Raw genomic sequence first — 144,179 nt, forward strand, 5'->3', positions numbered from 1 at the left:
GCGGCACAAACATGGAACAGAGTTCAGCATGGAGACATGTAAACACACACAACAGCACTGGCTGCCTGAAGAGAGAAAAACAAATGATTCAGCTGTTGTATTTTCTTTGCAATTAGGCATGGGTTGGTTACTAGTTTGAAGAAGTTATGGTTTCTAACAGCAAACATTTTAACTTGTGACACTGCTTCTACAGTTAGAGGTCTCTTTAATGAATTGCCAGTTTTCTCTGACTTTTTTTGGGGGGCAACTGCTTTAAAAAGCTTTAAACCACCTCTGAAAGTAGCATTATTACATGTCTGACAGTCACTCTACCTAATGAGACACTGATTAGTTGACCACATGTACACAATGGTTAGGTGAAAGAGAATATGCCAACAATATATATAAGCAATGATCGAAAATATTGTTCTTTTTAAATTAATAACTGATTTCTGAACTCTTTCCAAGCCAAAGCAATATATTTTGGAGCTAAATTTGGATGTTTTCTAGTACTTAATTTAGGTTACTTTAGGAAATTCAAAATTTTTTATTTATTAACTGATTTGGAACTCAGGAGAAGAAATACAAAATCAGTGGATTATTAAAAAAAAACAAACATCTGAACTACTTCCCTTAATTGCAAAGTTAGGGAAGCGATGTGGTAAGTTTTTATTAATTAACACAGTTCTGTCCCTCCTTCACTTAATGCTTCACACTGCTGGTTAGATGGATGAAAGAAGGTTGCTACATGCTGAATTAAAGCTACAATGTGTAATAATTACAGGGATATACAGTCAGAAATGTAATATATTATACATAACTATGTTATTTATCATCATCTACGAGCTCAGCCTTTTAACCATAATATTTGCGTTGCCTTAGAATTCGTTATTTATAATTACATAGGAGCGGGTCTCACAGCCATGGAGGCAGACATCTTTGCGCTACGGCAGCGCAGAGCCAACAAACTAGCGATTGCGAGATCGCCCATTATGCTCGAAAGTAACTACGGCAAGTTGAGAGAGATGAACTGAGACGGTTCTGAGCAATAGATGGCAGTATTAAAATTATCTATGTAAACAAACCTCATCACTTGAGAAGGTAGGTGATGCGGACGTCGTGGAAGACATTTTGTCCCGTAACGCTCGCCGTACTGTTGGGGGGGAGAAGCGGTGGGGGGGAGATGTTCATGTTGCTGCGGTCTGCAATCTGGACGTTAGATGTCGCTGAAAATTACACACTGTAGCTTTAATGCAGTAGTTTTGATTTCTGAAAAGGTTTTCAGTTAAAAAAAAGAATATATATATTTCTTTTTTTAAAACTAAAAACCTTTTCAGAAATCAAAACAACCGCATTAATTTTGTTGAACACACATATATGTATATATATATATATGTATATATATATATATATATATTTTTTTTTTTTTTTTTCAACAAAAAAAAAACCCAGAAACACTGTTCAGAAATGCCACAGCTGCTAACCTATTTAGTATATCTCTGTTAAGCAGCTGATTGCAGACTAATTGAGCAGACAGCCTGGCTCATTATGTTGCAGCTAGTTATAGACGTGTTAAACAACAAAGAGCAGAATGGAGAAAAGAAAAGGTGTTTTATGCAGTTAGCACAGAAACGTTCACATTTTCCTTTTGATTTGTATTAAAATCAGAAATTTGTTTAAAAAAGTTTTGCAGGTAAAGGGGGGCTTGCATCAAGTGGGTTAATTAGTGCTCATCAAATTATGCTTTTAACATGAATTGTCCTCCAGGTGTGCAGCAAAAGAACAAGTAAGTAGACTAGTTTCAGCTTTGATCCCTATTAATAGAATATGTTTTATTTGGGCATTTTAGGCAGAAGTAACGGCAATCAATAGACACTTCTGGTCAGGGTTTTTAGGTGTATTTTTTGACACATCATTAAAGTCTCCAATACTGAGAAATCAACTTATAGTGTACATTTTTGCTTTATTTTAGCATAAATGCGATGGTATTGTTACATACGCCACTCATTCTTCAAGAATCATACACCAACCCATGCCTGTTGCAGTTGTGAACTCATACACTAAGGTTTTTAAAAGAGTTTTGCATTTCATTGCCATCTTTCTTGTAGTGTTTTTAAGCAACAAAGTTTAGCCCTCAGACGCAGTAAACAAATGGCTTTTCTCTGCTTCCCTCAACTTCTGACCTTCCAGAGCAACAAACCTGACTAGCGGTCACTGAGAGCGACTAACTGATCTGTGAGCATATGCACACACGAGCATTGTGCAAATAGGGTTACAAAAGCAACAAAAAGATACAGTAAGTGGTGATAAAAAAAAGAACAGTGCAAAGAATATAAACAAAGGCATACACAGGTAAAAAAAAAAAAAAAAATGGAATTTGCAGTCTGAATGATGGATTTATCAGTTTGTCGTCAGCAAAAGTTTTGATCCGTGCTTTTGCATCAATTGAGCCACAATGTGAACAGAAATAAATCGACAGTTTAAACAAAGAGAGTGGAGAAAAAGAAGGGTGTTATCTCCCTCAAAGTCTGGTGCTGGGGTGTACCGACGACAGCTGAGGCGGTGGGAGGGTCGAGAGAGGGTAGAGGTGGTGCAACAGCTCTCCGTACAGTGCTGCCCCACCTGGGTACCTGTAGAGGTGGTGGGGGCTGGGGCTGGAGGCTAACAGCTGCCTGTGGAGCATCATGGAGTGGATGGTGAAGGGGGGCATAAGGGGGGAAACAGCTGACTGGCTTTTCAGGTATTGCAGGCCTGGGTGCTGCTGAAGCCTGTCCTGAGCGCCTGGTGAAACCAGAGTGCCATGTGGGTAAATCCCAGCATAGAGTGGCGCGGTGTGGGGTGGTGGGAAAGTGGTCGCAGAGTGACCCTCAGGGAGATGATTGTTGAGGTGAATGGCGTGGGCTGGCTCAGCTGGTTTCAGCTCCTCGGGGTCACTCCGTCGGACCGTGCTTGCGGGATGAATCGGCGTCACCACTCGTACTTTCCTTTCTGGGGCGTCTTCGCTCTCTGCTTCTGCCAGACTCCGCTTACTAGGTCGAATAGGACTGTTGAGGGGCAGGTCACCTGACGTTTTGGGGCTGGGAAATGTCTGAGAAGAATCTTGTGAGCTTTGTTTGGGGCTAGAGATTGTCATTGGCGAGACTCGACACGCCTTAGGATGGGATTCCAAACCGTGGTGCATGATGGGATAGGAGAGACTACAGAAAGGTGGCTTGGAAAAGGACGAAGCCCTATGAGATAAAGGTTTAGAAATAGAAAAGTCTCTGGGTTCGTCTTCAGACTCTCCATTCTCCCCCTGTGTCTGAGTCCTGTCATTGTAGTGAGATCTGTATGCCAAGCCTTCTTGCTCCAGACCAACACAAACAAAGCTTTGGCCGCCCTCGCACTCCCTGCTGTAGTGCTCTCTCCGTTCTCCACCAGCAAAGCTAGCCATCCTGTCTTGGCTCAGGCAGCTCTCAGTTTGTCTGTACAAGCTGTGAAGATGAGGTGATGAATAGCAGTCCACTGTATAGCTCCTGGACTGAGCGACTGGACCTTGGAGGATTTTGTCCCCAGTGGTCTCTGTACTGTCCTGGGTTTGGGCTCGGGGCAGGTAAGGTTGCCATGGCACGCTTGCATGAGGTTGAGCCTGATGGCTCGTCCGGCTGTAGGAATCTGACATCTCAGCAGCAGATTTTCTCTCTGGCTGCCCCCCGGGGGTCTGTTGGTGAGCTTTGCTGCTCTGTGCGTGCTGGATCACTGATGGCCGGAATATGGGTGAGACTTCAGGGATACTGTCTGACGTGCTCTTGTACCTTTGTCCCACCACCTCTTCGTCAGTCTTTCTTTGCTCCTTCTCTCGATCACCTCGAGGAAGCGAGGACATAGCTGTGGGAGGTGGAGACTGAAGAGAAGAAAAGGAGTAAGGGTTGGACTCACACACCTGGGAGAGGAGCTTCTTTTTGGCCAAAGGGGACATGACCCCCTGGTTGGCTTTGCAGTAGGCAGCTGTCTGTCCTGTGCCCTGGGTTGACTCCTTCTTAATCGCCACATAGTCGTCCTTGTCCGCATTAGAATCTGTACTCAAGTCAATACAATGTCCATCCACCTGCTTACTCAAGTCAATACACTGTCCATCCACCTGCTTACACATGGGCAGCACCTTCCCCACTCTCCCACCGTGGTTCTCAATGCAGTCTTTGACCTTGGAGAAGTGCTCAGGCAGAGCGACATGTCCAGCAGCTTTATTCTGATCCCAGCGGTGAAACAGGTATGAATTTTTTGGAATGAAATGCCCTTCGGTTTGCTGTTCGCCTGCAAGCTTCGCTTGGAGCACCTCGCTGATTTGCCTCCACTCGGGTTGTGAAGAAGGTCCTGTGTGAAGGGGGAAACCAACGTGTGGGGGTCTGCAGTCAGATTCTTTGGGGCAGAGCGAGGATGGCTGCTCCACTCCCAACGACTCCTCCTCCTTCAGGGTGACATGTAACTCTTCCTCCTCTATTACAATCGGCTCATCTTGAAGAGACGGGTCATTTTTTATGGCTGATGAAATCTCATAGTTGTCTTCTTTCACCTTTGACTCCTGCATGTGGGAAAATGTATGTTAACACCTTTAAATACTATCTAATAATCCAAAATAAAAATTATAGAAAAGACTCAATACACAGGGTTGCTATGAAGTCTTCAAAATTACATAATTGAGTTTCCTTATCAAGGTTTAAAAAAAATTGATTTACTGAAGCTAAGCTAAGTAACTATCAAATGCAATCGTTTTTACTTTGATTCTTTAGTGATTGATTCTTTAGTCTGGCATGTTTTATGTTTGACTCCCTTAACTTTAACAGTATATGCTTAACAATTTAAGTGTTTACTTTCTGAATGAATAAATGGTCATTCAAGTCAGGGTTATAATTCTATGTGTTTTATCCATAGACTGCTTTAAATCTTGGTGAAAATTTACTTGTTTCCTTTAAACCAGGGCTAAAATGCTTAATAAAGGGTAAAGATTAGAATTTTTTAGCTATCATAACAAAATGAAACTTCCAAAAGTCAGAAACTGCTTTCGAGAGTTTGTATTTAGTCTGTGGTGTTCAATCAATGTATCATATTTGATAAATCCAAGGATTCAACTTTTTTTAAAGGAAAGCCAATTTTCATTGCAAGGGTGCTAATGCATTAGCGGTACTTAAATTTTTTTTTTTTTACTTTTAACTGCTACCTAAAGACTTTCTAGAAAGATAAACAGCAATATGTCATAGTGGGAGTACTGATAGTACATTACAGGTGGAATTTTGTGATATAAAATGTGTAAGGTAATGCTGACCTGTGTTTGTTCTTGTTTCACCTCTCCTCTCTCCTTTTTACTGCTTAGCTTAGGATGACTGGGGCCCTTCAGTTTCTTGGGCCCTACTACTTTCACTTTGGCTCCGGCTCCAGACGCCTTCTCTTGGCTGCTCTCCTGCTTCCTGGGTTTGGTCAGTGGGAGGGGCTTGTCCTGTTCACCTTTAAGGTGCCTCTCGTATGGAAGGAGGAGCCTGTAAAAGAATTCAGGAGAAATTATAAAATGTTTCATCCCACATTTATAGACTGTAGTTAATATACTAGATTGTAGTTTATAAATGATGTCCCCAAATTGACAAAAGGTTATAAAACTGGACTAAATGTGATAGCTAATTTAACTAAAACACAATCAAAAGCTTTTGAAGTTTGTAACATGTGGACAAGGCACCAACCATTTTATTATGAGAAGTTTATTACACACCAACAATAGCGGTGCATAATCATGAAATGGATCGTGTTTTTGATGTTTGATAAATAAATCTGAAAAGAGAGACACTTTTGTGTTTACCTCATCTTAACTATGATTACTTTAAAACAAATCTAGCAACTGATAAAGTAGTAAATGAAGTCTTTCTGCATGTAATTGCACAGCACGTATAAAAAGTTGGAGATTATTTTAGCAGGTCATAAAACCATATGATAATCTTTTCATTACACTTTTTAACCAATAATCCTGAAGCTAGTAAGACTTGACTGTTCATTTAAAGGGATGCCTTTAGGACAGAGTGAAAACAAGAAATCCCTTTAGAGGTACTCCATGCATCAACCTGATATGAACCATGATGGGGACAGCATCGTGCTCTAAGGAAGCCCTTTTTCATCCAGAAACAGGGAAGCTGGCTAGAGTTTACTGGATAATGGATAAAGTTAAATGCAGGGAAACCTGTTATATATGGGGTACCATTTGTGAAGTTACACAGTCAAAAATAAAGAGCAATATTTTTGATTATTTAGCATAATGTGAGAGAAAATAAGGGGACTTTTTTTTCCAAGTCAAATTTTCACTACGTCTTTATACATCTATAAATCTCAAAGCTCCAGCTAAATATCTTTTTGGCAAGCTAAATATTTGTTTTTCCAAATTAAATATTTATTTGGTTAACTAAATATAGTTGAAAGAAATGTTTTAACAATCCATACACACACATACATACATATATATACTGTATGTATATATATATGTATATATATATATATATATATATATATATATATATATATATATATATATATATATATATATATATATATATATATATATATATATATATATATACACTCAACAATAACTTATTTTGATAAACATTATGACATGTTAATATAAATGAAGAGCAAAAAACGTGTCTTTTTTTTTCTACTGAACAGCTATAAGCTACAAAAATAGTAAAATAGTAGTTCTGCATGGCAGCACTACTAATTCACTGCTACTAAAATAAAGCTCTTTAAAGCACAGCGAAGAAAAAAAAAAAGCATAACCGAAAAAACAGCTGCAAGCTTGTGGTGCATTATACAGCTTGTTTTAAAACCTGCTTGTTTTAATACCTGGAAAACATTAACAGTCCTATTGTAATTAAGCTGGGCTAAGGGGAAATCCAGACTCAGATTGGAGCCAGTATGTGTTTGTGTTTCTGTGTGTGTGAAAGAGAGAGAGAGAGAGAATGTGAATAATGAGTTATCCCCTGCTGAGAAAGATCACATTTGGTATTACTTCGACCTCGAAGGAACAGAATGTGAGTGTGGGTGTGTAAAGTTATTGCGGCTGGAAATGAAAAGAAGAAGAAAATAACAGCGAGGATAGTAATCAAATGTTTAAAGAAAGCTCGCAGCACTTAATATCTCCTTCAGCATGCTAAAATGATTAGAGACAGAAGTCCTTAAATTAGCTTCAACGATGAAAATTTTTTTAGATGGAAGCAATATGCTTAGGGTACTTAAGACATACAATAGCTTTGTGCGCTCATGTTTAATCTAATTCATACTAAATGACACTAAACATTATGAAGGATAAACATTTAACATAATCTAAATGTGGTTATTCCTCCTTTAAAGTATTCCTAAGTCAAATTTCCATATGTCATGTAATAAATAGGAACATGAGGATCTGGATAACAACACCCATGTGTAAAGCACAGACATGAAAAAGCAGCAGGGGAAACTTTTCGACTTTTATTGCTCCGGGAACAAAATGGAAGTTGGCACAGAACCAGAAAAAAGAAACACTGCAGAAGAACAAACTGAGAGAGCTGAACAGCTAGGATGCTATAAAACATCAGTGAAAAAAAAGAAAAGAAAAAAAAGAGAAAATCTTAATTAAAAAAAACCTCATGTCACGTTTTATGGAATAATCTATGAAAGTCAGACAGGAAGAAGACTTCTTTCATTCTCGAGGAAGAGAATAAGCCCTTGTCATTTAACAGCAAGAGACTTTTGCACTATTCCTTTTAAGGGACATGGCAGTAAAACAAACAATGAATCAAGCACTGTTTCGCCTCCTCTTCGAATCAGAAATAAAGAAAAAGCCTTAGAGACTTCAAGAGGCTCTGTGGGATTTTATTTTGGATTTGTTTTGTTGTTTTTTTTTTCCTCCTCCAAACAAAAGTGCTGGCAGTGAAAGCGGTGAAACTACATTTCATACAGCTGGTCTGGCACCAGGCCCCAGGCCAAGAAAGGAAATGTACTATTAAATGTGACTTATTGGAGAGACAGAGAGCAAAAAAGGTTGTGGAAGAGAAGAGAGGAGACAAACAGAAAAGGGAACAGAGGGAAAAGGGGGAGTAAAAGGGAGGAGGAGGATGGGTGAAGGCATGTTAATGAGAAATAAAGATTAGTGTGACGAAATCCTGGAAAACACTTCTAGTCTACTTTACTCACAAGTGGATAAACTAGTCTCATGCTTTCTAGACTTAATATAATACTACTCAGAAGGTGCAACCTATAATAAAGTTGAATAAAGAAAACTACAACTTTTCTTGGATCCAGCCAAAGAAGTAAAGGAAGTCTATGAAGTGTATATATAACTGGGTCCATTGTTAACAATCTGCATAATCTGTGGGAAAGAGATGGCTGTCTTGGCTCGGGTCAACTTTAAAGAATGTCAATAAGGCTGTTTGTGGGTGGGGGTGAGGGGGGCTGATGTAAGAACTGATCCAGGGGAAATTACCGGAGCCTTTAAATAGTTTCAAATGGAAAATCTATGTTGTAAATTTAGCCAGAAAAAGGAGCCACAGAAAGTTCCTGCCATTGTCGCAAGTATTTTCTGGCTAACAAAAATGGAGAAATCTGGTTTGTAACAGGACTCGTATAGAAGAATCTGCAGTCTGTTTAACAACAATTGGAATCACCTGATCCTCCCTTTAATTTAATTTAATATGGCATCAAACATGGAAATTAGAGACTTTTTTTTTTTAACCACCATTGAAAGCTTTGAATGTAATACCTCCCCCCATTTTCTGTTTGGTATCTGATTCAATTAAGACTAACATCTGAACCTCACAAGTGCCACAATCTAATAACCAAGTAATTGAATTATTTCAAATGTATATGTTTTACATTTATTCTGATAATTTTGAATAGAAACATAATAAAAGTACTAAGATACTTGAAATTTGTGTAGTTATTCGCATATGTAGGGTAACATAAAGTACTTTCTACTTATCAAATAGACAAAATTAGTTAATAAACATCTGCAGCGTGCAGCCAAGAATAGTGCATTTTTATTAATAAACGACTCACTTTAGTAATTAAATATTAATTTAACTGTTTCTTAAAGTGTAGCACGTTTGGATTCCCATATACCTCGCTTTTTAAATATCTATTCAATCAAAAAATTAGCAAAAAACAAATAAATCAAACTATTAGGGCTTAATACAGCCCTCAGTGTGACAGATTGGAGTACTTTCAAGCTTTTCACATATAACTCAGTCATGATTGTGCAACATGATATAATAAGTGCTTGTGATACAAGACCACTGTGAGTAGCAATTTCCTCCAAGGCAGAGAGCTTGGCAGCCGGTGAAGAAGCTGTGGGATCTAGATGTAGTTAACAATTGGAGCCACTTGGGGGCGTACGGCGCCCTGACGAATTGCAGGAAAGAATTCATCAGCGCCAGGAGGGGTAACTATTTTTATGAGGTCAATAAATGCTTAACTTTGCCTCCTGCCAATTTATTACCTGGTTGTTATTTAAGAAGCTTTTTTTTTCTCACGTCGAAGCAAATAAAATGTTCAGCGAGAAACTTGAAAAAGAACAAAGCTTATGTAATTTAGATATTAAAGAATATTGTTCATATACATGTAATCCATTACATCAGGTTAATCACAAACTGTGCAGTTCATCAAAACGCAACTGTCAGCAAAGGAGATCAGGATTGTTGAAATAATAGATTACACATACACACATACCCCCCCGCAAAAAGACAACTTGGCAAAAACAAGGTGACTTTACCAGCAATGTGCTGCTCTCATCTAAGTTTTGTGTTACAGGAACAAGCTGTGCGCTAAAATCCAAGAAATACCCAAGTCACCAAATAAGTGGAAAAAGGCTGCAGGCTGTTCCATTTCAACAATTTTCCCTCCCATCCAAGCTGAAATTAATTTTAGCTGGTGTTGTGTTAAGATCACAAGAGCTACTTCATGCATTAAAAAAGGGAGGGGGTAAAGAAACTATTTAAAGAGCTGCTAGACCAGCCCCGGGGGCTCTGAGAAAGACTCTGAGGAAAGAAAATAACTACGTTTTTATGAGCCTGTGAGGACACAAGAGTTATACAAAAAAAAAAAGAAGTCACTTTCTAGTTAAACATGAAAGCAACAAGAAAACAAACTGTTTCAGAGAAAGAGTGGGGGGAGATAAACAGACATTGTATCTGCTCCCTCTGCTCTGGATTCATGCCTTGGAGCTCCTCTTTTGTCTCGGAGCCAAACCACTCGAGGTGACCCTCATTCATGCGGTTAAAACAGGAGGGCAGCCCAGGAATGTATGAAAACTTAAGTCCTTTGTCAAGTCTGAAAATACCAGATTTAAAATGACCTCTACTGTTCCCCTGGGGTTCGCTCTCATTAGCTGTGGCTGCGGCAGTATGCAGTAAATGCTCGCCCTGGCAGGTGTGAGCCCAGAGCACCAAGTGTGTCAAATAAATGTCCACTACTCTGCATAAAGGAACACTTTCAGTAATTCAACTATTACAGCCCAGTAATGAACAGAACCTGTCTCCTTTTGCTCTTTAAAGTGGACTTAGAATTATCTGGAATGCTGTAAATTTAACTTGCTGCACTGAACTAGATTTTAATCTCAGCGGACTTCTCACAGATTGGTACAATAAGTCATTTCTCTTTGCCAATAGGGACTCAAAATCAAAACAGACCACTTGATGCAATTCCACTAAAAGCTCATTGAAGTATTTTTCATACATAAAACATCAAGGTCTAATACATTTTTTTTTGTTGTCAAAACTCCAGAGTTCCCTGTCCTTTTTAAAGTATTAACAGAGAAGTTCACTGTATATTCATGGCAGACATTCCTCCCATAATCAGGCTTTAGATGTAGACCCTGAATAACTGTTGATAGATGGATTTAGGAGCAGATAAAAGGATAAACCTTTTATGTAAAACACAGGGAAATAGATTTACATACTTGTCAAAGCAGAAAAAAAATACTTAAAAGTAAAAGCAGGAAATTTTTAAAAGTTTTGCTAAAATGGGCAGCCTAGGAAGACATGGCCAAGTGTGGGGATGAGCAGAGGGGTTAAGTAAGGTACAGTAGTGGCCAAAACAAGGGACAGTGACAATAAATTGGATGTGATGAAATCATCTAAAAAAAATAAAACACTGTAGCCTACTGACTAAAAACTAATATTGGGGAGTGGCTGTCTAGTGGTTAGGACATAGAGCTTGGAATCATGAGGTTCTGAGATCGAGCCCAAAACCCACAGACTGCCACTCTAGGTCCCTGAGCAAGACCCTTAACCCCAAACTGCTCCCTAGGCACCGCACAATGGCAGCCCACTGCTCCCAAAGGGGATGGGTTGAATGCAGAGGTAAATTTCCTCAATGTGAGATCAATAAAGTTAAATTATTAGTATTATTAAAACACCAGCGATACAAGCTCTTGATCATAAGATTGGTGGTAAGGCAAGTTCTACTTTTACTCAGAGGTCAGAATACTGCTTACGTCATTGCCATGGTTGCAGCAATGGTTGTAGTGGCAACAATGTGTGTCCACATAACTGCTATTGAGTTTAATCGACCGTGCAGATGCGTAATCAATTTAGATAGTGTACGTACAAAGCTATGTAGACATGTACAGTCTTCAACAAGATTTTCTTTTTTGGGCCAAATATTGCAAAATTAAGAACATTTACATGAAATGTACAAAGTGACATAAAAAGAGCACCTTTAAATGTATTATGGAGGATTTTCTTGAATTTTTAAAATAACCAGCCCTCTCCACTTTAGAAAAAAAATGCACATGCACAACCCTGTACCTGCTCCCGAGAAGTATTAAACACGTGAGAGAGCCAATTTCTCCTCGTGCATGCTCTGTTTAAATGTTGCTGTTCTTATAGCTCATACAAGCTTACTGTGCTCGAATGTCCGCCATAACCCCTATATCCCTCAATCACTATATAGAGCGGGGACTTTATAGTGGATAGCAAACTTCGTTAAACAATCGTTCCTAAGTATGATCGATACTTTTTTCTCCCCGTTGGTCACGTAACTCCTCCTCCACTGTGCGGTGCCTTCGCCATCTTTGTTATTAGTCATCAACTATGGTGACAGCTGGCTGCTGTGACAAAGAATCCCATAATTCCATATTATGGAAAAGCATTCTGGAATATATGTGTCTCTTCTGAGGCCTTTCGTTTCTTCTCATACACTTTGTAGACACTTTTCTCTTACGACCCTCGGCCATTTTCAACTAACCAAATATATACGCCTGAAAGTCCGCATGCGCAGAAAATAGAGCTAATAGGACGAGCACGTAGGACGGCCTTACATAAACATATCACCAGAATGATTGAAAATTATGGAGGACCACTTATTTAGATGATCCACCCTGAAATAAAAGATTGTCCCTTTTTAAGGGATGTTAATATGAGACAAAAAAAAGTTAGTTTGGGGTTCAGCTACTATTTACATCAAGTACCACAGAAAGAATAAAGAATAAGCATTGCTTTGTTTGTGTTCCATCTGTAGATGAGGTCCAGATTTACATCTAGTGAGAATCAGAGATAAAAAAACAAAAAATGGCTAGGCATTTGAGCCACACATGTTGAGACACTGTTTATAGTGTTAAGGAATGCTGACAGCCTGCACACAACTAAATTGTCTACAACTTTTCCCTCTCTCTCCTTTTTGCAGAAATGTACTCATTTCCAAGGACACGTTTTCGCTTGTTTAATGAAACCCATCACTGTTGCTGCCTGTCTCCTCCTGCTTGCAACCAAGAGGACATGAAAGCGATACTCTCACAACACTGCAATCCAACCGTCGCTCTCTGCTTTTACCAGAATAATTGATATCTGAATTGAAGCTGCTGCATTAAAAGAAAAAAAGGCAAGCCAGAGTGTAATGGAGCACATTTGATGCATCTGGAATACAGTGAGGGATATAAAGATGGAGTGAAGGAAAATGAAATCTGCAGTCTGGTTCTGTTACAAATGTTTTAGGACTGACTCAAGGTTTTCTAACAATGTATTTTTAAATGTGGAGAGCCGCTTTAGCGAATTGCGTAGGAACATCGATAGCAAGAGGCTTGAATAAAGGCTGAATCAATAAAACATCTAGTCTACTAAAATTGGAACAAGCTTGCATCTGTCTTGAAAAGAAACACATATCTGCATGATCTGAGCAGGGGAATATTTCACACGCTTCGGTCCCCGTACGAAAAGCACATCTGGCGAATGCCTCGTGCTTTTAAGACGAAATGATTTCATCCAAAAAATCCCTCTCATCTGCTCGCTGTGCTGTTGCTCAAAAACCTCCGAGTTTTTTAAATAGCAAATTATTCTAAATTGCTTCTCAGTTGCCATGGATACACCCCCTACCACCACCACCTCCATCTCCACCCCTGATGCCAACCCTGTTGTGCAATTACATTAGAGTGCCAAGGCATGGCGAGGTATTAAAAATCTGTAACTGGCAGAAAAGAAATGGAGATAGTGGAATGCAATGTTTCTGTAACAAGAGATCACGAAGGAAACCGGGAAGATTAAATATGTAGGAGCTTTTAAAAGGCGCTGACCTGTATAATGAAAGAAACAGCATGAAGTGCAAGGCGGGGAGGGGGGGGGGACAAAGAGAGAAAATGGCACAGCACAGAAGCAAAAGGCAGTCTATTTCAAGGTTATTGATGCCATCTTTTTCATGACCTCATTTTTAATTCACAGCACTGGGCCCTGACAGCTAATCTCGGGAAACAGTTTAAATAAATATCATTAAAGCTTCCCAGTAGCTGCAGTTGCAGACCTTGGCTTGGACATTTCTACATTGATTTTCTTTTTTTGCCCCCCTCCCTCCTGCGTCCTAATGAACGGCACACTGCGGCTAAACAACAGTAACTTTGAAAATGACAATTAACTGAGGTTATCTCCCGCTCAATTCCAGCAATGCAACTCAATTTCTGCTGGTGATTACTGGCTGCTCCTGGACGGCATAAATATAGTGATTATGCCCTTGGCTCCATCTTTCACAATAACATCTCCTAGGAAACCATTTCATGTGATTTTACCATTAGGGCTGTAAAGGGATAATGTGTGTAATTTTAAATGGGAACTGAATGCTTGTGGATTCTTGTGGAGTCTTTAACCCAAATAACACCAAGACAGCCAAGAATATCCCCTTAATTGAAGCCAATTACATCCTGAAATATTGTTTCTTTTTCCATCTCTACTAGGCAGAGGATTTAATTCTCTCCTCCTCAAACTTCACACTTTAAAGTGAGACCTAAAATTATTGCAATTGTGGGGGAAGAGTGGTTTTGACCCCAAATAAGTCTTTCATAGCCTTTAAAAAAAAAAACTAAACAGGTTTAAGATTTATTAAACATTTACAGTAGCAAGTCAGTTTATTTGCTACACTTGCTTGATTGCTTCAAGAGAACAGAAAATTTCCCAGGTACATCACAGCACCTCAGTGTATTGAGGCAGCTGGAAGCATTGAGGCATCGCAGTAGGAAAAAAAAGGAGATCTGTAAAGAACAGGAAACAGATAGCAGAACGGTAAAACATAACCATATCTATCGGTCCGTCCATAGAGATAACATTATTATTATTATTATTGTTTATTATTATCTACAAAACCAAGAACAATGATAAAAAAAATAAAAATAATATGTTTTTATCACCTGTTTACTGTTATTAACTGAACATTAAGTTGCTATCCTAAAAGATTATGCTTTCTTGTCCATGTTTAAGTAATTACAAGGAAACATGCACATTATTAGACCATGCATTTGCTAATAATGAAGAGTGGAGCTGCTGTTATGTTAATTTTTAGCTGACATATACCTAAAAAATATTTAGATGTTTGTCAAAGAACAGGAGACAGGCTTCTAGAGTAGTACAGTTCAGACAGACTCATTACAATTGGAAAGCTGATTAGCTAAGCATTCAACAAGTCTCAGATCTCACCTCAGCACCTACCGTGTTAAATCACACAGACCTAGAGAATTTTAAGCATTGCGTCAAAACACACCTTTTAACACATCCTGGGTTGATTTCAGACTTATTTTAGAGGTCTAAATCCTAAGTTTTCCTTTTTTTAATCTCTTAACACTCAAACTCAACATACATTTCAATTATCATCAAATGCTTATTTCTAAAAGAGGAGCATAACCACATACATCCATTAGTCCAGAACTCGTATTCTTTATATGTTAGGGTTTTATTGCCATTATGGGAAAATGTATCACTTATTTTTACAATCACTTACTGTCTGTTTACTATATGCTTTGGAAATATAGCCAGTGTTACTAACTCCACCGCAGAGGAGCTGCTGCCATATGAGAGGGAAGCTCTGCTTGGAAATTATGATTCATGCTCAACAACTGGCAGCCTTACTTTCAGGAAAACAGGCTGAACTTGGTGACATCCAGAAAAATAAGCGCAGACTTTCCAGCTCTAATGATAAACATTTTAGATTAATACTGTACACTGTTTTTAACATTATCTAGATACTTAATAGAAAGGATCCCTTTTAAGTAAACAGCTCTTTTTCTGCATCTTGCTATTATTATGGCAATTTCAGTACTGAAACCAGGAGGAAATCCAATCATACTGTATCAAAATAAGCTGTCTTTGAGTTTAAGTTGATATTTTCTTGCATTTTTTCCATATTTTATAGACTTTTTATTACCCAATTATTACCTCCTGGTTTGTCCATTTTCATACCTGAGAGTTATGCTTGCTATTAAATGTATAGTTCAAAACCATTTGTATTAACACAAACCAGAAACATGTCCATCCTCTGAATGGTATGTAGGTGACAACATACAGTAAGTTTTCACCTGGAGATTACAGACATAAACTCAGTGAAGTACAAAGCTGCATTTCATATATTGTATGCTAAACATTAGCGTTGCTCTTGTTTGTATTTTGTAAACTCTTGCTTATGAATGATATTTCTGTAGCACATTGACTAAACATTAAAGGTGGAAACAAAGACGCCTCTGGGGAGCAAACACACACTTCAGCGAGCCTCCAAACAGCCTCATTCATCATGCAGAGAGAGAATGGCCGTGTTTGCTGAGTTAATACATTGAAGCTAATTGCCCTCTGAGCAGCCCAAACACTAAGCCTCAGCTAAAATTATTCCCCTGAATGGAAACTTGCTTCAGCTTCAGCTGATCTCGCCCGCCCCGCCCTCTGTTGTACGCCTTCGTCTCCATGTCAGCCCGATATTCGCTGCAGTGCGTGGATATTATTGCTTTGTATTGATTCAGCATTATTTTCCTCTCTGCTGCTTCACAGTGGCCGGAGAGGGAAAGGCCAGCGCAGCAGCAGTCACACCTCAGCACTTCCCATGTGAATTTGTCCCAGTTCGCCAGCATTCCTACAGCTACTTTTTACAACATACAGCCTGAAGAACAATGCAGCTGTTCAGCCATGCCCTCATAATGATTTATAGACTCTGCAAAAAGAAAAAGAAAGAACCCCCAGCTACCTTTTGTTTCCAAATTTTGGGGTGAAAATATCCTTCTTTTTTTGTGACAAAACAACATTCAGGATCATATTGCCTGCTTGTCCATAAACATGCAACAAACTAAACAATGCACTAGACAGAGAAGCAGGTTTCCAAGAAAAGACACTTCAGCCACTGCTGCCCAAGCTTGCGATTTTGCTTACAGTAAGGAATCCTGACACAATCTGAAGATACCTTGCTCCCTCAAATGGCACTGCCTGCATCTTCAGTGTATTACTGACAGGTGGATGTGTGTAAGTGTGTGTCGTCAGGGCGAGCTGTGCTGATGCATGAGCCTGCAACAGCAGAAGGGGTGTGAAGAGCGGCCGGCGGCCCCGAGGAACCGTCCGCTCCACGAGCAACCAGTTATCTCTTGGTAAAAGATTGTGCTTGGCATTTGTTGTAACCTTGGGAAAGTGGCTGTGTTGTGCTGTTAAGTTTCTGTGTATGTGTGTGGGTGTATGCGTGTGCTGCATTATATCTCTGCTGCTCCCTCCGGATCCACCGCATCCATATGCTTGCTTTGGTTTAGTAATACCATCTGAGTGATTAAAATGTGGAGGTTCAAAATGCTGCAGTATCTGACTGAATGATTAAATGAATACATTGCAGTTCTGTTTTCAGCTAGCAGCTCTCTGTGCTTGGAGAGCACAGCTACTGTATGTTTATCCATGTAGGTCAGTTAATAATTCAAAACACTGCTGTTATTTAGAGATGCTTAATCCTCTTTGGTTGGCTTATAGATCAAAATAAGAGAACATTGCATTTCATTATTTTCCAGAGTGCAACAAAATAGATGGATTTACTCCAAGATAAGAACTGAATGGCATCCTTGGTTCCATCAATAACTTAATTAGGAAACATATTTCTTACAGCATGAATGTAGCATTCATCTTTTTAAACTTAGAGGCAGCTTTGGGTTTAGTTCTCCAACTCAAGGTTAAATTTTTGCGGAAAAGAAGACCTGAAGGACAGCCAGGCAACCTCCTGAACCCATAAATAATGAGGCATTCAGAACCGCATGAAAATATCAGCCCACTGACACATTCGAAGGACTGCTCTTCAAGTTTTAAGTGCATTGACTTCCCTTGAAAAAAATCAATAGTTGTCTTGTGGTGGTTAATAAAGCTCTGTGAAATCATCCTGGAAGCAACTGTAAGAGAGCTCACCCTTCTTAAGGCAATGCAAACTGTGCAGTGTGGGCATGCATAGCAATGTAGGAAACTTCCAAGAAAAAATAAAATAAGATTACAAAAGAGTGTGTTTGTTGTGTTTTTGTTACAAGCACAGTAAATATACCATACAGATGGTTTCAGATCTTGTTGCTGCTGACTGTATAAAATTAAAAGAAAGATGAAATAAGGTATTTAAAGCTGTAAAATTATGAACAGAGTTTGGTTTATTTTGCGGTGCAGGTTTATAGTGAGGATTTTCTTTCAATAGGAGGGGAAACGGCAAAATAGGCTTTGGCTTTAGGATATTCTTGGTTGAGGTTGTTTGGTTTAAGGTAAGAAAACAGAATATTTGTTGAATAAAAAAAAATTGTTAATTTATGTAAATAAAAAACAGCTTCCTCCAAGCCAATAGACCTCGTGGATGAAGATATTTGAAAAGCCTTGAACTAAATGCATCTTTTACAGCAGCAGTAGAATTTCAATTCAGAAAAATCGAAACATTATTTTGGTTAAAGCTTGCAGAGAGAAATCTATGATTATTGCACAATCCCTCTAGATCAGGGAAGGGCAACTCCAGTCCTTGAGCACTAGCATCCTCAAACACAGCATCAAACTGCTATATTACATTCTCAGTATAGCAGTTCTCCAAATTTCTGGTAATTATCTATTAATTTCATAGGGGAGTGTTGGAGCATAGGCAAATCTTTTGGAGCAGGGACAACTCCAGACCTCGAGGGCAGGCAAATGGCCCTTAAGGTCTGGAGTTTCCCATCGCTGCTCTAGATCATCCTGAGTGTTCTGCTTTCTGTTATGCCCAGCTCTCTTTAACATAAACAACACTGCATAACTTTTAACCCCAGTATTAACTTCATTTAAGATATATAGTATTATTTTTAAAACCATATACAGCTCTTTGCAGCATTAATGCTCCATATGGGCTGCCCTCAGCTGTGTGAATTGAGAGGGTAGGATTCGTGTTGTGTTATGTGACCCAGCAGTCTGTACTCCCTAAAACATGAAAGCTAAATAAGCGAAAAATTATTGTTAGGCAAACCCCCCCCAAAAAACCCAAAAGCCAAAAAAATATGAAATCTGATCTGAAGTGGAAGTTACAGGTCTGGCACCCCTAGTGGCTAAAAGATACACAGTATTCCTTTAAAAAGACCAAAAACCAGTTAAATATGTTGTCATTTCCCTATACACTTAAAAGTTGCTGTTTGTGCTACCTTTAATTACTAAAATAATTATATATCCTTTGTTATATTCTTCTTCCATGGAGTCACCATTTTTTAATTGCACAAAGCATGTTGGGTTGATGACGCAGTTATGTCCTACTGAACTGGAAAAGGGAAGGCTAACATTACCAGGGTTGTTTTTATCATATCGTTATCATATTAAATCTGTGCTTCAAAGTTTACATGAGCCGTTATGGATTAAAGATATCTGCTGACATAAGCAAACGTTATCGGCTTTTGATCTACTGTGTACTATAATAGCTAAAGCTGACACCATTAACAGAGGCTAACTCAAATCAGTAGATAATGAACGACTGAACGAATAAAAGGTTTTCTATATGATTCTAAAAGGTTAATTTTGGGTAAAATGAACAATAAACCATATAAATACACCTAATGTGACAGTACAGCTAACAGGGAAAGCCTCAAGCCTAACCTTATGAATGCTACACTTTCTAACCAATCATAATATGGGTTTCCTTCAATAGAGACAACATATTCAGGTTAAGATGCTTTAAAAAGCAAAACGATTACAATCTAAACAAAAGGGCTACTATTTGGACAGGATTTAAAATTCTCTTTGGTTTTATCTTTTCAAATGTTTCCTTTTACATCCCCATACAGCTTTTTACACATTAATTTATAAATATATTAAATCATGCCAAAATACAATCTTTATATATTCATCTCCCTTCGAAAACCAAGATTCATTCTCAATTTAGAATATTTCAGTCCTTGATGCCATCCCCACCTAAAGAGAAGCCTGTACCTAACAGTAGAGATTTATTTTAAACAAATGAATTCTTGATTCAAACCCACATTGATTATTTATTACTGAAAAGCTAAATATGACTTTCTTTGAGCCAAAGCACATAGATATTTACTTCTCTTACTATCCTGCTCACTCTGCATGGTGAAAGGATAAATATAGCAACTCATCCAGTCTTGTGGCCAATAACAAAAAAAAAGAAAAGGCCTCTGTGTTACAGTAGTGTATATTTATAAAACATGGAAACATGGAATCATAGATTAGGAAATGAAATTTCCCCTCTGATTGGCCTAAATTACATTTATGTTGCAGGGTTTTTAGATTGGAGCGGGTTTGAATTATTGAAAGAATTTGCACAAAATTAAATTTTCAGGGAAAGGTTGTGCTGCAAAAATCTAAACAAAATACAGTTTATTTCTAGCCATTTTGCAGATCTTCACATGAGCTGCAGATACCTTTCGTAGTGTCTCCGCGTACACGTGGCGGCACTTGTGCTGCTCGGGTTTCCGCCCAATTCATCATAAACGTGCTTCCACTGTCTTCGGACTGTGATCTGGAGGAAGAGATGAGAAGGACGTCAGCGGGGGCAAACTATTTCACAAGTCTTAAACAAAAAGGGGAAGAGAAAATATTTAGCTGACATCATTTCAAGATCTGGGGGAGTCACTGAGCCACATTGTTCCAGTTATTAAATACTCGACACTCACAATAAGCCCAGTTAACAACCTGCTGTCAGTTGTTTCTGCTATAATCCCATATCCCGCAACAGATGGGAATAACGGGCAGGCTCTGTCATAAAACACCAAAACCCAAGCTGCCACTGAGCTAACAAAGCCTCAGCATGAAACAAGAAATAATCAGAGGCAGATATGATGGTATTAAAAGGATATGAGCAGAGATTATATGAGCTGTATCCTATTTAGGGCCTATGTGTTTGGACAACAGTATACAGCTAGCTAATGAAGAAACAACCATGAGTAACAGATTTCACGAGTGAACACCAAACCATGTTGCACATGGGCAGTGAATGAACAAACAGCGGGCAACCCTGCCAAGTTAACTGCCTCATTCAACCTTATTTCAGGCCCGCTTGCTTCTCCTGTACCCATGCACACTTATGGCTGTGTGTGCGCTCTTCACTTGATCTCCAATGTGGGAAAAAATGAGCGATTTATCCAATTTCCTTCTGCTCGGTGTAGAACAGAGGAACATGTGTTTTCCACACCAAGGGGGTTTTGAAACAACAGCACCATTTCGGCTAAAAGTGGCTTTGAGCAATACTTTCTTCAAAGGGAGGAGTAGTGACTGACCTCATGGGGGTGAAAGGAGGGCAGAAGGAGAGAGAGAGAGATAGAGAAAAGAGGAGAAGGAGGAGGGGTGGGACAGGTAGAGGAGGGCATCAGAGGGAGAGATGTGTCAGAAACATTAAAAAAAAGAGGGCAAATATCTCTGGGAGAGGAACAGAATGAGAGGAGGAGGAGAGGGGAAGAGTATGTAGCCACATATGTGAATACTTACTAACTCATATCCTCCGAGTTTCTGTGCAGCTTGAAACATAGTCCAAAGGTTGACTGAGGGAGACAGAGGACAAACAAAGCAGTTAGAAACTATGGGAAAGCTGAAACAAATGACATCATATACAGTCATCGCACCAAGGGGAAGGAAATTACTTTCAAGGTCCCCTTAGTCTTGAAAAAGCTATTCTAACAATAAGTAAAAAATAATAATAAAAACCATTACAAATGTAAGCCTTTAATAACGATCAGCAATTATAATCTTGTCTTGAAGATTACATTTTCAAATAGAGGGATAAACAAGAGAAATTAGAAAGCATCAAGTTGTTACTGGTTTTTAAATACTTATAAAAACAGACAGAGATTTTATGTCTGCTTTACACTTCTGGTCAGCTGCCTGAAAGTTCTATGGTCAACCAAAAAACCAAATTCAGACAGTTTAATATAATCTATTAAAAGACAATTTTGTTGGCAGTGTCATGCTGAGGGGATTTTTAATAGAGGACCACTGTTTTAAAGCCAGGCAGCTGTGAGCACAACAGTGCGCCGAGTTGCATATATTTTTGCAAATATATAACAATAAAAACACATACAGATGTTTCTGATATTTAACTTTCCTAATACCTGAATCAATAATCCGCATTTCAATTTGTTTTCTCTCTTTATATTGAGGGAGTTACAATCTGAGCTGTTTTAAACGGCATTTTCCTAAAGATGCAGTAATCTAATCTGAGGATCAAAAGTCTACAGTAATTGTGAGTTGATACAATCTTTCAGGGCTGTTTGACACTTATTTCTTTATATCCACAGCTACAACATGGGGGATTAACGGAGGAACCGTTGCCTTTGACAAACAAGCAAAAGATCAATATGATTAAAGGACTTCATTCAATGCAATTAGGAAATAGCAATATTAAATACCTCTGAATATATAAGATTGAGAGCATTGCATTTAGATTCAGTATCTTGCTAAGACATTGATGGATGGGTAATTGTGAGAGTATTAAGTTTTAATATTAGTAATAAGTAGGAGAAAAGAAATTTGATCTTTTTTACCTACTGACTAATAATGGCCTTATTTTGATTTCAAATTGATTAGTGCTCCCCTAACTAGAACTGCATTTCTGCTGGAAGAGTGTACAGTTGAACAAACACGACCACATTAAAATAAAGCACATGCCTCCTCCCGACAAAGACATTTGTTAACCCTCAGCTGCAGCCTGCAGGTATGAATGAAAACCATTAACAGCATCAAAGACTTGGCAAAATGCTCAAACTTGTTTGTTTGAACTAATGCAAATTAATTTGCATCGATTTTCCCACCAAACCGATCCTGACAAGCCACATAATAAATACACGTCTTGTGCAACAATTCTGCCTAAAAATAGCCCTCCAGAAAACCTTCAAATGTCTTTTTTTTTTTAAGGAAATACTTGCAACAAACAGAGAGGCGCAGGTTCATTGAGGGACATTTTGTGGCAATGACATTTGTATTTGCTTTCTGTAACATCATTGTTTAACATTTTTATATGAAGGCCTATAAATAAGAAAAGGGAGGCTTCGCCCAGGGAAAAATCCATCAAAATTCAATCTGTGCGTACACAAAGCCTTGCATTTGTCAAAATGACATTTTCCTATCTCCGCATTTGACAGCATTGATTTTTTTTTTCTTCTCTTCCCTCCTCTCTGCGACCGTTGTCAATGCTCGGGTGGAATAACAAAGGGAGCTGGGTAGGTTTTTCTGTTTGAACTGAGCACGCTGGCGCATTGTACTATGCGACTGTGGAAACAGAAAGACGGTCTATTTAACTCGCTTGTTACGCATCGACTGTAATTACCACAGCCGCACACAGGATTGGGAGGGGACGGGAACACAAAGGCAATGAGGGAACATGCCTTTTCTTAGATGTCTTGTCATTAGTAATTTCTTTTCTTAATCCCCCTCTGTTTGGCAGGGGCAATTATCACTGAGATAAGGATGACAAAACAGGAACACAATGCAGCCTCGGTGACACACCGATGGCACGGCAATTAGACAACAAGGCTGAAAGAGGGAGACAAATTGGAACTGATGTTCACAATCACATGCTGATGTCCAAGCCTAGAAACACACACATGTTTGGAAACTCACAGACAGACAACACGCACGCTAAATGGTTAATCTCATAGAGTACACAATATAACCACAACTGCTTTCTGTTAGTGCTCTAATTCACAGTCTCTTGCTACCTTTCACCACTTCATCTGCACACATGTGACTTAAAAGGCAGCAGCTGTTCTGCAAAACTGACAAGTGATGAAAGTAAAGGCACAATGGATTAGACAATGAACTGCAGCCATAGTTGTCACAATTATATCAGGTTGTTGAACACTTCAATAAGAAGTGATCACTAGAGGTGAACAGAATCAAGCCTCGTTTTGGAAATTAATTTGAACACACAAACTGACAGGAACTCTCCCAGTTAGGTTTGGGTTGCTTACTGGACTCAAGTTTTAGGAGGTTTTAAAGAGTCACACACTTAAAATGGCATGAAAATCTACAAAACTATATCTGTGGTTAAAAGGGTACAATGCCTCCCCTTATAAAACAAAGCATAAAATAAGTTTTCTTTGTTTAAAAACAGGGTTTCCGCAGGTCATTAAAAATCATTAAAAGTCATTAAATTCTTATTTTTTAAATTAAGGCCTTAATAGGCATTAAAATTCATTAAATCCTTCGGAAAAGAAGCTTGAGGCAGAGAAAAGGCTAGAGAATGGGGAAAAATGCAAATCTGAACCAAAGTAGCGGGAAAACGAGTAACTCGGGACATGGCTGCAGCCTGTCCACGGTGAGGATGACGAAGGATTTTGCCGTGTATGTATGTATATATATATAGATATGTGTAAGTCATGGGTACTTAAGATTACATTACATTACATTAAGATTATTTCTAAGAGCATTAAAAGAGCATTAAAAATAATTAAATAAGAGTAACTCATTCATGTATAAACCCTGAAAAAGTTTGTGTTTCAAAGCCGGCAACATTTTTTATTAGTGTTGCACCGATGCCATTTTTTTGCCCCGATACCGATACCCGGCTGTGCAGTATCGGCCCATACTGATACCATACAGATACCATCTGTTTGAAATTTATGTGTATATATGAAGAATTGCATACTACTTGGATGTAAAATAATTGCCATCATGCCTACCTGGAATAGGTGACAAAAGTTGAATACACTTTTGGCTCTAAACATGGTATCCGGACCCTATTTCTCGGTACTCACAGATACCGATACAACCATTTTAGTGCTGGATCGGGGCCCCGCCCGATACTGGTAGCGGTGCAACCCCATTTTTTATCATACCGTTTCTACAATGTTCATTTGGACAAAATGCAGGAAAGATTGGGGCTTTCTTTGGCTGTTAGTTAGTAAAAGGTGCCCCTCCTCCACCTGTTGCTACACACTCCTTGTCAGCTGGACAAAATAAAGCTACTACATGTTACCACCTTTTCACAAGTCAAATGTGGCTGTTTGGAAATATTTCTGGTGAAGGAAAAAGCAGCTAATATTAGGTTGCTGTATGTTACTCTATAGAGTCTGATTTAAAAAAAAGTATAATATTCTATCCTATAAAGATTTTAAAAGTCAAATAAAAGTTTCTGCTGTCCCACTGTTTACAAACATCAATAAAAGAATAACATAATAACTGTAACACTAAATATGTCCTCGTATTTTAGAAACAATTGTTGGTTTTCTTTTTCAAATAAAAGAACACAGATTATTTATTTCATTTTTGTCAGAAATGATTCTACTAATGCCATAATATTGTGACGCTGTGTTATTTTTCTCAAGGTTATTTTGTGAGAATCTCCTTCAAAGCCATGGCTATTGTGCTTTCATCATGAAGCTTTGCTGTTCTGCACTTCTCATCTCTTCATCTAAAAAATCCCTGCAGTGGAAACATTTTCAATTTTTCTCCCCATTTTTTTTCTCTACTAACTGGAAAGAAAACAGCATTTTAATCTCCAGGAGACAGAAATAATTAGCTGCTGCTGAAAGTGCTGATAATAGAGCTGTTGTTTACTGCCATTTTCAAGAGAAACATAAAAATGGAAGAATAAACTACAGCCTGTATCCAATCCCTCCGCTTCTTTTTTTTCTTTTCAGTTTTTAATACTTTAATTGGTTTTATTTTCCAGGCCAAGCGGTCACACATAAGTACCTCTACTCTAAGATGTTTATGCATACAAACCCAGGAGCGAGACATAAATTCAGCATAAGAGAGAAGCAGGGGAAAACTGCCGGGCATTGTGTTGAGCCAGCAATCATATAACAAGGTTCTACAATAACTTACAAGCCATTTGTGGTAAAAGTAGATTGAAGTGAATTATTCTAAGATCTACACGAACAAGATTGGAGCTATTAATCCAGCTTCAGGCTCACATTTAAATGGATACATGAGTAATTCTGGTTAAATCATTTAGCCATCTGTTGCTTTGTTAAAGTCCAAGAAAACTTCACAAAAAAAGATTAATATTCAAAATCAAATAAAATAGCATATTTCAGTACCCATTACATGAAAGAGACCTCTTTGATCTTTCAGTGCATTTGTAGTGAGCTGAAAAAGGAAAATATAAAACTGGCAGCTGATTACATCTGAGAGTTTGCATTAATTGTGATGTTGCCCCCCCCCTTTGCCTTTACATGTGCTGATGTGTGCTCGCTGCCAAGGACAAAGTTTAAACAGCATGATTTTAGCATTTAATGAGGACTCTTGCTTATGATGTGTTTGCTTTTGAGATTCAAAGCATGCGCTGTATGTAAAACAGTTGGCGAGCGGACCGCGACTTTATTCCGAGCTCAAACAGAGAAATACCAGCTGAAAGTAAAGACTGCTTAGTGTCTAATTGTCCTTCAGTCGCTATACATCTTTCCTCCTATTTACCTGAGACCAAAGCAAAACAAAAAATTTCAAAAAGGTTCTATTTGATTCCAACTGATTTTTAAAAAATATATATGCGAACAACCCAATCAGTTAAATATGAATTATTAAGCTGGCTTTACTTCATAATTGTGTTTTGAACTACTGAGGTTTAAAACACAATATATCAATAGACATTTAAAATATAAATTGTTAACCTGACAACCAAAGCTAAGATCATCTTTCTTTGAAAACAACTCCCTCAGAGTTAGAAAGCTGAGGTTGTCAACATGTTGCCATTAAGCAACAGCGCCATTTTTCTGAAAGCATATAATGTTGCTAAAAAAGCAATTACCATTACAAAATGTATGAAAATGAGGTGGTATAAAACATTTCCATGACAAACGCCTCCTTACTGTCTGTGCTCAATGCTGTGTTTGACCTTAATGCTGAGGCTTAGTTTGTAAAAATATGTTAGCAAAAAATAACCTTTCAAGCTTGCAGATGGAAACAAATTAATTGAGGATTAAAGAAGAACAAACTAGAGAAGTTTAATTTATTCTTCAGATTTAGGAATATTAAAACAGTAAAAATCTAGTGTAGCAGGAAAAATGTGTGTCTCCCTGCCAGGGACAGGTTATCCAAAATGGGAACATTAATGTAGTTGCTATAGATGTTTAAGCTTAAAAGTAACTAAAAGAGCAATAAGATTTGAAATCTCTTCAAACAATGTGTCTAGAATGTGCATTATAACAGCTAGATACAAAAAGTATTTTTCATTAGCTGTGACTAAAAGCTGAGCTTAATAGTAGGTTTAGCTTTGCAATAATACTGTCACTAAATGGGTTAAAGAGCTTCCTAAACCATAAGTTTAGTAATAATTGTTAAATTTTATTAAAAGATGAGTTCATGATGAAGTCCATTAAATAAAAGACACATTAACTAAATCACACATGCATAATTACTGCCATATTCAGTACTGCAAATGTGCAAGGCAAACATGAGATCATCAATGCATGAATTTGAGAGGAAAAATACAATTCTATCAGATTTATGCAATAGTTTATATTTTTACAGACTATTTACACTAGAAAAGCAGGCTCATTCAGCTGCTACAATATTGTGAGACTGTTTATTAATGTTATCTAGCTTTTAAATATATTTTATTTTCACACAGACTAGCAAAAAAGGAACAAACACCTACAAAACTGCATGTCGTTTGCAAGTTACTATTTATAGAGTAACAAGAGTCTAACAAGCTGACAGCTAATTAATCAGTCAGATGTTAACAGAGTTTACATTAGCAAAAGAAAAGGGTAGCAACACAGTAGTTTGTGGTTTTCACAAGGAAAGGGTTTTTTTTCAGCCTGCTGAGCAGCCATGTGCAGCAATAAGTCAGTGAGAGTTAGGCCCACATAGAAAACTCCATTTTACTACTTCGTTTTTTCTCATTAATTTGTTTGCGCCAGTGGTTCTCATCTGAACTGTTAGATCCTACGTGGTTCCCTTGACATCAGCGCTAATGTGCATTCCTTCCTTGAATAAAGACTTAGAACACAGCAAATTTAAAAAAAATAATAAAAAAACAATCTGGGATGAGAGTTGGCATCCTCAAGTGCCTTTCCTCAAGATCAAACACCTTAAACAAACACCTTTTTTTCCCACTGCAGTTTCAAGAGACTAGAAAGAGTGTGCTCTTTATGATGTTTACGTGCAGGTTCTTTCCTCTCTGCCCCTCCGCACTTCAAGTGCAAGCTAAGCATCCGACCTATATTAAAGATCTTTCATCTCGGGCAGACGTGTTTCACATACATGTGATGTTCTTCTAACGCTGGTTAAAGGGCGTTCTTGGCCTTCACAAAAAAACAAAAAAAAAACCTCTTTGACAAGTGTGAGATGTTCTGTCTTACATTAAAGCTGGGTAAAAAGTCCTGACAGAAAGCCTTCCAAGTTTTTTTTCTGTTCTTTACAAGCTGTTGTATGTAGTGTTTCTCCTCTAAGACTTTTATTCCCATGGTTTATTAGAAGAACAGAGGAATTTTTCTTTATCTATATTTGCCATTATCTCTGCAGTCACTGGACTCTTCTTTATTTGCTCTTCTAAAGCTTCAAACCTCTGTTGATGATTAAGTCTGACTGGAGGGGACTGAGAAGCAAATGTTTGTTTGGAGGATGGTTTACTTAACAAGTGGTCAGAGAAGTAAAATAAAATCAACAAAGGGTTTTCCTCCAGTCTGTTTACCGACATGGTTCACCCCCATTTTCAAACTATAATATAAAACACTTTATTTGTTTTCTTTGCTACAAGTTGAGGGATATTTTCTGATTCTGTCACTTTCTCTAGTTTTATTCTGTCTTTCTTACAGGTGTTTTTCTGTTTCTAATCCACTCTCAGCTTGCTAACCTTTCCCACTGGCAATGTTATGACCTAAATTTTCAAAATAAACCCAGTGCAAATCTACCCACACATACTTTACCTCTTCTTCTACAGTAAGAGTGCTCCTTTGTTTAAACTCTGCGGGAATAAGAGAATAAGTTGCACTACTCACTCTGTTTGAAGCCGAGGAAGGGGATCCTCTCTATGGGCGTGTCTCGCTCTTTCATGTACTTGTAGAGCTCTACCAAAAAAGCCTGCTCCTCTGCACGGCTCTCCTCTGAAGTTTCCTCATCTTTCTTCTCATCCTTTTTCTCGCTCCCCTCCTCCTTTTCCTTCTCCTTTCCTCGCTCCTTCTCATCGGGTGACGACTTCTTACTGAGGCCTGCAAGCTTTTGTTTGCCCGGTGTGGTTAGCTTTCCGTTGGGTACCGTTTTACAGCTGGGCTTGACCTGCGCAGACAAGAGCACACCGAGTCCACAGATGCGATTAAAGGAAAACTGAAACCATAATGAGAGGGTTATTTAAATGAGGTCAGACAGCTGTATGTGAAATGATCAAAGCACAAACAAGTAACACAAGGCTCTTGTTCTCATCACTGCAAAGCAAGAGATGAGTTTAGCTGGGTAATATCAATAAATGTATAGTGGAGGATGTTCTTTTTCCAGGTGGATCATCAAAATAAGTGGTCCTTCTAATTGTCAATCATTCTGGGGGTATGTTTACGTAAGCCCGTCCTACGTGCTCGTCCCCATTTTCACTTACCAGTGGTGAGTCTGACTTAGTGGCAAAATTGAAAATCTACTTTTGGAAAGTAAGCTTTATGAGCGATGCAAACAGCAGAACTTTTAAACAGAGCGTGCATGAGGAGAAATGGGCTAGTGCATGCTGTCGCACACGTTTAATAGCGGGTACACGGTTGTGAATGTGCTGCTTTTTTTCAAAAATTCATGAATTTCCTCCACTATAGGCGTTTAATTATGAGTCATGAATGCGTTGGAAAATCATTTCGATAAGACTGAAACAGCAGTCATTTTCTGATCAGCCAACGCACCATATCTCAGTGAAAAAAACTCTAAACATGAGTCACCCTTTGACATAGGACTATTGGAAGTCGGACAATCATTCTCTTGATGTAACTCAAAAGATACATGTATTTTAGTTCTTTTTTTTCTTCAAATTGATTACACAACGGTGGCTTCATCTTTTCTAATCAATTCATTAGCGAATAGCATCTGGAGGATCTGGGGCTCTATTGTGTGAAGAAGCAGACAATTTTAGTTTCAGACAAGTTTGTTTTTCTTTCTTTCTTTATTTATTTATTTTTAAGTAAAGAGACTTAAGTTGCTGTTAAAAAATGTATATATTTGTTGGGCCACAACATGGGAAACCAAAATTTGGGCTGACCGTCCTACAACACTTTACTTCTGCATTATCTTCTTTCTGCCATAAAATATGTTGGACTTTTAAATGGTGCTTGACATTTTGGTGTTAAGGATCTAAGTTTTGTAGGCATGAGAAAAACAACATAAGTAATGCAATCAATGTTAATCAAACTAATCTCTAACAAATGACGATAAGGTGAGTTTAATACACCACTTTAGTAATTATTCTAACATTGTTCTTAAATGATTAAACCCTATTAACAGTGACCGCTATCTCACATAAGGAGTGTGACATTCAGTTTAGTTATAATATAAAAAGATGGTGTTCTATGGCATGAAAGTTATTAAAATACTTTAAATTTTCATTACATAGAAGTTCTTTGAGAAAGATCTGAATTGGCTAAAATGACTATCTGCAGGGCAGAACTTAAACAAAAACAGAGAAATCGGTCAAATTGAAAAATAGCACTGCTTTCAACAATCTGACCTTCAGCTAAGCGATTGTTTCTGTATTTACAATCCTGCCTCCTTCTAATGGAAACTCGTAAAATAAGATACACATCTTGTTCCTCCCGCAGGATCATGTCGTGCTTGTTTTAGGGACTATTATGCTTTTCAGAGGAGGAGAAAGAGCAGGAAAGAAAAGAGGGTTGCTCTGTAACAGATCTTATCAAATCTAATAAAACAATGGGGAAAATATGTTGTCCTGAAGGCCGTTTTTGAGATTAGATAACACAAAACGGCAAATATTTATATAATCATGAATCAAGAGAAAATACTAAACATTCCTCTTCTACAAATCATCACTTGCATTTCTAGCATGACAGATTATGTCATTTCTTTTGTGTAACAAGTGGCCTTCAGAGTCACATGTTTCCCTTCGTGCACTGGTTGTTGTTACAGTGTGCTGCACCGCTGCTCTGTGGGTCACAGTGGGTTGTTTGAGAAAACTGAAACGCGTTGGCCTTGTTCCATAGCCCAGGATAAAAAATGATCACCTAGAAAACACTATACTGGTAACACAAGTAAAGCCTTTAATGCAGAGCCAGAGGACAAACATTACTGCATATTAATAATAGTCCAAATGGTACATGGGCTGTAACTATGTTAATAACATTCATGACTTCTGCCCTTCTAGAGCAAATAAAAGTACAATGAACCTTTTATATAATAACCTGCAAGTTTGCAGAGTCACTCCTCATTTTAATTATGTTTTCATTCCAAGAAGCCAGACTTTGCTGTAATCTTGATCAACAACTCTATAAGTTTTTATGGTCTCTGACCTGAGGGATAATTCAGTGATGAGTCACTGTATAGTAGAACAGTTTTATTATTATCAGCACTTTATTATTATCAGCTTGGTACAATGAATAATGACTTTTTTATATTCCTTGAATAATTCAGATTAAATTACATACAAAAAAAGTATTTTTGACACCAACAGGGTGATTCCCAAAGCTTTTGAAACTGAAAAGCTGCCCTACAGTAGATAATCAGATCATTCCTCTCTTAGGTCCTGCATCAAGTTTCTGAAAAATGTTATGTTTAAGACGGTTTGCATGATTTGCTGTAAAGTTCCGATACATGATGACTGAAAAAAGGGTCATACAAAGTCTATCAGAGTAACTTTAAAAAAAGGTTTGGAGCTCTTTTTTTATTGAATAGAGGTAATGCAAAAAAAATAAATAAGGGTGGTTTGAGGCTTGAGAACGTAGATTATATATACTTTGTTTGATTCTATCCAAAGATTTCTAGAAATACAACAATCAGTACACTTTCACCACAGGTTAGTCTATGTAGCTTATCTTATCTCACCTTTGTTGCATTTTTACTCTCTGGGCTTGACGGATCTGGAGCTGCCACAGCTGCCGAACCCTGGGTCGACCCTGACGAGCCTTGACCCGGAGCCTGACCCTGGGAGTCCCTCCTCTGAGAGATGGACAGCTTCTTCTTTCGAGGTCGCCCCTTCAGGTTGGGAGCTGAGGGAGAGCAGAATGACAGGAGGAGATTTATCTATCCAGGCTGGAAATAAATCACACCACCTAGTGTGATCTTTATCCACCGCAGCATAGCAGCACTCCTATTGTTTGTCTCTGTATGTACACAGCTGTGAAATATCAATTTTTTCACATTTTGTTTTTATCAGACTTAAATGCTTCAGATCTTTCCAAAAGAAATGTTAAACTGCAGAAAACACAAAATAAGCAACAATATTTTAGGAATATTTTAATTTTACCAAATTGCAGGCTTTTAGTTCATGGCAACACAACCCAATTTGATTTTTACATCTGGAGTTTGACTAGGCCACCCTAAAACCTTCAAGTTGTTTTTGTTTGTTTAAGGGACTTTACGAGGTAGACTCTCCACCTTTGTCTCATTAGTATTTGAAAAGTATTTTTCTTAAAGTCCTGGGGATCAATGAGATCTCTTCTTGCAGATGTGAGACAGGCTTTTGTGTTATTTATGATCATCGGTGGCTTTAAACTCTGGTACTCCCTCATTGAGATGTTTACCCAGTCTCTTTTTTATTTCTAAATTATTAATGAAACTATTGTTTGCTAAAGTCTACAACATTTAAAACTGAAAAATGACCTCAAAACCATTTTCAAAATATCACAATTAGATGCCCTTTTTAATTTATTCCCTGTTTATTGAGATTGAGGCAAATCTGTTGCTTTGGGAGATTTATTATCCTACTTCAAGCTGTCAGACGTGTCTAGATTAAGTCGATAGTTAATATGGTTGATTCTAGTTTGTGAAATTCACTTGATTAACCACATTTAAATTATAGTTTAAAAGGGAATTGCTAGTTTTTCAAGACAGAATTCTTTAAACATGTTTTTCCTATTAAAGAATAACAACCTTAAAAAAAAGCCTGAGTCTGTTTAGTGTGCCAAAAAAAAAAAAACCTCCACATTTTTGTTGTGTTGTACTTCATTACGCAGAAACAATAGGACAAACATTGATTATGAGAAATAACTTTCCTGAAAGAGAAAGTTGCATAAAAAAAAAATGCCACAATGCCACGACAGGAACATTTACAAGCAGAAAAAGGAATTTCACAGGCCGGCTAGCCTGTAGCTAATTATTTCTAAACTGGATTAGTGCTGAATGGGCTAACAGGCTGCCAGATTGCTACAATGTGCTAGTAAACAAGCCTCAAGTTTAATTTGACTCAAAAAGAAAAAAAATGCATTTGTACTGAAAGTTTTAAAGCCTGAATACAGAGCGAGGGCGTGAAAACAGTCAAGCAGTTTGCAGAATAATGTAAATTACAGACGCTGGTTTAACCAACAACCCACAAATGGAAGAAGTATGCAAAAGCTTCTCCAAGGGGGATTATTTTCATAAAGAAGCCAAATTCTTACCACAACATATATAACATGACAGCACCATGCTCAGTTTTTTCTCTTATCCTCTCATCGTTAAAACATCAGTTTGAACTGCAGCGCTTTAGAAGCTCGGATGATTGCCGTCTATATTTGGTTTTCTCTGATTAGTCTCCCCAACACAGTTAATTAAAAACACATGAACGTGCCTGATAGGAGCTCTTTGTTTGAAAAGCTGGCAGACATAATTGCTCAGTTCACATTACACACACAATAAAGTATTTAAACCATCCAAGTCCTTTGAACACCTACGTTTATGTCAACCACCAATTGTAATGTAACTCCTTGGCCGAGCGCCTCGCTCGAATGCAAAAAAAAAACAAAAACAAAAAAAACGGCAGCAGAGATAAGCTCCAAGGAGAGAAAGAGAAAAAGAGGCAAACTTCAAATGATCTAAGTTAAGTCACGTATTTCTCCGTATCAACACCCCCCCTTTTTTTTTTTGAAAGTATGCTCAATGACAGATTTACCCCGTCCAAGGTTGCTCTCTGCCAAAACGACTCCGATTATTTTTGTCTGAGCAAATTCTCGTCAAAGAAAAGAGCTACAATAACAGCAGAGGGCAATAAAATGTTAGAGTCATTAAAAGGCCAAAAGGCTCTGGACTCAGCAGCCCTATCGCTTGGTGTTGTTATCATCACAACCGCTAACAGCGTGGAAAAACAGTGCAGGGAAAATTCCAAGGACATTTGTTGTGCATTTGTCAACTCTCTGGCACTATAAAAACAAGTTTTCAGCACTGTAATCTTCACTTAGAAAGCACTGGGCGTGTTCCCTCCCTCTGCTGTTTTCTCATCTCCATGCCTCCTTTTTTTCAGTCAATTATTCATTAAGGCTCACAAATCGCATAAATCAGACTGCTAAATCATTTACTCAGATTTGCTTTAAAGAGACATGACACAGTACATCATTTTGCAGCCTAATTATCCTGCAAGTCTCTGACACAAACATCGGATAAAATACCAAAAGATCTGATAACTGAACGAAGTACATGAAGTGAAAACATATGCCGTCTTGCAAAAGCAAACATTAAATGACCAAATTTGCTGGCAGGTTCGAAGAGGAGATGTTCATCCGAGTGAGGTCACAGTCAGAGCGAGCGCCTGTTTTTAGTCCAATAGCAGCCCTCCGAAATCCTACACTCACTTACATAACCTGCCTGTCTGTTTACATTTTTCATCAGGTCAAATACTGCTGCGTAAGAAAATGCTGCAATTACAGCAAAAAAAACCCTGCCGCATAACATAAATAAAGCACACAGAGTGCCTGGGAAACAGAAATAAGCTTAATGTCATTGACTTGGTGACAGAACAAAGCCAGAGCGCCGTCAAACAAAACAGGGTTGATTATTAGAGTAAACTCACAATAAAAAGGTGTGCGTGTGTATTTATTTAGGAGTTCAAGAGGAGTCAGTCCGGTTGTGCTTTTTCTAAATGGCAGTATTGCATAAGAAAGGAGTCCTATATGTTAGAGTGACACCCAAAACATCAACACAGCTCTCTGTGCGGTACATTGATTTTCTTGAATGGAAACACATACTATTATAGTGTGAAGCAGAACAGTACTAACATCACCAGACAATGACTTTACAGCATCCGGGGAGATGTGGTATTTTTACTACTCTGTGGGTATTCAGGGTTTTTCTTTTTTCTTCTTCTGCAAAAAAACGGAAAAAAGAAAAAAAAAAAAAGCAGTTATAGGCATGCATGATACTTCCCTTTTAGAGCTAAAAATGCTCCCTTGCATTGACTTGCCAAAAATGGATGCTGACCAAACTTCCACCGAGTTGTTTTATGCCTCTCAGCGAGCTGCTTATTGCTCAGTCTGTGGCTTTCTGCTTATCTGGGACACTAGCGCGGCTCGGAAACACACCTTGAAGTGGCCAGAGGGCATCACAAAGCCCCAAAGGCACACAGAAACATGCACAAATACAAAGAAAAGTAACCCATTTACTGGTGTTACAGGAAGGTTTTCATACCGTTTGAAATTCTTCATGGGTTTTATCACGATTCAACAACAAGTTTGGATGTATTCTAATAAAGATTAAAATGATAGGCAAACATCTGTTGTAGGTGGTAAAGTGAAAGGAAAGTAATACTCAATTTTGAAAATATTCTACATACCAAAATCTTAAAATTATGGCATGTAGTTGTACTCTCCAAACTCTCTGGAAAAGCAGAATATGGAAAAGGAAAGGGGTCTATCTGGGTAATTTAGTAAGTTTATAACAGGTTAAAAATATCCCAGGCATGGAAGTGTGCTTTCAGTCATCTAAGGCAAGGGTTTGCAACCTCTGGAACCACAAGTGACTCTTTTGACCCCCTACCAAGGCTCTTAATGGTGGCTAAAAACAATAAAGAACAAACTAATGGTTTTAGAATATGGACAAATACCATTCTGACACACTTAACCCATACAACAGGCTCATTTTAAAGGACCAGAAATAAGTTTTTAGATCTTTTTTTCATGTCATTTGTCATTAGATTGGAAACTATCTTTATTTGTTTACACAAAACAGTTTCTCAAAGAGCAACATCCTTGCTTTCTCTTTGTGAAACATTTAAATATTTCCCTATTTTAACCATGTAAAGCACCATGGTATACCATGGTTTAATTGACCATATTTTTTAAAAATGTTTTAAAACTAATGATGTCATCAGACATTCTGAAAAATAAAGAAAAATCCGTATTGAATAATCAAAGTTAGATAAATTATTAGTGTTATTTCTCTGCAAGTTATTATGTATTTTATGTTCACTACATAAGTCGGATTGCATAAATTGTTTTTTTCAAGAACAAAAATAGCACGCTGATGATGTAAAGGTTTCAAAAACTCAAATATTATACATTTGGTGCTAAAGGGTCAAAAACAACAAAAAGCAAACAAACTCTTCGCTGCTCAAATAAACAGCAACAGATTTCCTATCGCAGATATTTTATGAAAAAAGTTGTTAAAAAGTTATAATAAAAGTTGTCTTTTATTTAAAGATCATGTCATATTTTGTGGGCTTTGCATTTGAGAAGTTGCAGAACCCTGATCTAAAGAGAGAAAAATGATGTTGCAGCTGCTACCCTAACTCTACATCTCTGTCTACCTAAACCTACAGGCTGGGTTAGGGGAGCATCATTCAGAGAAGCAGTAAAAATATACAACTTGGAACCTATTAGTCATCCACTCCACAAATGTGGCCTTTAGTAAAGACTGGCAAGAAATCAACAGCAAGCCCTTAAAAGTTTGCTATAAAACAGATTATAGCAATCGTGGTTGTTTTAAAAACAACCTGAAAACATCCCCATGATGAAGCATGGTGGTGGCATCATGCTGGATGCTTTTCTTGAATAGGCCAGGGAAGCTGATTAGAGTTGATTGGAAGAAAAAAAAAGTAATCTGGGAACAAACTCTGAGTAGTGGCTTCATTTAAATCCTCGAGGGTGTTCTGCTTATTTTAGATGTGTTTTTGAAGCTACACGCCCAAATACGCTAGCTAAGCTACCTCCCTTGCAGCAGTCGAGCTCCGCTAATAAGCTCATATTGGAGGCAGGTGTGTTAAAACATCTGAAAGTTGCAGGACATCAACCCTCGAGGACTGGAGTTTGAGACCACTGAGTTAGAGGCTGCAGGAGATGTGAGACTGCCTTTATATTCTGATGTTAAACACACACTGCCGGAGCTACAATGAAGCAATTTACATCAAATCATATTCATGTGCCTGAATGCTTAAATGAGTGCAGAGCTAAATCCAATTGGAAAAAAAGGCAGCGGCGCTTCAAAACAGTTTTTCACAGAGACTCTATAAACCAATCTGAGCCTGAGCTATGTAGCCAAGATAATGATCAAAGATGGGAGAGGTTTGCTCCAAAAGACTTGCAGCTGTATTTACAATAAAAGGTGCTTTTATAAAGCACTGAGTCAGGCAGTGCTGCATCCAAATGTATGCCACCGTTTTCAGATTCTTCTTAATAAAAGTAAATTAAAGAGAATGGCGTGTCTATTTTCATCCACTAAACAATTACGCACTACTTTATGCTGGCATACTGCACACAATCCCAATAAAATATATAACAGCCTGTGGTAGTAATGTGATAAAATGTAACAAGGTTAAAGCAGTAGGAATGCTTTAGCAAGCCATTGTTTATTGATGGAAAGTTAACAAAATTGAATATAGTGGCTTTTTGGAAAGACGTTAAGTCATGATGCACCCATACATAAAAAAAAAAAACAACATAAGAGTGCTCTCCAGGGCTTAACATGCCTCTGTTAGAGAACTTCAGAAGTCACGACATCTTCAGCAGGGCGAAGAGTCAAGCCTGTGACGTCAAACGCACTCAGCTCCTACTGGCTTTGAAACAAGCCTCTGTTCTCATAATTTAGCCCCTTAGAATCAATTAAATACAGAAGTAGTGTCATTCAGATGATGTCAGTGATAATGGAAAAACTCATTAGAGACAGCTCAGGGATGGTTCTGATATCTGTCTGCTTCAGTAGTGAAGAGCCACAGGGAAGCAACAAAATGTGCATGGCTGGGAGGCAGCTGGGAATACAGCACCACACACTTCACTGATGGATGTCTTGGACGATAAAGCTTCATATCTTTGCCAGTGTTTAACTAAATGAAAAGTAAAGCAGCTAAATAAGAGTCCTCCTTCAAGTGAACATGTGATTGTGCTGATACATTTTTGCACTTCCCTGGGAAACTGTAATATTATATACATATACAAATAAAATCTTGAGGGATATGAAATACTCTGTTATACAGTAAGCAGATTAGTTATTCAGCTCATCTTTTGATTTCAGCACTTTAGGGACAGTAACGCTCATAGTGAACTTTAAAAATGTCCAGACAAACAATGTTTGCTAATGTTTTAAGCCACTTTAGCAACAGTGACCTAAGGGAAAATAACCTTTAGAAACACACATTAACTATAGTTCAGACTGAAAGCATGAACCCTAATAAACATTTTTCAAATGTAATCAGATCTCTATAGGTGCTCTACATTTATTATTGTTACCTTTTTTTTTTTTTACCACTATCATCATTTTACATTCCTTTTAAAATTTTTCATCCTAGGGCTCAAAATACCATAAATTGTGGTCAACTAAACAGTAACCTTCTTAAGTATTTAAGTCATTTTCCTACAAAACGTCTGCAGGCTTTCATTGTTCTTTGACTAATTTTCTATTAACCTTGGCTCATAGTTGGAGCTAAGTTTAGACATCTCTCTTTTAAAATTTTTGAGCTATTTTTAAGTTTTAAACTAAAGTTACCAGGTTTCGGATTTCTAAATAAATGAATATGAGTTCATGTAGCCATCCAGCCTAATTAAGTCATTTGGTCAAGGGAACAGGCCCGCAGCATCACAGATCCTCTAAACCTTTAGAATGAACAGAGAAAGGTCCTATTACATTATTGGGATGGTAAAAAATTCTAATTGATTTATTACTTGGGCTTACTTGTGTTACAGAGAAAAAAATGTGTTCCCTAATCTTTAACAAGTAAAGTATGAATCAGAAATAATCACTTTTAAATTGATGCATTTTAAACCATTGGACATGCAGTTATTTTTATGTCTTTATGGAGGTTCTAGTATAAACAAACAAACTGAAAGTTGGATTTTTTGTTCATTAGACTGCAGCACCAGCCATGCTGGTTGCATGTTCACCACAACTAGAGCAACATGATCTCCAGACGAGGCCTCACAAAACCTGACGATTTTAGTACCCAGCAGCTGAGGAGGAGCAACAGAAAAGGAGGTCAAAGCTATCTTTAACCTCGGACTTTGTACCTTGGGCAAGTTCACATACTAAAAGACTATCAAAAGTTTATTATATTGTTCTGAGCACATCTCTGGGATCACAAAAAAGAAAAAAAAAAATGAAATGACCCAGTCAAGATAAAAAGAAACCTTTTTCTCCCTGCAGGAATAAAAGCAGCAACTCCAATTATCAGTGTCTATATAGAATGACAGCTACTTTAACTTCCTCATTCTTATACTTTTATCTGACCTATAAATCAGGAAAAATACTGAATAATTACTACAACACTAAGATTTTTCAGGCTAAAATAATAAATAATCCCTTATTCATATTGTTATTTCTCTATTTAGATATAATACTGGGTGGTTGTTGTTTCAGTTTGTTCTTCTGCTTCATTCTAGGTTTTTAACATTGTTAGTATTTTTTGTAGGAAAAACAAATCTCTTCAGTAACACTATTATATTTCAGAAAGTAAAAGTTTGGTCTGCTTGTTTTTAATTAAAAAGTTTTACCCAGGGGATCGTTGTAAAGCTTTAAGGTAAATTGGCACCCAAATAACAGGAAGTGAGATGGCTTCTCTGCACCTATTTTATTTGTTGACACTAAACTCTTGATGATAAACAGAGATTGTCTACAGCAGAGAGTGAAGCATCAGGGCAACAGTATATAAAGCCTCACAGATGAAATTGTCATGGTGACAGAGTTCCCTGCTGAACTGCTTGGCCCCCTCAGTTTCCTCTTAAAGCTTTATTTATCTGCTGTTATCCTGACAACATCCTCAAATTTATTCGATTAATAAAATAACTATTTGACTGAGATTAGATTGTAAGTCCTGTAAAATATATAGAGATACAGCATGGACATAAATGTGAGTCCTAAATGTTATAGGGAGGTCAAAGGTCAAGCTAAATAAAAGAATAACTAACACAATATAATAAGCCCCAAGTCATAAAACTACTGAGCTCAATAAATATCACACCTCTGCAGTTCAGTTGATTGAACAAATGAAACAACAGATCCGACTTGTCAGATCTGAAGTATTATGCAGCCAAAGTGCGACTGATTGACTGACTGATTGACTCAAAGCCTGGAGGAAATGTCACATCTACGATTTCATGAAACAAAATTCCCACTCCAGCTCTTTAATTCTGCACCCAAGTTCAAACACGGACGTGAAGGAGGAATGTGCCAGACACGACTCTAAGAAGAAGGGGTTGACAGGAAACATGTTTTGACATATTTTGTTGTCTCACTTGGTTGCAAATTCACCAAAGGCCTGACTCCCACTCAGCAATTATTAGCACAGCTCACAGCCAAAGGTAACAGTCGTGTTGCAACACTTAGCTTTGTTTAAACAGCACAGCATGTGCCTCAGGAGAGGAGACCATACCCTGCAAAAAAATACCTCTTTGGAGAATAAAATATATCAGTTAGATTGGGAGTATTTTATGTAAAAAGAAGGCAGTCAAAGTTAAACTAAGTAAAAACTTAATTAACACAGCAATAAATGTGATAATCACTTACAGAAGATGCTGTTCTAGACAACAGAATTAAATACATCAGTTACAGACTAATAAAAATATTTACAGCACTTAAATTTTAAAGACAATCAAGCGAGTTTCTGCAAAAAAAAAATCTAGAAAACAAGCAGGTTTTGCATTGGGACATGAACATTTTTCTAGAAATGTTTAACTTTTTCATATTAGGTTATTTCAGCTTTATTTATTTGAGCTTTATTTATCAAAGGCCCCTTAAACAGCTTCTCCTTTTAACTTTTGCTCAGAAGATAAAATATTTGACTTCAATAAAGAAGCACATTTCTTGCAGTGTAATATTTTCACTCAGTTCCTAAATAACATTTAAACCCAGTCTTAAAGCTGCTCCTCTATTTCCCTCCTCCAGTTCTTAAAAGGAAATCAGTATTGGCTGAAATCGTTATCTAAAGGTCAAAGCTTTAAAAAATTATCATAAATGGTCTATAAAAGTCTGATGGGTGCATTTCTACTACTGCCTACACAAATTAGATCACTGAAGCCACCCAGTGTGAGAGTCAAACAGTACAGGGGATATTAAAAAATAACACTGCAATCCAGCTCTGTTTGAATTAAAGTGAATTCTATCGACTGGAAACTCCCTAATGAGTCAGAGGGTGAAGAACGGGAAGGACATAAAGGATGTTTAAGCAAACACAAGGTAAAGTCATCCGTAAAACACCCTGCAGCGATTATGCCCTCAGGAGAAACATGTCAGCATATGCATCTGTGCAAGAGGGAAGGCATCCTGACACCCCATCCCCTCCCTGATAGATTTGTAAATGAAACTGTATCTGTGAATACACCGACTCTAACACAAAGAAAGGCGCTCAGCTATGACATACAGTACGAGCTCACAACACTGGAAATTTACAGCAACTTTACAAAACATGAAGCACCTCCGCAGACCATAGCTGACCCCATCATGCTGTGAGGATGAAATAACACTCAACTTAAAATAATAAAACTAAACATGATTCATAATAAAAAAACAACACCTGCCATCTGCAAACAAAATAACAGATAAATAATACACCAGCGATCATGATATCGAAAACCCTCTGAAGCTGCTCCTGAAGCGCTGGCTTTAATCTGCAGAGCAGTGGGGCATTTAATGTGTGATCAGTGGAGTGATATGACACTTTGGTGGAACATTTTAACTTAACAATGAAGTGACAAGAAGAGCTCCAAAGCTGAACACCAACAGCACCAGAGAGAAAAATATGGAAGAAAATAAACATCACAAAGGAGAAAGCAATGACTTATTTCTCAGTCAGCCATGACAGGCAGCAGTGTGTGTTCATGTTCCATCAAAAAAACAAAAAATAAGAGGTTGGAGGGATTTCAAGTGTTTCAGCCCGAGGATTGTAAGGATCAGACTATGGTTTCAGTGTGAGAAGCTCGTCTGGGGAGACATTTCTTTCTTGGAGTCGTTTCTCAATAAGCACAGAATATCTTTAGTGCAGTAGAGAGAGATCATGTTTCTGATCTTAAAAGCTTTCACACCAAAAACATCAAAATAAAATCCAACGTGAAAATGATTTTTGTTACTTTGGTAATGGATGGGGACACATCAGAGATTAGACTCCACTTAGTATTTAAATCTGTGATGCTTCAATCTCTTTCAAATGTGTCCTTCAACGCTTCGTCTTTTTAAACTAGATGAAAGATGAGAGATTAAAAAAAAAAGAAAATATCCAAGCATGAGTAAATCGCAGCTATCTTTAATTGTTAAAACACAATTTAAGCAATCCTACAGTGAGATTTTCACATTATTCTGTCGATTTTACAGCGATGATTAGAGTCGGGAGGGGGGTTGATAAGTGATGTTTATTTGTCTCTTTGTAAAACTGAAAGTTGAATTTCATAAAACATGGCGTGATAAAATAAAAAAGTTAATTAAAATTTTGATTAATTTTACCAACACAAACCTGCCTGTACAAGCCTGAAAAGAATATGGCCGATTTCGACTCCTGATCAAATCCCAATAAATCTAAATGAGGTATTAATGGTAGATATTATTTACTGGAGAAATATAACCACATTTAATTAGAGTAGAATGAGGCTACGTTCACACTGCAGCCTCAACTTAACACTTTGTTAACACAAGTGTAAAACAAAAGAAATTTCGTTTGGAACAGCTCTCTGGACAATTTCATCTTTTTTTAAAGTGTAGCCTTGAAAAATAGTAAAAAAAATATATATATATATATAAAAACAGCAATATAAACATATGACTCTAAATGTTCTAACATTTTCATTTTTTTGATATATATAAGGATAAAATAAGATAAATATAATAAAATACAATACAATAACCCATTTTACAAAACATTCAGCAGTCTAAATGCAGTTGGGAAGAGTAAAGTGACCCAAATCCGATTTTTTTTTTGCCCATATGCGACCTGTATCTGATCTTTTCATGACAGTCTGAGCATCACAGATCAGATTTTTTCTCATGCGACCCAGGCCACCTGGCTAGGTGGTCCTGAATCCAATACATACACTATATTGCCAAAAGTATTTGCTCACCCATCCAAATTATTGGAATCAGGTGTTCCAATCACTTCCATGGCCACAGGTGTATAAATTCAAGCACCTAGGCATGCAGACTGTTTTTACAAACATTTGTGAAAGAATGGGTCGTTCTCAGGAGCTCAGTGAATTCCAGCGTGGAACTGTGATAGGATGCCACCTGTGCAACAAATCCAGTCGTGAAATTTCCTCGCTCCTAAATATTCCACAGTCAACTGTCAGCTGTATTATAAGAAAATGGAAGTGTTTGGGAACGACAGCAACTCAGCCACGAAGTGGTAGGCCACGTAAACTGACGGAGCGGGGTTAGCGGATGCTGAAGCGCATAGTGCGAAGAGGTCGCCAACTTTCTGCAGAGTCAATCACTACAGACCTCCAAACTTCATGTGGCCTTCAGATTAGCTCAAGAACAGTGCGCAGAGAGCTTCATGGAATGGGTTTCCATGGTCGAGCAGCTGCATCCAAGCCATACATCACCAAGTGCAATGCAAAGCGTCGGATGCGGTGGTGTAAAGCACGCCGCCACTGGACTCTAGAGCAGTGGAGATGCGTTCTCTGGAGTGACGAATCGCGCTTCTCCATCTGGCAATCTGATGGACGGGTCTGGGTTTGGCGGTTGCCAGGAGAACGGTACTTGTCTGACTGCATTGTGCCAAGTGTAAAGTTTGGTGGAGGGGGGATTATGGTGTGGGGTTGTTTTTCAGGAGCTGGGCTTGGCCCCTTAGTTCCAGTGAAAGGAACTCTGAATGCTTCAGCATACCAAGACATTTTGGACAATTCCATGCTCCCAACTTTGTGGGAACAGTTTGGAGCTGGCCCCTTCCTCTTCCAACATGACTGTGCACCAGTGCACAAAGCAAGGTCCATAAAGACATGGATGACAGAGTCTGGTGTGGATGAACTTGACTGGCCTGCACAGAGTCCTGACCTCAACCCGATAGAACACCTTTGGGATGAATTAGAGCGGAGACTGAGAGCCAGGCCTTCTCGTCCAACATCAGTGTGCGACCTCACAAATGCGCTTCTGGAAGAATGGTCAAAAATTCCCATAAACACACTCCTAAACCTTGTGGACAGCCTTCCCAGAAGAGTTGAAGCTGTTCTAGCTGCAAAGGGTGGACCGACGTCATATTGAACCCTATGGATTAGGAACGGGATGTCACTTAAGCTCATATGTGAGTCAAGGCAGGTGAGCAAATACTTTTGGCAATATAGTGTATCTGATTTTTTCAAAAGCCTCCAGCGTCTGAAGGCCCAGGTCACATTCATCCGACTTGAACGTCATTAATATTCAACAAAGGTCACTATTCTGCCTCTTGCTACGCAGATGCGGGAACAACAACCATGGAGGACGATAATGTGGAGAGCAGTTTTTTTTGGTAACTATCTTGAAAAGATTGAATTTTTAAGGTTGGGAAAGATCGCTAGACGTGCTCCAGCACTAACATCCATGTTTACTTTCGTTAATACAAAGTAGGCTTGCTAGTGACATCACTGCTCCCTCTACTTTTCATGTGGGACACTTAAGCTGTATGAATGCAGTTCACACAGAAGATCACATACAAGTAGTATGCGTTTGGAAACGCAAAAAAATGAATCATATTTCACACAAAAAAAAAATCGGAATTGAGCATTAAGGCCTGCAGTTTAAATGTAGCCTGCAGGAAATGGCTTTACATCATGTGCTTTTTGCACGAGTATGAACCCACCCCACGGTAAATGGAGTTATTTCAGACCCAAAGGAAGTTGAGTGCAAAACATCTCAAACTACAAAAACAGAAAGTGTTGAAGCATTAAAAATGAATGACACGCTAACCGTAACAAATTTCTGCATAAAGAAAAAAAATCCCATGAGATTCAAACACATCATAGACAACAAAAGTTATTTTTAAACAAATCATACAGATGGCTTCAATTGTAATTATAGCATTTCCAAATTCAATGTTATTATAGAAAATACCTTTAAATGCCATTTATAACTCCAGCTGGTAAAAAGCTTTCTAAGAAAGCCAGCCATCCTGAGTGTCCATACAGCCATGGTGGACACCATGATTTGTCCTTTTAAATAAAATGATTTACATCATAATAAACATGAAAAAAACTCCAGGTTTTTAAATTTCATACCGATCCCCACCTAGTTTTATTTTGTAGGGAGAAATGGTTTCAAAAGACCAGATATGGTGCCAGCCTCTGCTACATCACCTCCCTCATAAAATGACACCAATGCTGTATATCTCTTTCTCTTTGTGGCAAAAACGAGTCAGTCTTTTCACTGACAAAGAAACCCATTTAAACCTTTCATACATAAAAAAAACGAGTCATTCTGGACATGTTTAATCTTTCTTTGTTCCCGCACTTGGATGCAAATTCCAGCAAAGAGTAATTCAAGACAAACTGAAAGTAGAAAAAAAAACAATACAGTCATACTTCAAGCAGCTCTATCCTCGCAATCAACCAAAATTACACAATGTGCCCACAGAGAGCGGGGGCGGACACAGTACACTGTTTTTTATTAATCATCAAATCCTCCGTAGCTTGATAGATGATACAAGTGTTAATTAATTTCACATAAACACACAGGCGAAGATTACCACTGATTAAATTGGAAAACAATTCACAGCAACGACTGAAAGCCCAGCGAGTCACAACCTCAGATGGGATTTCACATCAATGATACTGACATATTTATTTTTCACCCGATTGCAACACAGGAAGTTTTTTTATACAGCAGTGCCTGAGAGCTATAGTGGATTTAATGATGGCGCATACTTCTAACTGCTTCCTGGGGCTTATAATTTACTTACTCTTATAAACCCATAGCAGTTAGTAAGGTAAGCAACCTTAACATGATTCAGATCTTTAAAAAAATGCGTTTATTCTTGAGTTTTAGTAAAATTGTAAGAGGCTGCCTTATTGGGAGCATGTTTTCTGTTCACTAACAAAGAAAATTTGCTCTAATAGGAGCCTGTTTGAACACGTGCTTCAGTAAAAAGGCAGGGATTAGTGGAGCTTGTTGCTAAAAGAGGTCTAACAACAGTCCCCCGTGGCGCAGCCAACTCATCCACAGGTCCTCAACGGCTTCTTGCAAACAGCCTTTTCTTTATATCTGCAGAGGACCCTGGCTGACTCATCTCCCGTCTTTAAAAAGAGCAGCTCTGCCCAAATACAAAGAAAATGCACACAAAAAAAAGATAAGCCAATTATTAGTAATTTTGCTACAAAACTCATTTTTTATACTTGTGTAACCTGCTGATATTGTGTTGAACTGAAGGTTTCCTCGCTGATCTGTGAAAAGCACAATTACATTTCAAACTGGAGGGCCTGTTTTTAGACGAGCAGCGAAAAAAAGCTCGAAGTACTACATGCTGTTACAGTATTACTGTTGTAGGAAAATAGAAAAATAAATTGCTTCCTTTATTTGCAAAGATAAGGCTACATCAGCATTAAATCCGGAGCATGTTTATTCTAGTTTATGTCAGATATTGACTCTTCCAGGAAAAATGTCTGTTGCATCAATAGAAGAAAGCTATTTTGTTTGTCTAGTGAATGAACTTGAATTAAAAAGTGGCTTTTTGACATTTTCAACCAACAAGGCACCCTTCACTAATGACTGACTGTGGAATTAATTGGATTATTAATTGGATGGATGGATGGATGTATGGATGGATGGATGGATGGATGTGCACCTCAAAACCAAACTTTCTGGATAACCAGGAATCTCTATTAATCTCAGTTAGAAGCAATCTAACTGCCAATATCTGTCTGCAGGAAAAAGTAAACATTTCTTTCAATATATCTCCTAGCTCTACCTGTGGATGTGTTCAGTGTATCATAAACATGTACATCCTGACTCTGCAAAGATAATAATGCACATGATTTTGACTGGGTTTTTTTAGACTCTTGCCAGGTTCCTGTGTCCCTATTTGCAACAACTATGACATCCTGTTCCACTCTGTTTTGTGAACCCATCATTTCCTGTACAAATGCTTGCATTATATCGGCTCCAGTCTGTTTTTATTCTCCTCATAGACAGTTCCCTTCAGCTGTTTGACTGACAGCGGAGTGTGTGTGCATCATTATCTCCTTCACAGGGCCTGTCTGTTGCCGTATAGCCTGTGGCAGGCCTCGATCGCTCGTCATTAGAAGTGACTTCGGTTTCCAACTGGATGCAGGTGAAGGAGATGATGCAGAGCTACAGACGTGTAAAGTTAGATACTCAGGGCTGCTGAGTTTGTATGATTAGATCACAGATGCTAAGGCATAACAAGGGGCTGAGGGGTGGGGTATTATTCTACCAAAACCCAGCGGTCAGCCAGGCTAAAAAATCACTTTAACAGATAAACAGAAAATTGAAAAAATAAACTAAAATCGACAGAAACTTTAGAACTTTTTGTCTGCATAAACAACATTAACCTTTAAAGCTTTTATAATTAGATCTTCTTCCTTACTTTCTGTGTCTTAATTATGTTCTACATATATATGCAGGTCCAACTGTGAGGCAAACACGAATATTGATTTGCCGGAGCTAATCTGAGCTTTAAAATGCTGATCAGGTCCACAGCTTTGGTCTGAGGTTGCTGCGTGCACGAAATAGGATCCACCACTGAGGGTCTGTATAATAATGCTTCAGCTGATGGTGCACAGAAGATAAATCAACCTTATGGATTGATGTCTTCCTTTATGACCCCTATGAATATAACAAGAATGCCTTCAATAAAGGTTAAATATAAGCTTTTATGCACGCAAAACAGCTGCAATGAGAGATGCATGCTGGGATTTGGGATGTATTCTCCTAGCTGCTGCTTTAAAGTCCAGCCAAATAATCTGGCTATTATCAGGTATTCTTGGTGCTTTAGACACGTGGCTTTAGACTGGAGTCAAGGTGGTAAAAAAATATATTGGTTTGACTTTAAAAAAACACAAATGCTATTTCTCTTTAGAGTTATATCAGGAAAATCATGCAATCATGATGCTATTGCTGAATATTTAGAAGACGTACATAAATTCACATTCTATTTTTTTTCTTGCAACCTTTTCTTAACATTTAGCATCTCAACTGCTACAAGTCTATCCAACATACTTCTAATTGGCATGCAGAATATAAATGATTAGCACTTAGAATAAACTCTGCATGGAATACTGAATCTAAAAAAAACTTTACGATTGCAATGCTGCGTACATGGATAAAGTGATATTTCTAACTCAATATTTAATATATTGGAAATATATTTGAAATAAATGTATTAAAACAAATTGTATTTGGATTTCTCACCATACCAAAGTAGACCATGCCATACCATCCAAACTATTTTAATAAATGTATAAACTAGTTAAAACTACCAAGGAAGAGCTTTCCTATAATGCTTATAGGATAATTAGCATCAGATTTATTCATTTTATTAAGGCAGCTTTAGTTAGGAAACAACTGAGTTAAATGTATGCAAGCTTCATTAGTATAACCGTTTTTAAACTTCTATCACTTTTGTGCTGTCATATTCTTGTTATTATCTAACATTTATTTCAGTATTAATAAGTATATAGCTGAGAGGTTAAATCATGTTGATGGTGACTTTTGAACATTTGCTCAGGACTGATCTTTGTGAGCCGAGGGTCTGATTGGCTACAGATTATGTCTGTGGCTGATCTCTGACTTGAATTATCATGCAGCTCATATTCTATGAAGTCATGGACTGGATGCGGTTCACTGTAATATAAACTGCCAAATTAATAGATAGGTTCTTACAGCTGATGATTACAATAAACTGTGGATCAGCCAATCTCATGGCAGTAACTGAATGCATTTGGACATCTATACTTGGTAAGGATGGCTGGCTGAAGTTCAAACTGGCTGTTGGAAAGGAGAAGAAAATTAGTTTAACAGCCTTTGAATGTGACATAAATTCAGATAGCAGACAGGTAGGTGTGAGGATCTTAGAAATGGCTGACTTCCTGGGATTATAAAGGGAAAAGGGAAGCTGCATCACTGAAAATGCATAGAGGTTTGTGAATAAGATCCATTAAAATAACTACCCTTTTAACCAACTATTCCTGGAACCATTACCTCTTAGCTAAGTATAGGAAATGATGGCAAAGATTTCCACAGGGTCACCAAAAGTTAGATAGTAAAAGACATGATGAACATTGGTTGGTCCAAGGAGTCTTTCAGATAACCAGGGTCAGGATTAAAAAACAAAAAGAGAAGTAAGAACATGCCTTGCATTAACAGTTCAGACTCAAATACTAGCATGGCACACTTTCAACCTCTTGGTCCTGAAGGAAGAATTGTCAAAACGACACAATCCTTCATATATGTCAATGCTGATCATGTCCATCGACGTATGATCACAGTATAACCATCTTCTGCTGGCTACTTTTAGAAGAGTAGAGCAGTGTTTTATTGCTTCTTGAACATCACAATGAATGCTTGTTGAGCAATCACCATGTTTTAATCTAACAAAGCACCTTTGGCATGTAGAGGAACTAAAGAGCCCCCAACTAAGAAATCAGCAGACGTCTGTGGAGCCATTAAGTCGACGTGGACTAAAATCTCAGGAATGTTTCTGATAACGTTCTGAATCTATGCCATGATGAATCAAGGCACTTCTGAAGGCGAAAAGTTATTTAATGAAGTGGCTGGGATGTAGAGATTATATCAGCCAAAAAAAATGGATACACAACTATACATACGTTACATTCCAGAAAGAAAGACAACCCCTACGCTGGACCATGTTTAAAAAATACTTGTGTGCTGTTAATCATGATAATTTGTTAAATTTGAAACCCAGCAGCACTAAAACAACTCATCCCAATTCAAAGAGAAATCAATTCTCCTCCCCCTCCCTCCCTCTGCATGTTTTTTGGCTCTCTACTGTTTCTCCTCTCCATTTCTCTTTCCTTTCTGTAATAACTATGTGAGCAGCAGCAAATGTAATTACGGAGGGGTGGGGTTTGGAGTGTCGTGTGTGTGTGATTGCAGTGCATGCACAACAAAATGCAACATTAAAAAGCTATTATCAGAAAAGGGAACATTTTGGCAGATATATGACTGAGGGCAGCTCCAACCATATGTTTGCAGAGACGGGGACAACAAGTCAGGTAGAAATTATCAATCACCATCAGGAGAAAACAGGCGCTCGGCCTGGCACGCTCCGGCTGCCGCTGCCATGGAGACAACCGCCACATAGCAGCAAAATGTGTGTTTACCAGGACGTTAAAATACTCATATTTTTATTTAGCACCTACAAAATGAACCCTTTGCATGTGTTAAGTGCTTCTGCCAACAAGAGAAAAATGAAAGAAAAACAAGGAAAACAAAGGAGGATAATAATTAGCAGGTGGATGTGTAGATGGAATAAAGTAATATAAAAGATAATTTTGTCTGTGTGTGCATACATAATGCATTTGCCAGTAATGAGCTCATTTCTACGAACACAGACCCTCCATTCAGTCTGTCGCCATTAATATTCCTCACCCGAGTAAAGAGGACATTCTTCCAAGCCATCAGGACTGTCATTTCCAGCTTTGCGTATTTGTTTCTCCTTTTTTATTTATTTTTTGAATAACCTTTCCTGTTCTCCTACTTTTGCCGCATGCATTCAAATCGATGTACTCCACTTCCCCTGAAGCAGTCGGAGTAGAGTACACAGCTTTAGGCATTTTTCACAGAATCAGACACTAGGAATGTTTCTGGAATGTTTCCAGAGTTTTTTTTCCCCTCTTTCAGATAACAATCAATTTCCATGTGACCTTAATCCATTACCCTCCCCAGGATTATTTTCACTTAAAAACAATTTGTGAAAATTGAACACATACGGCAAGCTTTTAAACATGAACGTGTAAACGGAAAGTGGGATGATGCATATGTGCAATATGAATTTTTCCTGCCTTATTAAGGCAACCATCTGGAAACAAAAGAGGGAGAAAAAGACTAGTGTTCTTAATTTGTTATTTGTGCGCCGTTGTGAACGCTGCCCCCGGGGAGCAGCAACATTACTCTTTCATCAGATCAAATGAAGCGAAGCCGTGTCGTTCCAGGAAGAGCCAATTAAACAGTTCAAAGAAGTTTATTATTGCGATGGATTATGAAATCATTCTCATCGGATTCACCAGGAGTGTGTGCATTTCTTCAGGAGGAGGGGAGGGGTTGTGTACTTTTAGCAAACGGCAAAAACTCATAAAGGCTGTCGACTCAAGCTCTACTTTGCAAAATAAATAGGAAATTATGTTACGCGCTTTACAAGTTTAATTTAAAGCCAAATGAGCTGAAAACACTCCCTCAAATGCCTGCTTTAAAAAAAAATAAAAACTTCTTTCCTCTCTTTTGTTCTGTCCACCTCATGTGATCGCCTCATGATGTTAGCACTGCTGCCTGTTAAGCACTTATTAACACGCATCACATTTGAGACATGTTTAATCTTAACCCAGTTTCACTCAGGAATGCGGTAACCTATGACCCTGACAAACTGAATAATATCAGCCGGCATTTATCTCTCGCAGAGTGGATAATTCCTCGTAATTATACAAGGAATGAAAGAAAGAAACAACACTTTGGCACTGGCAGCAGTCCAGCAAGCCTTCATGTTTCTGTTTTCCTTTTTTTTTTCTTTTAAGCATAATAATTCACAATGCTATTTAGCAGCTGGGGTAAAAATAAAGCAGCCACACAATGAGGTAAAACGCTGGCGAGGAGCTTTTAACTGCCTTTGTTCCCGGAGAGGAAATTAAAAAACAAATCCTATTTTGCAAAGAAGCACTAGGAGCACATACACACACACTGTAAGACTGTCCCACATACACAAAAACACACACGCGCCGTTGTTTCTAAGAGTGCCACATGTAAAACAGAGTAACAGTTACATAATGTGGAGGATTTGCTATAAAACGGGATAAACTTCAAACGCTTCCACATCATTTGTACTGACAGACTGCAGCAACAACTCACTGGGACTGTAGCACTAAAAAATTAAATAAATAAAAAATACAGTATTTCAATTTGGCTTTTGGAGGAGGAGGAGGAGGAGGAGGGTGGGGGGGAGAGGAAAGAGGGAGGGAGAGATGAAAGAGAGCAGTGGATAAGCTTCAAGGCTTAGCCTATTCATTACTGGAGGGGAAAAAAAATATCACAGCATCGGCCTATAAATAAATGAATGCCAGGATAAACATGGAGCCCATACATCAATAAAACATATGTATTCTAATAGATCACGCTCTAGTTACACTTGATAGGATTGAGTCAACCAATGAGCCCAATCATAGGGACTTTATCATTTTGAAAAGGTACACAGCACTAAGCCATGGTGATTATAAATAATCACCATTCACTTTATAAAATAGGCCAGTGGTTACTTCTATCTTTTTGTTCAGTATCTCATGTTTATAACCCAATTTAGCAAATTTAAGAAGTTCATTTCCATTTCTATAAAAAAAAAAGCTGCTTTGTTTTTCTTTGGTAACACAAACACAAAATAAGACAAAAGGAACAGATTTGTAAACCATCTGCCAGCAGTGTCACAACGTCGCTTTGGAAAAAAAGAACAAAAATCAATCACAGCCTTCATATAATCCTCCCTGCGCTACAACCATTGTGTTGGAGGACTTTTGACGTCACGTAAAGTTACACAAGCTCTTTTCAGGAACAACAACCTGCAGCAGGCCCCTACCTGCAGAAGCACTAAGCAACGAGTCGAGAGAAAAAGGGGCTGCATTCAGGAGGTGTCTCTAACGCCACAGTCCCTGCCTTGTAAACAGCGTTTACTGTTATACGGGCGACTCAGACAGGCCCCGTCCAGGTCGCAACTTGATGTCCGGTAAAGTTTAACACCGACATTCATGACTCCTATTGCAGACCAGTATAATTTTTCAAAAAACTTTCTATTATCTAGGCCCTGGTTGATTTAAATCACAACTCATGGACATTTGTTCTCTAATATTAGACAGATTTATTATAGAAATACATAATGAAGCATTCAGAAAGAGGTCTTTAAAAAGAAAATCATTTTAAAGTCTCAAATCACATCTGAAACAGTGTTTCATCATTCAGCAAAAGTGCAAATTTCACATACCGTTCTCTGCTTTTATTTGCAAATCTAATAATAGCCTTGAACAACAGGTAGAAATAGCTCAGCTGGCGTATCGTCTGTGTGCTGTAATTAATGTTTGACATCTCGTGGCACTGAAGTGGCATGCAGGAGCCAGTCTGACATCATTCTTCAGTGATTAATTTAAAGACACCTCAAAGACATCTTTGTTTGAATATCTCAAAACTACTTAACATTAAGCTGGGAAAAAAAATAAAAAAATTAAAACTTGGGAAAAAAAACAACAAAACAATAGACTATTAAAAATGATTTCAAGGACTTCCTGTTTGGCAGACGGCTCTAAAGAACCTGGATGTTGGTGCTTTAATAAATTCAGCCACAGGGGGAAGCCGTCACTACTCACAGCTGCAATAACATGTGATGACAGCATGACAATAAAATGGTGACTGAACGATTCACTGTGTTAGATCACCTGCTTGAAGTTGATGCTTGTTACCATTTGAAATTGATTTGCATACAGGAGTGAAAAGACAAAGAGTGAATGAAAGGATGGAGCGGCTTACCAGTTTTACAATACAGTTCATATATTTAACCCCCAAGTCATTATAAATACGTCTACTGAAGACTTTTTTTTACTTTCTTTTAATGTTTTTTTTTCACATTTCTGCCTTTAGAGTTGATCTAACTGTTTAAAAAAAAATCATTCTTACTACCGGTATTACTATTGTTGTTATTTTACTATCAATATTCAAACTAATTATGAATCTGTCAATAATTTTTTTTCGATTAATCGATTAATAATTGGATATCCAAAGGTTCCTTAAAGAAGACTTTTTACTAAATTCAACCAGGTGAAACTCAAACTTTTCCCCTTGAGGAGTTCTGGATAGAGCATATTGACAGAGATTTTTTTTTTTTTTATCTTGAATGCAAAATGTTTATATATATTTTTACAATTTTGGTATAATTACTGCTCTAAATGGCTCGCTCTGTCAGCTAAAGACATGTTATATTCTCTATACTCAAGTTAATGATTAATCAATGAATAAATTAGTTGTATTCATGATAATGGTATTTGTACTTTCATTTTTTTTATATAGACACATGCTAAATTTGGCAGTGGCATTTAAGTACATTACTTAAAATTAACTTAAGTAATAATAATGATAAAAAATAAGGAAACTATGATATTTTTGCCATTCTGATTCATATACAGTCAAAAAGTATTAAAAGAAGATGTTATCTGGTTAATTATTTTGGCTATATGCTCCTGTAGCCAACCTTAATCTCCTAAAAAAGAAAAAGTGACCATTTAATTCCCCAAAAAATCACAGACAGCACTATTTATCTTGCTAGCAAACAAAACCCTGTAGGAGCTTTCTGTCAATCAGCTAAGCTGCAGTACCCAACTACAGGATTGGGAAGGGGGATCGCAAGTCTTTGCTCCCCACAGCCAGACAACCTCTTGCTTTTAAATCATATCAATAATATAACCCATAAAATATCTCTTTAAAGATCCTCCTCAGTTTTAAAATGTCACGATACTTTGATTCTAGTGACCGGCTCAAAGCTCAAAATATTAATTACTATCTCGGATTACATTTATATGATATTGACATAAAGATAAAGAATTCAACCTGTTATTAGAGGGCTGTCTTGATGGAAATGTACTAATTATCCGAGGTAAACATAATAAGCTATAATCATTTTTTCTGGCCTCATAAACTACAGTATTTCAACACATTATCTTGTGTAAATCTATACGTTGGGCAATTTATTCCCTATTTGTCGACTTCCATTGATCATTGCTGGAGGAAACCTTTGCACAGGTCCCTGAAACGCTGCTTGCCTCTAATGAGATGCTCACTCTATCTATTAGTGCTGTTTGCTAAAAATAGATAAGAACCACCATAAAGCAATAGGTCCAGAGCTAGAGAGTTGGTGATGATGTAACGTGGATAAACAGAATGATTTTGCTTTTTTCTACCCGGCAGCCATGCTAATGTTCCTGAAGCCAAGTGCTTTTATTTAAAACAGCACTGTGGCATTGATTCTGCCTCTGCACACCAGGTACATCAGGGCAATGAGGGATAGTGAAAGGCAACAGGGCCTTTTTTTCCCTGTTTGTCTGTTTTGTTGAGGAACTGAAAATGCACAACATTAAAAGCTATTTTAATGGGATCTTAGAGCAGATGATCAGTTTGTGTATACGTCCTGATTACAAAATGTAACCACACAGCCACAGCATGTGCTCTTCTCTCCTCTAAAAATCCCCTTCTATACCCTCTGCACTGCACAACATATGGACAATGAAATATTCATGGGCTGTTGGTTAACACAAATCTGCACAGGAGATGAGAAAACATGGGCTTAGCAAGCAATTTGCCTATTGCATTAACAGACGGGCCTGTCATGAGACAATACTGGCATATGCATATTTCCTCTAATCAGATTTCTTGTTTAAAGAGCACTGGGGGAAAGTGGTTAGACTTGTGGAAACAATGACCTCATGCTGTATGATGATCTGGTGACCCAACCCTATCAAGCTGGTAAGATATTATCTCCACGAGGAGGCTTGAAATTTTAACACGTTTGACGCTTTCATATTTTTCTTTTCCTCATTTTTTCCCCTCTCTGAGACACATTTAAGTATCAGTTTCAGTCAGATGACACAGAAGAGCATTTAATCTTTCTTTAACACCCTCACAGATACACATACAGCTGAACCAAATCAAGCCACAGATGTGCAAAAGCATGCATGGTAAACAAGGCAGCATAAAAATAGGCTGTGAATTTCTGTTTGCAAAAGGAACAAATTCATATAATTAAGACGCTTTCATTACTCTTCTCTTTTTAATCAAGAAGATCACTGCACTGTACTACAACTGTTTCTATTTATTTCGAACAGAGGATAACAAGCTGACCCTGAACTATGAAGTTTCTGTGCCAGGAAATGATGCCTTAAAGGAATACTTCAGGATTTTTGAAGTGAAGATCTGTTTAATGGATTTTCACAAACTTTTCAAAAGACCTCCACAAAAAAAATGCACATGCACAACCTTGTACCCACTCCCCAAAGGGAACACCTATTAAAAATGCACGAGCCATTTCCCATCATGCATGCTCTGTTTAAAAGTTGCTGTTCGCATTGCTCATACAAGCTTATTTCCAAAATATGTGCAATTTTTCCACTACTGTATGTCAGACTCACCACCGGTAAGTGAAAATGGGGACGAGCACGTAAACATATAACCAGAATGATTGACAATTAGTAGGACAACTGACTGTGAAGTGAGAGGCACCCACATTAGCGGCTAAATGCCGCTAATATGGGATTTAAGACTACAGTATAACATGTTGGGAATTCAACAGAGCAGTCCAGATTTCAGGAATATCATTAGTCACCATCAACAGACATTGGACGGGTTGGGCTCAAATGCAATGACAGTAATTGGACTTCAGTCAAGCAAATGTTATAGGTGATGATTATTAAAACTACAAATACAAAACTGAGTTGTGTATTCTTAATGAGTGATCTGTTGCTTTTAAATACAAATACTTTAAGATCACAACTTCTAACATTGTAGAAGGCTGTTTGTGATGTCTTGTGGATACTGCAAAACAATACCTCATCTTTTAAGACTGTGGCTTTGTTTTATTTTATATCAGATGTTTAGATTACAGATCCATTCTTGCATACCTTACAAAAGCCTCCAGTATCTCCAAAAATTAATTTTACTGAACTAAACTGGCTATCTAGTGGAGATACTCCATATCTACCTTTCATTTTCATTTTGTAACTATAATATTACGGGAATAAAACAGCCCCAGTATTACCTTACAAGATGTTGGAACCTATATTATCCAATCTTTTGACCATCCTAATACCAATATAATCAGCATCACAGACTAAACATGCTGTGTATTCTGCTCATGAGAAGCTTTTTGAAGGAATCTGGACAACTGGAATAAAAATATCCAAGAGAAAAAAAAATAAATACAAATTTTTGCAGTAGAAATGCTGAGCTCACCACCGTATGCTGAAAGCTTGAAACTGAAGGTAAAACTGTAATAAGAACTTCGATTCTAATTTATCTGGCTGATGATTAAAAAATAGCTTGGATGCACTCATAAAGCATCCTGTCATTCTAAAGATAACATTTGATTGCTAAACATGAAAAATAAGAATAAAGTAAAAATTGTTGCTTCAGAAGTTACACACCCTGTGATGCAGCATGAAACTGTGGATTCAAATGCATACAAACAAATGAAATGGAGAAATGAAGGTGGATCGAAGGTGACACAAAGGGTGAAACAGGGCTTTATGTTCTTTGAAGTGCTATTCATTTCCATGTTTAAACCCAAGTTAAACAGGTTTTTTATTGCTCCAGTGCACATACCGATATTTCCCTTCATGCAGCTTTTGTGGAACAAAATACAAACAAAACATCAATACCAAAGTTCATAAAAAAAGCTTTCTCCAATGCTGCATTGGTATTTTTGAGATTATACTTTTTCAAAACTGTTAGTCTCCTTTTAAACAAGGCGCCAGTACCAACTAATCTCTCTCTTTATACCAACTGAAAGTATCATCGGAGTTGGGAATGTTTACTGTTTATAACTTTCCTCAGAGACCAAGCTTCTCAATTCTGAGCTAAGTTTTAAGAACATGTGAGAACAGAGTTAGAGCAAAAGGAGGAGGGCTCACTTTGCCTCCAACATGATTACCTCAGTCACTTTGAAAGCACTGTTATTTTAAACTGTATGCACAAGCAGTATTAGGTTTCTGGCAGCATGGAGGTGAAGCCAGGGAATCAGAAAAAAAATATATATATATAAAAATCCCACTTAACAGCTTGTTTAAATTTAAAGTCATCGGCTTCATGTTTAAAAGCGCTTGGCTGCGTTTACATACGTTTCAGGCAGGCATTTCTTTGTGGCCGAAGTCCCCCTGCCAAATTAATGTGAGTAATACTCAACACGCAGCTTTTAACAAAAAATGGATGTTGTGATCATTCAGTCATTCAGCACTGCGAGGCTCTGGCCCACTCTAAACTATTCCTGGCTTTTATCACTGCAGAGCGCCTCAGTAATGCCAATATTATTACAGTGCAGTATGTCACACCTTTGTTATTCTTAGGTTTATATAAGAGATAGATTTCCATTCCGCTTGTCAGCGAGAATGCAATAAGTGAAAAACTATTTGTACCCATGCTGTGTAAAAAACACAATTTATACATCTCTCATTAGGCGTTTCGCATCGCTGTAATATTACATTCCTGCTGGCAAAGAAAAGAAATCGAGGACACGAAGTAGCAAGGGTATAATCAATCCACGTTTGGCAGAGAATGTGTGATAATTATAAACAAAAACTGTGTCATTCCCTGTGAGGAAAGCAACTGCTGGGTGGGGTGGGGGAATGGGGGGGGGGGGTGCTGAACATGAATATGGATCACAGGACTTGATTCAAAAGCAGTTTCTTTCAAAGTTTGTTCAAAGGAAAGGACGCCAGTGACACCAGAGGTTTACAATAAAACAAACACAAGAAGTCATAAAGAGACGAGAGGCCAGTAAGGCAGCCCTGAACGACCTCCACTGATTTCAGCCTCGCAGGGCTGCTGTGTCAAGAAAAAAACAGATTTCACAACTAGGCTCTTAATCTTTCGGCTAAGTTTTTCACAATACTGAACACTGGGCCTGCTGACACTCGGAAATACTCCTTTTTATATCTGATCCTCCTTTTCTGGAACCCCTACGGTAACCTGACATACTTATAACTTAGTCTGGAGAAGAAAAATGACCATTACAGCTGCCAGCACAGATCTGACTGAATCCAAAAGGTCATAATAACTACAAAAAGAGCATTAAATCAGATCCTACACTTTTCTTCCCTTAACATATTTAAACTATTTTTAATTTCAAGTCACATTTAATGTTTCAGGCATCAAAATCTTAATTCCAGTCAAAAATAAGCAATTAGAAAAATGCAGCTCTATTTTATTTATCATCTATTTTAACAAGGACTTTGAAACCCCCTTAGATAAAAAAAAAACAAACAAGCTTCTGCCTCCCATGTTAAGAATGATCTTTGATTATTCATGTATTATGTTCATCACTAGTCACACCCTGCCTGATCTGTAAAATCAATAAATCACTTAACTGGAACCTGACCTGCAGCACAAAGTAAGCTAAAAGGTACCATAAAGAACACATCTTGCCCCTAATTAAAGACTTTCACTAACAGATTAATGTAACCATGTTTTGGAAATCAATTAATTTATAAAGAGTTAATAAGCCTCTCTGTTTGTAACTCCTGAAAACCACAGTGAGAGGAATGATTCAGAAATGGAGCCACTCTGGATCAGTGGTAAAATCTTCAACGAGAGGCCAGTTACTCAGTAAGAAATAGAAATGTTCATCAACCAAGCCTTTACTTCATACTGGTACATTGGTCATTTTGTAAAGCATTAATAAAAATGTTTTATTACCATGGTATCTTCTCATAATGCTGAGAGTTATTTTATTTTAAATAAAAGAAGGACACCATGCTGTCTCCTCTGCGCTTTAAAGGTGTAAGCAGTGTTGGAGCAGGTCTACTGTTTCTCAGGGTGCCCACAGGCAATGGAAGTTTCTAAATGTTAAATATATTTAAGTACAGCTAAGGCACAAAGCGGATAAGATCTATGTTTGTAATTTGCCATTTACAAAATAAAAGTCAAAGCACAACTCTGCATATGTCAGCTGGTGAATGTGGCAATGAATGGCTGAATAAATCTCTTTAAAACAGAGAAGCAAAGGAAAGTGCTGTACATGTACAGGCCATTTACTATTTTACCATATGTATATAATATGTACAGTATTGTTGATTGTCCACATAGTGGCCTCAATTCCTTAAATATATTATTGATTTTCTATTTTAAAATTATATAATGAATCCCTTTATATCTAAATTTAAGTCTAGAAAATAATCTTCCAGCCTTATTGCTCCTTCTTTCAGACATCATCTATCCTGCTCTATTTCGATCATACGTTTTTCCTCTAGTTGGATCGATTGCAACCCTTTTAATCACATGGCACCAGGGTTGGAAAATAACTAATTATATTTATGACCTTAACATTTTTGAAATACATGCTAAATAATATTCAAACAACAAATGTAAAGAACATTAGTCTCATCTGTTGCTTGTCATTATAAATTATATTGATTGAAGCTGAAAAACAGTGGGTTAGGATTTTACTTTAGAAAGTGCTTTCTAAAAATGTGTGATGTAAAATGATGATGAGTATATTGGATGATGGGATGAAGATCTAAATCACTAGATAGTGAGGAGAAAAAAACAGTAATGGAAGAGGATGCAGAGGGTTTAATCCAGAGAAGGATGCTGGAATAGGAGAAACAATCAGCCTCAGAGAACCATAAAGATAGCAGCTACACATAATACCTCCAAAAAGTGTTTCATGTTATAGTAATGTAGCCTTAGGAAATAGGTTTTTCTGCTCCATAAAAAATAAATAAAAGTGCTTCTTTAATTATTGACTGACCTTTTACCTCCCAAGTACCTCCTAATTGATGATGCAAAGTACCCAAGAAGTTCAGATCTGAATGGCTCAAAAAATGTAAAATTGAAGTTTTGAGTTGCCTATATTAAGTCCAGATCTAAATAAGACTGAGATTCTGTAGTATGATTTCAAACTGCTTCTTCATGCCAATAAAACTCAGCGAAGTAGAGTTTACCAGTTTAGATCAGTTTAACACACTTACTGGATAGCTTATTTTCCCATCAACAAGTTAAATCAGGATTTGCAAGCTGTGTTTAATGTTTACTGTGATTATCCTTTCCTGATGTCATAATTAGCCTGATAAAAATTACATCCATTGCATAAATAAAAACAAAAGCAGAAGAAAACACTTTTAAAACACTGTAGCTTTAAATATTTCACACTTAGATGGTGTTGCTTCTAGAAGTGGCGTTTATTCTAATAAAAGCGGATTTAGCTGTTTTTTTTAATAGAGGCTTTAAATAGCAAGATAACTGCTCAGTAGCTGTATCTGTCTCTAAGTGCGGATGTGTAAACATTCATGTGTGTTTGTGCCTTTAAGTAAGACGCCCCCGAGGCCTTTTTCACCTGCCAGAGTGATGTAAATTACTTAGCTCTGCTGTTTTAAAACAAATCACAATCAAGTCTCTGAGCAGCAATTCCAGCAGAAATAAAAAGCCTGCCCAGAGCCGAATAAACCTTCATGTGCAGAACATTAGAGATCCTGGCTGCTTCAGCAAGGAGAAAAAGCAGAATTCCCTTCGGCTATGAAAATAAACCTTTAGCTTAAATGTGACTCACGGAGGAATGGCATCATTGAGCCAAGCGAATGAGCAACAGCAGCCACAGGATGTTAGCGTTGCTATTCATAACATATTTTCCTATGACTAAAAACCGTTTTCCTCTCTGGTCTCACCTCTGCAGCACTCTTAGAATGCAATTACCTTGTGGCAAATTTACAGGAAAAAGAAAAACAATGACTTTTGACCAGAGGAGCCATTACATTGAATGTCACAATGATGCCTGCTGAGTTACCAAGCACAGGAAATATACAGAAAGAGAGAGAGAGAGATGAGTCACAATAGTCCTTTGTTTTAACTGGGGATTAATAAAAAAGTGTAGATTCTAGCGCAGAGGATAAACACGTTCCAGCTCTTAACCACTCCTCAGCGGAGCCACAAAATGCTTTTCAAAGGTGTGACTGAGGAGTTCGTTCCAGCAGCATTTGCTGGTGTTCGTAAACAGAAACAGCTCTCTGGAATAATAATAATAAAAAAAATAATTAAGAAAATATGTTGAAACTTCTTTGGGTCCAAATTATCAAAACACTGAAAGATCAAAAACATGTTTTACTTTAATTTATTTGGCAAAAAGGACCAGCAGAAATAATCAAGACAGAAATCACAAAAATGTAAAACCTCCATTACCAAGCTGTTTTCATAACTAAGTGTTTCTAGGCTATTTTCCATTTTACTGTAAAATATGGATGTAGGAAGACAGTTTTTAAACAAATGTTCCACAGAAACAGATTAAACTGCTAAAATAAAACTTTTTTTCCCCACTGCTTACATTTTCCTTAATAAATACTCTTGGTTAGGCTGCAGATATTGAATGTGACAATATGGATGGACGCATTTCAAAGTAGGCAAAGGGGGATTTTTTCCCTTTACCTACCTCTGAACTAGGGCTGGGCGATATAGAAAAAAAGCTTATCGATAAAAAAAAATGCATATTGATCGATATCGATAATTATTGAAAAGATTTGAAACCATATTTTATGTGCAGCTCTGCCTGGACTTTTATAATATTGCTAAATGATTTAATTTTAATAAAAAACACAAACACAGAGTTCGAATTAAATCTTTATTTAACCAACTTTTTTAACCATAACAGAATTGTTTTAAAGAAAAATTACTTAAGAGACCTGAGTTATGTTATTAAATACTGACAAAGAATAAACTAAAGTGACCAGAAAAGAGACCAAAATAAATATAACAAATAAATAAATGCCCCCCCACCGCCGCCCCCGTTTCCTGCTTTAACCTGAGTTATTACTTTGAAGTTTCTGGCCCCTCAGCATTTTTATCTCAATTGTTAGAACTACGTGGGAAACTGCCCAGAACTGAAAATATATATATATTTTCCGAAGATTCCTCGGAGGAGAGCCGCGTCGGGGCCTACACAGCTCGTACTCCTGCGGCTGTGAGCGGCTGAGATGAAAAAAAAAAAAGTTGGTTTCGTTATCAGACTGGTTTCACTGGTTCCCTACACATTTTCCAGATGACTGTGGTTTGTTTTTGGTCCGACTTGCCATGACCGAAATACTGCCGAACTACAAAAACCTTTCTTTGGAACAATTTCCTCCGCCTCTCTTTGCTGCACCTTCATGTGCTCTGTGTTGTGGTTTGAGAGGGCGGCGCTTGGTGACGTCGTGCCTGGGTCCGCGATTGTGATTGGTTGGGAGGAAGCAGCGACTAGCATAAACCTACATGCTAGGCTACAATGAGAAGGAAGGAAAACTACGTTTCTTTTTTATCGAACTTTTATCGACCCTCTTTTTTTCTATTGCGCCACACGTCTATCGATCGATATATATCGTTATTGAATTATCGCCCAGCCCTACTCTGAACCAGAAAACAATTTTATACATATTTATAGTTAAAATCATGGGTTCTAATAGACTGAAAAAAGCCCAGTGAGGAAATGAGAAGAGCAGACATTCAACCTAAGCAAGTCTATTTACATAATGCTTCTGCTTTTCTTTTTTTTTCCTACTTTAATGATGCTCCAAACTCTAAAGAAAGTAAATACAATTTAGATTTTAGGGCTGCATGACTTAAGGGAGGCATAACACTAGTTTTATTTTAAAAACAATATAAAAGACAATATTTTCCTCATCCCTCTCCATCAGCTTAGCGTATCAGCATCAGAAGTGAGCTTTAGGGTGATAAAGAGTTAGCTTGCTTGGCCACAAACACCAGTCAGTCATAAGAATCTGACCAACATGACCTGGCCAGGGTGTCAATAGCATCACCTGCATTGGGTTGCTCATTCTGCTCGTTCTCTCAGAACCATAAACTACTTAGCAATTTGAACTGCAGTGAGTTATCTGTTGGATCAGACCAAATGGGTCAGTTTTCCATGCCCACTTACACCACTGAGCCTCGGTTTAACCACTGCAGCTTACTCTGACCACTTTTGACAGATACGGTACTGGCTGCTGCAAGTGGTGGCTTTACAATCGGCTCACGTGGCCAGCTGTCTGGTAATTTATCTTAGCTACTTGCTTTGTGCAGGATTGCTACGCATTTCATCCTATCCCAGAATCTCATAATTTCCTTCATGTTAAATAATCTGGGGAGACCACTACAGAACAGCGACACCCCAAAACATCCGCAGTCCAAGATATGCTCTGACTTCTTCATTGGTCACAATGTGAACTTCTCAAACTCATAAAAAATCCTCTGATACTTTATAAATTCCCCCACTAACTCTGAGAAAGAAAAAAAAAGCGTACTCATTGCCACGTGTATCTCATTCACTAATGGGTGCCATTATGAAGAGATAATACCTGCTATTCACCTTACCTGTCAACGAGTTATAATGTTATTTTAGATTGGTGTGCATTATTGGCATGCACACTTGACTTTAAGGCTCTACAATAGAGAACCAGTTTGATGGTGTAAAAAAGCAGTTGTGAGCAGGGTGTTATTATCACGCCAACAGCTTCAACAACATCTTAAGTTTTGCTGTTTTATCAGATAAGAAGCTGGATAAGGAAATAAATTTTTCAAGAACTAATTGTTTTATATGGATCTTTTTTCTTAAAACACAGTTGCTTAAAGTTGATTCTTCAATATGGCTTCAATTACTTTAAGGTTTTTGTCAAAACTTTCTATAAAAAAAATCAAAATTTACTCCTTATAGCGGCTTTTTTAGTCTCAAATAGCCTGTCTGAGGAATGAAAAACTTCTATAATGGTCGGATGAGTTCACTTTTTTCCAACTTAACACCCGACTGGTGTATTTGTAAACAACCCTCAGCCACAGTCAGAGAGTGACTCAAACACTGAGAGAATTTAAAGCACTTCCTTTCATAATCGTACCAGAGAGATGAAAAAAATCCCCTGTTCAAAAGCTAAAGATATGTTATTTTTGCTTGTCCTTTTATAGACTGTTTTTATTTGCAAGAAAGGGGTTTTTAATTTTATGATTTTTTTGTTGTTGCCAGGTACCACATACTGAGACAATAGTCTCCCCAAGTGTTTATTTTGTTTTGCTAAAGCAGAATCAGTATGGTTATAGGTAATTACAACTGAAAGTTGGATGCCAAGATCATGTTGAGAATGAGTTTTAGGAGCATTAAAGTGTATTGCTGCAAAAGATCAAGAAGGAAATAATCCTAATGTTTCAGAAATCAAGACAGGCAATGTTTTAAATATAGCTACTTCCATGAATGTCATGCTTCAACGTCTTTGCCAGCTGCCAAACTCACCAAACTCGTCACAGATGCTCTCGTTTTGAAGAAGGGTCGGATGCTCAAAGGTGTCACGGCAGTACAGGATCCTTGTGCTTCCGCCCAGCGCAGCGATGCCGCCCAGAGCCAGCACCGTGTGGTCTATGAGCAGCGAGGACGGCTGCTCTCTGAGCCGAGCCAATACGGATCGGTAGCGACAGTACTGGGGGTAACTGAGGACTAAAACCTTCCGTCCATCCTCTTCTTGGCCTGAATAACACAGAAAAAAACACCAAAAATGATCAAAACGTCTGCAGTGTTCCAAAATATAGTTCACTCTGTCAGTCAGTTTGTATTTGTAGACCAGTACTTATGTCCGATATCAATATCTGATATCGATCCGATATTAGCCAGAAAAACTAAAACTTTCTGTCACCCTTTGGTAATATCTCAAGGGTTACTTGTTCTCATTATTAATCGTTGTTGATTGATCTTCTCTGTTTTAGTAATATCACTTGTTCAAGCCATTTCTAACATTCTAAAGTGCAAATTAAGAAAATTAAAAGCATGTGTAACAGGTGCTAATATCGTATCGGGTCAATTCTCAAGGATGCAATATAGGTATCGTATTAGAAATGAAAGAGCTGTATTGTGAGATCCTTAACACCAAGTGCTCAACAGGGGTTAAAAACAGAGCCACAGTAAAAAAAAACAAAAAAAAAACAAAAAAAAAAAAACACACAGAATAAGTAAAAAGAAAAATTAAAAAGAAAGAAAATGTCAGTAAATTGCAGGAGTTGAAGCCTAGTGGTTAGGACATAAAGCTTGGAATCCTGAGGTTCTGAGTTGGAGTCCAACCCCCACAGACTGCCACTCTGGGTCTCTGAGCAAGACCCTTAAACCAACACTGCTCCCCGGGCACCGCACAATGGCAGCCCACTGCCATAACTTGATTTGTTATTATTCTTAATATTATATTATTCTTATAAATTTTTTTTAAGGTCCATATTTTTGGGTCCATTTTTTATATAATCTTATTGCCGCTGTAAACACCAGAATTTCCCCATTGTGGGACAAAAAAAGAGATTTTCTATTCTATTCTATACTAATTAAATAAACAGAAAAATACAAGAATTTATGTATTCATGGTTAATTTTTAAGTAGTGACCAGGTAAACCTTTGAAAACAGTTAACTTTTGGGGGAGAAACTAAACTTAATAATGAATTAAAAAGTGACTGACAGAGCTTTCAAAAACAAAAAAAACAAAAAATCTTTAAATACCATTAAAGCACCTTAAAGGTTAATATATGCAATGGGAATGTGCAGCAGGGAAACAGGAAACACATAGCTTTAACTGTTCCAGTAAGATTTGTAGAGAACAGCACTTAATTTTACAGGACACATTTATTCCTCCATCTCTCTTTAGCTTTTATGGCTCCAGTCGCCCTTATGGATCAGTAGTTGGCTACTGCTACTTCCCAGCAGATCCACTGCTGTATGGCTGCCAGTCTGACCTCCTATGAACGTAATGATTGGAACTTTTATTCAGGACTCAAACAGATTTATAGCCCAAAACAAAAAACAAAAAAACTTTCAGCAATTTCTGGAAAGTTTGGTCTATTTTCTGTGTGGGCCCATGATGCTCCTATACTTTATTTCTAACAACCTTATCATCTTATTTAACACTCACTACTATTTAGACTCATGTTAAGGAAGTGAGATGCTTTTACGCTGTTTCATTGTGACTTTAAATAACTTTCGAGAGTTTCACTTCCTTTCCTTTTATTCTCAAAGAACACCTCTTTTTTAATGTGTGCCAGCAAACAGCAAGCTGTATTTTATTGTCTAGGTGCGTGTTAGAAACGTTGGATGTCATGCATGGCTTTCTGGGAGGAATGTGAAAACAGCTCAAAGAAGCGTTGCCATTTTGCTCGACCAGTTTTGTAACGAGATGGTGGGAAATCCTTACAGCAGTTTAGATTGGGCAGGTGTGATGGGCATGTGAAAAGGGGGTTGTTTTTGTTGCTAACTGATCGACCGTATTAAAGGCAAACACCGAATGTACATTACTCTTTTATATCTAGCTCTATAATCAACACTCACTGTTTATTTCAGGCTGTTGTGCTTCTGTTAAACTCAGTCAACCTCCAACTCTGTTATTGGTTAGCAATTAAACTAATATCCAGCTGACACGTGTATTTGACTAATAAATAATCAGGTGTAACAACTTACTGGCAAAGCTGTCAATGTTAATTTGACCACCCTCGGGACAGGAAGCACAATCAACGTGATAAACGTTCATAAAAGTTAAGAGAATAATCCGTTGGACAATTAAACGGTTAATGTTATACTAGAGGCACAAATACAAAGTCACAATGACAGATCTAAAATGGAGCGTAGGTGAATCAATCTGGCGGTGTTAGGTTGCTGAAATGTCCTAAAAAGGATTAAATGGCAATAGCAGCTGAGCCTGACGGGGAGAAATGTTACATTTTTAAGGTATTTGGCCATAAACCCGAGCACAGAGACGAAGGGATCACGACAGTTTTCACAGCCCGTCCCCAGGGAGGCATAATTGCGTGTGTAAAATTTGCGAGCAATCCATCAAAATAGCTGTTTAGATATTTCAGTCTGGGCCAAAATGGTGGTCCGTCTGACTGGCTGCCATCGCCTGCCAAATAAAAATACCATGAATTTAAAGACTTGCAACTGGGAGTTTATTATTCAACATTGAAGAGATAAAGGCATGACATAGAGATGTCCCATGTTGCAACAGGAAAGTCGTGATGCATAATACAGAAGAAACATGCAGATAAACTGCTTTGGTTATTCTATTCATATCATAGTGATGAGATTTTCACTCAGAAAATCATAACTTTAATACTTTCATGTAAAACTAAAAGGAAGTTGGATTTTTAAGGTTTAGTTTTTTTTATTAAACAGTAGAAAATGGCACTAAAATTGAATGAACAATAGAAATTAAATGTGACGCAAGATTTTCTGGCATCAACAAATGGTTAAGCAACCCATTTTTTGGCAGGAAATATGACTAAATTCTGTATGAAGAGGGAGTTTTCGCAAAATACATCATTCTGGTCTACAAATGTGATAAGATTTATTAGCTAATAAGCATTCCTGCAAAATTATGAGAGTTTTTATTGGACATTCTGAAATGGAAGGCATATTATTAGAAAAAATAATAAAATAATTAATCATTGGCCTATTAAGTTACATCAAGATTAAAAGAAATATAGTTATTCCTTCAAATCTTTCTATGCTTTAAAGCCCCTCTGATCAGATGACAGAAAATGTTCCAGAGTGACTGAAGCTTTAATTACCTGTAAGTAAATGCTGGTAGAACATTAGAAGGTAGTTTCCTCCAGGAGAAAACTATAAATCTGTTAGTGAGAACTAACGGTGTTATTAGGGACATTGCAGTTCTGCTGTTAAAAAGATAAAGGGTATGCAGCGAAATGTGCTTGCAAATAAAAACCAGGGTGATCAAAGTTTCCAGTCTTTAAAGCTGAGGTGCGTGAATAAATCTACAGCTATGCTGAACTTGAGGAGACCTACATAAATCTCTGATATCCTTTCTGTCTTTTCCATCTCATGCAAAACTCTATGTAATGGGAAGGCAAGGGCCTGGTATCAATAAATACTGAGTAAAGAGCAAAATTATACTCGCATTGCTCCTCCAAGAGCAGAACAGCAAAATATCTTAGCTTGAGAAATAAAAGTTAATTAATCTGTTTTTCTGTTATCTAATGTAATTTCTGTTTTGCTTTTGGAAAGCTATACATTACATGCATTTATGCAGTTTGAGAACATTTGAGATGTGTTGTATTGTGAATGTAATTGCTAGACTTCAGTGATAGATAAAAAATATCAAAATATTCTATTTGTTTAACAATTTATAAAGACTATAGACTTTATTTGTCCAACACCAAGAGTCACAGAAATGTCAGTAGAGCTGCTCATCTAAACACACGTACAGGTCATACAAGATATATTGCTGCTTGATATGTCATAAAAAAGATCCCACTGTGTAACATATGTTAACCAATACCAATATATGTATGGCTGCATTTTATTTCACATCCACACGTGTTGTTAGCTGCAGTCAATCCCTGCAACCTTTCAAACTACTTGGGAAACAAATAGAGAACAGGTGCCCCTGTTGTGAAAATCCACGTCTGCTTCTGAAGTCATTTACATATCAAAGTATTCAGTGCTATAAATGTATCTTTGGACGCATCTCATTTTTTCCCCTCATTGTCAAAGTACAGCAGTAAAGCAACACATCACGACAAGCAAAACTACTGCACAGTGATTTTCTATGAGCCATTCACAGCACAGACTGCTTTCTAGTTGTTTCTATCGCCTAAACTCATATTTTGAATTCCGCTCACTCCAAAAGTCGTAATATTTTGTTGCCGCACAAAGCCGACTGCATGGTTCAACAGTTGATGAAGCAGAGTCAGGCAGTTTGAAGTGCAGTTTTGCATAATTTATTCACAATCCTGTCTGTTTTTACAAAGCTCTAAGACATGACATTCAGGAGTGTTTCTCATGGTAACTTAATTTTTCAGGGGTGGCTAATCAGCAAGTTTCTGCTTTGCTCTTTTAAAGACACGGGGTGTCTTTAAAAGAGCAGATTTGGAAATAGTCTATATTTTGCCCCTGTTGGGGCTTTTTTATTTTTGAGGCTCATAAAAATCCCTGCAATGTGCAGCAGGAAAAGGACAGAAGGGACACTGTTCAGGATATTTACAGCAGCTGCATTCCCAACAATTATTGTAATTAGTTCCTCTGTGCTCCAGTATGAAGAACACTTCAACAGAATGAATAAAACCATTCAACCATCATACAGAAACACATATATGTAGATATCTTAAGCCACAGAGCTGCCACAAAGTCCACAGAACCATCAGCAAACACATTCTTGCTCAGAAACACGTACACCTTGCACTGCAGAGACACATTTATCCGAGATTGCGGCATTTGTCAAACGCAATTACAGCTCAGAGGTATAGAGCGGGCTTTGTTTCCAAATGTCACAGATTTTATTGTAAGCGGTCACCATCAGACCTGCTCTCTCTCCCGAGGACCCTCACAGCATTTCACTTGATTAGATTCAATTTGGAGAGCGTGCCGCAGGGCATTAATAACTGTACAAAGGCGTTGGTAAAGTATGCATCTCAGCATGTGGGTGTCTGTGCGTGTAATGCACGTTGAGTGTGGGTACCATTTGCAATGTCCTTTTGTTCTTGCAGCATGACGTTTCAAAATAAAAGACAATCTTAACTGTGAGGAGCTTTTTGATTATTTTGGGGAAGGCTGTCTTACTGCAGAGCCTTATGACATCTGTTTCCTCTGCCTGGATCTTGTTTCTCTTCACACCTGTCTACCTGTGATGTGTTAAAGGTATATGGCAGATTATTTTTGTTTTAGAACATGCTGTAAAGCCCCTGACCTCATAAACTACAACATGGGTCAGGGTCATTACATGGTTTACAGGAAAGCTGACGTTAGGACCTTTTTGCCCCTACAAACACTCAATAAATGCTAACACCTATCAAACACGAATCAACAAAATAACATCAATGCACAGCCGGCAGCAGATATTTACCAACATGATAAAAAAAAAACAACAACACATAATTCTTGTTTTCTTACAGTCCTACATAAAATTGCTTCATTATATATGATTATCAATGTTATGAGGAAGATAAGATTTTATTAAATTCAGCTTAATAGTTGATAGTAATAGCTTGAATTCCAGCTCTTCTATAGAACTGAGATCAGGCTTTGTGATGGCCAGTCCAAAACAATAAATCTTTGTCCTTCAGCCAGTTAAAATAGTTTTTTGTCCATTTGAAGACCAGGTTTTGTCAAAACTTATGCTTGACATCTCAAAATGCTCTAGCAATTTAACCACCTAATGTTATTTTCTAACGATTTCATTGATTTTGTAAAGTGTACCAGTCCCTCTCGGGTAGGAAATACACACATCATGAAGTTAACCCCCCTGTTATTTCCAGAGGGCCTTGCATGCTCAAGCTTCTTCAATCTGCTGAATTGTTATGGTTAATGGTTATTATGGCTTAATATTTTAATACAATTTTATTAGACGAAGCATGTCCTACAAAATAAGTGCTTTGTCTCAGAGTAAATTTTCTAACTGTAATCTGGGTTTTTGGTTCTGATGGAGTAATGGCTTCTTCCTGTGAGTGGCATTTTAAAAGTACTGCTATTTACTTTAAAACCTTTGGAGGTTTCGTTTTTTTCCTTATTTAATCATGTTTCCTTCATTCCTCTCCTTCGCTCTTCGATTCAAATCTTTACCTTCAGCTGTTTGATAGTACGAGACAACCCTGTTTTGATAAAGATAACTGCTATGATTGACCCTTTCACTGAAAGGTTTTCATTTCATGTCATTATGTGCAGAAAACCTTGATTTTTACTCCCAAATCCCTGTTAACATTTTTTCTTCTACTCGCCGTTAAATAAAGACATTCAGCATTAAATACAATAGTGAGCTTTTCAGTTTAATGTCTAAAGACTGACCTGAACCATTAAACCAATTTCTGAACCAATTAAAAACATTTCCACACTCTTCCTGACCCCTGATAAAGATGAATAAAATTATTTTATTGCAGCAGCAAAGTCCCACCTTGAAAAGTGAATAAAAATCAATCATCTTTCTTCTGGAGTTTTCTTATTCAGAGTGAGAAAAAAAGTTCTATGCTAAGAAATAACTGCTTCTTATAAGATCACATGTAAAATATTTATTAACACCTTTACTTTAAAGACTTTGCACTTAGTTATTTAGCTAAAGGTAGAGCTTGTACAAGTTCTTTCTTAAATTACAACATGGTTTGAAGAGGTGTCAAGTAACAAAGTACAAATACTTTCTACTCTTACTTAAGTAGAAATTTAAGGCTGATGAAGGTTCTCAGTCATCCAGGTCATAGTCAATTTAAGGCTATATATACTTTATGAGTAATTATTTTTTACCTTTACTCCTTACATTTAAATGCAATTATTTCCACTTTCTACACTTTAGAGTACAGGGTGGACTCATTAGCTTTGTTTCATTTTATCTAATTCTTGTTATGGACTGTTGGTATTTAAAAAGAATAAAAACGATCTCAATTTAATGGTTAAAACATAAGTTGTTTCTTCCAGACAATTAATTCCTTTGTGGTTGGACTCGTTGCCCCAACTTATTTTTCACCACATACCAAAATAAACAGTAAAATTTGACACTGTTGCCAATAGTTAGAAAACTATGAAACTTAAGTGTAAGAAAATTATCATTTAGAATTATAGAAAATGTTCATTTAACAGAGTACAGTGAAGCATCTGTCCTTAATATTGTTTTTATGCATTACTTTTATCCTTTATGTAGTTTTAAAAATGGTGCTTTTACACTTTTACTTGAGTAAAAAACTTAAGCTGATAAACTACCTGAAAACAAAAGTTTTTTTTTTTTTTTTTTTAAATAGTAGGATTTCTACTTCCACTTGAGTAATAAATGTTAATAGTTTTGACACCTCTGATGGTTTGGTGCATAAAGAGGGAGAACTGTCAGGCTTTCCACTGGTTTTGGATCTGGGGACTGAGACGGCTGCTAAAAAGGGCTTAAACACCTGAGGTAATTTAGCAAACTGCCTTGCATCATGATGAAAAACCCAATGAAAACCTATTTCAGAGGGTTGTTTATAATGCCATGCACACAATGGTTAACCAGGACCTTTGTGGGCCTTTGGAGGAAACAGAGGCCCACAGCATAACAGAACCTACAACATACCTTAACGTGGCTTTTCAAATAAATCCTTCACTTGTTGAAACTAAAATCAACTGTGGAGTTTTTTTTCTCCAAAAAGCTCAACATTTCTCCTACTTGAGAAAAGCACAGTTCCATTTAAACTTCCAGTAATGATCTACTCTGCTATTTTTACGTTTGTGATGGTGGGACCACTGGCAAACAACCAGTTGGATTGTAGACAGGATCTAATGGTTGTTATAGTGGAAGCAAAATAAATATGGGGACTTTTCCAGTGTGGTTGCCAGTTGTTTGCAGCAATAAGCCTCATAAAATCACTTTGTCATTTTAAGACCCAGGGAAAACAGCATGTTAAAGAATACAACTTATAAAATAAATAAAACATGCTTCGGTGGTATCTGCTGTGTGGGAATCATTCGTCACATACAGTTGCTGAAAATAGTGTTCTGTTAACAGTGTTTATTTACTGCCTCTTTGTCTCTGAGCAGAATGTTGTTTAGGTGCAGACAATTCAATCCTGTGTTACCAAAGTTAAAAGTGAATTATATTAATGCAATCAGGATGTGAGAAAGCCACAGATGAGTCCCGCTGCGTTCTGAGTTGACAAGATGGGGATGATCTTACTAATGCTCCACAGATGAGCTGAGCGTCACTGAAACATGTTTTGTTGTCTGCACACTCACACGTTAAAACAAACTCTAATTTCTTTGGTTCAAACACCGATTAAACATGGTTACAGCTATTATTTCATAGCTTATGCAACAGGGGTCAGACTTGTGATCTAATTTCAATGTACCATTCAAGTTGGTGAACCTCTGATGACAGGAAAGCAGCTCTGAGGTGGTCGGCATGCAAAACTTTCAGCTTGGAGCTAAATTACCTCCCACACTAACCATGAGCAATAGCCCAAGCCAGAATTACTATCAATTAAAAGAGAAAAAAGGGAACAAAATGAGAGCATGTAGCATTCCTACCTAAGCACATTTAAACTGCATGCATGAAATAAATTATATAATGATGTATTTCACCTGCCATGTTTAATATAGCTGGAGTATCACTCATTGTTAGGTCAACATGGTATTCAAACTGCTCTTTCTAGTGTAAATAAATAATATTTCAGCTAGTTTATTTATTTTTCTTTAAGGTTGATTCTAAGTTCTTCACCCCACCCCCTCCGGTTGAGGCTTATTTATTTAAACAAAGTGCTGAGTCTGAACGGGTTAAAGCAACATATTGCTCCATTTGATTGCAGAGAACCTCCAGGCGCTCTTTGATCTCGCTGCAAAAGTATAAAAATCGACTGTGAGAGACTTTAAAGTTGCTAATAATACACTTGGAAATCCATCACAGGAGGGGAAATGCAAAACAAATGCAAGCTTTAATGTGAAACATGATGAAATGTACATCTTTCTTTCTGCAACATCGATCTCTCCCTCTTGTTTGTCTTCAAAGATGTGATTTCGCCACAAAGTTGTTTTGGCAGTTGAACTCTCTGACCTCGACATTCATATTTCATTACTCGGCTAAAAATCTAACCCCCCCCCCTCCCAATCACACAGAACAAAGTCTTTCCCAACCTGAAAGGTTCCTCCTCTGCAATCTATTTCTGATCAATCACCTTTATGGGGTCTAAGGAGACAAAATATATGCAAAGAAAAGAGTTTCCATGAGACATACACTGTGTTTTGTCGAATCTTATATTCATTTAAAGGAACTGCTGAAAAGAAAAAGGTAATTTTCTCCCTCCACAACCAAAATAGGTGGAAATGAGTCATTCCATCAGCTAGTTGGAATAAAAATGAACATCACATATTATGGCAATCATCAAATTAGAGAATGAGCAAACTAATTAAAAGTCAAAATTATTCATACATATACCTGTATAAAAAGCTGAGGATGTGTAGCTTTTCTTAGCATAAACTACTGAAAGGCACGAGCATGCCCCATCTAAAAAAAGATTAGATAAAATCTCAAGGGAGTGATGGCCTGGTGGTTAGCGCAGTGTGCTTGTGCTCTGAGAAGGTTGCAAGTACCCGGGTTCAATCCCCACAGCCTCCACTCTGGCTTCCTGAGCAAAACCCTTAACCTCTGATTGCTCCCTGTGCGCTACAAAATGGCAGCCCACTGCTCCCCAAGGGGATGGGTTAAAATGCAGAGAACAAATTTCCCCATTGTGGGACAAAATAGGAATTTACATTTAAATTAAAATGCAAATCTGTCATTTAGAGGGAATCATATTTTAGCAGGTTCATGGTCCTTCATTGCAGAAAGATGTTGTACTTATATGTTAGCGGGATCATAACTTACATATCCTTACAAAGACACATTGAGATGAAAATATTTCCATCTGTGTAAACGACAGGGCAGCAGTCCACCTCAGCCTGGTAAACTCATTAGCTATGCCTGATGTCAAGAGATGCTCTAAAAATAAAGATCTCAACCTAACATAGTGAAAACTGCTGGCTGTAATATGTTTACCCAATTCTGGATCATAAACTAACAAAACAAGATATCTAAGCACACAAGATGGATCCAGCACTGGATCTGCTGGAAATATTCAAGCAGGCCACTTCCATCTGTGATTGAGTGACTGTGGTCATAGTGAGTGGAAATAATTAGAACATGCTTCGATGCTACATGAAGCTGGAGATAATAAAATATTTTTTTATCTCCGGGGGGGTTGGGGTCTTATTACACCAAAGGAAGAATTTCTCTTTCATAACAAGCATGACGGATTACTCATCATAATCAAAATCTCAGAAATGCGACATGAAAGCCATTAGCTGGGGTTAAAACAGCAGCTCTGCTCAATGAAAAGCTACATCCGATGATTAGATAAAGCATCAGCGATATCATAAAATTTCAACAGCAGGCTATTTTAGCAGAGCTTATCTGCGACTGAATATCTGAGATCATCAGCTTTAAAAGTTCTGCAACATTTGAAACATGGGAAAAAAAAAAATGGTAATGAAGAGAGCTGCTGACATTTAAAAGAGAATCCATGCCGGCTAATTAAGAAGAATCCAAAGTGATTCATTGTAAACTGAGGCACTTCAAGTTTAAAAATATTCCCACATGCCCACGAGGCCCGACAAGATCCCCGCAGCACAGAAGAGCAGGAGAAAGCTGAAAACCATTTCTCATGCTCTCTGTCACCCACTGCAGTCCTTAAATTCACTCATTCGCCTCAATTTTGCTGTTGTCAACATTTCCACATTATCTGCTCGGCCAAGGAATTTACTGGATTCCCCCCGCTGCTTTAGTGGGGCTGGAGAGAAATAGCAGGGCCATGTAAAACTAGCGGCCAATAATGTCACTTCCATATTTGAACCTTACACGCCTGTAAAAAATAAATATTTATAGCTTTAAGATTTTAGCTTTGTTTTATGAAACCTAAATATTTCAGATCATTAGACAAAATGTAATACCAGACATGATAACCTTTTTTATTTTAACAAGCAACCTAAACCAACCAATATGAGACAGTAATTGTCCCCTAAACGTACAAACGGTGTCATTCTTGGCAGAGGAAAATTGGCATGCTGAGTTTAACTTCGCTGTGGAGGAAATCTGACCCCCTCTCCTTAGCAGGATTGTTTTTGTTTTGTTTTCTAGCCACAGAAGGCCTGTTTTGAGCTCATACAACCCCATCCCAGTAACATTTAAGATGCGGACTTTGACTAGACCACAAATCATTTCATTTTGTTGTGCTTTGGATCATTCTTCTGCTGCACTACCCAAATAAATCTAAACTTGAAGTAGGAATCTCATCATTCTATAAGTTACAACAACTCCAAACCAGATTAAAGACATCACTCCATAATTATGTGCATTTTTCTTCCTATATATATCAAATCTTTAATACTGAGCTAAACAGAGAATCTGGAGGCCTGGTTCTGCTGGAGGTTTTTCCTCTCCACTGTCGCTACAAGCATGCTTGGTGAGGGATTGCCTTCCAGTCAATGAGTTGATGCAATTAACTGGTTTTCCTTTGATAGAAAACTTTGATTCAGTTTGACTGTATGATCTGGTTGAATTGTATCTGTAAAGTGCCTTGAGATTCAGTAAAAAAAAAAAATAATAATAAAAAAAATAAATAAATATATATATATATATATATATATATATATATATATATATATATATATATATATATATATATATATATATATATATATATATATATATATATATATATATATATCTCCTAATGAGAAGGGTATTAAATTTGACCTACAAGATCAACTGTAAATTTAAATCCCTTTATTGTCCCACAATAGGAAAATTCACTCTCTTCAATTAACTCATCCGCTTGGGGAGCAGTGGGCCGCCACTGTGCGGCACCTGGGGAGCAGTGTGGTGGTTAAGGGTCTTTGCTCAGGGGCCCAGAGTGGCAGTTTGTGGGAGTGAGTGGGACTTGGACTCAGAACCTCCGGGACCCAAGCGCAATGCTCTAACCACTAGGACACCACTCCCCAATAAAAAGCTTTTCTTTTTATTTATATAAATTCATTATTTAAAAACTACTCATGTATTTGCTCAGGTTATCTTACTTAATTTTAAAATTTAAAGTGGTAAACAAAAGCAAAAAACAGAATAAAGCTGTAAGGAGTTATGCACTTCATAGATTTTATGTATAGGTTTTACTTCAGTGATAACAAAAATGAAGCTTTTAAGACAGCTTTTCATTCAGGGGGGAAAAAGAGAAATTGAAGTAAAAAGGGGTCAGATCTTGATTGGTATTCTTCTTCTGTCCTCCTGGCTTTCTTCTTCATGCTCTTTATTGATCTCTGAGGTTGCCCTGTTTCCATTTAGTCTCTTCTCATAATATATAACACACCTCCGATTCACCCTATTCCTCTTTTTCTCACTTTTCAATGACAGAGTGAGGCAGGAGGTATAGCAGCTCCAGTCCAGCTATTGGCTTCATGTTAATAAAACCTGACCAAATGAAAAAAAATAAAAAGGTGGCATCTGCCAGTGACACAAAAGACAAAAGATCTGTGGGCAACTGAGGGAGAATTACACAAAACAATATATGTTCCTGAAATGTTCATGATTCACGGCTCATCCAATCTGTGAATGACTACACCATCTCGGATGAAACAGAATGTCCTGGAACATTTTGCTAATTGCAACATAGCCGGCACAGTAAACAAAAAAGCATTAATCACTGCGACGGGCGCAGCGTCGATAAATCAGCCGCACGCTGTAGTGAGACGAAACGGTGTGATTACACAATCGCTGCAGTTTATTCTGTTCAGACTGAGTAAAACTGGAATAATATTCCAGATTTGTTTAAGGGATTTGCATAAAATAGCATATAGTTTTTGCAAATGACTCAGTGGGCCATCAGTCATCGACGTGGCATCAGTCATACAGGCTGCCTCGCCGTTCCTCTGCTCATTATACACTATATTGCCAAAAGTATTTGCTCACCTGCCTTGACTCACATATGAGCTTAAGTGACATCCCGTTCCTAATCCATAGGGTTCAATATGACGTCGGTCCACCCTTTGCAGCTAGAACAGCTTCAACTCTTCTGGGAAGGCTGTCCACAAGGTTTAGGAGTGTGTTTATGGGAATTTTGGACCATTCTTCCAGAAGCGCATTTGTGAGGTCGCACACTGATGTTGGACGAGAAGGCCTGGCTCTCAGTCTCCGCTCTAATTCATCCCAAAGGTGTTCTATCGGGTTGAGGTCAGGACTCTGTGCAGGCCAGTCAAGTTCATCCACACCAGACTCTGTCATCCATGTCTTTATGGACCTTGCTTTGTGCACTGGTGCACAGTCATGTTGGAAGAGGAAGGGGCCAGCTCCAAACTGTTCCCACAAAGTTGGGAGCATGGAATTGTCCAAAATGTCTTGGTATGCTGAAGCATTCAGAGTTCCTTTCACTGGAACTAAGGGGCCAAGCCCAGCTCCTGAAAAACAACCCCACACCATAATCCCCCCTCCACCAAACTTTACACTTGGCACAATGCAGTCAGACAAGTACCGTTCTCCTGGCAACCGCCAAACCCAGACCCGTCCATCAGATTGCCAGATGGAGAAGCGCGATTCGTCACTCCAGAGAACGCGTCTCCACTGCTCTAGAGTCCAGTGGCGGCGTGCTTTACACCACCGCATCCGACGCTTTGCATTGCACTTGGTGATGTATGGCTTGGATGCAGCTGCTCGACCATGGAAACCCATTCCATGAAGCTCTCTGCGCACTGTTCTTGAGCTAATCTGAAGGCCACATGAAGTTTGGAGGTCTGTAGTGATTGACTCTGCAGAAAGTTGGCGACCTCTTCGCACTATGCGCTTCAGCATCCGCTGACCCCGCTCCGTCAGTTTACGTGGCCTACCACTTCGTGGCTGAGTTGCTGTCGTTCCCAAACACTTCCATTTTCTTATAATACAGCTGACAGTTGACTGTGGAATATTTAGGAGCGAGGAAATTTCACGACTGGATTTGTTGCACAGGTGGCATCCTATCACAGTTCCACGCTGGAATTCACTGAGCTCCTGAGAGCGACCCATTCTTTCACAAATGTTTGTAAAAACAGTCTGCATGCCTAGGTGCTTGAATTTATACACCTGTGGCCATGGAAGTGATTGGAACACCTGATTCCAATAATTTGGATGGGTGAGCAAATACTTTTGGCAATATAGTGTATCAGAGACAAGCTGTGCTCTCAATAACACACACCCTGCCCTTCAGAGACCATCCAAAAGCTACACATCTAATTAAAATCAGCAACTATAAATAAATATCTGTTTCATTTTCTCTATACGTCCCTGGACAAAAAAAATGAACATCTAAACAACATGTACTACTATTGAAAAAAATGGTGATAGTGTATGTTAATACTAAATGTGTCATCAGTACAGGAGTCTCTGTCGAGTCCTAGTTTGTCATTTGTTCTTTTGAAAGAGACAAATTGCATTGTGGTCTTTTAAAGTAGTCCTTCTGATCAGCGGTTTTCCAGGTGTTTGTTGGTGATTTAATCTTTCTCTTTGGGTTTCGGACATCTTTTCACTCATTGTCCTTCTCTACACTAATATGTCTGATACTGGAATAGAAGGGGCTCCTTAACTTAAAGGTTAAACCAGAAATAACAAAAAACAAAGAAAGTTTGTTTGTCTTATGAATACAAAAACATGTATTAATCAGAGAACGAATTCATCTAATTAACCATTGATTGACTCTGAATATTGAATAATAAGTACATAACCTTTCATTAAATGCATCCCAACCTAAGAACTCTCATCATTTATGGACGTTATATTCATCAACTACCAGCAGGTACGTTGATGCACTTTAGTTTAATTCAAATCAAGTGCTCTTTGATGCTTAACCTTGTAATTCTTTCTCTACATCTATAAAGGCATGTGCAGATGATTTCTTACACTTGTACACATTTTAGTCTTTTAAAAGATCAGCATATTAAGGTTTCCTCAAAGAAAACTTAAGGGTGATATCAGCCAGAAAGAGCCTGATTAGTGCATCTCTAAGAAAGATGCAACCTGGTTTCATTTAAATGCTACTTTAGCACCAACAAGGGGATTTCCTAGGAGCTATAAACTAGCAAATTTGGCATATAGGAGAAATGAAACTGAATGGCAATGCATCATTTATTACCTTTTCTGTTTCTTAAAGATTTGACAGTCAGATATTTTCTTTTATCAGAGCCCTAATTTTACAGCACCTCTCCCAAATATGGTCCATTGCAAGAACTGGACAAAGGAAAGAATCTTTACTTTTTAGGTTCTTTCCATGCATAGTTTTGGTTTGATGTTTTTTTTGGGTTTAATGAGTTTTTGGTTTCATTTTCACTTTCTTCATCTTATAAAAGAGCCAGTATAGGGGAAACCACATGGGTGAAAGCAAACTTTTTTGTAAACTGTTGGGTATTTTTTAGAGCAAAAATGACACCAGGATGTGGGTACTGTAGTTTACCTGTTAGGGTCTTTGTGGTGTTTCTGTTTTTTCTGGTGTGGGTGAGCTTCCTGTCACAGAAAGGATCTTTGCTAGTGACTAGGCCGACCCATTATCACTACATTATCACTACTACTACATATTCATCCAGGTTGCCACAAATAATGTAATCATGAAACTAAATGTACTTATTTCTATCCTTAAATCACTAAAGGATGAAAATACTAATCTATAAAACTATTTTTATGACTTTTCTGAGACAATTTGATGCTTTGTACAATTTTTCTGTTAAACTGATTGTCGGACATGATCATTGGACATGCTCAGAGTAGTCCAGCAAAATATGATTAAACCATGTTTATCTGCAATTTAGTTGTTTCTTTCTTTAGATCATACACTATATACCGTAAGGTGAACACAAAAGAAAAAAATAAACTCAAAAAGACTAGATTTATGCTTAAATACAAAATTGAAAAAGTCAGCTCCAGAAAGTAGCATAGGATCCCATTTCTGGTGCAGATTGGCTACAGACAAGTGATAAAAAAAGGATTTTTATGCATTTATTTTATCAGGATATACATTATTAAACTTAAACACGTTATAATTTGTTAAGCTTACTATTCTAAGGAGGGAAAAGCATAATTTAGGGTTTTTTTTACAAATTAAAATTGAGGGTGACGCGGATGTATATCTGGTTGTGCGTGCGCAAATGAGCTGAGGGTACAGCTCGGGTAGTGACACCCGTGTTCCTGCACACCTGATAACATTTTTCAATCAAAGCCAGCTGAATCAAACCCTACATATCCATTCTACCTCCCCTCCATCCCTCAAATAAGCAAATCAGTCATCAGTCATCATCAACCATCTTCTTCCTGATAGGTCTGCTTTCTCCCCTCAGACCAACCAGAAAGTTTAACTGACTTCCTGCAGTTCTCTGCTTCCAGATTATTGTTGCTTTGTAAATAAAAAGCTAAAACGTACTAGTTGTCTGTGTGATTCTGCATGTGGGTCAAAAAACTACAATCCTTCATGACTAAATGAGCATTTAGGGAAAACAAGTACTGAATCCCTGTGAAGTAAACTGTTTGCTAAGGAGACTTGGTAACTCCTGAGAAAAAAGGCTAATTTTAAACCCAATCTTTAATATTTCAAAAGTTTTGCTCTGATTTCCAGTGTGTTCAAGTTAAATTGAGTAAGTTTAGTTATTATCAATCATGTTCTATTGTCTTTCTAAGTTTAAAAAGTGTCTAAAAAGAATGGCACTCAGTGTCACATTCTATTTATACTACAGGAAAACAGGATGTCATGGATTACTAATTATGATTAATAATTATAAGCATGGATTACAAATTTTTCGCTTTAGAAAGTAAAAAATTACATTGGGAAAAACATGTGTCAGTTATATTCTTCCTTTAGAGGTGTCAATAATTGTGGCAACTGGGGATTTCCCTTCCAACTCACAAAAATAATTTTAGAATGAATTGAGTCTTCTTAAAGGAAAAGTCCGGTCAGCAAAGAATAACCAGTGGCTCATTATTTTTACCTAAAACCAATATGTTTTTGGTGATTTAATGAATTTAGCATTAATCAGTAACATAATCATTTTCGTCTTGATCAGTGAGTCCGGGACCGGCCATTTTTGCCCAAAAATAGTCGCACTATAGTATCACTCCTGAAACCTTCCGGCAGTGACGTCACGGTGCAGTAAGCCTAGCGCCATTCTCCACGCTATACAGGCAAAATCAATGGGAAATACTAGACACATATGCAATCAACAACAGTTATTTAAGATTTCGAGAGGACTTCACCATTGAAACTCGCGAGAACTATAATTAAACGGAAAATGCATACGTGCATGGCAGCTGGATGTTGCAATACATCGGGTAAAAGTGAAAAAAAATTAGTTATTTCACCTTTCCAATTCATGATGATTCATCGTTGGATTACCAACTTGAAGAGGGAGGATTTGCCATTGAACTTGTGGCCAGAGAAAAAACACGTCATATGTAGCCAACATTTGGAAGAAGAATGTTTTCAAGATGACTTGGATAATGGCGCGTTTTGACAAACAGCAGATACAGCAGTGGGACTTGATCAACAGCCGATACCGCACCGTGACGTCACAAACCAGTGGGTGGCAGTAGTGTTCTTTGACAAACATGAATGTTTCAGGTAAAGCACATTTAAATGAAAATTACTCTTAATTAAAAACACTTATCTTTTAATGAACAGTATGTAATAATTTCATATTTAAAGTACTTTAAAAAGTTTGAATTCTGAATATGGCCTGACTTTTCCTTTAAACACCTCAGTAAGTGAAGAGTGCTGTAAAATTATGCTTTTTTTTTTTTTTTTTACGTATCTTTCCAAGGTGTAATTAATGGCTGATGCTATAAAACACTGCAAATAATTCAAGAAGTAAAATAAAGAACAAAGGAATTATTCTTTTTTTTATACACTCCAAACAAACAAAAAAACATGAGAAAAATAAGAAGTTGGATTACTGCCCTAACTGCAAATATCCAAAGGTTAGACAAATATCCATTTTCCTTTCAAAGGGCTTTCCTGACTGACAAACATCATCCTCTCTAGGATGGTATGTTTGACCGTCTTCCCTATTTTGAAGAGTCACTATTTGAAACTAGCCTTAATATGACATTACAGCCTTGAGGAGATCAAATTCATTTTTAAAGTAACTGTTAGGGGTGGTGCTGTGTGCAGTTTGTGCTGTTAGCCTGTCAAAACAATGTCCAACATTTCAATCGCTGCCATGGTTCTTTCTGCATGAGGTTTGCAGGTTCTCCCCACCCCTGCATATGTTCGTGTCTTTTATTTCTTCCTCTTTAAATAAATGCACCCATTTTTTCTAAATGGTTCAGTGTGAGACAATATGCTCTAATATAAAAATAACTCACATGTAAGATTATTTTTTTACTTTTTTTCTCTTTAAGGGTGTCAATGACGGACCACTAATGACAAAACATGCTTGTGGAAGCATGCTCACCACAGTACTCTCATAATGTTTTAGTTACTGTGTCCTTTCATTATTCACTGAACACAGAGCAACCTAAAACAAAAACAAAAGAAACCCCAAACATTTTTCCACACTACCAAAATGGCTGCAAGTCACTTCAGTTGTACAAGTCTTTTTTCCCATGAACTCCTCAGCAGCATGTTCCACATAAACCCACAGAATTGCAAACATGTATAATTTCTCCACCAAGCTTAAAATTTTAACCATTTTGTTTAGAGTTTCTGTCCAGAGAGATCTTTGATGTTTTGTCTACTGGTAAAAACAACAACAAAAAAATATATATCTATTTAAGAACCTAGTTGAGGAGTCCTTAACAAACAACCTGGAGGCAGGTTTGTCAGAAGGTGGAACCTGAGGCAGCAGCAGTGACATGTTTTGGTTTTAAATGTGGCTGAATGCTCGGAGGGTACAGATGGTCAGCTGAGAGCTGCTGCGTGCGTTACGGCGTTGCATCCACTCATACTGAATTCAAACCAATCTCATCTCTGAGAGAAAAGGGCTTTTTACATTCATGTGCCTAATCATTCTATGAGAGACACATTATCACAAAATGAACACTGACACCCAGAGGAGAACATTGCAGTGAAACGGTAAAAGCAAACAGAGAGAAAAAAGTGAGAAACACTCCTCCATGCATGCTGGCTCCTGTTCTTAATTATAGTAAAGCACAAAAGTGTCTCATTCATTTCAGTTGGGTGGGGCAAAAGGAAAAACAGGGAACAGTTTATATAATTTTCACCTCGATTAATTCAACTCTGAAGCACAAGGACTAAGGACCCTAACATGAAGCTGTACTCATGCTCATTAAATACTAGAGAACGATTTCAATTCCCACATTTCAGCTTCAAACCAGATGTTTTTAATGTTGACTGTGTTAGCCTGAGGGTGTAAGGGGGGGGAGCAACCCAACATTTTCAAAAACACACCCACCCTTATAATAAATGTCAGATAAACAAAAGAAAAGAAGAGACAAAAACAACACAAGTGCTCTCCTCCGGTTGATTTATGTGATTCTATTACATTAAACATTCTTTCCCCTGAGCAGGCTCCGCTCCCAAGCAACCATTGCTTGCAGCTCTAATGTGCCCGGCGGCGCGCCAGGAAAAGCTGCCTGCCTTATTGATTGCCAGATTGAAAAGTTTGCATTTAATAGGCCCTGTAATACATGAAGGAATTATTCAGAGGACTTCCTTGTCAAAAACCCAAATTGGTCCTTTTGAGTGTAGAAAAAAGGGAAGAAAAAACAGGAGCTTTGTGACAAATGAGCTCTAGAGTGTCTCTTTTAGTGCCAGAGACAAAACTATTTTTGCTGCTTCTCAGAACGATCAGCTAAGAAGAAGTTAACTTAAAGGGATAGTTCATGATTTTTTTTCTTAAAATCAAATTAAGGATTTTTTCAAAGGTTACAAGTAGGTAATATTATATGAAATAACTGATGGCATCATTCGTTAAAATAAATACAGAATGGCTGGTTGTGAAGCATAGAAGAAAGTCCAAGAGGAGCCATGAGCGGAATGGATTTCTACTGTCTGTAAACAGTCTCAAAAAGAAAGCAGCTGCTGTAAACAATGATCATTTGTACCGTGAATGTGGTTGGAGGAGGTGCGCCAGCAATTATCTTCCTGTTTGAAACATGTGCTGAGAATGAACAAAAAAAATTGCTAAGAATTTATGGGAAATTTAGTGGGAAAAGTAAAAATGCAACAGTTTAGCATGTGATAAACTTGATTAAAAACATGAAAATACATCATCTGAATTAGAAATGTCAAAGTAACAATTTGAAAAGAAAAGCATTCCAAGAATCATTCCTGCAATGCTTCCAGAAAGCTTTCCATTATAGCCAGAGTAAACTTACATACTGATTACTACAGCTGTAATAATATTATTACAAAATGCAAAAATTTCAAGTAACTGTGAATTCGGCTTTTTCTTACTTTTTGCTTGACTTTCAAATAAACTAAGTATCTTTCTTGTAAACAAAGGAAATGTTTATTGCCTCTCTCTTTAGCCAGCTGACAGGCAGTGCAAAGTACCAGACAGCATGTATTACTACAAGATCCCAGAGCTGACAGACATTCATATAATTGCACTATGTGATCAAATTATATGTAATTCTATAAATTCTTGCCCTGTCATTTATCTGTTAATAAACTACATCCTCAATAGGCTTTCTGAATGACTTTATTTTGTTTTTGTACATTGTTTACCAAGGAAATAAACAAAACATGTTTTTCCTCGACCAAGTTAACACTGATTCAAACCAAAGGAATGTTGTGATGGAAAAATTGGGCAGTTTTGAAACCCGAATTTTTAAAACATTGTTAGGCCTGCAGCCAGTCAGTGCCTAAATCTGTGTAGCGGCTGTCTGCATGATTTCTGGAAATATTCTGACTACAATGCAATCACCGAAAATAAATAGTGATACGATGGATCTTCAATTTTAAGAAACCCTTCTTTCTACACAATATACATCCTACTCTTTTTAAGTTAAAGCATCAAGCACTCTATACTCCTGGGGTTGTTTCTTAAAAATACGTCAGATCTGGAGACAGTACATGCTGAAAATATATCCAACTAAAGATTGCATCCAAGCAGACTCATGCAATTGTGATATTGAACTTACCGATGCGCATCGAGATTTGAAATGTTGTGCAGATCTAATTAACATATTTTTGCAAACCACCATGTCCGTTTCAGGATTGTAATTCTAAAAGTCTGCTTAGACTTTTAGAGAGGCAGGAAAGTTTTAGCATCCAGCAGCGACTAATCTGAATTTACTCCAAATAAAGACACCAATAGAGGTATCTAATACATATAAGCCATTACTGCTTGTAACCTTCTAACCAAACCTTGTTCCAAAAATCCAGCATTTTGTCTGTAACGGTGTAGCTACTATATTAGATTAGGACACATTTACGCCTTGATGATCTACTTTTGTGAATTGATGGATTGGCTCTAAACGCTGTCTGCTGTCTGGTCTCAAGCTACATCCTCACTAATAAAAAGGCTTCTGCTGGGTTTTTGGGGGGTCAATCCACTTATAGCTCAGTCAATTCTGAGAGCCAGAAGAAAAAAAAATGAACAGAATGTGCAAATACCACAGAGAGTAAATTTAATCAACTGTCTTTGGCTGCAAAGGTACAGCTGCCTTTAGACTAAACAAATAACCTATAAGCTCCTCTATGTTGGATCCCTCCTCTGCTTAAACAGGTTTAAAAGGCTGCTACACACAGGTGATGATACTCTATCGGCTATGATGGCCACTCTCATTTGTCCAACTCAATTGACCAGCAGTGATCTGAGATCTGAGATGCTGGCAGTGACAGAGAGAGAAGGAGGAGTACGCCGCGCTGTACCAGACAGTGTTTTCAATTCAAGATGTCCTTCTCCTGCAGAGTGAAATGGATTAAATGTTAGTCTTTAAATGTATCTTTAATGGGACAAGTTTCCATTTAAGTGAGTTCTGCAGGAAAGGTTGCAGCAAAGGAGGGAGAGGGAAAAAAAACATCATATCAGGAGATTGGGAATTGGGTCAGGCAAGGAATTACAGTGCATGCCATTCTAGATCAAAGTTGCTGTTTGTATTTCTTTAAAGAAGGGTCCCTCATTATCAACTCAGACGTATTTCTCAGGGCGTATTCGGTGTAATAGGAAACATGATTTAATGTGTTTTCAAAAGAATGAGGGATAGAGAAAAGAGAAGTAGGAGGAGGTAGGAAAGAATCATTTCTACAGGCTATTTGGCACAGATATGTTTCCCCGATGGTGAAACAGTAATAGAAAAGAAAAGGACATGTTTTCTTTCTGAAAAACTTTGAATTGAAAAGTGTAACATGTTTTCTTTGGTCAAACTTATACAAAACAGACACGACATACAACATAGATTTTTTTGTTTTTTTATCCCTTTGTTATGGAAACTGGATCTAACACAATCTGATTTGCATAAAGTATTATACTAGCACCACGGGGAAACTCCCAAAGAGCCAAGAGCTGCAAACATACGGAAGATCAACTGAACAATGATGCATCTCAGATCCTAAGGATGTTTCTTTTATGATTTGTATTAGGGTGCACCGACTGAACTGCCGGGCGATTTATCAGCCTCGATTTCCTTAATTTTGGGAGATAGCTGATCGGCGAATGGTTAGTTATGAAACCGATCTTTTCCATAGATCTTATCTACCTCTGCAAAGGTCTAAAAAAATCAATGCTCTAAACTTTGATTTATATTTGAGAACAGTAATTTCAGGAGTTTTTAATCGTTACACAGGTACTAATTAATGCCTTCCAGGAAGATCAGATTGAAATATTGAAGGTGTCTTGTGATCTTCTAACAATTAAGATCGGGAATAAATGATCGGCCAGAAACCTGCAAACGGTTAACCCCTAACTTTTATACCCACTTTCTTTAAAAAGATGCATTCAATCATTATTAATCTACTTTAGATATTTGATTTAGGACTGACACTTTTGCTATTTACTTTCAAATTCTGCAACCAGTAATCGATGACTAACAGTAGAAGCTAATCAGTGCTTTCTAAAGTGAGATCTTCAAAACCATCCTTCATGTAGGAAGATAAACTCTGTATCTATGCTCCATACAGCCTGTTTATTAATTACATTCAGCACAGTGCTGGAACTAACATAGCATTTATTTGACTGGAGGATGTGACAGTGTGGCTGACATTAGCAAGCAGACAATAACAACTTGAGCGGTTGACTCCCCAAGGGGAGACATTTCAGTCGAAGACTTCAAGGCAGACTTTACAGATAGCAATATGTCATTAAAAAAACACCACCATCTGTTCACATTTTTTGTTTATGTGTTCAGGACACAAATCCCCCTGAAATGCAATCTGTCAAATTATTTTATTTTTCCCCCCTCTTATAATTAGTTGTGATTATACATTCTAACAGCACCACAAAAGTAAAAAAGGAAACCGTTCTCCGTCCACCATGGGTAATGATCTCTGTTTGAATTCGGGTCCAGCACAAGCACTTTCAACAAGGCTGCCGTATATTTTTCAGGCGACACATTAAAAAACAAGCAGGTAATTTCTGACAAACTGCAGTCGACTTGGCTCAAAAACGAATTTGTTCCTGATTACAATATATGACCTCTGATGTGGTGAACTCCGCACGCCGCTGTGCTAACAAAGCTGTAATCACTGCAAACACACACACACAAACGCACACACACAGAGGCTGTAGCTGCTTGTCTCTCTTTGCATGGGAAAGATAAGGAGTTCAGCAGAGAATAACTCCCAGCTGAGATAACATGTTTATATGCACAAGTTATTCATGCAAAAAAAACCTCTTGCTCTAATTTATTGTTAAAGCTAGCAGCAAAACCAATTCAATATGTCAAAGATGAGAAAATATACTTTATTAAGGAGTTTTCTATTAGCGAAGTTCCAATGGCTTGTAAACATATTTATAACCTTGTTTTATTCAGTCATTTTAAACCACATTATAATTGTTTACTACAATTTTATACAATAGATCAATAAAAAAAATACAGCTGCAACAAGACTAATATGTCAACTCTTATGATTCCTTGGGCTAATCACACAGTTTTGACTGAATCTTATAAAATATTGTACAATTTTTAAATGAGAGCAATTTATTCACCTGATTTGGTTTTGCTGTCAGCAAAATCTGGAACATGAGTGGAATCAACAAAAATACCTAGTAAAACAGACACTTAAAAAAACTTCAGAAGACAAAATATTAATAAATAAATCCATCTGCATGTTAGCTATTCTTAGTACAAGCTTTAAAGTATAAAACGTATCTGTATATGTGGCTTAAAACTGGGGAAAGAGGAAAAAATTCAAGGTTTTTCCAAATGGGTTATTTAATTTATAGGACTGCTGCATTTTAGTTTATGACCAAGATGCTGCTAATGAATTAACATTCTCACATTTATTTATTCAATGAATTATTTCAAGCTAAAAATAAGACACATTTTTACCTGTAGCCAAACAAAATGATTCTGTGGTTGAGCTTTTGTTAAGTTCAAGTAATCCTCTCTGACAAACTGAGAGAAATAACTGCTTTCACTGAGTTATGGCTGACAGGAAAATCAGAGAGAGACAGAAATCAGACTGGCTGAATGCTTCTCATTTTACCAAGTGCTCCTCGGGCCACCACATAACAAGGAAACAGACTGACAGGTTGAGAAGGAGAAAGAGAGAGACCACGGAGAAGCATCAATGATCTATTGTTCGCAGCGAGGGCTCTCTGTCCAACTCCTCTGGCAGTCAATAGATCAAAGAAGACCTAAATGCATTAAAGCAACTGCAGCAAGATGTCTTCTAAATACAAATCACGTCATTTGTACATTGGCTTCATCAAACACATTAAGAGCAGTTATGCATCCAAGGAAGTGTGTGTGAGCATGCAAATAAAACACAAAGAAAGGGAAAAAAAGCCCACTAAAGGTCTGGAATCTATCAAAGCCTCCAATGCAATTACTTCTCATTGTGGGAAAAATGCAGTACCTCTGAGCTGGGAAACAAACCCTGCCATTCCTACCAGGCTAAAAGTCCTCAGTTTATATTGTTTACTATGGGTGATATGCTGCCGCCTGCCTCTGTGCCTGCATTCTGTTATTGTTTACTGATTAGGACAAATATGAAATGAATGCTGAAAAGATCCATGTATTTATTTTGACACAAAGCTGAATAGATGTGATGATTTCAGAGGAAAAATAATGGGATTTAATTCTAATTTTCTGATTGTAAACATGGACGGTTGAGTTTTTTTGAATGAAGCCTAATTTAGACATACTAACCCTTTACTAATAACTTTAACCCTTTTTTTAAACAACATATCTTTATATTTGGATTTAATGAAAAGACAAGAGCAAAAGAATACCTTTCTACCATTGACATGTTCATGTAATTCTATTTCACTGGACTATTTGAGATAAAACACAACAAAGTAAATCACGTTTATTTAATTTAACCAGAAAAAGGTGTAACGCTGCTCAGTGTCAAGTTGTCCAATTTAGGTACATAAAAGCAACAAAAAAGGCTTTCACTGTAAGCAGAACTACAAATAATTAAAGCTGGAGACATATCTGGTGTTCACGGCTATTTGATTAGACTTAATATTTCCTTTTATAGTTGCTTTAGAAATGATTTTCAAATTAGTTGTGCTGATGAAGAGGAATCAATTAACATGTTTATTTTCATTGTATGTTTTTTCCACCTTCCAGCTCATTAATAATTTGTATCGGCAACAGGGGTTATCTCATGTCTTTTGTTGAAGAGATGCTCTAATAATGTTTTAGAATTACTCTAAAACAAAGAGAAACTGATTTTTAAAGCTTTTCCGAGCATCCTAGTTTAATGATTAGCACAGTTAGCATGTATTCTCTGGCTCGTTTACTCTGATTTCCAAAAGTTGACAGCATTTTCCAGGACAGAAAGAAAAGTAAAAAATAAGAATTACAGAAGAAAGCAATTTGGCTTTTTCAACCCTTCCTGGTTTCTTCTCAGAATGTTGTTCTTTCTTTCTCTCTCAGAGTCTAAGTGAAAAACACATTTCAATCCCTTTAGTCTCTCTTACAAAGTTTAGTTATAACAATAAAAATGAAATAGCAGCAGACACCACGAGAAACCACAACCACTTAGGCTGTTCCCCTGGGCTGTTCAAAAATGAAATTCTGACTAAACAGATGTGGTATCAGGAGCTACGCGTACGTCCTCCTGCTCTGCCATGTTTGTTTTAGTTCAGCTGTGGACTCTGCAGATATTACTTTAGTCACAGCTTTATGTTCCGCCTTAAACCATAATACTGCAAAAATGTTCATTTTCCTCATAGATTTAGGTTTCATTTAGGTGAGTAAATGTTTTTATTCGACCAATATGTTTCTTTTAACTGACGCTGCTTTGAAGTAAAACCACTCAGATGTCCTCTTTTCAACATTTATAGGGGAATACATTATGAAGTGGGACATAAGGGCATCAATTTCTATCAGAAACTCCCTTGTTGGTCAAATTGAAATGATTTAATTTACTACGAGGAAAAGCATGAAAGCTAACACATAATGCAGCAGTATAAAACAAATATGCTTGCATGCCTTTTGGGTTAGGGTTATAATCCAAAGTTATAAGGCGAGTAAATTATTTACAATGATGTACTTAAAAGGATTCCAATAAGTTTCTGTAACAAAAAATTTTACTAAGTGAATCTATTTCTGCAATACATGAATGCATAAGATATAGAGATCTGTTTATTTAAGCTAACCACATTGCTCAGCAATTCCACTGTTCTTCTACAGTTGCAGAATAGTGGATCTAATGTCGTTCCCACAGTCTTCCAAGATATCATTACATTTTAAAATACATCTTTTATAAGCATCATATTAATAACTAGCAGAATCTCGTATTTGGAATCACCTGCCTTGCATTTCCACCCTCTGCCCTCCAAGTTATCTGGTCAGAGGTTTGCTACAACCAGTTCTAAAAGAAGGGAACAAAAAAGCAGCTTAATAGCACAATTAAAATGGATTCATGAAGCAGATGGATGGGCAATCTCATAAAGTATGCAGAGTTATTAACTGTACAATCTGTGATGTCTTGAGTGCTGACTGACTAAGACAGAATCATTCATATCTATATCTGTGTGGAGCAGGAAGAAACATGTCAGGGGAGATGTACAAAACAGTCTGCAATGAAAAAAACTTCCAAAAATAGACAGAAATAGAAATCATTTTTTCAAAAAACCTCCTGGTTTGGTTAGAGTAAGTATAACCCAGCCAAATTGCTCAAGGAAAAGATGCAAATGCTAAATGAACTACATTATCAGTGTTTTAAAGCTTTTCTAATCAACAGAGGGTTAAGAATATTAATTAGTTAACTTAAAAAGATGATTTAGTCTTCTAGAAGCACTTCACTGCGGTCTGTGTATTTAGGATGCCCGGCAGAGGTCACATCAATAGCATCTCTGTTGCTTCAGACTGAACTAATGAAGAGAAGAGAGACACAACTGTTGTTTCAGCCCTCCCTAATGGAGAGACAGAGCTTTTTATTTCCTCTGAGGCATTTCTTATTGTTTAACAATCCACCAGCCTCTCCCCCGCCTCTCCCTGTAGCACTGAAAGAAAAAAATCAACCAAAAAAAAAACGTTATGTGACTTTCAAGAAATAAAATAACACAAATAATTGATGAATACAACAATCTGAAATTTGATTACAGCATTCACCGAAACAGGATACGGGGCGGTCTCTCTCTCACAGAGTGCCTTTCTCTCTCTTTCTTCTATTCAAATTCGAGGCATGCTCAAACATCTAATAGATTTTTCCACCCCAGCACACAATTTACTGCTTACAGATTTAGAATTCGCTGGCTTCCGGCCAGGCCACAGTCAGAGGGGAATTAATGATATGAGCGCATCAGTGAGGAAAAACAGCCTGTGATTCTCTCTCCTACAGGTCTCAGCATAATGAAGAAGCCATAAACTCAAAAACTGGGATAGATAAAAAAAAGAAAACATGCTAGAGAAGAGGGGTGGGGTGGGAGAGGCACATAATCAATACAAACACTCCATTAAATTACTTCAAAGGAGATTTTGGACAGTTTCTTGAATTAGTTCTGCAGGGATGGGGCGGGGGAAAGCAGAGAGAGAAGCAAATATGTCTGAGGGGCAGAAAGCAAACAAGTGCAAATGATACAATCTGCTCCATATTTTTGTATGGAGGAGTAAAAGGGGAAGTGGATTTGCAAAAATGTGGTTTTCTTTGTCAGAGTCACAACAAGGCTTTCTGAACAACACAGCGTGTTATCTTTACCTGTTCCAAGAAAGCACTCAGTTCCTCCTCATACTGCTGTCCAAACAAACAACGTGACAACTTCACGCTGAGATAGTGGTGTTAAAAGTCCTAAATATTGTTCTGTATTATCACCAGAACAAACCAACCAGCAAAAGGTGACATCGGTCTGTTTTTCTTATCACAACTTCCTGCCCATGTAAGTGTTTGGGTTGTTTGGAACAGCCTCTGAGGAGGGACATGATCTACCTGCCACATCAAATTGAAATGTTCCGACTGAAATTTTGTCGGGATATCAACTCGGGGCCAGTCTGGCATACAGATCAGATGTTGCATCAGAGAGTAAAATACTGTGGTTTTCTGCCAAAGTGAGCAGGGCTGCGAGGAATGTTGAGAAGCAGCTTTTTTGCCTCAATGGTCTGTTGTGGCTTCAAGCTCGTTTAATGCAATCAATAAACTGAGACAAGATGGAGTATACTGGACAAATGCCTGAATTTAACTTTTAAATGACTGTGGAAGTAAAAGACTGACTCACTGAAGTACAAAGATACAAACAAGTGATTAGTTCCACGGCTATATTTACACCACCAAACTGAAATCTACCCAAAAATGATAGTGAGGATCCAAATACAGCTTTTCCTTTTAAATGCTGTAATATATTCATAGTTTATATGAAAAAGCAGATCCTGATAAAGTAGATTAACATGAAATTAGGGCTGCAACTAATGATTATTTTGCAAATCAAATATTCTATCGATTATTTTTTCAATTAATCAATTAGTAATCGGATAGCCAAAGGTTCTTTGAAGAAAATGTTTGCAAAATTAAACCTGATGAAACTAAAACTTTTCTACCTCAGGAGTTCTAATTAGAGCATCTAAACAGAGAACAATCATTATATCTTAAAAACAAGATGTTTTACATTTTTATTTGCCAAACCCAAAATTTTGCCCCTCAAAAACTAATAATGTGATGTCAAGTCAAATGAAAAGGTTTTTGTACTAATATATCATGATTATGTTGGGCATAACATGATAATGATATAAGAAAAAAAATAGTGGATTGTACGGGTGTCAACCAGACAATTACTGAAACACTTCAAAGAGAGGATGAGACAAAAAGAGTGAACAGGCCAAAGTTTTGTGAGTTTTACTGAAGTATTTTAATGGGAAATTGAATGGAAGGTAAATCTGAGATAGAAAATGGTCTACAATAGATGCATCTGCATGCTTGTAGAGGATTATGAAGCAAAGATATTTCAATACTTTAATATTTGTTTGCCATAACTCATAGCATAAATATAATACAAGAGTTTTCCTCTTTTGGATTAACACCAAAATATATCAGCTTTTCATTGACCTAAATACACCTGGATGAGTCTACTAATGGTCTCTATGGGGAAATACATAAAATATTACATTACAAGCTTTCCGATATGTTTTCATTCATGTCATTTAATACAAAGAACAAGTATAAGTGCAAACCTCTCATTGCTATCAATTAGTACTATCAACAATGTGTTCTTACTGTTAATAGTAACAGGATGTACTAAAACATAAAAACAGAACATAGGAAGGTCTTTCTGCTTCTGAGATACTTTCAAGGAGAAACAGATAAACTTATTCGGCACTGATGAAGTGGGACATTTTAGCTGAAGTTTGAATGTTTTCTCCATGTTTTCTCTAGTTTTCTTCCACAGAGCAAAATGTGGATACTTTATGAACCAAAGGCTCATAATTGTACTTTGACACTATAGCAGTATGTTACTGGTTTGCTCTGCATTGCCCTGTAGTGCGTCAGTGACCTGTTAGTGGTGTAAGCCACCTCCCAGCCACTGACTGCTGGTGAGGAGCCCCACCGCTCTATTAAAACATGCAAAAGATTAAGCAGCTATTGATACAACATGACTGAGTCTAATGTACTTTGATAAATAATGAAATAAGTTGATTTTTTTTTTATAAAATGCCTAAATCATGAAAATAAATCAAACTATTTATAATACAATGCTAGAATTCACTGTTCCAGCCTTGAACACCAGATAACTTTGCTGTTTTTATTGCCTTTTTTACAAGAGGAATGTGTTTTGCAAACTTGCTGATTTTATTTTCCTTTTTTTCTCTCCTGTTCTCCTCGCTGTCATTTCCTACGGTGTTGGTATTTTCTCAGAATCCACCGATCCTTGCAGCACTGAGCAAATGAAACCTCAGGTGAGTGTAGAGGTCAACAACCATCTAAGTTGCTGAACACAGGAGTCAAAAGCTACAACCTTTTAAGGTCCTCAACATCAGATCACACTCACCATCCATTCATCCGTCTTTACAAGGAAGCCTTGAACTGATGAAACAAAAGACGAGGAAATAAATTTAACAAATCAGAAGGATCAAGCGTCCTTCTTAGTCTCTATTTATCTATTTTTTCATCAGCTCTATTTCTCCCAACACACACCAACAAACTATATCATAAGATCAGGCTCTCATCTGCTCAGCCACACAGTATACAACCAGAAACCAATTTCAGCAGGCAGCATTGGAAAAAAAAAAAAAAAAAGAGAGAAGAAAAAGAAAAAAGAATCAGGCCAGTCCTCTGGGGAGAGATAGAAGGGCAGAATGTAAACTTCCCTGGCAAACTATCCCGGGTGGATTGAGCTGTAAAAAGGAGCTCACTACAGGACAAGATAAACTGAGAGGACAGTTTGCATTACCTGATTAAGTGAATTACATTACAGATTACGCAAGGAATGCAAAATACAATACAGCACACTCAGTGCTCTTATGGAACAAAGTTATCTTTGAGTTCTTGGACTGGAATTTGCTGGCTGCTTATAAAGGTTATTGAATTAGAATATAATGAAATGAAGTGTACTTTATTTTATCTGATTATCTACCAGTACATAATCTGGACGGAAGTGGTACTTTTTCCAGCTTTACAGATATTCTCAAGTTAGATTCTCATTTATCACATTTTAATCAAAGATTTAAATGGAAATGTAATTTCTTTCCTTCCACGAAGTTCACTTTGAGTGATATTTCTGCTTTAAACTGGATTTGGCTTGTAATTCCACCCCACATAAAACATATTGCTTGCATTTAGCTATCCTTAAGATGGCAGTTTATAAATACATTTAAAGTTTCAAACTCCAACCAATTGCTTAGATTTTATTTCACTGAAAAATTACATTTTTTTTTATTATTAATTAATAGATAAAAATCTTTTCCTGGAAAAGATAATGTACAGCATAATTGATATCAGCAGCATAACTAAACAAAAATATGTCAGTAGACGACAAATAAATTACTACTGGCAGCCCAAACTATGCGTAAAAGTTAAGGTAAAGATAAAAGTATTGATGTCTCTTCAAACCATACACATTCAAAAAGACAAGGTTCCTGGAAAGGATCGGTCTGCTACTTGAATGAGCAATTAGCAGCACCATGATTTCACACCCTGAAAATGAAAAAAAGCTACTTTAACATTTATAAACCTTATCCCCAGAGAAAAATCCAAAAAAATGTAAAAATATTGTTTTGTTTTTTTTCCTATAAACTAAACTCCCACAACCCTATAAGAACACAGATGGTGCAAAACCCCCAAAATTTCTCTAGTTGTTTGTTTTTTCTTTTTTTTTTTGTGGGTTGGAAGCTAAGAAGTGGTAGATGGCCCAGATTTCTTCCTCCGAGCTCTTGCCACAGGTTTCTGTTCTGGGTCATTATTATTCTACTCAAAAAAAGTCTTAAAGCCATAAACTTAAAAACAAGGTAACAAGGGCCTTTGAAAGAGAGCCACAAGCCCACAGCATGACAGATCCATCACCGTACTTATCAAAAGACATTGCTCCACTTTAATTCCATCAAGATTTTGGTTAATTTAGCATTCAGGTTTGTGATGGTGGCACTCACTTCATAACCGAGTATGTAGTCTAATTCCTAAATACTATGCTCAACATCAAAAAGTAAAGGATAAATAAAACTGGAAAGATTTAAATAAAACCACTACTGTTTACTTTAACACAGAATAAAAACGAATAAATGTGGGATTTTTATTTAAAAATGTCAGTGTGAGACAATGCTACCACAGTAAAGAAAGGAATCTACTATAAGCCTTTAAACAGTTGCCAATGAATTTGTCACTGTATGTATTTTAAGAAACAAGATTACCTCAGGTACACCACTGAAACCATTCACACACCCAGAGCTGCAATTTGAGTTATGACACCAACTATTTCCACACCTCAGAGGCTTTGGGGAGCTGTGAATAGAGCAAGACTGCAGTGAAGGTCACTCTAATTAAATATTTGAAAAAGCCATTCTTTTCTGAAGACAACACACAGCAGAGCTTTGTTTATTTAACAAACCATCATTCCTTCATGTGCTGAGAGAAAAAAAAATAAACAGCTTTTATGTTATATATTAAAAAGAATGTAAAATAAGGTATTTCAATCACAATGGCAAAAAGCCAGGAAACGTATAACACATTGGGAAAAGAAAATAACAAAACACTATTTCCCTCAATAACAATGGCACACTTTATTGCTGTTTAGCACACAATGGCTTTCTGTGCAGTTTGTGGTTTTGCTGCAGTATCCTGTTATGGGGAACAATCCAATTCTTCTTACGTAGCTACACATCAGCCCAAGAATAACAATCAGCAAATGCATCACTCAAGAAATACAGCCACTTCAGGCTAAAGCAAGAAGAAAAAGAAAGAGAGAGAGAAAGGAGCCATCATAAAAATCAGTTTATAGAATGAGCCAAAGTATTACACAGAATTAGACATTCAGCAACAAGATGCTTTAAGGCTATGTTTCTATCTGATCTGCTCCTGCTGCAGCATGAATATTTCATCTCTGAAATCAGCAGCATTGCAGTGGCATATTTCATATTTCTATGCAAAACACAGCGCGTAGAATAATGCTCGTTTGCTTTGATGAATAAGTGATCCGCTTCCCCAAAACTCTCCAGCACTCCACTCGTATTGTTACACTGTCAACAAACGGCGCGCGCCGAAGATGCAGCAAGCAAACAAACAAATGAGTGCACACAATCCATTGTCTGTGCATCGCACGTGTACATCTGCTGCTATCAAACGGTGTGTAAGTGTGTATGTCTCAAGTGCCCCTGCCAGAATCTATGGCCCGTTCTGCTGAGTGGGCAGAATCTCTGGCGGAGTGTCCCATCGGAGTGACAAGTGCATTTAGAAACAGCCTGATGGAGTCATTAGTGGCAGTGCTGCTCATTAGCAACATAGGCGCACATGCACAAACACCGCATACTCACACACACAAAGCAACCATAGTGTTATCATCAAGTTATTGCACCCACAATGGTTTAATCTATATAATCTAGCCGCACATTTATAGAGAGCCAAGATATGGAACATAATACCGCTTAAAAAGCAAGCTGACAAATCTACTTATGAAAGCAAGCAATCATAAACACACACAGAGACACACACAGACGAGCAGATTCACGTTGTATTGATTCCTAGAATAACAACAAAGCATTCATTATTGATTGTCTTGTCGTTTATGCGTATGAGATTCATGCAGGGTTCAGTAATCAAGGGCATTACAGCATCACCCAGAAGCACATAATGGCTTTTCTTTGTGGAGCAGAAAACGTTAGACAAGTCATCAATAAATCAACATTTGCTACAGAATACCTCAAACATTTTAAACATTTAAGAATAGTATGTTCGAGAAAAACAATGAACTAAAATAAAAATATGAGACAAACTCTCTGTGGCTTCACAATAAATAGTGATCAAGATAGAATTAACTTGTTTGATAAATTATGTTACAACATCTTGGTTAACATAAGGCATTACATCACAGCCACATGAGAGAGAGAGAGAGAGGCCAAGAGCTTCAAAGAGAACATAATGTTCCTTCTGATTATTAAACTCAAATGCCAGAGTTTCCTATTTGCATTGGATGAGTCATTTTCAGCTTTATGGTGCGACTGATTCATAGCTTAAACTACACTGAGAGCCCAAGAGTCAAGAATCAAGCGTTAACAAGTACTTAATGGCACAGTGTATGTGATGAATACACCAAGCAACCATTCAGATGCACACAGCAGTGATCCTCTAATCTGCTTTGCTGCACAGATGATTATCACACCTGGACTGATGGTATCACAGGAGCTTTAAACTACAGTTTGATGCAGCTATTTTAATAAATATGGTTGCTATGTTTTTTCCAGTAGGGAAACCAAAGTTGTTTGACTGTATGCAATAATAATATGTTGGTAAACAGCCTGCTGCTATTAGTGTAATTCACAGCTCATTATAACAGAAGCTTCAGCTACAAACTGATGAATTACTGCATTCAAGACGGCACTTGTTAAACCAAGCAAAGAGCAATAAACAAGATGTGATTTATGGAGAGAAAAGGAAACAAACACGTAAACAATATAACAGCACAGGGATGAAGGGAATGATGCAGCATGCTTCTGGGAATGACTGGAAGCTGCTGGTGCTTACCTAGATTTGCTCGCTCCCTCTGGACGTCTTTGAAGTTGAGGCCGCTGGTCAGGGTGCTCTCCCTGTAGCGGTGGAGGGCCTCGCGTCTTCCGTTGGTCCCCAGCTCGCGAAGCACTGAGGGCTTCAGAGGCTCCACCTTCAGACCGTTGGCCCATCCCGAGAAATCCGGTACCGTCCACTTCACCAGGTCCTGAAGCCGCACAATTACCTTCTCAGACACAGCGATCACCTCGTGCTGAAAGAGTTAGAGGTAGAGCTGTTAGTTCAGAAGGCATACATGTATGTTTTCACATTTCTACATTAAGATGTCTTCTGTCTAAATGTAATACGGAAAGTTAGCAAATCTGAGATTAAACCTTAATTTATAGCACCCTGGTAAAGATGTGGGGAAAAAAAGTTTAAAAGAAAGCCATCTTTTGTTGCACTAGGATACTCTGCTACTAAAATATCTAACCTAATAAAAAGCTATTTAACAAACTGTTTGTCCACCAACATAATTATTGGTATCTCCAACAATAAATAAAAAATATATATATATATATATATATATATATATATATATATATATATATATATATATATATATATATATATATATATATATATATATATATATATATATATAATAACAGAACGACATGAATTAAAAATAAATATGCAAAAAGAATAAACAAAAGTGATATTTTATTAGTAATCCATGGCCTCCTTTTTTCTATATGACACATCAAAGAAATTATTTCTTTTAATGTTTCTTCGGAATGCAGAAAGCATAAAAATGCTCAACTATGTACGTTGATCCTCAGTTGTTACAAAATAATACTAGTTTCTCATCTAAATCTGCCTTCATATACAATTAGAGCTTTGATCAAACAGCTTTAGATCTTGAAAACTTTGTAAACCTAGGCAGGGTGTTCAGTCAGGCAAAGGATAGGCCAGTGCAATTAATCCCTAAATCTCACTTTGACTGATTGCTCAGGATGAAAGTCTCCATTATGTCCATTTGAGGCTATCTACGTGTCAAACATCTATTTGGAAGAAAAGCAAGAAGTCTTTTCTTTTCCATGATCACAAATGTTTCTTTGCAGGTCTGAGAAATAGAACCAGGACATTAGCTGGTCCCATTTGGTTTGGAAGTAACACCATGCTTGAAATGAAGGATGATTATGCAGCAAAGTTCTTAATGCTGCTTAAATGCTAAGTACGGTAAAGGGAGTGTGATGCTGTGGGATTTTTGCCCACATTGTTTCACAGTATGCATATCACGGAGGCATGGCTAACAAACTCCAAACATACTGTACATCCATAATCACTAACATTTCATAGCATGAAAATATTTCCCTTATTAAGGTAGTCAAATTCAATTACTCCTTTTCCCAGCTGATGAAGCTATTAACTACGTTTTTTATAGTGATGCATTTTAAAGTGTAAGTACTCATCCGTAATGTGATTCGGATGTCTTAATGCTGCATCATATGATATTCACTTGATTAAGCTTCGGGCTTTAAGGTAGTAATAATTAGGGTCAAGAGTTGGGTAAAACTGGATATGGAATCAGGACATCATCACTGAATAAAAGACGACAAACGGACCGTCGTTATTTATCAACTAAATTAGCATGAGCAACGAGCAGCAGCGTGGCGGGCTGTGGATGCACATTAGCGTAAGTAAATTACAGCGGCATGAATATGGATGATGCGGATGATTGCTGAATTGGATTGACGTCGGGGAGTTAAATCAATGTCAATGAGGACGTCGCTGTGTTGAGACTTTCTGATTAACATTTAGAAAAGTTGGACTGCTGATCTCGAGACATAGCATGTTTTTTTTTTTTTTTTTTTTTTTACTCAGGATTAATACGCCCCCAGAGTTTAGAGGGAAATTATTAGAGAAGAAATATTATGAATAGAAAGCAATATTAAGTCCAAATAGAGTCTCTAATACAGGGTAGAACTTGGAAAATAGGTAGAAATGTGTCTAGCAGGCACTGAGAAATGACTTAAAGCTTAGTGCTTTAGTCAGTTTAGTTGGCTTACTAAATAGGATTTGCTCTCTCTTCACTGTGTGGGTTTAACTTCCTTTTTTTTCCTGAGGTTGATTCAGCTCCTTTTAATAACTCTCCAACTTGAACAACTTCAAGACCAGCGGAGTGGGGAGGCAGCAAAGACTCCTAAATGTGTTTCCATTTGAAGGGGCTAATGGCTAAAGTGCTTGTTACCAACAGAATGGAGTGGTTTTGCTCTAAGACGGCTATTACAGAAACAGGGAAATCTGGAGGACAGATGTCTGAAAAAGGCCGAAACACACGGAGCTAGGTCTCTGATGTTTACCTTGGTTATCTCCAATTTACCAGGCATCTGTCTGGCTTTGTGCATTTCCCCTCAAAGAGCTTGTGTACAGCTGACATTAAAATAACACTCATTATGTTATATTTATGTGTGTAAGTAGAGGGTGTGCACTCAATAAAGCTGCAATTAAGCAGTCTTCTGTAATCAAAAAGAACAACTCTGCTGTAAATTCTACATCCTTTAACTCCTCAGATGTTTGGATCTATTTTTTTTCTGCTTCGGTTCCTTGTTTTGATTAAAACATTTCTGTTTTGTGTTTTTTTTTCTTCCCTCCTCAACAATATTCTAAAAACAAACACATGTCTTCTCAGCGTTTCATATTCTCTCTGAGTGCTCTGTCTATACAATTACCCATATTCAGTTCTCACATCAACTCCAACTACAGGCATATCAAATCCCAACCAGTTGGAGACAGTATTTCCTTATAAAGCAAAAGCCTGCAAGGGATAGCTTGATATAGCTGTGCCTCCCTCACTAAGTAAAAACATCAAACATGGGTTTTTGGTCGTCTTATAATGAGCTGTCTTCAGCTGTCAAGCGGTGGCGGGTGGTTGTAACCGGCTTTCCGTGCAGTAAAAAAACTGACTGTCGAAAAAAGCAGGCCGTTTAAATAATGCAGAACAACAGTAAATAGCATTCAGCCTGCAGCCAAAAGAGCCACATTGCTCTGTTTCTCCACAGAATTTATCCACTGTAGTTTGATGCAATCTGTTGAAGGCGCATAAAGAAAGCAAATGTTTCAGCCGAGTCTATTTAAAGCAGAGATAATAGAGCGAGTGAGCTGTAACATAAAACCCTGACAAGGAAGGGGAAAAAAATAGGTGATTGCTTTTATATTAATCCGCTGAAAGATGCGGTGATTTGCTAGCGTGTCAACAGATCCTGTTTGGGGACTTGTTTGGCTTAAGAGCAAAAAAACACAACAGGTGAGTACAATCCAGCAGCTGTCAACACAGTCCCCAATATATTCAGTTATATGAAGTAAGCTGCTGCATTGAAAAAAGCAGCCCCCATATAACAATTCCTTCCTTTTTTTGTTTTCTACTTTACCAGCCAAACTCAAACTAGTTACAGCCTGGGAGCTGGGAATAGGAAGATGATGAATGATTTGTGGCTTGGATAAGACATGAGATGTGGTTGAGAAATATGTAAATAGTGGAGAATTAAGAAATTTCTCTGCGCAGTTTCTGAGAACAAGTCCAAGTTGATTATTGAGAAAGAATTGCAATAACATCATTGCACCAACCTGCAATGCCACTGCATGAACAAAACAAAACACTGTTCTGGTTCTCCAACTAGATGATTTGTATTATATAATCACCACCATTTTATTTTGGTTGGAAGTGCAAGAGATGACTAAACAACTTGTCAAAGTCAATATGCTTTAGTGAAGAGTGAAGCTAAGAGATGAGATATATAAATACTTATATTTCAAAGAATTTCATTAGTGTCTTTTCAGATCTTTACATTTATTGTCTCACATCAACCTAACAAAAAGTACACTAAAAAAAAAATCCCGGCAGGTTAAAATTAGCAGAGTTTGGGTTATTTTCTTAACAGTCCTGGAACAGACCTGAACTGCTCTAGGCTTCAGCTGATTACACATGTTTGGGTAATGAGTTTGACTCAGGATACAGGGTTATATTACTAACCCAGAAACAGCTGTCCTTCTGAGGTGGGAGCTATAGCTTTAAATTTACTGCTGCCCATCCAACATAACTAGCAGTCCTGTAAACACAATTCTGCATTTAAAGGATCATAAAATAACATAAATATCACCTCCTAATCCATTAAAAAATATATAAAAATGTCCAAATTTAGTATAAAAACCATAGCTTTGGTATACTGATTTAAGTTATGGTGAAAGTGAGGGAATGCTAAACCAAGCTCGCACTAAACATTAGCAAATAATAGGCTAATGTCTTAAGAAGGGTATTTGGTTCTAATGTAAAAATCTACTCACATCATTATGAGGCATTACTGTATTATTTTGAATGAATCTAAAATGCTCAATCAGTTTACATTTAGATCTAAAGTAAAAGTAGAAGTTTTTTTTTTTGAGTTTTCACAGCACTAGTGGCTCGTTTTTGTTAGTTTTTTTTTGACAGTAGACAGTAGTAGTTTATTTTTTTGACTAAGGCCTCCATACATGGGTCATGCGGGCTAACCACTGCATCAACAAAGCACGCACTAAAGTTAAAATTTGTGAAGAGTGACAAAGATCCTTACGTCTCCTCCTTTTTAACACATTCTTTATTTCACCCCAGACAAAGACATCTTTCTCTATTGTAGTTATGTGGCTATTATGAGGTGAAATGAGGAATGCTGAATACCTACTTACAAAGTTGCAATATTATAAAAGGTTGAAAATAAATAAAGCATGCAACTTAAAAACATACATTAAAATGTTAATATGAGGTGTAAGGTTGAGCCTGAGCCCCCCTGTGTATAATTTGTACACTTGCAAAAAATGAAAAATTGTGAATGAACCCTAATAAGATAAACTGGATCATCGTTCTTGACCCAATGTTTGAAATTTCTCATTTCTGTCCCAGCAGCGTACACCCTGCTCTGGGTTAAGGAAATAATAGAGACTTAAATAGGTTGAAGAATAATCATCAACAACTTCAGGATAATGACACCAATTCCTCTAAATTTAGCAGCTGACTAAATATCTCAGCTTTTGATGTCCTGTAATGTGTCCAAGATGAATCATTCCAGCAGTATTTCAGCAAACACTTTAGGGGTCTGCGTCTCACTACTTGGATACCAGGCTTCAAAAAGGCGGTTTACAAACTACCGGCCATGCCCCCTATGTAAATGCCGCTGTCCGCACTGTGCTGTCATTTCGAGTTAGGCAGCTAGTAGTTAAGCAAAGTGGCGTCCGTTTACACAGCCAGCGGGGCTATTTGATAATATAGGTCAGAGGCCTGCAACCTAACATTCAAGAGGTGACACTACACATCAGCAACGCAACAAACACATGGGTGTCAATTCACACATCAACAGGATTCCTACACTAACAGAGTCTAAATATATGACTGTTTTCCAGTAACTTTGCCTCCAGTGCCAAGATAAACAGATACACTGATTTAAAGCTGCCTAGAGTTTATTGTTGTATTAAAATACAACCAGCTGAATGTAACATCATGTATGCAGACTATCAATACCTCAACCTTACTGGAGCTGCATGATATGCATTAGGAATGATGGTACATAGACTTAAGACAATAAGGTCCTAAACAAAGCAACATCATCTAAATACAACTAGATAAATCCTTTTTCCTTTTTTTAAGCAGAGCTGTGCACCAATTAGCATGACCAAAAGAAGCCATATCTTCTCAGTAGAACTTTTATCTTGATCATTCTCTTTTTCACACCCTAAACATGCAGTGGGACAGATTTTTTTTTAAGTCTATATATATATATATATTGTTTTTATTTTAAGGAATCAGTTTTATTTAGATTAATCAAGATAACCCTTAAGCAGTTCAGATAAATTATATTTTTAATAGGGCTGAAACAATTAATTGGATTAATCTGATTAATCGATTAAATTGTGAACTAATTTAGTAATCGATTAATAATTAATAGTCAACTGGAATATAGAGATTCTAAAACATGCCTTTAGCTGACATTTAGAGCAGCAAATATACTAAGATTGTAAAAAAAATATATAAAAGTGTTTTGCATTTAAGATAAAAATAAAAAAAATAACTCATAAAAATTGCATCTGTCAATATGCTCTATCCAGAAGTAAACAAGTGGAAAAGGTGGTTTAATTTCATAAAAAAGTCTTCTTTAAATAATCTTTGGCTATCCGATTATTAATCAGAAAAATAATCAATAGATTAATCAATTTGCAAAATAATTATTGTCTGCCGCCCTAATTTTTTATTATGAATGATTGAGTTTAGGCTCCTAAAAATACTGTGAAATAGCCCTTTAATCTGTTGCCAATCTGAGTTTAGATCAACTCAATTATTAACCCATCATAATGCCTATCCATGTTCCTCTCAAACAAAAAAAGTAGAAAAACAACTAAAAATAACTTTTTACCCTTAATTGACAACTACTGCCCTTCAAAGCACGGTCCTATGAGTGGTGAGCTATAGCGTCAATATCAAAAACCATGGCTGGCTGAGTGTTTGTACAGTAGCATGTCTGAAGTTAATAGGCTCGGACAGGTCTGTCTATGTAGGGACACTTTATCGATTATCTTTGTTTCTCTCCCATCTCATGTTTAACAAAGAAAACCTGAAGTCTCCTGTCCTTAACATCAACACAAGTTATACTGGGTTCTTCTACTGCTGCCTCACTAAACCCGCAGCAGACTTAAGAGCAGGAACTGGTGTGTAGTTTGTGGTATTTCATATAAATACAACCAGAATGTCATTTTGGAAAGTCAGGACTTTGATGATCCTTGTTATACATGGAGAATATTCATAATTCATAACATATTTCTTGAAGAGATCTTTACAAAAGTGAATTAGTAAAAAATGTAAATAATGTAGCTGTAGTACAGATAGCTTATCTGAATGCTAATTATCGAATGCAAAGACTTTGTTTTTTTGGAAGTCAAAGGGAGCTGAAGCTCAGTGGGTGGGTTGTCTTTCTATACCGTGGCCACATACACACACTGCAAAGGTTTTAGGCTGCAGCCTCCGAGAGGTCAGCGCAGGAATTCCTAAGGCCATAGGAGATTAGTAATTGAGTAATGGACATGGTGACATGGGCGATGTGGACGGAGCAGGATAAGCACTGTGAATGAAGGAGGGAAGAGAAAAAGAAGCTATGAAACACAATATGAGTTCATTATCTGTCTCTCCTCTCCGTGGCTGACCTTGGCTGCAGTGTCCCAAAACAAATCTATCCAGGATTTTTTTTTTTTTAAATAGTCTTCAGGAGGTTTGCCAGGGACAATCAAATCAGAATATATGTTGTTGAGACTCCTCTCAGATTCCAAGGAGTTCAAGGTGCACAATTTAAAGAGGTGGGAATGATTCTACACCATGACAAACTGCTTAATTTGTGCAGTTTATTCATATATGCATAAAAGTTGCTGCATATCGACGAACCACTGCTGGACTCATCTTTTATTCACTGATTCCATTAAGAGATTGCTGCTACACAAGCCACGGTGATATACACACTTAGCATTCTTTAGCAGCATTAGAAACGACCAGAAACAGAGAGATAAGAGATTTCAAAGCCATCCTGAAAGTGGGTGAGGCATTCATCATGTAAGGTGACACCGCGGCAAAAAGCTGTGTCAGCCCCGCTCGAATCACTGCAGCCTTATATGCTCCATTTCAGCAAGATGCAATGAAAATAAAGGGAGAGGCTCTGAATGCATAATGCTTCGCCCAAGGAAGTGAAGAATTAAAAATGTTGACTGGATTACCGAGAAGGGGCTTCCCATCTGTGGCTGCATCAGAAGTTATAATAAAGATCTACTGTAGCTGTAGGCACTGGAGTCATGCATCAAGGCAAATGTTTGCCTGTTCAAGTGGTTAGTGAATGACAAAGTGGAACAAACCGAGCTTAGGAACGCCAAAAGTCTCCAGTGTGTCGTCAAACATGCAAGGCTAGAAACATGTTATTACTTACACAGCAAAACGCAACAAGAAAAAAGAAATTCAAATCTTAATGTTTGTAGGGCTGATTTTTTTTTATGGCCTTTGAAGTCTCTGCTATTACGTTTTAAAGGTTTTAAATTACACTATTCAAAATAGTTGGTAATAATTTACATGCTATTTCAGCAATGGTGAGGAATTCACTGGAGGGCAGTGTGCAGAGTTAATGACTTGTTCTGCAGCAGGAGGAGGCATGCACCCGCACATGCACAGTTAAAAAAAACAAATTCAAAATACCCCCCACCTTTCACTTCTACTTTATGAAATTCCTGCCATTGTTATCTGAATGGGGAGATTTGTTTTAATGCACAGACCAGACGGAGTAACAAGGTCTGTAAAAATCCAACATATCACATTTACACTCCGGCCATTCTGCAGAACGACCTCATCTATCAAAATGCTGCATATCAAAACCACTTATACCTAACTCAACAGTATTCCAGATGCCTCAAATTATTTGTTCAGTGTTTTGTCCCTTAGGAAAAAAAACAAAATCAAAGAAGCAGCAAATGAATACAATCTAATTTCCCCTACAAGCTGGCTTTGCCAGCACCAGAACACATGCATGGACTCCTGCCATGTGCTGAAGAAATGGCTCTGGATGCATGCCAAAGTGTTTTCCACAGCAATCAATACTGGGCCTACTGCTGCAGTACCCCTGCCTGTCAGTGTGCCTGTGTCTATGTGCCAAAGTCTTGTCAGCTACAGGGACAGAACAGAGGAGAGGAGAGGTCAGATGAAATCAGAGGTGGTGATAATAGCGCATTAATATAACATGATCCAGGAATATTCTCCACTGATGCACACTTCCCATTAAGAGGGCGGCCCTCTTTCTATGCTGCATATGCAGCAAAAGTAGGATGTGCTGTAAAAAGATAAGAATAAGCAATTATGAGAGCCTGAAGGAGGAGTGTACAATAAGTGGGTGTTGTGTGTCGGTGAGCTGCTATCTACAACAGCTCTGTCCAAAAACAGAAATCTGTGTATTACAGCCAGGCAGGCAGAGGAGAGGAGAGAAGAGGGGGGACATTTGGTGTGAGAAGAAAAATTGTGTCACTCAGTGAGCTTTAAAACACATGTGACTGCTTAGTCAGTGGCAGTTTGCAGGCAAGCAAATAGAGCAAAGGGCCCCAACAGAGGGTTCGTCATAATGGGTGAGCAACCCGACACAAAGCCTGTTTAAAGACCAAGCTGGCCTCAACTGGTGGTGGTAAACACTGCTTGTCAGCCCGAAACGCAGTGAAAAATAGAGCCTCCTCTGCACATGGACCTAATAATTAACTTGGTATAAATAGATTCATAAATTCACTCCTGTTCTGTTTATCATTTAATCAGCAAAACACATGCATTGGGAGTTTGCATGCATTCCCTCAAATCATTATTTTTATTTCCAGCCCAAAGCTGACTGGTTGTTGTATAAAAAAGGGCTAGCTACGTTTTAAAAGGAATTGACCTTTCAACCCTTTTGACAGAAGAAAAACAAGCACAGTAGGTCATGGGTTGGTTCCTCCCGTCACTGCACAGCAAAAAGAAAAAAAAAACTACAAACAAGCTGCTGGAGAGGTTACATGCAAACAAATACCTGAGAAATAATCAGGAAATTACATCATACCTCCAAGCTCCAAAGTACAAGTGAATCAGTAATCCACTTCCAGAAAGTTTAATAAAAGTCTTAAACAAGTTTTTTTTTTTTTGGAATGTGGAGGTTATTGTTTTCATCTCAAGCTCGAGATGAAAGCAGGGTACAACCAGGTGATTACGCTCCACATTCAGACACTTTTAAACTGTGTGAAAATATTCAAATCAAATCCAACCTGATCTATTGAATATACACCATAAACTACAATTATAGCAGCTTTTAGACTTTATCTCACGAGACAATATGTTCTCATTTAGCACCTAAACCCTGTGAAAACACTACATTTCCTGAGAAATGGAAGTTATCATGCTCATATCTGTATGACTCACCAGGACAAATTAAGCTGCTGCCTTTTAGTCAGTTACAGATTTACAGTATTGCTGCACAGCCGTGAATCTATCATCACCAAGGGAAAACAGGTAATGTAAGGTTTATAAAGAAAGCATCTGTAATGTTTACTTTTGTCAAGTGTGGAATTTAACACTTGTTCTCTATTTTTATAATATACAGTGCATACTGTATACATTACATACACACACACACACACATACATATATATATATATATATATATATATATATATATATATATATATATATATATATATATATATATATATATATATATATATATATATGTGTGTGTGTGTGTGTAGTTTTTGGATTATGAATTACATCTGCAGGCACTCCTCCTGTATAGCTGACTCATGCGGTGCAGATTGGTGTGTTATGGGGCAAAGTCAGCGAGAATCTGAATGGGCTCACTGAAGGTCATAAACTGACTCAAAGCTGTCAGGCTGATTTCCACTGCTGTAATATACAGTAAGTAGTTTGATTTACTTAGAGAAAAATGAGCCCTTTAATTGAGGACAGGCTACATAGCACTTATAGCATTTCATCCTCCAAATTACACAGTCTGAACTGTGAAACTTCAAAGGAACATTATGTATTTAAGACGTCTGTACTAAAATTCACAATCCACACAGGAGAAATGATTTGATTCAAGTTGAAATTATGTCTCTTTTATTTGCTTTACAACATTTAGAGGGGATTGAAGTTTGTTTTTTTTAATTAAGCAAATTAGTTAAGTATTATGCTTGGTAATATATGTGTATTGTAAAGGTTAAGGACTATAAAAACATCATTTAAAAAGTTTGAGTTGGAATAAAAAGGAAAATTAGCTTTTCCAACAGTAACTTAGTAATAGCACTAATGTCAAAAATTTGTCTATTAGCAAAATGAGCTTTTTTAACCCAGGGGCGGTTCTTGATAATTAACACTATTTTAATGAAAGTAAGGCATAAGTTGTTAAAAAAACAAATAAAAAAGTTGACCCCTTTTACAGAGATATTTTAAGCCATAATTGGTTTACCAACAATGTTAATGCTAAAGCAGGACCTTCTAAGCTGTAGCTGTCTGGGATACAAACCAATACAAAAGAATATTTTGGTGATATAGTTTGCTAATATTTTATTGAAAAATTAATGCCTTGAATATTTCGCAACAGCTAAAGTGTTAAAATATGACATTTTTAACAAGTTTTATTTCTGATCTCTGCAGCCATCAGTGCTGATGAATGGCATAGAGTATTCAAAGTTTGTTACAATATCAGTGACTTTTCATGTCTTAATAGTTTAACAACATTGCTTAAATGTACTACAGTAAAAAAAAAAAGGCTTTTGATATCGTCGCCAATCAATGGCACATTGTTTGCATAAGTTTAAGAAGACGTATTATTATGACAGTAACATTTTATGACTTAGGTAGTAAAGCTGCTCATACATCATTAAATTGACTAGAATCTGTTGAGTCCATGGCACATTTTAGCTTGTGGCAAACTGAAAATATTTACGTGTTAACCTTGGAAAAGATAAGTATCGTCAAGGATTTAAGACCGAATCACAATAAAATAGTAGATTCCTATTGGTCAAGATGCTAGTGCCACAGTGGAATCAGCAGAGATGTCTGCTGTGATAGGTTGGAACCTTTGCAGTACATTTTCACAATATTAGAAAGTTATACGGTGGTGATATTATTCTTCCATATTGCAGGGACAATATCAGTTACAATAAATCCACATTTTCCTCACTCCTCTCTTTGTCATCTGTCATTGGATGGCTTCCAACATTCTGTGACATTTGCTATCTTTGGCTCTATCATTTGTGCCAGGTGTGGGTTTCTAGACTCTATCCAACAGACTGAATATATTATTGGCCTGCAAGGTGTGAATTCCTTGCATTTGTTTATACACAGCAAGTATATTTCATTTCAAACAGCTATTAGTCATGATGACATTGCATACACTAATGTGATACATTAATAATATACTCTACTATAAGCTCTTTATCATATTATTATATGTGCATTTGTTTTTTGTTTGTAATATATGAATATATGCTTGTATTCTGAACTGAGAAATTACACATACACAATGCTAACCTGTGCAGGAACTGACTGTGCAAATACTTTGTTATCCAAATGTATTAATAAACCATAACTGACAAATAAAGTTTGACATCATGCCAAATAATGTAGTTAAAAAAATAACTAGTTAATAACGAATCAATTATGTGTGGGGATCGAGTTTTAGCTGTTAAATAGATTTGTCCAACTGAAATGCATTCATAACAATCTAACTTTATTATGTATTTATAAAGTGCCTATCTTTATCATTTAACACTTTTACAGTGTGCTTTATCAGTGTAAAATCGATAATCAGTGCAAGAAATTTGCTTTTTTTCCTTTTAAATCAGCATGTCTACTGTATGTGCTTTTACCACATGTGGCAAATGTGGGTGACTTAATTTAGCAGAGCAGACCCTGTGTTATTGAATATATTATCTTTTCCACATATAGTCAATGGACTGGAATGAGAGTATTTTGCAATGCAAATAAGTCTATGGGAATGAAGGGGTGGAGCCGACATGTCTTGCGCAAGTGTGGTCTTTAGGACAGGCAATGCATGCACTCAGGGTAATTACTAAATAATTGCAGTGTGTTAAATACTAACGCCAGGGGGGTTTCAGGAGAAGATCCCCCTCCTCAAAGGAAGAATTCACAGAGATGATAGCTTGTCTAAGCTGCTGGCCATAAATAGCCACCTTTCTCATGAAAGGGAAATGTGATAACTGCTCTTATTACTCAAGAGGAAAGAATGTAAGTAAACCATCAGCGGAAGAGTCAAGTACAAACACGGCTTTGTCCGCCCCTATAAACAATATAACAGCAACAGAGAGTAATCTCCACGCAGCCGCAAAGTGATCAAAAGCAAGTAAGCAGCAATTAAAGTGTTGCTGTCATTATATCCGAGAGAAAAAAAACACACATATTGTTTGTTCCACGGCTCATAATCTGGGAACGCTGATTAAACAAACTTTTGGAACAGCACCAATGGTGTCACAATTTGTATACAAGTTTTTTTTAAATGTTAACAGCTCAAAGACCCATGGAGAAAATAAAAAAAAGTCACTTTCTAATGAATTGTTAGGCCCATTGTTTTGACAGAATGATCGTTATCATTACAAATAATATTCGTAATGATAACAAGTGTGTAATTTAACAAAAAAAAAAACGTTAGAAAAACTTTTAGAACCTACTTAAAGGTATAGAGGACAATCTTTTATTTCTGAACGGATCAACAAAATAAGTGTTCCTCCTAATTTTCAATAATTAGGCAGCCTACACGCTCAACCCTTTAGCTATCTTTTTATGCGCATTTTCACTTTCAGGCGTATGTATGTTTATGTATGTTTTATGTGACCAACGGGAAGCAAAAAGCAGTGATCATCTCTCCGAATGGTAAGTTAACGTATTTCACTATAAATTCCCCGCTCTGTGTAGTGATTTAGGGCCACGTATGAGCCATGAGAAAAGCAATTTTTAAAAGAGCGTGCACGAGGAGAAATAGGCTCATGCATGCATGAAGTGGAGAGAGTGGGTCTTTTTTTTTTTTTATCGTGAAAATCCTCCACGATACCTTAAACAAGGCGGACAGCACATCATTTTGCAACAACCAAAGCCAAGATGGTTGATTTAGCTTTAAGTAGCTCAATTGGCTAGCATGGAATGATGTTGGGATTAGCGGAATATAATTCATATTAATTTTCAATGGTGTGCAGGTGGCGCAGTGGTTAGCGCGCATGACCCATGTACGGAGGCCTTAAGGGCTGGTTATACTCCCCGCAGCAGTGTGTCGCAGTGAGCTTTACGCAGACGTTTTAGATTTAAGTTGTTCCGACAACGGAGAGATATGAGGGTGAAAAAGAGCGGGGATCCAGGTGGGAAAAGGGTTCCAGCATTCTCACGCACCTCGCTCTTCTAGCCGGTCCTACTTCAGGAGTCGTTTTCCGCAATTGCGGTCATAAAAACAAAACAAGCCGGCCTCCTTTCTGCGGCGCTGTCTACGTTCACCTACAATTTGGGAAAGGTGCAGCAGAGTGTCTGCGGAGGGGGCGGGGACCTCTTTTTGTTCACTGCGACACCTACGCAGACGACCTAGTTTCGAAGTATAAATCAGCCTTTAGTCCTCGATGCGGCCGACCCGGGTTTGAATCCGACCTGTGGTCATTTGCCGCATGTCTCTTCCCTTCTCTCATGCCCTCTTTCCTGTCAGCCTACTGTCAACCGTAAAAACTCAAGAAAAAAAAAAAGAATATATATATATATATATATATATATATATATATATATTTTTTTTTTTTTTTTTTAAGTGGATTTTCTTCCGAACACTTAAATGTTTCAAAGCACAAATCAAAAACATCTCATAATACACATAAGATGACTGAACCTCCATATTCAATATTGTGTAATCAAACTGTTATTGCAGGATTTGTCGCCAACATAAACAAATAAAGCTGTTAAAATTCAATACATTTATGAAATAATATTAGATTAAATACAAAATACTTCCAATACCTACTGTAGCCTATACCATGAACCGAAAAAAGTCCAGAATTACTTTATACAAAAAATATTTATATTACATATCTTAATTTTGTACTGACCTACACTTCTAAATATGTGCTGCAGTTGAACTGTGTTTCTTAAATAACTCTAAATCTCTGTATGCATACCTCAATTTAATCAGCTATGAGAAACATTTTGAGTATCTTTGGATTTGTTTGGGTTTACAGTGTTACCACACACCCCCACCAATAAATTCCTTTTTATAGTGTAATGCCATTGAGCGTAACCGGATCACAGGCGCCACATATGGCCATAGTCAATCATAACCATTGCATGTCTGCGCCAACAAACAGCGAGGCAGGCGCGGCTGAGAGAAATGTGAGCCGACAATATCATTGTTTGAGGACAGAAATGTTCACTAGGGAACATTATGCAAAGCAAAGAGGGTATATAGTTAAGACGTGTCAGCACTGGCTCGGCTCGCCTCTGGCAGCCTTTTTATGACTTTCAACATCAAGCAGCGTTAATAAATATCGTACGGATCTGCATCTGATCCCATCATGCAATCATTACTACAGCGTTTCGCAATTTCCGCTTTGAATGTCAGCATATCTGACATGCTTTTAACCAGAAATGAAAATGACAGACAGGCAGGAACAGGATTGTTGCATTATTTTTTCTTTTTTTTTTTGTAACCCTCCCCACACACACACTCACAGCATTTTTTTTTCTCTCTCTCTTTTTTATTATGACACCATTAACCCCACGGAGCGCAGCTCTTATTGCGCGCAGCTGGACAAGTGCGCATTCAGCATGTTGACACCACAATAGACAAACAAGGCTGGACTCTACAAGTATAAAGAGCAAATTCCGCTATAAGTCGGTTTTTCTTCACCAATTGATACATCAATGTCATAATAAGAAAAATAAAAAAAACTGTAAACAAATGTAGAAATTCCTCGAAATAAGCGAAGCGATTCAGACACTCCTACCTCTCCATGAGCGACGGATCGTCCCTGGGGAGTATCCTCGGGTAGGAAATAAAGTTTGGAGCTGGATAAAAGTTGCTTGCTTGTTCTTTCCTCCCATAGAAGCTGCAGCTCCGCTATGCATATAGGATCCTCGGGTTTGCATCTGACGAAGAAAAAGTCCCCAAGAGCGAGGATTCTGGCTTTGCCATCCCGGCTAAATTTAAAGGCTTTATAGAATATATATGGTCCATGTAAACCGCAAGACGAGCCCACCCACTGTGGAAAGAAATAAAAAATAAAAATTATTAATAAAAAAAAAATATATATAGGCCTATATATTAAAGAAATGAAAAAAAAAATAAAAATAAAAAAAATAAATAATTAAAATTTGTATCTTTACGCACTGTAAATATATTACATCCACCTCTTGATTTTTGCGCACAATCACAACAATGAAAACTGTTTAACATGTTCAGCATAAACATTTAATTCAACGCGTGGAAGTTTCGCGCGTGTTTTATAAAATAATTATGATTAAAAGAAGGGCATTTATTGATTAAAGCAAGCAAAGGGAAATTGGAATAAATGGACGCATGAAAACAAACGTTACCTTCAGTGAGTTCGGCTCCATCTCGACGTTATGAATTGATTAAACTCTACACGCTCTCCAAACTTGCTGGCTTGAATGGATTGTCGAAGGTCCTGGAAGGGGCGTAGCTATATGGAGTTTCAAACATGATATTTTAGGCGTACAGGATGTGTGAAAAATGCGGGTTGGTGTAGAAAATGTTTTTTGTTTCTTTTGGTTTAATTAGATGTAAAAAATTATTAAAATAATATTTTTTTTGCTATTTTTTTAAACATTTACGCGCCAGTCCGCAAAATATTTCAATATATTTAATAAATGTTGAACGATTTTTAATTATTCGCTACATATTTTTATAATTGTAAATATATAACACGTAATGCTGCTTTATTTGTGGCGATTTGGGGCTTTTATGGGCTTTTAATCCGCGTTTTCAGCTTTTATGGTGTCCTATCTCTTCCAGGACTTTCGTAAAAGACGTCCAATATGAAAGCACATTTCTCACAGTAATGACACTGAGGCGCTCGCTGTGGATGCCTTCAAGAAACAATGTTACATGAAAGTTAACAGGGCTATCAAATGATTCCTCAAAAGGAAAACCGGGAGGCGATTCGCTTTGGCTTTGACCGCGATTAAGACCTGGAAGATCTATTGTAATGATGAAAAAAAAAAAGATAAAATTTTAATGTTTATTTATTTTGTGATGAGTACAAAAAGAAAAAAAATGTCCGAAAGAGAAAGCAAAGGTGTCATGGGACAGAAATCACGATGCGCACACATAAATCATTTAAAACTGACCTTGTGACGAAAACGTGGGGTTTGAATGCATTTGACATGGTTAAATAGCCTGCAATTACATGATCAAAGCCTCCAATAAAACAATAATGTATATTTATATATGTTTTCAAACAACTTGTAGTTATGAAATAACTCAACGATTAAACATATATAGCCTATATATACCCACATTGGTTATCTTCTTTATGGAGAGTCAATCAAACGTAATGGATTTTATTTATTTCTATTGTTCTCCGCTGGCTCTATGTGTGCGCTGCATTTTATCAAAGGGTGACTGGGATTATTCATACTGGAAGCAGTACCAATCCAATCCACAGCGCGTCGCTGTTTCACCATCTTCTGCACCCTTTGGCCTGCGTTTATCCAGAACTCTGATCACAGAGCCTGCAACAGTGACACAGGTCTACTTCTGACACAAGCTATTTCAAGCACACTATTACGCAATGCGCCTTTTTTCTCGCCCTGAAATAAGGGCCAGAGCATCAGTGAAGCCACAGAAGGGAGGGCTGAGAGGACAGTACCCATTCCTTTAAATAAACACTATGATATTTATAATTTGTTTTTTATAAACAAGGCTTTAGAGGCAGAGAGGACAAATTTTGTTCATATTGTAGATGTTATACTTCATGTTTTGTGTTATATAACTCCTGACTCTGCACCCTATGTCCATATGTCTGTCTACATTAGAAATGACAATATAATTCTAACTCTGATAAAAGAAAAAACTATTTGCAAAAACTATATAAGAACAGATAAATAAAAACTATATAACATTATAAACTCCTCTATGTAAAAAAAAATATATGTTAGAAGTAAGAATTTACAAAACAAACAAGATGAAAAACTTCTTTGCTTTGAACTAGTGCTTTGTATGCATTGTTTTCAGTCCAAGTGTTCAAATTTGGCTGCATTAGAACACAACACTTTCTACCATTCTGATATATTTTTATGAAGATAGGTTTTGAGAAGAATTTTTTCTTATTTCTTTAATCAGAATCAGATTTATTGCCCAGCAGGCTTGCACTTAGAAGGAATTCGACTTGGTGTTGAATAGGCTTCTGTAATTTTCTTCATTTTAAGAGCTTATTACTTTAAGATATCTTTCGCAACCTCTCATCACATGATGACAGCCTCATGCACCAACCGCAACTCTAGTTAGCTATCAACTTAAAACAGTGTATCGTCAAAAAACAATAATTTTTGATTTAAAAACCAAGGTTAAAATCCTAGAACACGTAAAGAATGAAGAGATTGAGTTTCAGAGTTAGGACAGAAAGTTTTCTAAAGCAACATTTGTTAAAGTCTCTGATGTTTTTTATATACTTGAAGCATAAAGTGACATTATTTTGTCATAATTTCTAATATGCAAGCAGCGACATACAATAAGCAATACAGTTCCATAGTGTCTGTTATAGCTCTCCAAAGCATCCCAACATGAACAGTGCCCACCATCTCCCTCTGCCCAAACTTTTCAAAACCTTCTAGGAAGTGTGCATGCTGGGTATCCATTGTTTCACAACCTGATAAGTGTATTTTTATTCTGCAAAATGACAAATGTTCCTCCTCCTGTTAACTAAATGTCTATCTGATATTAATCTCAGAGGCGTGCAGTGACAGATGAGTCAAGGCTAAATATAGTCATTTCCTCTCATTATAGCTTATCTCTCCTCTTCCCGCTGTTCAAGCCAAGCATTATATATTAATACAAAGAAAACAGTTGAGCTAATGCTGTGTGACACCTTGATATTTTCTGTTGCAGCTGAGAGAACTGGAACAGGGCAAAGGTGATTCACGCAGACTTAATGTTTGTCTTGAGGTTGTATCAGTATTGGGATTCCTGCAGTGAATCCAATATAAACCACAGCTCCCAGTGTTATCTTTCCCTGATTTCTCCCACAGCGGCTGAATCAATGGGGTTGCATTGTTAATGGCTGCCAGCCACCATAATGAAGTTGTTGGTTAATCAATGGCCCCAATCCGGCTCTTATCTGCTAGTTGCAAAGTGTTTGAGTGTCAACAGGTAGAACCCAGCACGAGCAAATCATTAAGATGCAGATATTGATGACAGTGATGTCACTCATAGAGATATGGTGATAGAGAATCAAAATGCAAATGTGGGTTGAAAGGGAAACTAATTAAATGCCAATACATTAAGGGCATGGTAGAAATCCATATGGTTGATTTTTGTTCCCTCACATCCAGAACCAAAATGTGACACTTAAAATAAAGCAATAAGATGGAGGAATGAAGAGGAGGAGACATAGAATGTGTTTCCTTTGCAAAGAAAAACTAGACTAAACCAAAGGGGGTTAACACAAAGGTGCCATTCTGAAATGACATATTGAATACAGTCAAAAAGAATCCAATAAAAAAAAAAAAAAAAATGTAACCATAACTATGACTGGTAAGAAGAGTTCGGCATAATATATAGAACAGTGTGTACACATAAAAAATGGGAACCTTGGATCAATAGGCTGAAGCAGATCTAACTGCATGGGTGAATCTACAAAGTGACATCCAGATTTCTCAGTGGGACATAGAGAAGCATGAAGGATCAAGATGTGTCCTTTTCCTTCTGCTTTGCAGCAGTAAGATAAAGGATACCTGGTGAGGTGGTAAAGTGCTAACTCACTCTCAACACAGGTGTTAAACAGTCCAACCTAATGAGGCAGCCCCAGCAAGAAACTACAGATGGGAAAAGGAGGGCTGCTGTCACAGTTTCAACCACCTCAATGTCATCATACTTATACCAGACATGGACATCTTTTGAGACTGAAAATAATATTAGTTTTGCAGAAACAATTATATCTTTTATTTAGATTCCTCAACTGCTTAATATTAATATTTATATCCAGGGCTACAGTGTATGGCCTACTTTTGTGCTCTTGGTATACCTGATAAATGTGGTCACAGTTCATCTGAATATTGGAACATTTAGCTGCAAGTGGTGACCTTTTTCTTATCTAAAATGTGTGTAATCCTTTTTAATATATAGTGATAAAACCAGACAGCCATAGCGGGTTACATATAGCATATATATGGTAAAACGTTTCTGAATATTTTAATTTTGACCATGCAAAGATACATGGGTTTGACTGCAGGATCTTATTTTCCATCTTTCTTACTTTTACTCAAGTTAGACTAAAAAGAAGCCATGCGAGAAATTATTCAGGTAAGAGTAAAAGAGTATTTGATAAAAAGGTTACTCAAGTACTGAGTTATTACTTATTCAAAAATGATATAATGATATAATTAATTAAAAATTATATAATAAGACAAAAGAAAATTTAAGTTATTTGCATATTCTGGTATTTTAAGGATTAGAATGAAATAATTAAGACTAGGGCTGCAACAAAAGATTATTTTGCAAATCAATTAATCTGTCAATAATAGACTTTCAGAAATTAAACTAGGTGAAACTAAAACTTTTCCACTTGAGGAGTTCTGGATAGAACATATTGACAGATATGTTTTTTTCAAATCTTAAATGCAAGATGTTTATATATTTTTTTACAATCTTGGAATAATTACTGCTCTAAGAGGGTTGCTCTGTCAGCTAAAGGCATGTTTTAGAGTAAAGTTAATCATTAATCAATCACTAAATTAGTTGACGATTATTTAAATAATCGATAATACGATTAATTTTTTCAGGTCTAATTAAGACAAATTTATAATTTTATTGATAAAAGCTGATATTAGATACAGTCAGAAGAAACTCTTTTCCAGATCAGTTTTCCTTTTCATATAAATCTTACGAAACCGATTCTCACATTAGCTAATTTATACACATAAAAAAGTATAAGTCTATGTGTAGTGCTGGATTCAGACTTGAACCTCCAAAACCATTTAAAGACAATTACAAGGTCAGCTTTCTATCACCTGAAGAACATTTCCAGGATTAAAGGACTAATGTCTCAGCATGATCTGGAAAAACTAATCCATGCGTTTATTTTTAGTCGAATTGATTACTGCAACGGTGTTTTCACAGGTCTGCCTAAAAAGTGGATCAGACAGCTGCAGCTGATCCAGAACGCTGCTGCCCGTGTCCTCACTAAGACTAAGAAAGTAGAGCACATCACCACAATTCTAAAGTCCTTACACTGGCTCCCTGTATCTCAGAGAATAGACTTTAAAATACTTCTGTTAGTCTATAAATCTCTGAATGGCTTAGCACCTAAATACATCACAGACTTGCTATCAGTGTATCAACCCTCCAGACCACTCAGGTCTTCTGGCTCCAGCCTGCTCTGCATACCTAGAACCAGAACTAAACATGGAGAAGCAGCATTTAGTTCCTATGCTCCACTTATCTGTAACAAACTTCCAGAAAACTGTAAAAGTGCGGAAAGCCTGAGTTCCTTTAAATCAAGACTAAAAACACATTTGTTTAGGATTGCCTTCGACTGTTCTAGTTAAACAATTCAACAAAAACATGTTTTCTTTAATCCAACTGTTTTTAATATTCTTTTTTTGTTTCTGCATTTTTTATTTTATTTTATTTGTTTTTTATTTTTTCCTACTTGCTTTGATTCTGTTTTATCTTCCTGTATTTTAATCATGTAAAGCACTTTGCATTGTCTTTGTACTGAATTGTGCTATACAAATAAATTTGCCTTGCCTTGCCTTGCCTTGCCTATAAATACCTCCACTGACAATATTTATTTCTTGCCGTATATTAGCTAGGACATCAAATGTCGTAATAGGTTCAGCAGATATGAATTAAGCTTGTGCAAAAGAAAAAAAGAATAAAAAAACACTTATTTTGACATGAATATTTACCGTGTCTTTGTCTTCAGCTCAAGTTTAAATCATTCAATAAAGTTACTAACAGAGGATGGAATAACAAAACATTTTACTCAGCTACAAGTAGCAATATTTGACAATACACTGAAGTAAAAGCAGAAATGTTGTGCAAGTAAATGTAACTTAGTAAATCTAAGAACCTTTTCTTACAATGTAGCATTATTTAATCTCTAGCTAAGATTTCTTAGCTACATGTCAAAGAGTCTGTAACAAAATGTGTCGCAATTTATGCAAAATAAAAAATAAAACTACTTAGTTTCATGCTCCCTTATGCAGAAAATGTTCTTACAGTACAGTGGCTCCAACGGCATGGTAGAGCAACTTACATTCTGATAACTCACCTTTTATTTGACCACTCATATGCATTTATAAGAATTTGCATAACACACCAAACCAAGAGGGTCTGGGTCAGAGGATTAGTATTGAAAACATGTACCTGTTTACATTAGAACCTAATATATTCAGGTCTTCTTGGGTCAGTGCGGTTTCCATTTTGATAGAATTATATCTCAGTGTGGTTAGATGTTTAATTGAAAGGTGGCCCCGCAGGCTGAAGTTATGTGATTTGTAGAGTCATCAACACAACAACAACCTAGACTGCACTCTGTCAGACTCGGAGTAAAAGAGTAGTGCCAGAGATGGCTGAGGGCCACTAGATGAAGCAACCTGGATATTTACTGGAGACAAAGTGAAGCCATGTGGCATCAAACAAAGAGATACGAGCTAAAATACATACTGTATGAAAGTATGCAAAATCTACCTAATGCTGATGCTACCTAATAGTAGTTTGCTATATTTTTTTAGTACACAATAAGCAAAGCGTAAACTACTTTAATTGAAGATATTTGTAAACTACAGTATCCTGTGACTAGTGACATCTCCTAACCAATCAGTGAGCGATGGCCTTTTGACATCATGTTTTCAGGGCATATCGGAGGGGACAGAAAATGTGATTCGACCCAGAGAGAACCATTCTAAGTTGGTAATGGTGGAAAAGAGTCAATAGAGATGGAAGCGTTATGGCTGCCGAAGCTGATTCAGAAGAATAAAAATGCTTTAACCTAAAGGAATGAGCTATGTTTCTTTACTTTAAAATGTATGTAAAATATATTTTGTAGAAGCCAAAAACATTTAAAAAATATGGATATTCTGATGGTTTAAATAAATGTCAATGTAATAACAAGAAACACCAACTTTCCCGAATATATTAAGAAAAATAACAAAAGTGCTTCTAAAAGAAATTAATGAAAAACACTCCGAGAGTGAAAAACTTTTTTTTTGGTCCAATTGGTTCATAACCCTAAAGGCATTAATGCTGATACTGGCACTTACATTTTTTTTTATTTGTAAACCTAAATATAATTGTTAACAAGGCTTATTAACTTTATAACTTTACTTTTTAACTTTTCAATTAGCTTTTTACCTTTTCTTTTTTACTTAACTTTTTTTTCCAGCTTTATTTACAGTATCATTCAACGGCTCATAGAACTGGTCAAATACAAAAATCAGATGTACAGCAATGAAGCAGCATCTTTGCTGAGTGGCTCCATTTGTAAGGCAAGTGATCAAAAACGGTAACTTGCCCTATAAAGGGTTAAACTGTTAACAAATGTTATGTTGATTCAACCAAACTGGTTTCCAGCAAATGTTTTCTTCACCTCAAAATTATTTTTGTCAGGTTAGGTGATTGTTTAGTAACCAAATGACAACAGTAAATTGCTAAACACAATACACATGGGGAACACACAGATGAACCTATGAGCCGACTGATTGAAAAAAAAAAGGATTTCAATCAATATAGGAAAATGCATGGACCAAGTGAGAGACTGCTAAAGAATGATGCTTGATTGTCTCTAATATAAGCCACCAGTTAGAGTGTATTTAACTGCATCAAGCTTAAATTACATTAAAACTTGCTAATTACACAGTAATGTCTTGATATAGTGTTTTTTGGGTTGGGCTGACCTAAATGTGAGATTTTTATAGCAAGTGAATATTCAACAAATAAAAGCTCATTAGTGAATCTTTAATAACATTTATTTATTTGATTCAAAAGTCTGATATGTTGCCTGTTTGAAATGTTCATTGTGATTTTTACATACCTGAATGTTTCACAACAAGATAATATTACGAGTATATCCTCTATATTACGATAGAAAGAGTGTAAAAAAGACACCTACTCTTTTTCTTTTAGTGAATTAGCCACTAAGAAAAGTGTAGGAGGCATCCTGAAATGCAGCCAGTTATTCAGGGAGATATGGATTTTCTTTTTTCTTTTTTCATATCTGCATGGACAAGCATCTCTTTTTACTAAAGTAAAGGCTTTCAGTGTGATATTTGGAGCCACATTTCTAATTATGCTGCCAAGGGGATTATGAAAATCTACAGATGACTAAAACAAGAAAGATTCTCAGAAATTAGGCCAGTACATCTCCTACTTATTCCACATGCACAATTGCATTACCCAGAGGATATCCATCTATCTTCCATGGAAAGCCCTGCGACATTAAAAATCCATCAAGTAAATTTGTCCAGGGGATCATATGTCAATAGTAACCTTACACTTGGGTCTCCGTGCCGCTGTAATCACACAACAATGCCCCCCCTCCCATATCTGCAGCATGACTTTGGGAAAGGTAACAGGAGATCTGAGAGATGTCGCATGGCTAATTTTAACCTCACAGACTCATTATAACGTGGTGTTACATTTCTCTCTACTCCATAACAAGCGAGCCAAGAGCACATGCAAGAAGCCCAATTAGTTTATTGCCGGGATCCTTTTTAATCAGGAACATATTTCAATAGGTTTATTTCTAGATCATTCATTTAACATGATGTAAGTGTGACTTGAAAGCTATAAGTAAGGCTGTAGGTCATCACTTAAACATCTAAGCTGATAAATTTACTGCATACCACATTTAGATACACTGAATCAAAAGAACCCTTAAGTTTTTACATTATATCAATGTTGTTGTTTTTTCTGATTTAACTAGTTTTTACCCCAAAGTCCCTAAAGAAAATCAATTAATTATAAACCAGCTGTTGAAAAAGAATAGTGCAGAATTACAGGCCTATGTTAAACTTCCCCTTCATAAGGAAGATTGTTGAAAAAGCTGAATATCAGCAGTTAAACACCTTTCTATCAATTACCAGCCGCTTTGATATGTTTCTGTCAGGCTTACAATGCTCACCACTGTACTCCAATTCCCTTGTCAAACCGTTCAATGACATCTGTATAAATGCAGACTGTTGAAGAACCACAGTCTGCAAACCTAAAGGATGGGGCCTTTTTGTGTCTGATGTTGATTATACATCAGAGAGCACAAAAATCACATGTGGCGTTCCCCAAGGGTCCATCTTAGGGCCTCTCTTTTTCAATATCTATATGCTCCCTCTAACTGAAGTTTTATAAACAACAGCAGATACCATAACTATGCAGATGACATAAAGCTATATGTCACAATGTCAAGTGTTGGGTGAATTCAAGCACTGGGGCAATGCTTAGAAGAAATCATTGCATGGATGTACCAAACTTTCCTACAGTGGAATCAAAATAATACTGAAGCAACAGTTATTGGACCAAACCAATGGTAGAATTTCTAAAAGTCTGCACACAGCATCAGTTAATACAACTAGAAACCACAGATCAGACTAGAAAACTAGGTGTAGTGATGGAGGCAGACATGAACCTTCAGAAGCACATAAAGTCAGTAACATGTCAACCTTCCATCACCTAAAGAAAATCTCCAGAATCAAAGAAATAATTTCTCTGCATGACCTTGAAAAATGCGTGTATCTGTGGTAGAATTGATTAAATGGTAAATGGCCTGTACTTATATAGCGCTTTTTCAAGTCAGGAGACTTGACCAAAGCACTTTACACTACATTCAGTAAATCGCCCATTCACACACACACGGCGGCAAGCTACATTGTAGCCACAGCTGCCCTGACAGAAGCTGGCTCTGCCGTACACTGGCGCCACCGGGCCCTCTGACCACCATCAGTAGACAATGTAGGTGAAGTGTCTTGCCCAAGGACACAACGGCAAGCCGGGGCTTGAACCGTCAATCCTTTGATTTTAGGGCAAACTCCTACATCCAACGCCACTGTAGCCCCAACACTGCCATGGAATCTTCACAGGTTTATAGAAAAAGTCGAGCAGGCAGCTGCAGTTGATCCAGAACACCACTGCCTACATCCTCACTAAAACTAAGATAGCAGAGCACCCCCATGTTTAACATCCTTACACTGGCTCCCCGAATTTCAGAGAATAGACATTAATATACTTCTATTGGTCACTCACTAAATGGCTTATGTTGCATCACATGGCGTACATTACAGATTTGCTGTCAGTGGATCAACCACCCAAACATTTCAGATCTTCTGCCTAAAGTCTATCTTGCATACCCAGAACCAGAACCAAACATGTAGAAGCAGCTTTTAGTTTGCATGCTCCACTAATCTGGAACAAGCTTCCAGAAGAATGTAAAAGTGCTGAAATCCTAAATTGCTTTAAACCAAGATTAAAAGCTTACATTTTAGAGTGGCCATTGACTGTCTCATCTTAATATTATTAGTTTAAGTTTGCAGTCTAAGTTTCTTTTACTTTATCAATTTATTATTATTTTTCAAAATTATGTTGCAATGCACTTTTCCTTGTGTGTTCAGTACTTTAACTGCCATGTTACTGAAATGCGTTGTATACAGTAAATAAACATGCCTTGCCTTGCCTTGCCCTGGTTGGCACAGTGTTGCAACAGGAAAGGCAAATGCCACAATGACGGTGGGGGCATTTTTACTGTTTTTTCCCTGCCAAAGAAAAGCCTATACGCTTTTAAAATCAATATTTCAACCTAGTTTAGGTGCAGCGTAGTATACATTTGTGCGCTGAACGGATATACAGTATAATGGTGCCAAAACAATCTTGATTGATCAAAACGTTTTCACAGCCTACACTTTGGTAACCTTCACGTAGGATGTGTACATTCTACTTTGTTTCTCTTTTACTGTACCAAACACAAGGTTTACTACTCCCACATAATTGTAGAATCTATGCTTATATTCCATCCCATGCTCACATTCATCTTGTGGCTGTGAGGTACATCAGTGGTAAGCTTGCAAGTCTAACAACACCATCCAAACTGTGAAGCACAAGGGTGAGGGCATCATGTAGGGCGTGTTTTTTGCTGCAGGAGAGACTGGTACATTTCACTCAGTAGATGGCATCATGAGGAGAGAGTACAGTATGACAGGAAGTCATCACTCAGGCACAAATGGCTCGTCGAAATATAAAATAAGGCTACTCATATAAATTACTAACAAAATTACTTAAAAACTATTAAGATAGTATATCTGGGTGTTCACCTTATAGACCAGGTCTGAGAAGAAAGCCAAAGATATGAGTCCAACCAAGGCAGCAATAAATGTGATCCAATTAAAGCAGTTCGGTCAGGAAGACCAATGGGCTCTATGCACAGCTCCACTACTTCCTGAATTTAAGGCAGCTCCTTTGTTTCCTGTCTTTCATTACTGGACGAACTGATTAATCCAGGTGTGTCTGGCCAGTTACTTAGGTCATACACACCTGGATTAATCAGTGCATCCAATCATGAAAGACAGGAAACAAAGGAGCTGCCTTAAATTCAGGAAGTAGTGGAGCTGTGCATAGAGCCTATTGTCCAGCAAACTATTAGAAGAAATCTGTGGAAGGAGACTCAGCATGTTTGATGCAAATAATACTCTTTAAAATACATTTATTCCCATTGCTAAGAAAATGTAAGCAAACCTACCTCAGCTTAATTTAAAATAAAAAGGAAATATTAAGTGGGATCAAAGGAGCAACTGTGGGCAGTGAACTGATATCTCTATCTACAACAGAATAAATAAGCTCGAAGAAATAATATCCTGCTTTTATTTCCTTCCTTTCCTTCTTTCTTTCTTTCCTTCTATCCATGATCACTCTTGTTTTCTAAACCAACATGTTAATATGATTCATGCATAGTTCACATTCTTTTCAGTGTCTTCACTTACCTTGTTGCAACAAAACCAATTAGCACATACCATCATTGCTATATCACTGATCACACCTAATATCATATACAGTACTTATACTGTAAGTGGGCAATTGTGATTCACAAGGCAAACTTTGGTTGGCTCAGTCTTTAGGATTGCCATGACAATGAACTAATTGCCTGAAAAACATAATTTCAGATCCACTGGCAGCTATTACGGCTGAATTGTCTGATAATGTCAAGTGAGTCGTTTTATTAAGAGCCGCACAGATGGAATCATGCATCAGGAAAATATGAATTGGATTGCACATACATGTTAACATAAGAGTGGGTTTTATGTCATTACTACATTGGCAATGTAAATTCACTTCATTGACAGAGAGCGCTCCGCTGAATTACAAATGTGCAAAATACAAACAAAATAGGCTGCTCCAGTTCCCCTGCCAGCTGCATACACATCAGAACGCACAGACTTTTTTTCTATATATCCCCATGTGAAACCAGGATTTGCATCATGAATAATGCATTTATATAAATGCATGCTGGGCATAACTATAAAGGGAAAGAGTGATTGAAAAGCCATTTTATTGGACTGAGTTATAGCTGCGTGTGAGTTATAGATCTATTCAGTTCAAGGAGAAAACTGAACGCCACTGAGGCTGAAAAGGAAAACAAAAACAAGCCTTATTTTCCTAAGCAAAGAGGTCACTGGGTGTACCTCCCTACACATAAAAAACAAACCTGCTGGGCAATTTGTGGAACTGAAAGACTGGGTTTAGGCTGCGCAGAGTTTAAAAAAAACACAGGGTCAAATACTGTGATCCAGTTTGTTGGGTTACAAAAAAAAGACAAGAGGGAGCCTCACTATTCCTTATAGAGCTCATATACATGGATGGATGGATGGATGGATGGATGGATGGATGGATGGATGGATGGATGGATGGATGGATGGATGGATGGATGGATGGATGGATGGATGGATGGATGGATGGATGGATGGATGGATGGATGAATGGATGGATGGATGGATGGATGGATGCTTATCCGATGTTGCTTATCCAAAATTTTCCCAGTCTTGTTCAAACTACACAGAGAGTAATGTGATCTAGAGTGAACCATCTTTTTTTTTTACTGTGAACTAAAATCATTGCACAACCTGCTGACATTACCATTATCCTACAGCATTACTTTGCTGTCTTATTATTGCCTAGTTGGTCCTCTGGAGAAGAATTAGAGAGGCTGATTACTTTGTTAAACTATAAGGTTCTTCTTATCCTCTTCATCTTAAAGAACTGGGTCACTCTTATGGACCCACTATTTTTCTCATTAGCATAAATGCAGCAGTATAATTCAAGGGACATAATTTGTGTGCTGACCATGTAAAAAAAAAAAAGATGTATATACTACATATGAATAACACATACCTAAATGGGAATTTAGAACTTTTAGAGTGTGTGAGGAACATATTTATGAGAAATGTCTGATTATTTTAAGCAGAGAACACCTTTTTAAAAAAAGATCCACTTAACATTAAAAATTCATCCTCTGTTATGAGGCCATTTAGGAGTTACTTGAAGTTGCTATGGTGACAGAGTGTTATTTTGAGACAGCTAATGACCAATGCAAAAACCCACTCACTGTAAACTTCACTCAGGCTAAATGAGATTGCTCTCTGTGGTGTTTGTGTGATACATAGCTGAGAAGTTAATCCCCACACTGTGCTGTGCTGTTTTTATTTTGTGCAGGACAAATTAAGGTTGTTAATATCAATGTAAAACATCTGTGGGCTGTTTACCGTACAGGGAATATGAGCCAAGCAACAGCCAGGGGCCAGCGCTGTGCTCCATAATAGCCTTTTGTTTTGATTGCTAATGCAGAATTTATAACAGTTGTCAGGTTGAAGTAAAAAAACAAAAAAAACAGAAAGAGGATGGAAAATGAATCTGTTTGAAGCGTAACTCAATATGTTTCGCTCTAAATCCCTCTCAATATCTCTTTATTTTTCGGCTTACATCAGAGATCCCACACTGGGAAAGCTTTTTTCAAGAGCTGCTCTGTTCTAAGGCGAGTCATATTTGTTCAATAACTGCTTGGCCTGCTGCAGCTGTCAGGGCTGAGACAGAAAGAGTCATGTGTTACCCATTTAAGTCAAATTTCTCCCATGCAAAATGCCTGACATGTGTGACTGTTCAGGATTCTTGGTTGAAACACTATTTACAGTATGGAGAGAGAAACAGGACCAACTATTTAACCACCTGACTCAACCGAGGCCTGAGATATTTGAAGACAATTTAAATCTGTGAAGGGATTAAGTTGTGTTGTTCCTTGCTAAGCTCCAATGCATTTATACCAAATACATTTATTCAGTATTGCCTAAGAGGGAGCTCTCTTTTGAGCCATAAAAATATTTACTAAGAAGTTTAGTAGGAAAGGGGTGCTTAAAATAAATAAAGTATATGTTGACATCAACTATAAACAGATTGGTACACAATGCTGCATCCACAACATCTGTCACTTTAGTCCTCAGAAGCTGTGGTGTTGAGCGCCATCTTCTGGCATAAAGCAGGAACAGCAAAGCAGCTCTATTGTGGTGCCTTGTTAGCACTAAAATAAGTATTATTCCTCTCACTACAAGATGCAGTGCTTTTGCTATTGAAGCTTTAGCAGTGTATACACAAAATTTATTAAGAGTTTTCATTTTGATTTTGAAAATCATGTATTATCTGTTAGTATCAAATATATATATTTTAACTTGTAAGTTTATATTTCTGATTAAATGAATCTATCTTTCTATCTATAGAAAATGTATATAGATAGATAGACAGACAGACAGACAGACAGACAGACAGACAGACAGACAGACAGACAGACAGACAGACAGACAGACAGACAGATAGATAGATAGATAGATAGATAGATAGATAGATAGATAGAATGATAGATAGATAGTTGGAAGTTTCCTTTTTCAGAAAAAAAAGAAATGTTATATTCAAGATCCTCACTTTGTTTGCGACCTTTTGTATGTTTTAGAAAGTTGCATGAAGGAATCACTGTTGTGTGATCAGTGCTGGAGGCCCTTTGGCCATTTCTGTCATTTTCATCTCCTCACAGCAGAGAGCTGAATGTTGAACAGCAACCTCACTCAGGCCTGGGGTATGACGTCTGATGCTACCAACAGAGGAGAGTTTGTCTCTGTTCACAGACTCTCTCAGTCTATGAACAGAGTAAACCACTGTTCCTTACAGGAAATTTGACTTGGAAAATTTGTTGGAATTATTTTCGCCATTTTCTTTAAGGAAGTTTGAGAAACATCAATGTTTCTAAGATCAAACCTCTCCTCGAGGAAGCTTTTGTTATTTCTTTTTAAAGTATTTTTTTTCTCCACCAGAGATGCTTCATCTAGTTTTAGATATACGTAATGCTAGATGAAGCTGGATAACAGGCAGTTTGGAACAAAGACAGGAAAAAGTCTGCATACTTTCCAAGGTCACACATCTTCCTGCTTTTATTTTTTTTTTACTCTGCACTGCTGAATGGCCAAAATTGATTTCCAGAAAAAAATGTCAGCAGGCAGCCAACTAGAGCAAAGTGATGTCTGTGTGTGTGTATTTGTGAGTGTGATGGGCTGTGTGTTTTTGTTTTAGAAAGCAAGCAAATCTTGACCTACTGCTTTCTGTGTAATGAAATAAAAAGATTCTTTCTCTGGCCAAAGATTATATCACATTATTTCAATATCTCTAGTGACATTTTATATTTCTCAACATTAAAATGAATCTCTTAATGTATTTATGAGAGTGCAATGAGATGTTGTTTCCAAATACAAAGAAATACTGATTGCAAAATAGGAGGAGAACTATAAATGGTTTTCAGTATCTTGAAAAAAAAGTAAAAATAACAACCAGAAATCTTCAGAAGTTACCTAATTAGTACATACATAGCTGTTCTGCAGTTTTAAAGTATCAAGCTGAATTTCATCTTGCTTCCCTGCAACATGTCAATGTCCACTAGAGTAAAACCTAACAAACTGCTCGTCTTTCAGGCGTCTGTATGAATGCAAAGCCCAATATAATTTGTTTGCTTACAATAAAACAACTATTTGTGTAAATAAATCCAGCTGCTCTGTAAAGCCCTCTGAGAACATTAGAAAACACACAGCTTCATGTTGATAAAGGAACGGATTTGGTGCTCTTAGAGTTCATCAGAAGGGAGTTATTAGGTTTATTTTGGGCACTCAGTTCACACAGTGAAAGAAGTCAGAACCAGTGTAGCAGAAGAAAAGCTTCTGCTTCACTGGTTCTCCTACAGTACTACAGTAGTAGGAGGATCAGTGAAGCAGAAGCTATTAAATCTATTTAGATTTGTGCAGTGCTTTAAGTAAAAAAAGGGCAGGTACTCCTCCTATTGCTGTAAAACATGCTACACAATACATGGCTAATATTTTATACAGATCTATCACAAATTAATTCCTCGTTTGGGGAGAGTATTTATTTTCACCTAATTTAAAATAAATTAAAGTCATACAATCAACAGAACTAAAAAGAGTAAAATGACTAAGCCAGTTCTATAATCTATATGAGCCACATTGTCAGGGCTCCTGTCTGTGTGTTTGTTTTGTGTTTGTCTCCCTTCCACCAATAGGAGGCGCCTGGTTTCGGTTCGCCTCCTCAACACCTGCTGACGGTTACCTCATTAATGGAGTGCTCTTAAGCTGCTGATTGCCACTACCTCGACGCCAGAGCGTTTGCCAGTTTTTGGTACTCTAGCCAAGCTGAGTTTTCTCTGAGTAAGACTGAGTTCTTGTCTCCCTGAGTTTTAACTTTGTTTTTTGTCTTTGCCTCTCAGCAGGAAGTCATCCTGCAAGCTTTTCGGACCTCCTCTCCCAGGAGGGATCAACTGAGTCTAAACTGAGCCAGGGATTCAAACAGGACGTTTGGATCCAGTCTCCTTTGAGGACGTTGAAATTACTCTCTGAGCAAGGGAATCATCTTCACCAAGACCCGTTCAAGTACAGCAGGAAATCTGAGTGGCAATCAGCGTCTCCGTTCACCTACACCGTCCAAGTTCTGGGTAAACCCTGTTCCGCCCTCCGCCGAATCAGACAAACTCTGGAAAAACAACACACAGATTGGAGTCAAGGATCCTTCACTTCTCTGGAAACGTGAGTCAACAATCAGATCCTCTCCTTCAAGATCAACAAATCAAACTTCCCACTGAGCCTGAACTAACACCTCAGGAGCTTTCTGATTTGTGGACAAAGTTTCTACCACCTGATCAGCACCTCCTGCCTGGTCCCTTGATCTGTGAGCCTGACTCTGCCTCCATAGATCTGACAATGTCTCTCTGCAAAGATTCTGGCATCCCCCTCGGATCCCTTTGGCTGGCCCCGGCCTATCAACTCTGAGTTGTTGTTTTTTTTTTTGTGATTTTTTGTGTCTAACACCTGGAATATCAAAACAGTCTTCCGCTGATCAAATGCCTACTTTACTTCACCTGTCTCATTTCAATGATCACTAAACTCGCTCTTTCACTCATCCAAGCCTGCAGGGACATCACCACCAAATATACTCCCATAATAAGACCTGCAGAGGAACCAAAAACCCCTTCCTGTCCCTTCAGCATCCTGAAAAGGTTGGTGTGGTTTTGTTTTTCTTTCGTTGAACTGTTAAAATCTGGAAATCATCCAGTCCCTTACCTAATCTCTCCTCACAGGTTCCTGTCTCCCCTTCTTAAAAGTTTCCTGCAGCGTCTGCTGAATTATTTAAATAAACCTCTAAATTGTTAGACCCCAGTATGTAATAAAGTAAACAAGGATTGACTTCAACGCGGTTATCACTGAAGGAACACTTCAACAAATAAAAATATGAAAAATGCAAAAAAAAACAAAGAGATGAGAAATTATCTAATTTTCAACCTTCAAAGATAAAAGGCTGGAAATAATTAGCAAACCTGTTACAAACAGCGTATCACATGTATAGCAGTGTGCAATAAAAATCAACATGCAACAAACGTCAACGCCATCTGTGGGAAATGTTCATAAATTTCAACAAAATCTCAGGTTTCAATTCATAAGAAGCTGAGCTGGGGGGTGATTTATTACATGGGGTCCTCCGAAAATGCTTATTCTAATATCCCGTTGTGGGGGGAGTCCAAGTTTTTCACTTCACTCACCAATGTTCAATTTTCTGCATTGTAATTTAGCTGTTACTTGATTGTGTCATGGTTTGTATTATTTTTTTTTTACTGACATGCAGAATCTCACAGAGAACCAGTGAATTTTGAGTACTTAGGGAGCAGGTAAACACAGTCGAGATAATTTATTCCTCATTCATCAGCCAATTAATTGTAACAGTTTTGCAGGCTACAAGCTTTAACCTGTAGATGAAGAGAGGGTGGTTGTGGGGACCAGGGTAGAAGTCCCACTATGCAGTAGGCTACATGCTGTAAAAAAAGCCCAGTATACTAATGGGTAAAATTCCAAAGTGAATTCCAAACTGCATACAGGTAGCATTGCATACCAGCCCACTTAAACATTTGATTCATAAATGTTCGAAACAGCAATGAAAAAACCCTAAATAAAAGGGTGGGAGCAAAATTGCCAATTAAGGCACCACAAACCTGATATAATATGGATTATGAGGACATTGACAGCTTCTGTATAATAGGACGCCATTTGATCCTCTGAAACAGACCATAGTGCACAGGTCCAAATGTTACCTACCGTTTACATCCAACTGGCTTTGTGGGTTAGCGGACAGTTGAGCAGGCTAGGGGGCACTAATAGTGCTTAGACACTAAAAATAGAGCACAAATGGAAGCCACACCTTTCAGATTTCAGTGAGAAACAAAAAGGAAAGCTAGGTCAACAGAAAGAACTGTCTTTTGCTTTATGCTGACACACATGAACAAATAAAAGGAAATGAACCATCCTGAGCTGCAAAGGAAGAGCAAACGTTTGATCTTATTCTGAACATCAACTTACTGTGGCCATGTTTTTTTTGCAACCTGGTGCATTTGGGGGACCTATAGATATTTTTTGAGGACCAGTGACTGGTCTCCTTTAGAAACATTCTGTTCTTGGGTTGGGGGTTAGTATCAGGAAAAAGGTGTGAATAGAGTTTAGTTTAGGGTAGATATGTGTTGGTAATGGTTAGGCTTAGGGTGAAGGTTAGGCCATAGGTGTCATGATCGGTTCTGATTGTACCTTGAGGGTTCTTGTGGTTCTCCTTGGGAGAGTCACTGTTGGTTCTGGAGAAGGTTATGCTTATGTTAGCCCTTATAAAAGGACAAAATGTAAGAAAAGAAACAGCAGGGATGAAACCAGTGCGCTTTCACTTACTCTTGTATTGAATATTGCAGAAGAGCAGAACACAGAAATCTCATTTCTTACAATACTCATCCTTAATGATGAAAAACAAGAGTACACTGTTTATACTATATAAAAGTCACAAGCAATAATAAAATTTAAACGAATCCAACTGCTGTTAGCAACAGAGCTAAGTTAATTAGCCAAACAGTATTCACACATCAATTTAAAACACTATGAACTAAATACATACAAATTACACTGCTTGTAGTCTATAAGAATCACAAGTAATAATTACAATTCAAACAAATCAAACTGCCAATCGGAAGACGAGGCCTACTGCCATTAGCAACAGAGCTAGGTTAATTAGCCAAACAGTATTCACATATAAGTTTAAAACACTGAACTAAATACAAACAAATTCACGCATACAGGGCTAATATTTATCCACGTGTTATTCTCCTGAGAGTTACATATAATTTCTTACCTTATAAAAGGATAAAATGTAAGAAAAGAAACAGCAGGGATGAAACCAGTGCGCTTTCACTTACTCTTGTATTGAATATGCAGAAGAGCGCACTAGTCCCCCTAGTGGACTCTTTTGATAATGGCGCCAACACACCCCTCTTCCAGACAAACGACCCAAATCAATTCTTCCACACCCCAAACCAAACTAAATTAATGCAGATGATCAAAACAATTAGAATCAATATCAACAGGATCAAGTGAGTATTATACCCTGCAACATACTCCCCCACAAAATAGATGTTGTCCCCAACATCTCAACTCTTGCAGTGTTGGGAAAGTAGTAAACAACATGTGAAGCAAAACGTCAATGATAAAAATATTCCTTAAGCCATTCAATCTACTTACAGACTGGAACTCTTTTCATACATTTTCCTTTTGAGGGTAAACACCCATTGTCCATGTTCTAAACCTGAAAGTCACTACTTTTCCATCATCTTAGTGGTCATCCTGTGAGTTCATAACAAGAGTTCTTTGAAAAGTATGGTGTGGCTTGGATACCAATGTGTCAATTCACATAGGGAATAGTCCCTCATTGTGAGTGTCACAATAAACCGTCCATTATTTTATGAACCAACTGTGTTTCCATTCTTTCAGCTCACCGGTGCACCATTTCCTGTGCTCTCATCGCTGATAGTCATATGAGATGTAGTACGGGTAAACAATGTTCATCCATGGCATTGTGAAGTGTGTGGGCTGTGGTGGAGTCCTTAGGTTGTAGCAGACTGGAGATCCAAGTCTCTCACATGTAAAAACTTTGGGCTTCCTGTGAAGCCGTTGAGGTCGTTGGGCTTCCTCGGGAGCCTGAACTCCCTCTCTGATGATCCCAGGTGAAACAGGTTGTTCAGTGGTATCCTCCATCGTTTGTTCCTCATTACAAGCGCCAGACTCTCCATACTCCATTGAAGTTGTTTCTCCTTGTTTGTGATCCATTTCAGGAACTGTGCTCTCCCCGAACCAGACATCCCCTGGCTCTTGGGTTGTGCCTGCAGGCATAAGATTTTCTTTCTCAGGCTGGGCTGACTGGTGAAATAGCACAGGATAGTATTCGTCAGCATCATCCTCTTCCGACTGCTCCACTCCTTTGTTATTTAACACTTTTCTCCTCTTCTGTCCGGCCCGGACTGGGATCTCAAGGGGTAAGGAGTCACATGGGAGGAGCAGATTGCGGTGAAGGACCCTTGACCTTCTTTGACCTTTTTCAGGTTTCAGTTCATAAACTGGGACATTTTCATTTACCTGGCGTACAACAACATGAACAATGTCCTCCCAGTGATTCCTCAGTTTCCCTGGGCCCCCACGAGGCGTCATGTTGCGTACCAAAACACGATCACCTGGTTGTAATACTGAGCTTTTTACTTTGCTGTTGTAGAATTTCTTACTCCTCAGAACGGCCTTCTGGGCATTTTCCCTGGCGATTCCATATGCTTCCTCCATGCCCTGCTTCCACTTTTCCATGTAGCTATGATGATTATGGCCGGTCTGTTCTGGTGTCAAGTTAAACAGCATGTCGACTGGCAGTCGGGGAGAACGCCCATACAACAGCTGAAAGGGGGAGAAACCTGTCACCTCACTCCGAGTACAGTTATATGCATAGATCATTTTGTTTAACGAATCCTTCCAGTTGTGTTTTTGTTTGTCGGTGAGTGTCCTGAGCATCTGGAGTAATGTTCGGTTGAATCTTTCAACTTGTCCATTCCCTTGGGGGTGGTAGGGAGTGGTTCTGGACCCAGCAACTCCACAGTATTTTTTCAGTTGTGTGAACAGTTGATTCTCAAACTCACCACCCTGGTCGTGGTGAATACGGGTGGGAAAACCAAATCTCATGGCGTAATCATTAAAGATCTTGTCTGCTGCTGTTTTAGCTGATTTGGAAGTGGTGGCATAGGCCTGGGCAAAGCGAGTAAAATGATCAACGATCACCAGAATGTACTCATAGCCCCCGAGGCATTTCTCAAGATGCAGGAAATCAACAGATATAAGTTCAAATGGTTTAGTTGTTATGATGTTGGTGAGTGGAGCCCTTGATTCCTGACTGGGTTTCTTATGTTTGAGGCATTCACATTTGCTCATAACATAGTTCTCTATCTCACGCTGCATATATGGCCAATAAAACCTGTCCCGTATCAGAGATGATGTCCTGTCGACCCCTTGGTGGCCCATTTCAACATGAAGTTCCCTCAACACTGTACTTTTATGTTTTTCTGGAAGTACAAGTTGTTTTTTGCTTGTTGTCTTTCTGTGCAACACCCCACTTTCATCAATTTCCAATTTGTCCCACTCTCTTAGCAAACACCTTACTCGTGGACTAAGTTGTTTCAGATGTGCACATAACGGTTTGATTGCGGTTAGTTTGAACTGGATTACTGGTCCCAGAACTGGATCATTTCTTTGGTCATCCTGGATCTGTTCTGGTGTTAGCGGGATGATGGGCGTGTCAGGGATCAAAACTGCATTAGGTACCGAGACACACATGGACCACGACACACTGGATTCATCTTGATTTTTCACAGCTTCTGTAGTTGCCCCAATGACATCAGAGGGCATTTCTTCTGAACACTCTTTCATAAAAGACTCCACATCTAGAGGCATTCGGGATAAACTATCTGCGTCCACATTTTCTTTTCCTGGCCTGTATTTCACTGAGAAATTAAAATCTGCCAGCTCTGCAACCCATCTACATCCTGTTGCATTTAGTTTGGCAGTGGACAACACATATGTGAGTGGATTGTTGTCGCTATAGACGGTGAAGAATGGAGCATAGTATAGATAGTCTCTGAATTTCTCTGTTACAGCCCATTTAAGGGCGAGAAACTCCAACTTCCCCGAATGCAAGTGATAATTTTTCTCTGCAACTGTTAAGGTGCGTGACCCATAGGCAATTACACGGAGCTTTCCATTCTGCTTTTGGTACAGAACGGCCCCTAGACCAAGATTGGACGCATCCGTGTGGAGAACAAATGGCTGTGAGAAATCTGGGAAGCCAAGAATAGGGGGGTTGACAAGGCAGTCAATGAGTTGTTCCAAAACCAACTGGTGTTTTTCAGTCCACTGAATGATTGTGCTGGATGAGACAGCTCTGTTGCCACTTTTTGTTGGCCACTTTTCCTTTTTGTTCATTAATGGCTCATGCCTTGTGGGTGCTTTTAACAGGTCATATAAGGGACTAGCAATACGAGAAAAGTCCTTTATATATTGCCTGTAATAGCTCAGGAGTCCTAGAATTGCTCTCAACTCACCAACATTCACAGGATGTTTATGCTTTAGGGCTCTCACAGCATCAGTATCAGCTGGATCCATTCTGTTGCCCTCAGCAGACACAATCCTGCCCAGGTACCGCACCTCAGCTTTAAACAGCTCGCACTTTTTAGGCTTTAGCTTGATTCCATGCTGCCTCAGACGCTGCAACACTGCTCGGACATGGCTTACGTGATCTTCAAATGTTCTGCTAAACACAAGAACATCATCAAGATATGGTACACACACTTCATCTCTCAAATCTGCTAAACATTGCTCCATGCAGCGCTGGAAAGCTGCGGGTGCATTCATAAGGCCGAATGGAATTCTTATCCACTCATATAGACCCCAGGGAGTCACAAAGGCTGTTAAATGCCTGCTGTCTCTGTCCATGAATCCCTGATGATATGCTTTTCCTTGGTCCAGCAATGAAAAGTAGGTGTTTCCCCCCAAGTTATCCATTATATCTTGAACCCTGGGGATCGGATGACGATCAGGATGTGTTTTTTTGTTGAGCTCTCTGTAGTCTATACATAAACGCAGGGTGCCATCTTTTTTTCTTACGCAGACAATTGGCGAGGAGTAAGAAGATGTGGATCTTTCAACCCACCCTTGCGCTATGAGGTCCTGCAGGTAGTCTTTCATTTCCCTGTACAAAGGTTTTGGCACAGACCGGTATGTTTTTGACACTGGTTCATCATCCTTCAATGAAATATTCATTTGCAAGTTGTGTATGCAGCCAATATCGTCATCAGTTTTGGAGAAAGACTCAGATTCTTCTCTTAACATCTGACTTACTATTTGTCTCTGGCCCCCATCCAGGTGGGTTAAATCAACGGGAGGGTCCCACCATCCATCTGTGGGTGTACCTTCACTGGTGCTCTGGGCCTGGATGTGATTGATAGATTTACTTACTGGTGGTTGGGTTGTGCTGAATAAGTCAGCTGGGTATACAGACTTTACAGACTGTACAGCTCCAACTACTGTCCGGCCGGGAAGTGTAATGTCATGGTTTGTGGGGTTTTGAACACTTAAAACAACCTTTGGGGCTGTTTCTGCCTTAGCTGATACAAGGGTATCGCAGAATTCCAATCCTTCAGGCCACCGTGGGTTCACAAGAGGCTCAAAAAGCAGAGTTTTAGCCTCCTTGAACTTTGAGGCCTGGATACGACAAACAATTTGGATGGTGGTGTGTTTCGGCACATTGACTCTTTCATTTACTGTCCTCACACTGTGTTCACATGTTTGACCAAGGCTGACAGCAGAAATAAAGGCTTTTACCTTACTATGTTTTAGATGAGGGAATGCGATTTTTACTGCATTTACAAGTTTGTCCATGTTGCCATCTATTGATTGGCCTTTCTGGTTGTTCTGCACAAGATGTTCAATTACATTGAACCCAATGATTGGGCATTGCTGTTTGTTGCCTTTCAACACAAGTACAGGTATTAGCAGCTCATCATCCATTGTAGTCAGCTTGAAAGGGACTTCCAGCCAGCCAGAGTATGGCATGTCAGTGCCATTAGCAGCTTCAATATGTAATGGGTCTAAGGGGTCCTGTAGTTCAACAACATCTCTTATCTGCATGTCAGGTAGGTAATTCTCTTTCCAGACCTCATCTATAGCACATATTTGTGAACCTGTGTCCCAGAGTGCTTGAGTAATCAGTCCATTCAGGAAGCACTTGATAATACATTTTTTTCCTACTAACTCTCTTACAGTTTGGTCTTTAGTAGAAGCTCTGATAGTTTTGGGTTCAGAATGCTCACATGGCTGCCTGACTTGTTTAGCACTGGGACATGAGTGTGATTTGCAGTCAATTTTGTGAACAGGCCAATGCATTTCCTGACATGTTTTTGAGCAATAAAGTGCAGTTTTACAAGTTGAGCATCGTTTTAATTCCTTCTTCACTTTCTTTTTTTTTTTACAATTTACACAAACGTGGGACTTATGGTTAGCTTTGGTTGCCCCGCGCCCCACTGAGGCAACCCAACTTAGTTTAAAGATCCCCTATATGTTGAATGAGCAGCTTTGTCTGCTCTACAACCTGCCCTGAAGTGCTCAGTACTTCCACATCTGAAACAATGCTGACAATATTCCTCATTGGCCTGGGTACAAGCGAAGCATCTGGGTTGCTGGCGTTGCCTTTGGTAATATCGTTGTGGGGCAAACCTTTGTTGAAATTGTGCAGTCCCTCTCATCCATCCTGGATCATACAGAGGCCTGTACTCCCGCAGCAATTCTGGGTGCTGTTGAGGGTAAACTGGCATCATTGGGGACATGGACCTGAAGGACTGTTCTGTGGGTGAGAACACTGGACTTGCGGTAGACACTTGCTCTGAACTTAATGGAGGTTGCCTTGACTGTGCGTTAGCATTTTTTTGAATTGTTTCCCTGATTTGGGACACTTCAGCTCTGAGGTCCTTTAATAACACCATGTCAGAGCGCATTTCTTTGATCTCAGATAACACATCTGGGGACATTTGAGATCGGCTTTGCTGGGTTGAAGTTTTTGTTTCTCTGGGTAGCTCACCAGTCTGGACAGTACTTACACTGGTTGCCCTTTGTGGCGCAGCATGCCTCTTTTTGTCCTGCCTCTCCTTCTCATTTGTACAAGCAATATTCACTTTCTCCAGCAGCAGTTCATCAGGTGTGTCAGGCTTTGTGAGGTAAGGCTGAAGATCACTCTTGATGTTGTCATTCTGTAAACCAGTCAAGATGGTATGCATAAATAGATTTTGGACAAGAGCAGGATCATATTTTAAAGCTGACTCTGCTTCCTGAGAGGCAAACAGAATTTTCTGCCTCAGGTCCATCGCCCTGATTAAGAAATTCTGAGGAGACTCTTTGTTGCACTGAACCTCAGAAGTTAGCTGCTTGTACAAATCTGTGGCGCCCCTCTCCTGGTAATGGGACCTTAAGATTCTGCGCAGAGCAGGTAAGGTAAGGGTCTCTTTTCCCTCCAAATAGCTCCGTAATTGCAGGCCAGGTGTTATAGCACGGATAACAGCATCAATAATATCTGTCTCTGAATAGCCTTTGGTAAGCCCACTTTCAATTTGTCTTGCCAGGCTAGAGAATGTCAGCCGATCCTTCTGACCTGGCTCTCCTATCTGTCCAAGAATCTTGAAATCTTTGCGCCACATTGGGTTTTCTGAAAATGTTGGAGTCACATTTATCTGTGAAACCCGTGGGCATGACAGATATTTTCTGTCCATTACACCCTGGGCCTCTTTTTCTTTCTGTTGTAGTGACAATCTGAGCGCCTCTATTTCTTTTTGAAGCCTTTCCTGGTCATCAGATTGAGTTTCTACTCTAGGTGACTCTTCAACAGACTTTACTTTATTTATTGTGTCCCAGATGCTGAGATATTCTGACATGCCTTCATCTTCAAGGCTAGCCAGTTCCTCCCGTTCAAGGTATTTGACGACATTTGAAATTAGACGACTGCGTGTTTTACTAGTCAAAGGTTCTCTTCCAGGTGCTGAGAGCTGCAGTGTGATGCATACTTCAATCAGCTGTTCAACTGTTAAGTTATACAATGCTCCTTTAATTTCCAACTGAAGATTTTCCAATTCTGACTCCATTTTATCCTGGGATTTCAGAAGCAACAGAATGGGGCCCAACAGCCTTCAATTGATTTGTGTTGATCTCTAGTGGTCAGTGCACACTTCAGGATACAACCTGTCAACTGCTGGCTGAAGACCTCCACGCTGATTTCTGGTGGTTTGGGTTGTTTTGGGATGATCAGCAGGAGGGTTCCACAGGAGTTTGGGAATGATCCTCTAGCCAAATGATCCCAGCGGTGCCTCCAAATGTTAGCCCTTATAAAAGGACAAAATGTAAGAAAAGAAACAGCAGGGATGAAACCAGTGCGCTTTCACTTACTCTTGTATTGAATATTGCAGAAGAGCAGAACACAGAAATCTAATTTCTTACAATACTCATCTTTAATGATGAAAAACAAGAGTACACTGTTTATACTATATAAAAGTCACAAGCAATAATAAAATTTAAACAAATCCAACTGCTGTTAGCAACAGAGCTAAGTTAATTAGCCAAACAGTATTCACACATCAATTTAAAACACTATGAACTAAATACATACAAATTACACTGCTTGTAGTCTATAAGAATCACAAGTAATAATTACAATTCAAACAAATCAAACTGCCAATCGGAAGACGAGGCCTACTGCCATTAGCAACAGAGCTAGGTTAATTAGCCAAACAGTATTCACATATAAGTTTAAAACACTGAACTAAATACAAACAAATTCACGCATACAGGGCTAATATTTATCCACGTGTTATTCTCCTGAGAGTTACATATAATTTCTTACCTTATAAAAGGACAAAATGTAAGAAAAGAAACAGCAGGGATGAAACCAGTGCGCTTTCACTTACTCTTGTATTGAATATGCAGAAGAGCGCACTAGTCCCCCTAGTGGACTCTTTTGATAATGGCGCCAACACACCCCTCTTCCAGACAAACGACCCAAATCAATTCTTCCACACCCCAAACCAAACTAAATTAATGCAGATGATCAAAACAATTAGAATCAATATCAACAGGATCAAGTGAGTATTATACCCTGCAACACTTAGTGGTTTACTGAGAATCTTCAGGGTTTGGCTCGGAGGGTCGGCTCGGCAGGTTAGCTCTTCCAGAGCTTTCACGGAGGAAGCACGAGTCACCTAGAGGCACAGAGACAAACGTTAGAATCCGACTCGGGATTAAGGACATGGAAAAATCACTGAGATCAAGGCTTTAGCGCTGACCAACTGGAACAACACTGCGGCGTTGAGGTAAGGTCTGAAGGCAGCTTAAGTAGTGGATCCTCTGATGGTCTTGATGAGCTGCACCTGTGCAGGAGGCTCCCTCAGAGGATCCATGGCGGACTCTGCTGGAGAAAAGTGGTATTTTCTCCAGCTCCCAACAATAGGAAGGAATAGGAAATGAACGGAAGTCAATGGAAAGTCCCCAGAAGGCTATCTGACACAATATGTATGTGTGTGTGTGTGTGTGTGTGTGTGTGTGGGGGGGGGGGGGGGGTATGTATGTTTACATTTTGTGCATTTATGTTACTATTGTTGGTAAAGCAAATGATGTGCCATCTTTGGGCATGGTGGTATATTTGTAAGTGGGGTTAGGCATTATAAGTCAGCTTCAGCCTAAACTCTTTCGGTCAGGCATCGTTTAGCACTGGCTAGTCTTAAAAGAACACCCTCTCTTAATGTATCATGTACAAAAACTTCCCCAAATTTGTGACATGTATTCTGAGTGTTTATAATATTTACAGTGACAGAAAAAATAAAATACCACTATATATAAAGTATTT

The 144,179-nt window shown here is 37.7% G+C and overlaps 1 protein-coding gene across 1 annotated transcript; it reads right to left on the bottom strand.

Annotated features, from left to right (window-relative positions):
• Positions 1 to 1,918: 1,918 nt before the first annotated feature.
• arid5b (AT-rich interaction domain 5B) lies at positions 1,919 to 116,258 on the bottom strand. Its single transcript, XM_038300179.1, has 10 exons — positions 116,186 to 116,258; positions 115,597 to 115,851; positions 100,081 to 100,315; positions 65,113 to 65,343; positions 31,647 to 31,810; positions 28,622 to 28,898; positions 21,171 to 21,223; positions 20,108 to 20,205; positions 5,282 to 5,492; positions 1,919 to 4,540 (listed from the first exon to the last, which is right to left on the bottom strand). Exons 1-10 carry the CDS (start codon positions 116,204 to 116,206, stop codon positions 2,501 to 2,503), a joined length of 3,585 nt encoding a protein of 1,194 aa, XP_038156107.1. The 5' UTR covers positions 116,207 to 116,258; the 3' UTR covers positions 1,919 to 2,500.
• Positions 116,259 to 144,179: the final 27,921 nt, after the last annotated feature.

This window comes from Cyprinodon tularosa, unplaced genomic scaffold, assembly GCF_016077235.1.
Source record: "Cyprinodon tularosa strain WSP-4 unplaced genomic scaffold, ASM1607723v1 ctg441, whole genome shotgun sequence".
NCBI lineage: Eukaryota > Metazoa > Chordata > Actinopteri > Cyprinodontiformes > Cyprinodontidae > Cyprinodon > Cyprinodon tularosa.

Bases quoted from the DNA above. Each gene is read 5' to 3' on its own strand.
- arid5b (XM_038300179.1), bottom strand. From the start codon at position 116,206: ATGGAGCCGAACTCACTGAAG. The intron at 28,899-31,646 runs GTGAGATAAGAT...TTGTCTGCGCAG, and splicing joins AGAGTAAAAATGCAACAAAG to GTCAAGCCCAGCTGTAAAAC. The intron at 4,541-5,281 runs GTCAGCATTACC...TCCCACATGCAG, and splicing joins TGAAACAAGAACAAACACAG to GAGTCAAAGGTGAAAGAAGA.